A 108911-nucleotide genomic window follows, 5' to 3' on the forward strand; every position below is an offset into this window, starting at 1 on the left:
ATTCTATGTGGGGAGCGCAGCAGAGCAGTTGGGGGTTAGGTGCCTTGCTCAAGGGCACCTCAGCAGTGCTCGGGATGTGCCCTGGCTAACAGAAAAACTTCCGTAATTTCCGTAATGCATCGGGACTTGAGCTGGCGACCCTCCGGTTCCCAACCCAAGTTCCTACAGACTGAGCTACTGCTGCCCCCCCCCCTTTATAATTATATATTATAATTACCACTGGTTAAACAGTCCACACACAAATTAAAGATGAAATTCTTGACAAACCCTGTAAAAAAGTTTAAAATAAGATATATGACATATTAATATTATTTATATCTTCTAAACTTTACATAAACGTGATGTTAAGTATTTATTCATTCTTTAAATAAATGTATCTATGTTTAGAAATGTAAAATGCTGCCGGTTTAAGGTAAAGTTACGCTGCTTGTATTAGATAAGATAAATAAGATAGAGTTCCTTATTACGGTACACACAGAGTCAAATGATTTCATTCTCTTAATTAGAGATAAATCTGGAGTCAAAATCTGACTAATTCTATTTTTATTGTATACTTCATTTCAGACCCATTAGTCCATATCAGCATGAAAAGCACAAGACATAAAAATATCAATACAAAACAAGGACAACAACACAAGGATGAGAAATTACTGCAGTTCACTGGTTATTAAAAAGAAAGAAGGAATACCTTGTGTCACTTTGTGTTGGCAAGTAAGTGCCATCATGATTTCATTTTTTTTTTTTTTTAAATCAGTTCATCAACACATACATTTAGGTTTAAAGTAAAGTCTCTAAAACACAAAAAACAGATCATGTAGTTTGATATTCAGAGTAAGCATATATAAAATTCTACTAATTTGAGTTAAAGTAGGGATATTTCAAACACTGGATCTCTAATTCTTCAGTGAATGAAGCCGTTCAGGATTGAAGGTGCTCTCCTAAGCGGAGGCAGGTGTGTCAGCTGGGCCTCTGCTCCTAACAACATTTCTGTGCTCTCTTACATCATGTTCCCCTCTGGGATTAGTTCAGACTACAGAGCCGAGCATGTGTCGCTGATGACCCAACGCTGTCTGTTGTGACAAGGGCAGCACAATGACACAGCAGTGGGGGACCAGTTTGACAATACAAGCTTATTTTCATACTATAGCGCTGACCCACATATCCTTCAGGCACGCATCGCTGGAAACAATCCTTTCACCATCAACACAGCTGGAGCAGCCTGTAGGGGGCCAGCAAGTGGCTTTCTCACCCCAAATGACTGGGGAGGAAAATTAATCAAGGGTTGTATAATTCCTGAATCAAATTTGGTTATAATTCTTATTACTGCACCGTTATAATCCTAATATAAAGACGCTATGAGCAGCACCCAAAACTGCCTAAAAACATGTGTTATAACAGTTGAACAGTTGAATGAGTAAAAACTTTGTCTACCTGCAAAGATAATTATGATATTAGTTGAATGTCAGATGTTACTCTCAGTATTACAGGTCAGTGACAATACAGAGGCCTGCACATTCAACCATGTCTCAATCTTTATTTACCCCTCGTGTCACAGGAAGAAAAAAGCCAGGCCAAGAGGGCTATATAAATCTCAGTCAAGCACCATGACAACAACAACTCCGCCTCACAGCGGCCAGTTTGTTCAGCTCTCACCCAGAGGACAACCTCTGTGACAACAGAGCAGAAAGAGAGGAGCCTGTTTGTACACTGCTGATCCATGTTTCGAATAAGTTGAGTCTAATCATGCGTATCAACTGCACAAAACCTGCTCTCGTTTGAAGCAATGTTTTGCAGAAGAAAGTGAAATTCAGCGGGTCAAACAACAATCAAGAATTAGTGATTTGGCTGAGCAGAGAAACAGAAAATGTTGTATGATTTACTAACACAAGGACATAGAGAAAAAATATTTGAGCAAAGAGCAGCAGACTCTCTTATCCCTGAATGCAATGATAGTGTTCCAGCATGTATGGAAGCCTGTATCGGAAATAACAGACAAAAATCGATTAGAAGCAGTTTTATAAAATTAAAAAATTAGGATTAGTCAAAGTTTCGATGTCCACATATCTGACCAACCTCATGCATGGATTTCTTCCTTACCAGCAGGAGCATTTCCTGACAGAATCCCAAACTTAGGGCAGGAAAAATACCCTCATTCCTACTGCTTGAAATGCATTAACAAACATCAGCAAATGGTTACACATTGGCTACACAGTAGATGAGTACATACGTATTAACAACAATGGCCCTGATGCATGGCCCGATTCGAGGCCTGTCACAATATTATTTGTCCAAGTAATCCTCAAGCGTGTGGTGTCACATTATTTTTCTGCTCTAATGTCTGATATTTATGATTCCAGATCCGGCTTCCTTGTAAAGAAAACCAGCAGAGCCAATGAGAGCGAGCAAACAGGGAAGAATCCTCAAATGGATGTTGCATACTTTTACACTGTCGCGAGCAAAAAGCGCCTATACTGTCTTCTCATCCAGGATTACACACATATTCTTTTTCTTTTTCTTTGTTTCCGCAGTTGGATCACAAGAGGTTTTGTGAGTTACACACGGTAGGTGTGTGGTCTCATGCTCTGTCCGAAATTGCGTACATTGGATGGATTATAATGTTGGAAATTGCTTGAAACTGTTCTATTATCTGTGGTCTCCCACTTTTTTAGAATTCAAAAATTGTCTGGTGTGTCGCCAGCCTTACATGATCAGTCTCACTAAAGACATCAGGACACTTGTAGCTGTGGTGATGCTGTAAAGGCCACATCTGTTCTTACCCAGCTTACAAAAAGTAATCTGTATTTCATTTTGTCCTTCTGAGCGGCAGATGAGTAAAACAACAGCGACATTAAGGATTACATGTTATTTTGTCAGTGCTGTATTTTAGTGTGCAACATCCACCCTAAATATATCCATCCAGTCAGACTGAAAATATAAGAATAGCTACCCAGGAAAGCCTAAAAAATGTTTATATACATAGACAAAAAGGATTCACTGTCCCACTTTGTACAGAGCACCTTCTTTCAGTAGATAAGCACTTTCAGTTGAGTGTTTTTCATTTTAAATCTGGAACATGACGGAGCTTACTTTCATTACAGTAACACCCCCAACTGTGCCATTCCCCAAACACCTACCCCTTCATCCCTTGGTCATCCAACTGTCCGGCCAGTGGTCTATTTTTGAGGTCCACGTAACACCCTTCATGCAGTCACTGTCTGAGTGGTATCCTGGAGTTCATCCAAAGAATTCTGCCCTTCAGAGTTTTGGATACCTTTAGAGTGAATGGCAGACTGTGTGATAGGGTTTGTTTGCAAGCTGAGATGCATAAATAGGAAACGACTGAAGCCAAAGTCAATTAGACGGGGCATGTACGCAACATTCAGGGATGTGTTAAGAAACTATGAGGGGTGTTATGTTCTCGTTCTGGTTTGTTTTTGGCTCAGTGGCTCTCCGTCTGTTCCATGTAGGCCTGTCCAACAATCCATTCATGATTAATAAAAAATGAACCTTTGACCTTCAGACCGTGTCCACATCAGTCACGTGTCTCCTAAGTTGTGACTTAAAAAAGAATTCTTAAAAAGAAAAAACTAGCTGTCTCCTAATTCATGGGAAGCATCATCTGAAAGACCCTTCCTTCCTTAGCCTGCGTAGACCCATCATGCCAATCCGAAATGATGTCTGGTCATTGAAGGAATTCCTATTTGCGTACCCAGCTGTTCTCGCCCACCTTTTTTGTTGCTAAGCGTCCTTCCTGTTGCCAAGCAACCCAGTTTCAACTGCATCGAAACTGGCTAACGTAACTAACATCATATAACTTATTTCAAAGATAATAATAAGTTTCAAGGCATTTTCTGTTTGCTTTTGTTTAACATCAGCATTAATGCAAACTCATAAGATCAAGCTGAAACCAATTACTTACATTTAAAAGCATATGACTCTGATTCTTGAGAGTCCGCCATCTCGTTTGAATTGGCTAGTAATTCATCTCAGGATGAACATGTAAACATTATGAACATCTGTCATTAAACAAACAAACCAGATGTGTTTACTGCCCTTCACACATTGATATTCATTTTGTTGTCTATGATCGTTGCTGTTGTGTACCTGAGTTCTGCATTTTATAGCACTAGCTGCCTACATTCACATGAGGCCCGCTCTTATTGAAGTGTTCCCATGTCAAGCATTGGCTCTAAGCTGTACATAAGGGAATGCTGTTTTTGGGGAGTACACAACTTCCTGTTTTGTAAGTTGTTCAGGTTCAGGTTCAGGTTACTTTATTTAATTTGTTTTATTCTGCTTTGCATTGCAAATGGGAAATTGACTGCACTTATGTTGCACTTTTCTAGTCTTCCGATCCCTCAAAAGCACTTTTACACTGCAACCTTTCAAACACACAATCATACACTGACGGTATATGTTGCTATGCGAGACAAGGCTTCCTATCTAGGACTTTTAAGTGCCTTTTTACACTGGCATGCAAATGCCCAGTGTCTGTGAATAGCCACGTTATGGGCATTTTCTGGCTTTGCAATGGTTTACTATTAGATCTGAAATGGTGCTGAAATGCTTATCTGGATGGAGAACACTCTGGGGATAACATGCCCTTTCAACATGTAAACACATTAAAGTGCACATAGCCAATGAGTCAACCAGCCACCTTCTTAGTGGGTGTGTTGAATTCCTGGGGGACCCTTCCACCATTTGTTACCCTGCCAATAATAAGTTCAGTGTCCAATCTTAGTTTTACAGTTCAGGCTTGGTCTAGGAATCTTTCAGTGTATCGACTCTACACTTCAACAGAATTCATTCAATCATTTATTGACTGACCACACTAATGCAGGAGTTGCATTATGGCAGACTAGTTTATCGAACTCTAAAACAACTAAAGATCCTTCTTAAAAGATGTATGCCCAAACGATATTTGTTTTACCAAGATACCATTGCAAATGGGTGTGTCTACCAGAAATTGCAGCCATAAAGACTCTTCAGGCTGACCCACTGGCCTGTGATTTCCATGCTGCATGAACTATTTTGCTTTGGTATGTTCCAGTTGTTCAGTCAAACCACCTGTTACCTTTTACAAGGCTGCTGCTTATGTAATCTATGTAAACAGGGTATTTTTTTTTTATCTGTCAGAGTGACTTGTAAATGGATTCCCCTTGATACTGATGAAGAGGTCAACCTTTTCCAAAGGAACATTTAATTAGATTGAGAAGGTGATCTTGATCTAGGATATCCAGCAGCAGATGGCATTTTAACTGTATAAATGACAGAGAAAAACGCTATAAAAAGCAGATATTAGGGTAAAGACAAAGCTTGAAAACTATCAATAAGTGGGCATTGTTATTTTTGGCAGTTTATAGAGTGTGTTGAAGGAGTGCCCTGTGAGTCAAACTAAAAAAGCTTGAATTCTGAACTTTGGGCTGTTTTGACACCTGTCACTGTAGACTACGTACCTAAACTGCCCAGAAACATAAGCAGTCATCCTGCACCCATGTGGCGGTGAACCATTTATTCTAAGTTATAACATACCAGAGTTATTATGGCGGGGTGCTGGCAAATGACTAAAGCATCACTGCTTTTCAAAATAGAATTATTTATTGTGTTTGTGATGCAGGCTATTGATAGCAGAGGATGTAAAGAGTGAGTGTTAATTACCCCGCCATTTTAAGACCATAAAAGAAGCTTGTAATAAGTTTAGTGTGACATGCCAGTACATGTGCTCAATTGTGACAGCAGAGTTCACACATGCTCTCATGCACTATTTTAAGGAGTAGTCTGTTGAGCTGCCTGCAGTTGATCCACCTCAGTTTTAAAGGCACAGAGCAAAGCTTGGAAATCCTCAAATGTAATGATTAAAATACACCGTTAATTATATGTATTATATGATGTAGAGTTGAGATTGATCAAATGGGTTATTCATACATAGTTAATCACAGACTATTTGATAATATATTCATTTTTTTAAAAGCTTTTTCAACGCCTGTGTGTTAGCACCTTGTGACTGTCTCTCACAAAGAAGCAGTTTGAAGACAACACATTGTACTCTGGGATTTCATACAGGCTATTTCATTCCAATTTTCTGAGATTAAATGTAAAAATTAAAGATTTATTGATTCACCGTGAATAATCTACAGATTAATCAATAGCCTAATGTTAAAGGTTTGTTGCAGCCCTTGTGTGACATTTTAAGAGAGATGTGCAGAGATAATGTTTTTTTTCTTTTTCTTTTGAAACAAAATTGCATTTTAATTAGTCTCAGAGAGAATAAATGATCCATGACATTATCAAGATCACAATAATTTGCTCATTCCACAGTTCATAAAATCTCCCACCAATTCGATACACCGCTTGATGATGATTGACATCGCGCTTTGGTACTCTCAGCCAATGAGCGAAGGCCGGGGGCGGGTCCTTCTGTACTGTAATCAATTGTGTGATCAACCGGAGAGCGTGTGTTCTGTTGTCCGCTGTACTGCGTGTTCGCTCCCACCGAGCGTGGACCTGTTGAGGTGAGCCGGTCGGTGTGTTTATCTCCTCACTGGAAGTGCGAAAACTGAGGGGAAGAGGAAGCAAGAGACATGGGGGAGAGATTTGTGGTTGTCCCGGTTGACGCAGGAGTTGGGGTCGCCGTGGAAGGGGAGTACTCGGACGGGGTTGTCTCTGACCCGGCACCGGACCCCGGCGGCGGCGGCAGCAGAAGCAGCGGTGGCACGGTTGAGGGAAAGGAGGCGGGGGAGGACTCTGTGTTCGATCCTCAGGACCCTAACGCTGTGGTGCCGATCCTGGAGTACAACAGAGAGCCAAACAAATACGGTAAGGCAGCAGCCCGTTACAAACTCTACACATCTTATGTTGTGAATCTACTTGAGATTCACCGAACCTGTAACACAGACCTAGCGTTAGTGAGTTTAAAAACAAAAAGTTGTTTTTACGCCTGTAAATGTTTGTCATCAGCCACAGCCAACTAAAAACACACTGAAACTTTAATTAAGGATTCATAAAAACGATGCTCTCGAACCGTCTGCTAGCTTAAAGTGCGTCTTCTGATAAAACAGACAATTAGCATTGCATCATTTTTACATCACCTCCCAGAACAGTGTGGTTCCCAAAGTGAGACCCCAAGAGAGGGGTCAGCAGATGCCCTCCCCCCCCCTGAGAAATAATACAAATTTAAAATTGTATGTTTTACCCATTATTGTAAAAAGAAGATACAAATTAAGTTCAATTTCAAATTAAACCATATTAGGGGTTGTAAATCAAATGAATGTGTTAAATACTGAACACAAGTTTGCACTAGACAGCAGGCATTTAGGCGTCTGCTGCACCTGTGTGTCTGTTTATTTAGTATTGTAAGTCCACTCAGTGTTAAAGTCTAGACATGGAAACTACTTTTTATTCTGCTTTTAGCCTTATATTAAATTAGTATAACATATTTGTATTCAAGGCTATATTGTTTCTTTGGTGTTGTTCTTTTGTGTTACCAGGGTTTGGATAGGTTTGTGCTCTACATTATTTACCTTAACCACCTTCAGGGACATTGTCGCGATCGGAAAAGCTTGGAACCCCTGTCTGAGAATACTTGCGTCAATATGCAGTCCATATACCCTAACCAGAAATAACAACCATTTCTTTGAGTTTCTTTTTTAATATTAAGGGTGCAAGCAAAGTCAAGTGTTAGCTTTCTTTTCAACCACACAGGGTTGTGATGTCACTAAAGGTTTCTGACACTTCTTTTGAAATGATGGCGATAACTCAATTTGAAACAACAGAGTTCAAAGAGAAAGAGAAACTTACTTATTCCTTTTATTTTGAGTCTATTTAAGCTCACAAAGTTATACAGCAGCAAAGTCAGAGATGCCAGTTAGTGTGCTGAAATGCAAATATGACACCAAAAACATGGGTTTTCTTACATTTAAGGGAAAACATAAACAGCAGTGAGTTTTGTGCAGTGAAGTGCTGACATATGAAAGCATGAAGCCATCAAAACTGAATCAGCATTAAGAAACGAAAGACTCCACTTATAAAGACAAACCTGTTGACTACTTTCAAAGACAGTTGTTGTACTGGCATGGTTTGTGATGTTTTGTTACTTCTCTCCAAACTGCAAAATTGATGGTTGAATTGGATTTGTCATTTAGGAGGTGTTGGTGGATCCTTAGACTAGGTCAGTTGAGGACCACTGAGCTAAAGGATATTTCTGATTAGTTTAAGACATGATGTTTTTATGGTATTCTTACTGTTGCTTTGTTATCATATTGTTTATGTTGCTAACTCTGAGCCATCATGTGGCTGAAGTCTCTATTTTCAAGCATTGTTTCGACCAGATGCCCACAAACAAGGTGCTTCTATAGCAACAGGTTGAGGTGCAGAAAGTGCTGGAATAATTGCCTGCTGGCACACAGGCCAGGCCAGAAGGCAGTGTGCTGAATGTGTGTATTGATTGGTGATCGTCAGAGCGCAGACTATTTAGTCAAACTGTGCTGAGCTGCTGGTTGTCGTTTCCTTTGAATGTAATTTGTTTGAATGAACATGGGTTAATACTTTCGACTTTGGCCTCCAAAAAACGTATCTTTTGAATCACAGCGAATGTTTTTTAATATGTCTCAGGAAGTAGGGAAAATGAGAGACAGGTTTCGGCACTCGTCCAATCAGTTTTCATGCACAGATTAAGTTTCATTCTCAAACCGATTGAGTTACCATGAAGAAGAAGATGGGCGTGAGCATGCACTAATGCATTTGGAATAGCGCATGTGAAGTGGCTGGGCTTGTCAGGTAGACAATGATAGAGTATAATGTGCTCCAGCTCTTATCAGCAAACATTTGAATCTCCTCTGAGTGTTAATGACATGTTGCTATTGTAGAAAGATACTCAAATGTGTGGTAGTACAATAGGAAAAGTGGCTTTTTCTCATGATGAGAAATAAGGAGACTTTCCATTTGGGTTTGATAACAATTGAGATAGACAAATCAAGCTGCAACCTCCGGTCTTGAAAATTGAAGTCAATGCAGAAGTGAAAAATCCTGCAGTTCATTGAGTGTCCGCTTGAGGTTGGCTCCAAGAACACTGGAAGTCACAAACACACAACAGGCAAAAAAAAAGCCGTGTTTACAGCATAAATAAACATGTTTACAGCCTGGTACAAAAAACGAAATAGGTCTGATTAGTTATTGTCATCATGGGCACACACTGTACGGGGGGAGATTTTTTTAAACAGCTCTATTTTGATTTCGAAAACGATAGATGTTATCCATAGCTAGGCGCGTAGCTGACATGATTGACAGGTGGGCGCGATGTAACAGTTGTCAAGAGGCTTCAAACCCGCCTCAGCTCCAGCTCTAAGCCTGTCGTTAGGGTGAATGAAAGTTAGGCTGAGGCCGCATTCAGAGCATGACGGCTGCTGCCGATGACCCTCCGGAGCCCCCTGCCTTAACAGATGGGTGACATCACTCAGGCTAAAGGTGTCTGTTAAAATGTACAGTCATTGAGACAAGTACATTTTAGTCACTAAGCCCCATGGGGAAATCTTTCCCTTTTTTGGACGAAACCCTTGAACTATTTTAAGGAGCAGAAAAAAACTCGACTGTATGTCTTTCTCAAAGGATGAGACTCATTTGTCTGTATATTTTAACCTAAATTGAGTATCTTCAAAGCTTGGACTGTTCCTTGGACTCTGGGTAATTGTGATAAGAATTAATGTATGTGATTACGGTACATTTTACAGACTAACATAAATTGAAAAAGTAATAAATCCCCAAAAAACAAAAAACATCTTTATGCACAAGGAATGAAAGCTTACTTTAACAGCTTTAAGATTTTACTTCTATTTAGTTCTTGTTGTTTCAAGCATGCATTAGTCACACCAGTATTTAAAAAAACAGGAGCATATTATTGATGATAATGAAAACTGGACACAGTGAGTCATACATCACCTAAGTACCTTATTATGAAATATTGACCTTTAATTTTGTGATTTATTTGCTCTCCTTTTTCAATTTCCTCAGTTCCCCGTACGACTGCAGTCTTAGTAATTCAATCAATGCATGACTGCTAGAAGGGAACATCTCCTTGTGTTGTTGTAATTTATTTACTCTGCTAAATTTAATGAATGGATGTTGGTATTGATATCCAAACACATGAGTCTGGATGATGTTAAGATAATGGATGGCGAGGCTCTCTTTCCATTACAAAGGCACCACTTTTTAGTGTTTTAGTAACAGAGGTGGGAAAAAAATCAATATGTAAAAATCGAGATTCTTATCTTCTGAGATTTTAAATAGATTCATAACTTCCAAAAATAGTTTTTTTTTTTTTCGGGGCTAATATGTCACTCCCTGTTAAGTTATAAAGCTAGCTCTTTAACTCAGTCGAATGCCAGATTGAGCAGCAAGAAATTCAGCCAGTCTCACAGATGATTGGATAGATCCTGAAGTATTTACTAATTCAAAAATAGACTTTAAATCATGACGCCAGAATTGTTTTGAATTGAAAATAGATTCTCAATCGAATCGTGACCCCAAGAATCGTAACGGTAGGGCTGGGAAATTTATCAAATTGAAATTTTTCAATTTCAATTACAATTTTGGCTTACTTCTATCATGAAAACAAGATAACCGAGATTGATCACTGTGCCACATGCTTTGTTGCACTCATTTTGTCCATAGGTTTTGTCATGTGTGACAGTATTTTGTCCTCTTACTTACTTTCTAATCATGACAACTTTCAAAAAGTAAAAGACGACACAGCCATTTTTACCTGCTGTTAAATTAAATATGTTTCCAGATTTGTATAACAAACAGCCAGATCTTGCCTTCACCTTACACTTGTATTTTTAGTTTCTTATCGTCAATGATTCTTGCAGTCAAAGTTCAGGTCAGAGCAAAAAGAAGATGTGGGCACCGATACTGACACGTTTACGCCTTGTGATTATACCTACAAAAGATCTTAACACAATGCCAGCAAGACCAGCTGAGGATGTGTAGAGGCGAGTCAGGTCTAATTCAGATCATGACACATTTGCGCCTTGCATTAACATGTTTGTCAAGATAACATGTCCAGATAGAGACGGTTAAAATGGTGTCATCGTACAGCTTCTAGTTTTCTGAAACAAGCAGAAAAATAATTATAAGTTATTGTTAAACAGTTTGTTTTAAAGAAGCGCTTTAACCCCATGCTCATCACAAGACATTATGTGACTGACTCAATTGCTAGGGAGCGCTTTTATCGTGCCCTCCTTAGAAATATAATGTGACACCAATCAATTATTTTTATATTATAGCTGAACTGGGAAATAGAGATACCCTTGTCATTGAGGTTGCAAAACAAACTTGAGGGGGATTAAGAAACATATATTGAAAAGAGGAAGTGTTGGTCATAAACAGGCTGTCTGAAATATAACAGACATGCTCTTAAGTTAAGCTTTAAGTAGATACGGGTAATGTAAACAATGTATTGGGTATATTCTCAGTAAAAACTTTCCCACCAAAAGATGTAAGACTATTTTATTAGGATATGAAATATGGTTTCTGGATGCATCAGTGGGCAGAAGCTTGTCACGGATATGCAGCGTCTCAGGGATTATATTTGGATTTATGAGAGATTAACCAGACAGTGAGAGATGAGGTTCTTCAGGGAAATGACCGCCAAAAAGGTGTCTGATTTAAGCTCGATGCAACAGAATGCATAGAGTGGATCTTTCTTTCACAAACTGGTTGAGAAACACAGAGGCTGGTTTCTTCACAGCACAGCGGGCTCTGTACTCACACTACCTGTTGCAGCCAAGGCACTTTGGAAATGACTTGCGTCCTCAGTTAAGTACCGCTGCATCTGTGTTAAGCATAGATCATTTGAGATTTCCGTTGTGCTATGTGATGGTGAGATTATGCAGAGAATCTAATTTAGAATTGTGTTCATTGAATCATTGATAGTAGGGCTGCTGGATTATGGCAAAAATCATAATCATGATTATTTTGATAGATATTGACACTATCCTTGATTTTACAACATCTGCTCTGCATCACATGAATTTATCAAACATAAACACTCTTGTGATGAAAACAGCTTCTGGTCTTCATTCTGCACTCAGCAAGAGCCAGTTGTTTTATATGACAGTGCTGATGTATATTTTAGACCATCTGTGTGTGTGCGCCATAGAATGTCAAGGTCCCTTTCACTTGTAGACAACATGTTTGTGTATGTTTGGTTGTGTTGTTAAGTGACAGCATGTGGTTGTTGTTGTGTTTTTGCTTTGTTTGAACCTTAAGATTAAAAAAAAAAAAAAAAAAAAACTGAATGAAAGTTCAGAGAGTGAAGTTTCATGGTGGTACACAGTAAATGAACGAGTCTTCAGGATGTCCTCACCACACAGCATTACGTTGGCATGCATGTCTCGGTATTCATGTTTTAAAGGCATGCACCTTGGGCTATCATGTGCTGCCCTCTGCTTTATTTGGAGCCCAGCAGTCGGCACATGGACACCAACTGTGCCGTGGCGTTCGCTATATCTGCTGCTGCTGCTCCTGTGTGACCTCCCACCGCGCTGCCTTTCATGCCATTGCTGCGTGGGATGTTTGTCCCAGTTGCTCCTTATTTACACGCCACACTCAGGAGAAGGGGCGTGTCACTGCTTGGTCGGACACAAGGGTTTTCACAGACGTTTCCTCCTCTTTTGGTAAATTTACCAAAACATACACACAGCTTAGCTAAATCATTAAAAGAAGCCATTTTATTACCTCTTTAATTGGGAAATTCTTTTTGAAGGTCAACTGTGGTGTTGTGCCCTCCCTTCAAGGTCATGCAAGTTTTACCTTTCTGATTGGCACACCTGTTGATTCACTTTTTGGGGAAAAACATGAGAGTGAGTGTGTCCGATTCAACTGCAAAAACAAGAATGCTCTGAAAATCAGAATTAAGATTTTTTTTTTTCTTCAACATTTAAATCACAAATATTTAATGCCAGAGGGCCGTCATCTTTGTTAGTGGAGCAGGCAAATGCCACTGCCGTCTAAAGTAAATATATTTTTCCTTTGTTGACTCTGGTTGCCCTGGGGAACAGTTTTCCACCTGACAGTCCAAGTGGTTCTTGTCCTCCACCTGTTTCTTTCTGTTGCTTGTTGTTGTTTTGTTATTGAGTTTGGAATCAACTTTTATTTCAAACAATTTCTTTTTTTATTTGAGCAATAGCCTCTCTAAGGGATACACTCTTGATCACCTCAGTCATTGCAAGAACATGCATCACTTTATGAAACTATCATCAATCCCAAGGAACTATGTTTCAAAGTCTTCAGTCAAGTATTTCAGTCCTGAAATACTTGCGCTTCTTTTCTTAAGGGCCCATATTTTACCACAGAAGCTTCACTGCTCTCTCTAAGATACATCCTTTGACAAAAACATTTTCTAATAAAGAGTCATAGGGTTTTTGGCAACATGTCGATTAAAAAACAAATAATATGATGACTGATTGAGATGCGCTAACAGGAAAATGTTGGTAAGAAAAGTTGGCTGGTAGGCACATTTCATGCGCCAGACTTCATAAAAAAGGAGAACACATTGCTCTTATCTCTGTTTTACTCGATTCATAAAAGTAAAGGTAATACAGCCTGTATGCATGTGTTCACGATAACAGAAATAATTCCCTATCAGCTGAAAGCAACTGCTGATGAGTAGACATTGAACAGACACAGTGGGGGAAAAAACGGTGTTGTTTTTCCCCTGGAGGTTCTCTACATTTAGAGTTGCTTGTCATGGGTTTTCCAACTCTTGGTCAGCAGCACGCTTACGGCTTAGGAAGCAAATGTTGGGATTGTGACTCATGCCTTTATTAATAAAATAAAGACAAACGAGACCTGTGGAAAAAAACAGATGATATTTTGCCCACCAGTACATTAGCCTTGCAAAAAAAAAGCGTCCCTATAAAATAAAGTCATGTTAGTTTCTTTTGGCTGATGGTTGCAGTCATTTCAAATTTTGAAATAGTAAATGATGTTGAGGCATGTGAGTTGGACTTAATAACCATACGTTTCTATCGTGTTTAGGCAAAATCTTCCTTTTACTGTCAGAAAAACAAAGCAATTTGATATTTCATTTTTTCGTTGTATCATCAAGATATTCATCTTATTATACCAACCCCAGGTAACTGAATAGTGAGAGAAGATATAGGTACAGTAGGAGTTCCTTATTAGTGGTGTTGGTGGGTATCATATGTCAGAAATGTTTAGGGAGACGTGCGAGTATCATGTTCCGCCTGTTCTGTATGAGGAGCCTAAGGATAACCTCCTTAACCCCTCCCGTGTCACCAGCAGCCTAAATGACTGCAGTACTGTCAAAGGCCAGAGACGAAACTGATCCAGTCAAAGCGTCGATCAATGTCAGCATCTCTCATGACTTGACCTGAGCTGCCTGTCTTAAAAAGAACTACCTGAGTAAACACTGAAGTAAACTTCTGCTTTTTTTTTCTGATTATATCAACATCCAGCTACCTGGCATACCAAGAGAAAGAAAACAAAAAAAAACATCAATATACAAAAACTGAGAAAAGGTTCCATAATATCACTCTCATTAAAAAGCACGAGGTCCTGCAAATGTAACCACAAATATGTATGCTGCTTTCAGTTGTGGCCTTTCCAGGAAACAAAGATCGTGGATAGTTTATTTTTTTTGTTTGATTTAATTGATTCTTAACTTGTCCCCTTTGTGTCAAACTAAAAAGAGAATCCTAACAACATCTTCATAGTTTAAATGAAACAGCCTGGTTGAAAACCCCTGCATATGCCTCAATATTGCACACAAAAAAACTGTTATTTGAAGAGGAGGAGTAGTATGCTGTAAGGTTTCATACCTCACCTTTAAGTCACACCTGACCTCAATGGGTTTGTTGATACAGATGCAGGTGAAATGACAAGATCAAGATAAAATATAAGCTGATAGTAGTTATCTGTGGGTTTTCTTCATTGATTAAATTACTAAACTGCAGTCTAAAAAAACAGAATGAGAACCCCTGGCATGATGGTGCTGCACCTCTGCTGTATTATTATGTAAAACAGAGAAACTAAAGATCTTTTCCCCAAAATGTTGCTTTGGGAAATTAAAAAGTTTAAAAGTAATTCATGAAGTCACGATAAAGGTCATTGAAAAAAAAAACCCCATCAAGGCTACACACTTTGTTTAGGTTAATAAACTCATATGAAAGATTCTGTACACACATATTGACAATGAATCCATCAATCAATCTTTATTTGTAAAGTGCCAATTCATTACAAGTGTTATCTGTGTTACAAGAGTAGGTACAATACCTTACTTTTTATATTATCAACAAAGACCCAACATTAATCCATCATGAGCACAGCACTGTGCAGCATTTAGCAAAGTTACAGTGGCAAAAAACCTTCGTTTAAGAGGCAGAAATCTTGAGCAGATCCAGACTCCTGATGAACAGTCACCCACGTAACCGCGCTGGGCTTGAAAAATGGGATAGAAGAAGATGCAAGGGAGAGAACAAGAACAATATGCATGAATATGCATTTTCTTTCATTGGACACTCACATGTATGTGTTGGCATCCACTTGTTTCTCAAAATCTTATCATACATTTTGGATAAGAAGATATTTTTTTCTCATTAGTTTGTTGAATAGTTCGAGATTCTCTCAGAAAGGAAAAGATTGAGCATATAATCAGAATATTACAAAGTACATGTGATTATTTGTTTATTCATTTGTTTTTTTTCACCCCTATAGTACTTCTAAAGTGTAAACACTGTGGTAGTTTTACTGTAGCCATAACATTTACTGAAGTTAATTAGAATATAAGAGGGAAACGCCTTAACCTCCAAAGAAAAGAAAGTGTCACCTGAGCCTGTTGGATCAAACACAAGGTTAAATGGATGACCGGCAGGCAAGTGTGCTGTTACCCGAGAATGTTGAGGCCTGGCTCTCCATGTTTGCACTTATTTCATTACAGACTTTAAAACTACCTCAAACCAATCAGAGATGGCTCTTTAGTATTACTGTGAATGACAGATTGTGACTAGATGGATTTTGCTGTAGAAATGATGTACCGTTAAAGTCTAGGGTCTGCATGCTGCAGCTAAGTCTTGCTATGATTTCCTTTGCAGACTAATAAAAGTAAGTCATGGAAATGTTTCAGAGAGAAAACTCAAAGCTTCACACTCGGATATTAGGAAAGTCTGACTGAATGCATTTCCTGACACAGTTTTCCCTTTTTTTCATTCGAGTTAGTGCTTGTAAAAAATGACATTTCCATTTGCCAGGTAGCACCTGGTTACACAGGCTTCTTTAGATATTGCAGGACTTTATTGATTGGGGATACTTGGTTGATTTTGTTTAAGCCTGTTTAAAAGATTTTAAACTATTTATTAAAAAATGTTTACTTAAAAAATAACAATTTTTGTTCAGTAGCACAACAGGTTTAATATAAAACTTAAGACTTTGTGAAGTTGGATTATGGTATTATCTGTAAAGACCGTGGTTACTGAATGTCCTCTGTACATTTGACTAATACAACCATACTCTTGCTTTGTTTAGGACATCCTGTTTTGGTAATCAATCATAAAAACATTTTTTTAAATATAACTGTTCCTTTAATATTTTTCAGTGAAATTATATGACCAAGGTTGGTAACTGGTGTACTTCCTGATATGATCAAATGGGGGCATCAGAGTGTCATTAGAAGGCTTCGACCAGGAACTGCCTGTTTAGAGAAAAATTGTAAAAATGTAATGCCAGTAAACAAGTCAAAGAAAGACCTTTTATTTGTTCTTCTCAAGCTGTTAACAACAAGAGATATGATGTAAATAGACTCAGCCTGTTAATTTATTTTACTATTTGACAATTTTAGGTTATGAACAATCCTATAATCTAATTTACTCCAACTGTGGGTACAATTCCGGAGACAAGTGTAAGCTGAATATTTGACACAATACCATCCAGCCTATGCTTTTCCAAATGACACAGAGCTGAAATAAATGTTGTATTTTTGTTAGAACATGTACTGTATGTCTGCATGACCTTGGGAATTTGAAATCCCCATAAAAATGATTTAACATGGAAGAAATGATCTTGAAGTTTCTGCCATTTTCCAACTCATTTTTGACAGTAAATAAATAGTTTCCTTTTTCCCATCCCCCATGACCTCTTTCAGAAGTCATTCAATGCAGTTTTCAGTACAAGAGGAAGTAATACAAGGAAAAATGCCATGTGACAAAAACCATGACACAAACTCACATGGCTTCTACAATTCATTGTGTTCTGCTTTGTTGGCTAACACTGGGAATTATGCTGTTTTTATTGTTTTAAAGTTATACACGGTGTCATTCATTAGATACTCCAAAAGGCAGTACTTCATACATACACCACCAGATGGCACTATTAGTTATTGCTGATGATTCTGTGCATTGCTTACAGCCTTTGAGCTGAACAGATGTTATGTCAGAGACCTTCAGATTTACGTGCTTTGCTTCCCTTGCTGCTGTCAGAGTGTATTGACGGTTTGCTTCACCCTAGACCTGCAGAACAAAAAGACAAGTATCTATTTCCTAAAAAAGTAAAGATTAACAATTTGCAAAAAAAACATCTTAAAATGATTCTTCTTTTAGACATGTCAATAAATTGGGAGATACAGTTTGATCATGGATTATCCTTTCAGATAATCGGCATATTAATTGACTCCTAATCTCCTCTCCACGCCCTGATTTGTGTCCTTGAGCTCTACTTGGTGTATCTGTTGCAAAGCCAATCTCCTCCGATCTTACCCTGCAGAATCAATCAATACTTCTACTTTTGGAATAGAAATCTGAGCCTGTTACAAAGTTCAGCTCACTAGAACCCTGTGGTTGAAATTCATCGCTCTTTTTGGAGCAGACAAGCAGGACTGTGTATACATAATTTACTCGTCCTGTACAAAATTAGATTGAACCAATGTCCTTTGTGAAGTACGGTAATACACAGCTGTTTATGTTGGTTTAGTACAATAGGAGCGATGACTTAACAGTAAGTCCCTCTTCATTTGAACATACATGTTGGCCTGCAGGGCTTTTCTCAAGATTGTGCTCAGTCATGGTACTGTTTTGTGTTTCTATGATTATCATGAAGCCAGCAGTTGAGACACTTATACTGATCAGTCACAGTCACAACATGCTCAGATAGATTTGACAGATAATGATGCTATTGCTATTGTTTCTCATCTTTTGTTAGGAATGTATTGACTCTCTGTAAAGGAAAACACAAAACCTGGCATTTGGCTTTTAGAGACAAACTATTATCAATCGAGTAATGGACCCTTAGTCTTTTTTATATTTTGGACCGATTTCTGAAATCTTAGGTTTAACCATAACCAAGTGGCATCCTCCGGTGTTGAACAATAAAGCCAATGCGGAACGTTATTCTGGTTGAATAGTTCCTTGGAAATATGTCTTCAGTCATTAACAGCAATCTGGACGTGTAGTTTTTTCTGATTTGACATGTTAGAGCTTTTAAAAGAAGTGTACCTGGACATAGACGTTTACCCTTAAACCTAACTGATGTTGTGATTTTTTTTTCAACAGTTCCCATGAAAGTTTTGCTTCAGTTGAGGCACACTCCTGTCAGTCTGATAATTTTGTTCAAGTTCGTAAAGCTCAGCCTGATTGGTCTTAAAGAGCCCATATTATGCCCTTTTTGGGGTTTGCATATTTAATCTATGTACCTACTTTTGTATGTTCACAATAGCTAAACTTCAAAAAAAGTGTCTGTTTTCATGTACTGCCGCTCCGTGCACCTGCTCGCTTCTGACTCTCTCTCTAAGGCTCTGAAGTGCCCATATTCAGAGTCCCCACGTGTGCCAAGTCTGATCTGATTGGTCGGCCTGTCGGCTCTGCCGTAATTGGTCAGTCGCTCAGCACGGTTCTCGGAAATGTCCCGCCTCTTTTACCATGTTGGGAATGCAGCCACTGGCTCTGTCCGAGGGGAGCATAAACATTAGCACTTTAGCACTACTGTGCTACCGCAGGCTACGGCATATCGTGGGCGTGCTACAGAAGTTAATGGGCGTGCAACATGAGCAGCAGGGCTTGCCACAACGAGCCAATGGGCTTAGATCAGTGATCTCACACTGACAATGACGTTGGACTGGCAAATTTTTATCGAGGGGGGCTAGAACCGAGCGTTACATGCAGCTAATGCTACAGCTAACAGGATGACGTAGGAGAAGCCGCGTTTCCGTGGAGTGAAATGAAAGTATATAAACATTGTCAACAACCAATTAGTGCCTTCTCTTCAGAACCCAACAGCAAGCAGAAAAGCCAGACAGCAAACATGAAGGGAACTCTGTGGAGATACAAGCCACTGCACAGACACAAGGGCTGCTTTCACTGTGTTCAGACTAAATGTGACACAATAGATGGATGCTCACTTGCTGTAAGAACAGTTTTTGAGAGCCTGTGGTTAGCTCTGGTGACCCATGGAAAGTTTGAAGTAGGGGACAGGGAAATGCCTCGTTATCAGCTTGCTAGCTCCATTGTTGATTTTCTCTTTAGAAAACTTCCTCTATAGCAGGACCGGACACATTCTAAAAAGCAATCAGAGGTAATAGTGACCCTGCAAGCTATCCTGTCTTTGCAAGTTCTAATAGTGTGTTTCTAAAACACATTTAGATCAGGGCACCAGACTCGCTCTTTTGCCATCCTCCCTGAACCATCCTGAAGTGAATCTATCCCCCATAAAAGTTGCATCTTCACTTAGTGCCACTTTTAGGTTCACCTAAGTGATGCCTTTGCGTCATAGTGCAGCACTAATCTCAACTGTTATTTTCATCAATTCCTTTTCTTTAATTTAGCTAGTACATTTAAGCTATTTGTGCATGCATTTAACTGGTGAGCTTGACATGACAATCAGAGTCCATAACAACATTGTGTCAGAAGATTGGCCGCTGTAATGAGTGCTGGGTTCCCTATTAAATGTTTAAAGCAATAATTTTTACATGTACCGATAAACACACAGCTTATATATTCATCAATAAAACCCTTTCATTTCTTTGTCGTCCAACAAAAGACTCCTGTTAGTCTAAAGCACATTTTGTCCCCAGGCAACAAGACATCCTTAGTCTGGAGCCCTTCTTAAGACATAAGAGGGTATCAGACTTTGGTTCTTTTTTGCAAGGTTAGGATTTATTGTACCCCTTGTCTTCCAGTGTTTTTATATTATGCTTTGGGTTTTAGATATTGCATCAGGCATGACGAGGTGAACATCTTTGATAGAAAGTCTTTGTTATGACATGCCAGTCAGATTTCCAGTGTGCAATGATTTGAAAGCTCTCATGAAAGGGACATTGTCCTGCTGGCCTGGATGCACTGACTGTCCCTGAGAAGCAGTCTGACTGTCTGGTCTCTTAATTAGCAGATACCAGTTAAATCACTACTCATCCACCAAGCAGGGAGTAGATAAGTGCCCTCTCTGTTACCTAAGCAGCATCATAACATTCTGTGAGCACTGACTTGATGTTTCAGACAGAATATACGTCACTTGGGTAATTCACTGATTATTTGATTTGGATGTACTTGGTGCCAGTGCCATGTTTGCTACCGAAGCCACTTACTGGAATTATGATGTTTGATTGAAACCTGGCCCACCGGCTCAGTAGAACGAGGATAGGACAAAGTGATTCTAAAATATTTGATTCGATGGCAAACACACTTTACTAATGGAATTCTGAAAATCTACACAGACATTTTACTAATGGGATTTTTACAGTATTCTTTTGCATTGACGCTCCAGCAAAACACTTTTAGAATAAAATAGAATTCCTTTATTGTCTAGACCACTTACCCTTGTTGTGTATTGAAAAAAATGTAATTGATTTGCCTGGACAATATTTGAGTAGATATCTTAATGTTCTTCATAAAGTAAAAAGATAAAAAAATGTTATGCACATATTTGATACAACAGATAAAGCCCCCTAAAATACCCCTGAAATGGCCCCTCTTGGTCTTAATATTTTGTTAGACACTGTCAACCAAACAGCAGCCTTGGTGAAATACTTCCATTTTATATGTTTGAATCTTCTGTAAGATGTGTCTGAAATCGAACACTAAATACATTTGAACTGCAAAGTCTCATATGTACATGGAGTTTTGTTTCTGTGGCCCAGTTATCAGGAATGAACTGAGCATTGTGTAAGTGCAGTGCTAGAAAAAAACAAAAGGCAATGTTTTCCTGTAAGCTGGTCACTCTGCCTGCCCATCTGTGTCTCTTTGAGTCTCTCGCCTTCTGCTCCACCTCCTATCCTTCACATTTCCTGCAGGCCCCACCCTTTTGTTGACTGTGTTACTCCTCATGATGGGAAATGAAAGGAAGGAAGAGGAGACTTGTTCTGGAAGGGTCTCCAGATGTTAAGCAGCCGAATGAGTCTCCAGAGCTGCAGTCTAATGAAAGACCAGGTCATCTGCATTCACTGCTGTGGCTTTTTTCAAGTGCTACTTCTCATTTCCTATCACACAGGGGTGTTTGGGCAGGACGGGAAATGCTTCCTATCACTTTCAATGCGATCTTATCCTGAGGAAATGAATCATTGTTTTTGGATCAGCCGTTACGTCTGCTGATGGTTTCGACTATGAGCACTGTTCTAGTTAAATGATAGTGACGCACAGAATACATAGCATTGATATAAAATGTATTACAGTAAAAATGTAATGAACATGCACCATGATGATGGACTAGAGCCTGACTGAATTTTTGAGAGTGCAATTTTATATATTTAACCAGGCACAAAATGTGCTGACATGGTAACTGATATATTTACTTTTTGAAATGAGAATAAACATAAAAACCTTTCTTAATTTCCCACCAATGTTGTACTGATATGACTAGGAAAAGGAACTCACAATTACTAATCACTAAATATTACTTTAGTGCTGCAGTGTGAATTTGGAGCGTTCTAGTGACTAACCATGCGATGACGCCATTTCAAAATCCACCATTGCATTGTTTTGTGCGGTTTTGGTTTGGGGAGAAAAAAGGTCTTAATGTGTGCACATATGGAAAAATATGTACATCAATTCTAAATAGCTCATATCAGACACTTAAATATTGGTGAACAGATTTGATAGTAGTCAGTAGTTACTCTGAAACTTTTTTCTCTCATACTTCTCTGTCAAGTATTTGTCGCTGTTTTCAACACCTCTTGTTTCCAGTCTTGCTCTTCAGAGATAAGAGCATGAAGTTGACACTTGTATTGAATCTCCCTCCTTCCCATGCTGTACCTCCTTTGGTCCCCCATCCCCCTCTTTACGCCTGTAACATACAAAGATAACCAGATGTACATGTAACGCAGAACTTGAATGTGTTTGTAAGCGTCTGTATTTGCCTGTTCTAACCCTCTAGGGTTGTGTGTTGAGACTGCGAGTATACGTCTTTAAATCTTCTCTGCCTCTTCTGACCAAGCACATAGGATCAAATGGCACTGCATAGGAAGTGAGGAAACCTATATCTGTGTGTGTGTGTGTGTGTGTGTGTGTGTGTGTGTGTGTGTGTGTGTGTGTGTGTGTGTGTGTGTGTGTGTGTGTGTGTGTGTGTGTGTGTGTGTGTGTGTGTGTGTGTGTGTGTGTGTGTGTGTGTGTGTGTGTGTGTGTGTGTGTGTGTGTGTGTGTGTGTGTGTGTGTGTGTGTGTGTGTGTGTGTGCAAACTTTCCTCAGTGGAGCAGCTCTGGATTTCCTCCTCCCGAGAACAAAGGCGGGCATTGCCGGCTTTTGTTGCAAGTGAGAGAGAGCAACATTCCTGGTCAGAAGATCTGCCCTGCGGGCACAAAAACAGCCTCATGTATGCCGTCACACACTCATGAGCAGAAACGCATGTCATGTTTTCTGAAAGTGTGTGTTTGAGTGCTCTGCCCCCACTGGGCGGGGCAGTCCTACTGTTCCTTATTTGGATATGGGGGTTGGGGTCACATGGGTGTACAGCTGAATCTTTGCGATAGGAACAAAAAAATCTGAAGTCAGACTCAACTTCTGCCCTGGAGAGTAAACTGCACGAGGGCAGAAAGTCTGGAGAGAGAAAAAAACAACAACTGAGCAGGAGAGCAAGAAAGACGAGAGTAGTGACAGCTGTTGGACGGAGACAGAAAGCGAGAGAGAAGCAGCAGACCAGAGAGGCAGGGAGTGGGAGGAGAAGCGAGGAAGAGATAAGAGTGGGACAAACAGAGAGACACTGAGGGGAAGCACATGGTGTAAATATGCCCACCAACTTCACCGTGGTCCCAGTAAAGGACAACGGAAAAAAGGCAAAACAGGGGGCTGAGGAAGATGATGTGGATGACAATAATGTTCTGAAAGAGGAAGAGGAGGATGCCACAGGTAAGATCAGATGTTTGGTAAGATCAGATTTTTGTTTTTTTTTGTTATTTTGCAGCTCTGTTTTGTGGTTGAGAAACGGTAAAGAAATGTGTAATTATTATGTAACTTGTAGAGTACATGTCTTTTAAAGACTCGACAGAAACTCATCTTTGCTGTTGAGACAGAGGAGATGGAAAAGTTGTCCTGGAAAGCTCAAGACTTGGCTTTAAGTGTGCAGTTTAAGTTGATAATATGGCTTCATTTCATGGGTTACTGTTGCCTGTATTTTTCCAAAAACCTGTTTATGGGTTGGGTTTGTGGGTGGGTAATGTGTAGGTAGCACAGGGAATTTTAGGCAAGGTCCGTTTCTTTTCCAGTAACTGTGCGAGATGACAGATTTCCTCACATGCCATCCACTTACCAGAGTTTGACGTGAGATATGTTCCATGACAGCATTTCTTTGCTCGATGAATCATTATTCCCATTTCCCTTTAACGTCAAGTCTTTTTTTAGTTCTTGAATATTCTCCAGTGTGTACCGTCTCACAACTTTAATTTGTTCTTTTTATACTCTGGTATACTTTTGGTCTTATTCATTACACTGCCAGGTTTCCAAGCATTGATGCAACAAACACAAGACAACACACACGCTCTAATTAGGACAGCCTTGCATTTACATCTCCTAACATCTCTCAGTGTTGATTACCTTTGACATGCAACCTCCGACATGACTCACTCTCTGAAGACCTTGCAGTGAACTTCGGTGTGGAATGAACAACAGGAAAACTAAATGTTTACACACTGCCTTGTCGGCCTATGTATTGGCAAAAATGTGGTGAAAGTCAGTGTACTGCAGTTTTTGCTGCAAAATAAAAGCAAAACTCTCATTATTATGAAAAAAACAATACCATATGTAGTGACTCTTAGGAGGGGACTTTTATTATGCAATCAAAACAGCTTTATATGCATTTGTGTTTGTAACATCCAACATCATAACACTATTTGTTTCTTGAAGTCTGATCAAGGAATCAAGACCTGTTGAAAAAACAATCCTTGCATGTGATGCATTATTTTAATTGCTAAATACATTGCAGTGTTTTTGAAGGTGGATTCAAATTACATAATGATAAACAGCACTTGTATTTAAGGTTCAGTAACTGTCTCTTTGTGGTGAATATAAAAGCAGCACTGTACTTTGTGAAGATTCAAGATTCAAGATTTTTATTTGTCACATGCTCATACAGATGTGCAGTGAAATGTAAGCATGTCGTAAGCTGGTATCTATGGAGCTAACAGTTGGTAAGGGGTCAGCTTTGTGGTCCTGATCACAGTTAGCTAAACTTTGCCCCTTAAATCTGAATTAATTTGACCTGACATCCAGAATTCATCTTGCAGCGGTCAGTCTGTCTGAATTTGTTCATCAATTTAAGGTATGAGATTTGGAAACAGAACAAAATGTTCTCAAATCCTTATGTCAACTTGTCAGCAAACTTAAATAAGGGCAGCATTTTAAAGCTCCTTATTCTTTTTAGAAAATTTGTCAAGGTGAAGTCAAGGAGTTCATATTTAACAAACTCCTGTCTGCCACTTAATATTGTGCCAGAGTGTTGTTAGTGAAGGCGCTGCTTTTACAGCACTTCACATGGCTGTAAATTCCTGCTTTTGGAGCTGCACTTAGGCTTCATGCTGGGTCTGATTTTTTTTTTTTTACTGACTCTGGGAGAGAGAGAGAGAGAGAGAGAGAATGGAATATTGTCATGATGCAGGATATCATACTACAGGGTGCTTTGGTTTCACAGTGTGGATGTTTTTGCACATGCAACCATTTGTCTCTGGCAATGGCTGTCTCAAAAACAATAGTGGGAAAACACAGGATGACACGTTGCATAGGGCCTGCACTGGAGCTTTGTCCACAAAATGATGTGCCTGAAGAAGCATCAGGACCACACACTTTATTTGTCTTTGTACTGAAACTGCTTTAAGGAGGACATTCACTTGTACCATCTGTATCTACAATGAATACAAAAACAGAAAGAAGAGAGGTTACTGTGTACAGTACTTGACTTGTACACATTCTAGTGAGAACACAATGGCTACCATGTGTGCAAATTAAAGCCAAAGGCTGGGCTGGACTGGGATGGGAGAATGGTCCAGGGATTATAGGGAGGATCCTTGATAGCATAAGTGCTTTTGGCTCATAAGCATGTTAGAAGGAAGGACCGAGTCATATAGCAGTCACTGTTATTGATTATCCTGCTGGCTCGCTTCCCGTTGGCTGAGTGGGGGGTGGTAGGACCCCACCCCCATGCTCTAATGTAATGTTCTCCAGTTATCTCACTCACTCTGGACTCCCTTTGTCCCAAACAACCTTTCTGGTTGTATGCACTTTCTCCCTTTTCTTAATTCCACTTAAAAAGGACTATTCTCTTCAAAAATGTTAAAGGTGTTCTGTCTTTTGACATATTTTGTCACAAGCAGATAATGTCAAACCTCTTTCCTTCTTCCATTTCGCACAGTTTGCGATTTTCTACCAGGAAATAGGTTCAAACTTCCTGGGTAGGCTGCACAAAATGCCTGAACTGTGGCTGTTTTTCTATGACACACTTCCCTTTTCTTACAGAATGTCCGCTAGATTTTGAGAAAACAGTCAGTTGGTTTGGTGTTGAAGTGTAGAAAAAGTTTGTTGCGAGCCTATTTCATTGTGTCATCGTCATGTAGCGTTATTATGGATGGAAGAAAACAGGTGTTCAAACAACTAAGCAAGGCTGTGCATGCCAACATAATACCTCTGGTAATTTAGGGCTATTTGTTTCACTCTAAATGAAAGCAGAAAGAGCTTGACTCAGCTTTTGACAACAGCTTTTTTTTACCCTCAGAACTGCAGGAGCTGTGAATGAACCGCCAAACCTACCGATTGAATGTCGACCAACTATATCACTAAGACACATGAAACTTTTATTGTTTTTTTAAATATTAAGGCTTGTTTTCTGTTCATGTCACCTACTGCTGACATATTTATGTGTGGTTATTATTCTCTGCTCCTTAGGGTAGACATATCTCCCACAGAAAATGTGCTACACAGGGAGATGATGCGTTTCTCTCCTTGGGAGTGGAGGGAGTAGTAAGGTGTGATAGCAGGAGCCTTCATAATGCTCAAAAATTCTGTGGGAGGTAACGGTTACAGGAATGAAAACACTGTTTTGTTGCAACCTTATTGTATGTGTGTCTTGCTCCATTTTTATTTTGCTACACATACAGTACATGCCTTTGTAAAAGACAGAGACCTAGTACATGGCATTTGTAGTGTAATTGTTAGTGTGTTTTTTTTTTTGACCCACTTAAATATCTACATTTTTTTCCAAGCTTAATGCAAAAGTAAAAAATGGCTTTATTTCAGTGTTGTTTGCACAGAAAAAAAGCAGGTTATTGAACCAAATGTGCATCTGCCCTAGGAATGTGTTTCCTGTTTATTACCCTGGCAGGTCTGGTTTTGGTTAAAGCCGACTTCTCTTTTCTCTCTCCTTTCTCTTACTATAGTTAACTCTCCACCTGCTCTACTTTTGCACACTCTCCGTAAATTAAGGGTCAGAAAACAGCATGATAGCAGTCTAAGCAGTCTTGAATGTAGACTGACCATAGACTGTCCATAAGAAGAAGGAGAAACCATTTCTCCCTTAGAAACTTCCAATTCAAGGTGGGATATTAACATCCCTTTTCTGACTCATCTACGATGTGTAACAGAGAAATCGTGATGAGAAGAAGTCATTCACACCTGACCCGCACCTAAGTTAGTCACAAAGGTGTACCATGGAGACGGCAGGGTGAAACAGAAATCTGGCTGTAGATATTAGGAGTCACCTGGCTGTACATTTGTGTGGCCCCTGATGTAAGAGCTGCCTGATTGGCTGATTCACTGTCTTACTTGTATCAAAACTGGCAGGTTTATTTTTTTCTTTACGCCTGATAGTGTCTTCGACTTAATCCATCTTTGAATGTTGGTTTTAGAAGACGGTTCTTGTCATATTCCTGTAAACCTCGCACTGAATCCTTGTGCATATACTTTTTCTTAGGTTGCATAAGCCTGCCCTGGTTAAGATAAAGCAACATTGTTCCACAGGGGAGCTTTTCAAAAGCTCCAATGATTCAGGGAGGGCTCTTTGAATGTGGGAACATAATGACCTGTGATCATGTCTCTAAGTAATTCTGTTTTGGGTAGTTCCATATGATCATTTAGATTTTAATGTGTCCAAATTGAGCACACACATTATTTTCCTCTTTGAAGGACTTCTTACTGTAAGTGAAACGCTGCTCTTAGGCAGATCATTTCTCAGAATTCAGTGGTATGATAGCTCTTAAAAACACTGGTACAGACCTTGTTTGGCTCTTAGTTTCTTCCCATCAGGACCTCTTGAGGTAGTTGTGTACCTCTGTTTTAGGTCATGTGTCCTTAGCGCACAGTGTTGCTCAATTCTCAGTGTGTGTTTGTGTTGGCCTTGTTACTTAGTTCTGCTTGTTCCATCTGCAGCACAGCAATCCCATCACATGCTTATTCAGCATCAATATTTGCAACATAATGTATTTGGGTCATGAACACATTGATAAAATAAAACTCCTAAATAACCCTTTTTGCAATTGTTGCACATATATTTTGCGTGCATTCAAAAACAAACAGCTCTCTGAGTCTGAATATATGCATTCAGTTTAAACAATGAACTATATTTCCAGTGTTTAGATGAATAAATTAAAGAGGACTGTGAATGTGTTTTTAGAAAGGAAAGACCAGATGCAGGGGAGGGGAAAGCGAGAGAAGATCTAGTTTCTTCAGGAATGTAGGGAGTCAGTGATGCACTGAGGTGTGTCATAACATCACTACATCTGCATGAGAACAGTTTTTTTTATGAAGACTAGGACTGAGAAAAGCCATGTCTGTACCTGATACTCTTGGTTATACTTAAAAGACAAACCATAGAGAAGTACACAAAATGGGCCACATTTGGCACTTTACTAGTTGAGAGACATGCTACTCGCACACATGGGCCCAAAATACACACATGCACAAACAGGACCTGTGGGCATGCATTAGTGGAGATTTTCCAAGAAAATTGGAAATCTAGAAAAAGTAATTAAGAAAAGTCATGTAAGTTTCTAAAGAAGGCAGTGTGTATTCTGGTCTGTATTTCTATGCTATTCAGAAGATTCGCAGCCCTTATAGCAAAATGATAGCTGCACATTGACTAGCAGTCTAACTGGATCAGCTTCCATAAGAAATGAGTTTCAAGGGTAGAACTGCCTATGAAATAAAGAACATTTTTTAAAGTAATGAATAATGCGCCTTTTCTACTTTTATATAAATATCTCCCTCTATATAACATTGTAACTCAGTCCAGGAACCAGATGTTGGTAATACCGTGAACATCTGGAAAAGCATCCAACATCTGGTTTATAAAGCCCATCATATCCCTCTAAATTGCCTTTTTAGACCCTATGAATATTTATTAAGGGAATAAAGAGGGGTCTGGATTTATTGAGGATAAACTATTTGATTTTACCATGAGAATTACAACCACACATTGTTTTCTATTGTGATGGAGGGTTGTTTACCTGTGTATCAAACTGTGAGATAGTGACACCACCTGGACAAGAGTGGACCTACTTTCCTGTGTGTATGTCCGTGTGTGTTTGTCCTGTTTTTCCTCAGACGAAAACCATTGAAGGACTCTATGAAATGTGTTTTGGATAGGTAAAACAAACATGGCACTTTTCCTTCAGGGGAATGGGATTTGATTTCCTGCGTGAAGCCATAAGGCAACATTGATGTCTTTTGAAAAGTTTACTTTTTTTAAATGAACAGATTTTAAATGAGTGGGGTGTGACAGTTCAAAGCCAGTATAGGAGATTGTTCTTTATAATAAGACTTGAGTATGTATAAGAGAGGATAGAGAAGAGATATGAGGTACCACTTTATCTACACGGGCCAACAAAATCATCTAAAAAAGTTAATTTATTTTCTTTATTCTGGATTAATTGAAAAATATACTTTTTAGAAAATGATTCCTGAAAATTGCTTTGTCAACAAGGCTCATATTTTCCTCTTCCTTCATGCACAATTTAATTTGTTTTTGACAAACAGTTATTTAAGTTGTCTCTGTCAAATAAACAATGGATGATATTCTTTATCATAGTTTGGATATTTTACACTTCCCAATAAACCCTCAACCCTTTATGGACACTACAACACCATCAGTAACCCCCCTTTCTCTGTCCTCTGCCTCTCCCGCCTAGGCTGAGTGTTGCATAACCAACAGTGTTGTTTACCTGAAGGGTTTAAAGGCTTAGAACATAATAAAGTCTAACACACAGACACTTGGGCACACACAAACACACACACAGACACACACACAAGATAACTCTTAACAGCAGCCATCTGACATCAAACCAAGTGGGGCTTGATACTACTAAATCCTTCTTACTCTGTGATTTGATAGCCCCTCTTTAAGCTTTGCCTTGACACATCTGTCAATTTAATGATGCTGCCAGCGGATGTTCAGTTGTGTCTTAATATGGCAGCTGAGCACGGTGGACATTTTCTAATTCAAGTAGTCATCTTTTTTCCCCAGTAAATATTGAGTCATAGAATTAGTAATTGTAGATTGCAATCAGTATTCTCCCAAAATGCCCATGCCCTTGTTGAGTAAGTAATTACAAGGAATTTAGTGATAGGAGTCTCCACATATAGGCTGCTCCAGAGTAACACTTTGCTCACCTCTTTTGAATGCATGCCAGTATTCGGCTTTCGAAGGACACTCACCTGCCTGAAAAGCAACCAGTGGACGAACAGAGGACTGCAGCAGAGAGCGAGCTCCTGGGTTTTATAAAAAGTTCAGGATTAGCCTGATCTGGTTAAGTGATTAGTGCCCACTTCACATGCTTGTAGACGGCCAGATTATCGAGAAGCCATGACAAAGGTAGACAGCAGAGTTTCAAGCTATGGGGTAACGGCTGGGGCCTTTTTGATGCCTTTCTGTGAGCCTTTGACAAAGCCAGTGTATCACACTGGTACATGAATCTGTTTTTTTCTGACAATATTTGAAATAAAAAAAATCTTCAAATTATGGAAATTGATTATGTATATTGAGTTTATCTGATTGCTAACATACTTTTATTAAGGAACAAATCAGAAATGGATATTCAACTCCTATTAAAATTGAATTATTTAAAAGAAGTTCATGAAAAAAGTTTGACTAAAGTTTAATTTAAACATTTAATATATTCATTCATTAAATGTTTTATTCCAATAAACTGTGTTTTTTTAGTTTGAGACAGCATTGTGGTGCCCACGATTGTTTGGCTTTAGAAGTTCACTACGGAAACCAAAATTTGACGTCTCTGAGACTACATCCATGTAAGTCAGTGGTTGTTACTCACTTTTGTTACTTTCAGGATCTTGCAGTTTGGGTACTGGGGATAAATGTTGCCTCTATGTTCAAAAGAACAATTACAAATCTCTGATTTTTTTATTTGTAATCAATTTATCATAAAAGCATTTATCCTTGATTCCAAATATTTAGCTGACAATAAGATTGTGGATTATCAGTCAAGCATACTCTGTGATTTAAATCACAGCCTTTTGTTTCAAAGTCATACAAGGACTTTTACAGGTGCCCAATAACCCACAGAGTTCTCCTTTTACTTCTCAAAAAGTGACAATAAATATACGCCTCAAAGTTTAACTTTAAAGATGTGATTTTGGTCTTAAGAAAAATTTACTGACATTTATTGGAAATTGTGATATTTTATAGACAACTATCAATTGAATTACAACATAAATATTCCTGATTACTGACAAAAAAATCAGTTTCAGCTTTATCCACAGGTTTTATGGGGGTTACCCAGTCTTATTATAATGATGTTGTTCCTGCCTTTTTACATTTAATTATTGTACCATATCTGTGATTGCATTGCTCCATTGCAGTGTCCAGTAAAATACATTATGCTGACCTATGGGTACTTGCTCCCTGTGCTCTGCTGATCGATTGACCATCTCCACCTATGACACCCTGGAGGTCAGTCAGGAGGTCGGATTGGAAATGGAACTGCTCACTCAGGCAGCACCTGCAGTTTAAAATAGTACATTTATTGATTCAAAATGATGTACTGCACAGTTTTTAGTAGGGATGGCAAATGTTTTATCTGCTCGCTCAGCGCCTAAAGCTAACAAATGTGGTCTAGATGACAAACAGGTCAATATTTTTATTGACGTTACTGATTTTTTTTCAGTCCTCGATCTGAATCATCTCTCCAGTTTGTCATACATTTCTGTGAACATCCCTCCATCCATTCTTCTTCACTCCAATGCTAAAGCTGACTGCCTGTCTACTACTGTTTTCTGCTTTCTTTGCTCCTCCCCCTTTGTGCGTGTGTTTTCAAACATGCACACGCATGTGTGTTTGTGCGCCCAGCAGGGATCAGAAGATCAGGGAGGCTGAGGAAAGGGAGATTTGTGTGTGTGTGTGTGTGTGTGTGTGTGTGTGTGTGTGTGTGTGTGTGTGTGTGTGTGTGTGTGTGTGTGTGTGTGTGTGTGTGTGTGTGTGTGTGTGTGTGTGTGTGTGTGTGTGTGTGTGTGTGTGTGTGTGTGTGTGTGTGTGTGTGTGTGTGTGTGTGTGTGTGTGTGTGTGTGTGTGTGTGTGTGTGTGTGTGTGTGTGTGTGTGTGTGTGTGTGTGTGTGTGTGTGTGTGTGCGCACACGCAGGTTTGACAGTGGGAGGGTGGGTGTGCTTTGTGATGCATGGCTGATGTCGCTGACATCGTCGTCACAGGCCACTTTTTTTTTTACAGACACACACCCACCCACACACACGCTGTCACAGAAATAGCTGATCCTCACATTATCCAGGCAGCACAGGCAGCATTCCTGACGTCTGCACCTCACTAGCTGTGTCTCTGTTCTTTGGAACCCCATTACTGGAGCTCCCCAGGGACCACTACTAGGACCCCCTCCCTTCCACCCCCTTTTTTTAGCCCCGCTCCTCATAATGGAGCAGAGGGGAGGCTCTCGACGGAAGGGTAAGTTTTTGTCAATTAAGTTTTTACTTGCATCCTCTTTTTTTCAAGGTTATTAACTGTAATGTTGTTGAGAATATTTCGTTACATGCTTTAGGTTTTTGTCTTTTAAAGGTTCTTTTTAAAGATGCTTGTATCATTGAAGAGTTTTCTGCAGCACACCTGAAGTCAATTTGTCTTGTGTGATGATTCTCCGCAAGATTAGTTGTTCCACTAAAGACAAATGGGTTAGGAGGAATTTGTTGGTTGTGTCGCTTATTCACATTTATTGTCAAAAAGTGATGACATAGTATTGAAAGCAAACATATTTGTGGTGATATGTTGTCAGTGATTCATAGAGTAAAAGTCATGATACCCTTTTCTCTAATGATCACTGGGCAAGCATGAGAAATCGGACAATTTAAGTTTAGAAAATTACCCTAAAAGTATATGTATGGTTTGTGCTTTTCTGTTACTAGAGAGATACAAGTACAGGCAAGTCAGTTTGTTTTTTTGTTCACCGCTACTCCTGATCTTAAAGCTGATAATGTTTCTTTTTAAGCTAACCTTGAGCTAAAGTAACTGATTTTTGGCTTGCACTTTCTGTCCCACTCCCTCCCTCTTTTTTTCTTGGTACAATGAGCCATGGGCTAACTCCGGTAGTGCTAGGCAGCTTACAGCGTCGTCACAGAGTGCAGCTTAGTGGTTATAAATAGGATGCATGGTCATTTATTACCACAGTGACCAGAGAAGCTGAGCCGAACCATTAGCGCATCCCCATGTACCTGTACCTGCTTGTGACACCAATCAGTGGGTAGAGTGCTGATGAGGTCTGACTTCAGCCCGAGCTTCTAGGAAAATCTGTCGGCTGAGATATGCTCGCAAACACCCAATATTTAGGGAAAAAAAGGGGGAAGGAAATTGTTTGAATATGTGAAGTCCAGTATTTTACCGCAGCAAATGACAGACTGACATCTGTCCTTGATGAATGATCTTGTATTTTGCAGAGTGCTGAGGCGGGGTCAGGGAATCCCACTCCCTTATGTAACAGCGCTGACTGTGATGTAAAAGACTGCTCTTAAACTATCAGATGATGGGTCAGTTAAACATGTGTCAGCAGCAGTGAAGGTTTTCACAACCATCTGCACTTGTAACTGCTTTGTCCTGCAGTCACATCATGACTTTGACCAAAAGTTGCACATTGGGAAATCTGGTACTGCATACTATGCTTAAATCTTTAAAGTTAAATTATTTGTTTGCCATGGACATACAGTAAGATTAGTGCTGTAATATTTAATCATGCACAAGTCCCAGATGCACTGCTTATTTGTAACACCTGTCCAAGGGAGGCTTTTAGGAATGACAGAAATAAAGACATAATAAAACGGAGAAGAAAATGAAAACAGTTCAGTTATCTATACAGTGCAGTTATGAATGCTACAGGGATAAAATACAATTACAAAGAGAAGGCAGCAAAAATAAACAACACACATTTGTGATCTCATGTATGTTTACGTGTGGGAACAATTTTGTTTCTCCTTCAGCCATAATTTAATACCTTTTTGTTAAAAACTTTAAAACTGTGTTGCATTTCCAGTTCAGTGGGTAGACCATTCCAGAGATCAGCTACTACAACAGAGAAGGCTGATTGAAGTAGAGGCATGTTTCTTTTTGTTTCCTGGCTATGTTCAAAGCAAAACCTGAATAAATCAGAAAGGTATTTATCATTCCTTTTAGTCAGTATGTTTCAGTCCATTTATTATCTTAAGTTATTATTTGGATTTTGTCTCTTTATTAGATAGGACATCTGAAGAGAGACAGGAAATGTTTGGAACAAAGAGTTGGGGATAAAATACAACACAGGGCCGAGCTTGGGTTGAAATCGACTGTTGCTACGACGAGCACTATAGCCTCTGTACATGGGCGAGCGACATAACCACTAGACGTCCCTTTTGGTCCATTTCTATGTCAGTCTCACTCTCATGTTTGTTGGACAAAATTAAGTGATTTGATGGCTCCTCTCACCAACTCTCCCATCTACACTTGTCATGCACCATACATAAGGAGGCAGTGCAGGTTCATGTGTTTGGGGATTGTTGCTTTGACATTTTGCTCGGTGCTTTTGCTAATCAAGTCTAACCTAGTCTTGTTAGTTTAGCGATGCTGCCTATCCTAGTTTTAAGAGTTCAAGAAGTCAGATGCAGAGAGCTCAAATACATTAACAAATAATAAATCATAAATGAGCTAAATTATGTCTTTATTCTGGTAAAACTCCTACATAGTTGTCAGGCATGCTGATATACTGTATTTGCTTCTGATTTGGTGTGCGCGCTGTTCTTGAAACATTCCACCTATATGGTGGACACTCTTTAATTGAATTGTTTAATTGCCTTGGACTTTCTTCCTAAATTTGGTCAAACTTATATCATATAAAAAACTTAAAAGAAGAAATAAAACTGTGTCATCTACAACAGTATGACTGAATTGTCTCCGAGATAACTGAATTTAGTTTTGCTTGGCAGTTTGCATAGCTGTTGTAATTTTGCTTTTAGCAAAATGTGGTTTTTTTTGGGGGACCTTGATAATACCCAAAGATTGCACAGACTCAGTCCAATAAGAAGTGCAGGCATTAGCTTTTTTTACAAATGAAAAACCTCAGATCAAAACTTCTATTCGAAACGGTCAGGACTTTTACATTTTGAAAATAATAAAGTCCTCTGTGGATAGTCACAAAGTGCCCGCTGGGTAAAATTAGAGGCTGAGTAACAAAAACATATCCAACTTCATAATACATCCATGGTATTATCCACACTTAAGTTTGGAATTATTGGAGAAGAGGATGTTTGTGTTTTTATCAGAGAGATTGATTCAATCTGTTTCATGTGGTCACTTTTATACTGTACACCCTCTGGCAATGTCATGTTTTTAGGGGTCACCTAATGCGCTATAGCACAGGGAGACTCTGCTCACCACCTGCACAACTAGAACATGTACACACACACACACACACACACACACAGTTCACACATTAAAAATACATCTGCAATCATTCATCACCAGTTACACTAGAGATTTCACCCTTCTCCCTTGCTCCACTTTTATTTTATACAGATAAGTGGTTTAACTGCATTCAGTATTCAGTCAGACTAAAATAATACTTTTTTAAAAATGCAAAAAAATAATGGACGAGTTGCATAAATTATGAGATCTTTTTCCAGAAAACTGATTGAAAAGGTGTACAAGCTACAGATTTAAAGTTATATGTTGCTCTGTTCACAGCCTCTTAACCCCACTGTAGAGCATCAGGAGTGACCGATATTTAACATGAAAATGCAACATTAAGTTATCGTTTTTAGAACTGGATCCTTTTCTTTTTTTTTAATGAGGAGGATACAACTGCGGATAATTATTTTGCAGTAACAACCATGTGAATTAAAGTTGCGGAAGGAATCATAACCTAAAACATGTTGAGCAGCTTATACTGTAAATACAGTATCAGGTAATTGTCATGCGACTGACATCCTTTGTCCACCAATCATTTGGCTCCAAGTAGAAACCTCAAATAGAGTAAGAAGGGTCACTATAACACCGTTTATGAAGCCTACTGCACCAATTATCTTGTGTTGCAGTTGCACTGTTTACAATGATGAAGCGAAAGGTGGAAAAAAGCAGATCTGTAATCAAGAAAAAATGAGAGTTGACTCAGGTTCTTTTCCAGTGATGATTAAATTATTGACTCTTAATAAAAAGGTAATTCTTTGCACGACAAACTTTCACGATTGCCTGACGTAAATTTAGGACTGTGTGACTTAAAAACCGGCGCTCCTCAACTGAAACAGAACTCTGGTAGTTGGTTTGCCTTTGGTATGGTTTTGGTCTGGCACCATTTACATAGAGATTTAGTACCTTTTAGTTTTTCATGATCCAGTTTCACTCGAACTCACACTCTGCCCAGCTCCCATCTTGACTGAAACGCTCGTGTCTCCAGGTGCATATTTGCGCACATTTCCAAGTTTTTACAAGTTTGTAAATGTTTGTGTACTCTGCAGTTTCCTCATTCTTGAACTGAAATGAGAAAACGCTGTTGTTGGGAGTTTGTGCACTGCAGTATGGATAATGATGTCAAAGAGCTGCTTCTCATCTCTGCAGTATGGGGGCAGTCATCATAATTCAGCTGTTTTTTTCTCAGGGGTCGGGGGGGGATGCAGAGCTGAACAGGGTTGTAGAAATTATTTTTGCTTGGCATGATATTAACCTTCACTCCCTACATCAAAACACATGAGTTATAGTTTTCAGCTTTTAAGCTCACAACAAACTCCAACCAGTATTATTATTATTATTATTATTATTTTTTTTTTTTTTTACTGTTTAGCAATATCCAAGAAAGCTAATCGAGGTTTCAGTTGAAGGTCACTCCTCCTGCGCCTTTGTGTTGACCCAGGATATTAATAACTCCCATTTCATGTGAGGATGAATGTGAATTTCCAGGAAAAGAGTGAATTAGTCCAATAAGCCAACGTGTGTACTGTGCACAGAGGCTAACATCTGCTAACTGGGCCACAGTCTTGTCACTGTTACTGTACATGAATCTGGACCATGTCCCACAGGACCATTCACTACAGCACACACTCACATTTATACACACACGTATTGACATTTACTCACCATTGTCAGAATGATTTGTGCACCGTAAACATGTGCACACATGGGTCATCTTCATCTGCAACCCCCAATGTTCTCTGTCTTTATGTTTTTCTTAAGTACACAATCTTCCGAAATGACTGCGGTCATTTCAGTTTTTATGGCTCCCAAGTATGAGGATTCATGGCATCTGGCACCTTTGCCTACTTTGGGATGTTGATGTGTGAGTGCAACTTGAGGTCAGCGGAGGATTTGATGACATGGAAGGTGGGACAAAATTTGTTGCCACACATCTGCCATTTTTGGAATTAATAGCTTAAAGAGGGATGATGAGGTTGTAGATTTCATTGACTGTCAGAAAGCTACCGTGCAGTGATGTCTATTTTTTCCACATTGGGCAAAAAGATCAACTATAATTCAACAAAAATGTTCAGGCTCATGACCGGTGTAAGGATTTTCACATTTCATTAGTTTGCTGCTGTATTTGCTACTGGTTGTTTTTTTGCTTTGTAGAAAGATCTGTGTTCCTTCAGTCCAATCGGCCTGAGCTTTGCTTCAGTAAAGCAACTACAAACATATCTTAATTTACTTAAGGTTGCCATAAATTATTCGTTCCCCTTTAGAAACAAAAAGGATTGTGATGACTTTTTTTTTTTCTATACCATACTCTAACCAACAGTTTTTTATCTGTTTTTTTTTTTTTTTAACTAAATCAGATAGCCAACTATAGTTTTGATCACTCTATTCATCATTAAGCCCATGAAATACCAGAAATGTTTGCCAAATAAAGATTCGGCACAAGTTAAAGTAGTTCAGAGTAACAACTTTTAAATTGCTTTGTTCATTCGAAAAGATAAAGTTTTCCATGACATAAAACATAAAAGAGAGGTGCAACTTCTCAAATGTTCCTCGCTGGAATCAACAGATATTTGAATAGTTCAGAATGACTGTTGAATTCTACATACTTTTTAATTTTGTTAACACTAAAACCAGCTTTAGTTTTTATCATTGTGTTAACAACATGTTCTATTACGGCAGGTGTAACAAATCCACCCTGAGTGTTTTCATTGATTCTGTTCACTTACTGATTGACGTGGGCACTTTCTAAAAGCTCAAACCACACCTAATTTGGAAACAGTCCTGCCAGTTTTAGCCTGCCCCCGGGTCTCAAAGAGGATTTAGCCGGTGTCATTTAAGACAATGATTACCTGTGGTGTGTAATGTAGCATCCTAGCTAAGCAGTGACTGACAGGTTATATTCACACTTAGCTGTATTCCCCCAGTGTGGACATTATATTAAAATGAATTCCTTGTGATCCCAGCTTATTGAAACACTCTGCCCTCTTATAAAACGCTCTGCTATCCCACTCAAACTGTGTTTTAAAGAGCTACACAGCACAAGGACATAGTGACTTTCCCTGTGATTACCACCCGGCTAAGCCACGCTGCAAGCCTCTTATTCCCTCTGCAGCTGGATCAGGCAGTAAAAGTTACCCATGAAATCCTCACAGTGGCCAGAGTTCACAGCAGGCAATTCCACTAGGGCTGGTAATTGTCATGAACCTCTCAATTCAATTAGATTTTTGTATGTAATCTTATAGTTACTTTCTCAGTTTAATTTAGTTAAATAATTTAACAAAGTTATTGTTTTTTTATTGTAAGATCTACTTGAGGCACCGCTGTGTTTATAACAGGGACAGACTGCTTCAAACCAAAAGACTAAACTCACTCCTTACATCCGATTACTTTCTAAAAATGGTTGCTCTAGATTTCTGATAAAAGTTTTTTTTTTTTTAAAGGATCCAAACCATTCTTTATATTTGAACAGAAATGAGATAAAAACCTTAGCATGAATGTTGAATCAAATAAGCCCTAATCTGAAGTGCAGGTGAGGTGTTGTCTATTGAATGGTTTGCATTAGTTAATGCAGGGCATGGAAGTACAGCCCAGCTGTAATCAGCTGACAGCGAGCTGATTGAATCATTGCTTGTAATCACTCTCACACACCTATCACAGCTTCATTCTCACATCAAGGCAATCCATTTAAACACAACCAATTCTGCACAGCAAATGCTTTGCCTCCACCAGTTCAGCCGTCTCCTTTCCGCCTCAGGCCTTTCAAGCCTTTGGTTCACCCTTGTGGGGGGTGGGGGTTTAGCACTGCGCTCCCTGGAAAATTGTGGCATGCTGCTAAACTAACCCATTGAGCGTCCTTCAGAGCCTTCATCGCCAAGCAAAACTGAATTTCAACAGTAATATACAAAAAGACACACCTTACTTAGTTTCCCTTTCTGAAAAACAAGTTGTTTTCTTGAATTTTTTTTACACATCTTTTTATTGTTTTTATTGATGTTTATTTCAAATGTTTCTGTTTTTTTGCCTTTACTGGTGTAAAAATGCAAATTCTCCTGTTGTGGAACGTATACAGGATTATCTCATATTGTCTTATTACTAGGCCAAAAAATATCATTGAAGTTCATTACAGCGGCTAATGGAAATTATTCACTATGTTGATCTTACTCACTGCAGTTAAATTTAAATCGCACGAGCAGTGAACACATTTTACTTCAACAAAACAAAGAGATTTTTCCTGTTAATTTTTGTTAATATTTACATTTGATATTTCTTTAACAAGGGTATATAAATGATGAGGCCTTTTTTCTGTTTGGTCAAAATCTTCATGCCACCCCTGCATAAGCCAGAGCCCCTGGGACTGGGCCGCCCAGGTCTAAAAGGTCTGGACTCAGCCCTGCTTGTTAAACCAACGTGCTTCCAAGCATGTCATGTTACTTTGTCCAGAAGCAGGAGGACAGAGTGCTCGGTTTATGGGACAGAGGGGACAATACTAATCAATCAGAATGATCAGAAAGAGGGGACTTTCTTAAACAGAATAATGATCTATGTCGTGAAAAATGAATGTATTGGTCATCACGAGTGCTTTATGCGCATTTGTCTGTTATGATATTTAAAGTCATCGGGGGAATAAAAGCTGTATCGATATTGTAAGCGTTTAAAGAAATACCTTTAATAGAATCCAATAGAATATTGCATGAGAAAAGGAAAGAGTTGTAACTGCTCCAGGCTCAGCAAAGATCGATACCCTGGCGCTGCGTCTGAGATGAACCATAAAGGTCTGTGTGTGTCAGTCAGTGTGAGTGTGTCCGAGAAGGAAACTCACTCTCGATAGTAACACGAGAGCCGAGCACAGACGTTGTACAGGACAGTGAAAGATGATCACGCTCTGCAGAAATAAACGAATATGGTGACTTTCGACTGAACACTGTATAGTAGTCTGGATCTTAACAAAGCCTAGAGGCCATTTTAGAAATGAAGGTGCTCGATTGATTCGAGGAATTCAGCCCTTCTTTCTTCTGTAACCCTCTGGACCTTCTTACCTCAAAATCCTGAAGTATTAGCAAGTTATAGGAGATAAACGTGTAAATGATTACATAATATTATATATTTAATGCTAACAACTGGATCTAGGAATCACAGCTTTTAATTCTGAATACTGATGAACGCTTGTTGACTTTTAACATCCTCGTGTTAGTTCTTTGCGGCTTCTCTCCCGGTGATTTTTTTCTAGTCACCTATAGTCAGCCTTCCTTTTGATTTCCATCTTTATTTGTTTCATGTTTGTTTAACAGTCTTTGATTTAAAGTGTTTTATTGTCTTCATATTACATATGTTGTGTTTATTTTGCAAAGGTTTACGGCAGCACAGCTGTTTTTCTTTCCTCAGAATCCTAGCTTCGAGAAGGTTTTATTACGTTGATATATTTTAAACCATTAGGGGGAATGGGGGAAGTCCTACAAATCTGATTATATTATATAAATGAATTGATCTTCCTCTTGCTTGGTTCTGGTATTTTTTCCTTTCCCTAAAACAAATCAAATAGATGTTTTTGTGTCCTCTCAGTCTATGCAGTATGACATTATATCATGAGGATTTAACCAGTAGATGTTTTTTTAAATCATTGACATAATGGAGAAAAGGGGAGCCTCATTGTTTGTCCACACATTAAACTGTCTCAGTGCAAACATTTGCTCGGTGCATTTTTGTGCATGTTTGCCGCCTCAGCAGCAAAAACACAACGCGGTTCACAGTTTGGTGACAGAATGCTGTCTCTGAAGACGGCTCGGTTTCTGAATGGGATGTAGAATAACGCTGCGACCTCGGCTGTGGTTGGAAAAGTGGACACTCTGTCCTCTGTACTGTGTGTGAGTGTGAAGTTCAGCTGACAGTTTATGTTTATAAGTCACTGTCAGATCTGACTGGAACTGTGTTAGCATAAAGGGCAACCCAAACTTACATATTCAAAGCACAAAACAAAAAAACCTTTATCATGTCTCATCAAGGTTTCTGCACATTCACATTAAAAGATGGAAGATTTGGCAGCCAAGCACGGGAGCTATGGTTTGCTAATCAAAGTGTTCTTTTATTTTTAGAAGATTGTGCGGCTCTATTTCTCTTACTTACTGAAAGATAAAAAATCTTGATCTTATCCTTTATCATTCAACCCAGTTTGTAGATGCTAAAGTTTACATTTGAATCATTGATGCATGTTATCAGAGGTCCCAGTCGTGTTTTAATAATTAATCATGTGTCAATCTGAAACCAATGGTGCCCTTGGTTGTGGGCACAGTCTCCAAAGTGGCTTTGGGACCGGGCTGTGTCCTTCGACGCCATCAAAACTCTACTGTTAACTCTCACACTGTGATAATGGCTTGTCAACTACTCTCAAAGGAATTCATTATAATGAATGTTTTTGATGTTTTACAGTCAAAATTTCAATGCATATTTTTTTGTGCCAAAATATGTTGGTAACAAACAAAGAGGAGATGTTGTACATCTATCGTGTAAATCTGTACAACTCACAATACAGAAATGAATACAGATCATATTTTCTTATGGCTTAATAAAGCCTAATCCATTTGTTAACATTTCTTTTTGAGTGTTTTTATTGATGCTTGATTTGACCAGGGATTGGAAAAATATTGTCCCAACCTTTTTGTCCACACTGTCAGGCTAAATAGCACAATAGGAATTTGAATTTAGTCGTCAAAGAAACATGGTTCATGATTGTAAGGCTAAACGTGACGCTCTGCAGCTACAATGTTGAAATACAAATCTGATGCAAAAAAACGTTTTGATATTAAACAATAGAGCTGTAGAGAGAAAAGGTAAAAGGTTTTTGAACATATGGCTGATATTGAAACAGTGGTAGGTGTTTCCTAACCAGCCCCCACAGATATTTTGCTGTTTTAAACCTACAGTGCGTCTGTTGTAAAGACTAACACTGTGCTGTGTTTCTGCAGGTGATGGCGTCCCAAAGGAGAACAGTCCCTTTATCAACAACACAGACAATGACAAAGGCAACAGCTACGATGGCACCAACATGGCCCTTTTTGAGGTAACCAACCAGTTCTTTTATAATCTTGACATAGCTCTTATAGACAGGAAGCGGGGCAGCTGTGATTTAATCTGGCAAATTCTTTCAGTAAAATGAGGGGTAGCTACTAGAGAAATATGACTACACTCTTTATGTAAACATAACTGTTCCTCTTATTTTGAAATACACTCAGCCGATAGAGCTCAAGCCTTTCATTAATGCATAGTGAGCTTTATTTTCAGGGTTAACTGTGGCAGAAATGAAATAGATAGGAACTAAATGAATACTTGTCTGAGCTCAACAATGTGTCAATCAAAGAGTTTTATTTGCCATTAAAGCTGCCTCATTCCTAGAAGTCCATTCTGCTGAACCTCTGCCAGGCGCTTTGCTCTTTCAATTGGCAGACCTTGTGGCTCTGTGGTCTCTGGTCGTTCTTCAGGATCAATTAGACTCTGTGACTTCAGTTTTACTGACTCTATGTGAAGCCGACCCAGCCAGGCAATTCTGAGAGGCTTTGAACAGTTACATATTGCACTGTTCATTTTTAAACTAACTGGGAGACTTTGTTTTTTTTTTATGAATATAAAAACAGAAAAATACTTTGACAAACTTCATCTGATCTTTTAATAGTCTAACAAATGAGCTGTAAAGATTTTCAAAAGACACATTATAATACTATGAAGTATTTTTAGCTTCTGATCAACAGCCGTGATCAGTAGCCATTTAGTTTTCAGAAGTAAAAAATATATATATATATATATATATACATATATATGTGTGTATATGTGTGTGTGTGTGTATATGGCCATTTTCTACTGAATAAGATTGGACGAAGAGAGAGGGGGATGATGTGAAGCAAAGGGCTGAGGTTGGATTTGAACCAATGGCCACTGCAGGAGGCAATAGCCCCTGTACATGGGGTGGGCAGCATAACCGCTAGGCTATCCTGTGCCCCCTAAAAAAGACATTATGATCCAAATTATTATATTACAAATATTTTTCAGATTTTTTAGAAGTCAAAACTGGTTCACATATATCTTTAATGTTACTACAAATCAAGTTTTTTTTCTTCTCTCTTTATCAGTAGAAATTACTATAACTTAGGAATATTATATATTTACAGATATCAAATATCTACAATTAAATATGTTAAAATGTGTTAAGAGTAGTGGAAATATAATTTCAGATTGGAGGTTAAGTCAAATCAAAGTAATCAATCTTTAACTTTGACAGAGTTTAGTCATTTGAAAGTGTAAACTTAAGAGAGCTATTCAAACTTTTATTGGGTTGTTTTTGAATTGTGACTCATCACAGTTTAATGTTTATTTTGAATAGAAGTCAAAGGCAAGAGTCTGCTGTAATTTGGGGACATATCTAAAATAATTAAGAATCTAATGGTTTATATTGAGAATCACCATCTTACCCAATGTGTTTACAGTGTATTGTATTACAGATACTAGTGATCGTTGTTAAATTGTTATGGAGATTTGGGTTTTGAATTTAACTGGAACCATAACTGGAGTAAATCCTTTCTCTATAATAGCTGTTGCTGCTATGGCTGCAGCTTTTTATTATTATGCAGTTATTGCTAAATCAAAAAACATGGAGTTCAAACCAACCGAACAGTTTAACATAATACTCTTTTTTGATCCTGTTCTTTGTCACCATGTTGAAATAAAATCATTTTCAATCGCAGGAGGAGATGGACAGCAACCCAATGGTGTCATCTCTCCTCAACAAACTGGCCAACTACACCAACCTCACCCAGGGGGCCCAGGAGCACGAAGAGGCTGATGATGATGAAGGGCCCAAGAAGAAAGCTGTTAAGGTACAGCAGAGAGCCTGCTCTAAAACTGTGTGATTAAGGTGGAGTTGTGTCATTGCAGTACAGTTTGGTACACTACAGTTGAACAGTTGTTGTTTTAAACCCTTTGACCTTTGGCTACATAACAGGTCTCTGACCGATGAAGCTCTGCTCTTCTGTGTTTCACTGAAATCTTTTAGGGAAGTATGCTAAAGTTTAGCTGGCTTTACTTTAATGTTTACCTTTTGAAGGTATTTCAGGACTAGTAAGATTCAAATTTTACGTTTCATTTTTAACTCGTTGGTTATATTTTTCTTCACATCTTTCCCTGAACTGTACTGTGCCTTCTGTAGTGAATCTGTTTCTTTGGGAACATAATGAGTTTTAGTTTGTTTAGTTTTTGTTCTTGTAAGTAATAGGACCATTCAAAGTCCATTTTTAAGTAGAAATTATGCTTTTAAAAAATCATCTGTGGACAAGGTCAAAAACTATTTTTTAAGTCAATATTTCATATAGAGAACAGGTTTTTTTTTTAATTTATTGATTATTTATTTCACTTTCTTTTATCAGTTTTGAAAGGCTTGGTTCATGGCCTCTTTATTCAACATTTCTGATGTATGTTATTAGGCTTGTTATTGTCATTGGACAATAACAAAATGGACAGAATAAATCCTAAGTAAAAAACATGTCACAGAACATGTCATACATATATCATTTAGTTCACTAACATCCCTTTGTCCCAGAGGAGACAGATATTTATTAAGAAGTATTATCCATTTGAATGGGTTTTTACTTGATTTCAGATTCCTCTACTAAGCATACATGCATTAGGATGCTGTTTCCGTGTTGGCCTTGGTGACCTTTTGAACCCATGGGTTAAACCAGAGAGCAGTGGTTAAAGTCCATTATATAAATGTATTAAGGCCAGCAACCCTGACAATCCATCAGCTACTGTCTCCTTCTTATAAATCAGCTCATGCCTGAGTGTTGCTCTTTTTCTCCTCTTCATTATCTCTTTTTCCTCATTTGGTTCTTTAGAAAATAAGATATAAAAGTTGCACTCGTGCTGTCATGCAACAGATAGATACTTCTGTAACCTCTGTAAGGATGTAAAGATGACATCAATGCTGCCCCTTTCTGTCTGAATCAGTGAGAGTGGTGCTGTACGTCTGGGATAGGTGTGGACAAAGGTAGCTTGTTTATCAGAGGTGATATACTCAGTAGTTTGTGCGTTTTGTCAAAATATTGCCTCTGCCTTCTGAAGTGCTGTTAATGATACTGCATTTTTCTGCAAGGATTGCAATCTTTTGGATGGAAGCAATAAATGCTTTTCTTTGTTCATGGATAGATTAGAGGTGTATATGCTGTTTTTGTTCCTTACAGTAAATGGATTATGTTTTAATCGCAGACAAAGTCAGCGAAATTTACAAGAACAAAACATGGAGCACAAACTGCAAACATGTCGCAGATTTGTTTTCCAATTACAGTGTGGGATTAGTTTATACGTTTTAAGGTGAATTCATTTGTATACACTCCTCTCTCTTTTCCTGTCAATGCCTCTTATTCCAACTCTATTTCCTTTTTTATACACTTCTGTCTTGTTTGCTCTGGGCTTTGTTTTGTTGCTAATACTGCATTATTTCCTATCTGATAAGCCTCTCCCATCTCACTTCCTCTCTGCAGAGCCCTCAGATGGGAACCTTCATGGGTGTTTACCTCCCCTGCCTCCAGAATATTTTGGGGGTCATCCTGTTCCTGCGTCTTACCTGGATAGTTGGCACTGCCGGCATCCTGGAGTCTCTGGCTATTGTCTGCCTGTGCTGCTCTTGTGTGAGTACTGGAACCTCATTTTTAACATGTTGCTTCTTTTTAGTTGTCGTGCCTCATTCATCTTAGCATTTACAATGGAAGTGAAGGGATCGTCATATAAAATGAACTCATGACGGAATACGTTTTGTTTGAATCAAAATAGCTGGGATCTTTGTTCTTTTTGCAGCAGAGACTAAAACCTGTATGGCATCATATCGTCTTTGGTGTCATTTCAAATGGGCTGTGCTACTGGGTAGGGGATTCTTTGCTCCATAAACAACATCAATGAAGGCAAAGTTTTTTTTTTTTCGTGGCATTTACAACTATAAGATTCCTTTGCACTCTGCTCATTAATAAAGGCACATCTCCAAAACAGGATATAAGGAGCAGACTTTCAAGAAGTCATGACGTGTTTATAAATATTGTATCATGCTGCTGCATTCAGAATTGTTTCTGCTTTTGTTTTTTCTATTTATTACACAATTTAAATCCTTCAATCAATTGCTATGTGTTCTTTGCTTACATAACCATGTAGCCGAGGTTGTGTTGATTCTAGAGATGAGAGGCATGCAAAAATACTCCCAAGAGATTACATCACAGGAAGCATCAATACTTGTGTAGGCACTGGAGGACCGTTTCAACGGTTAAGTTGTACAGCTGTAACATCTCTCCACTTCATTGTTCAGTGTTGAAACGTAGATTAATGAAAGATGAGTGAAAACTAAAAGGAGACGCTCTCACTATTGACATATCTTTCCTTTTAATGACTTTCAGAGTTAAGCCATCAAAGCATTTACGTCGTGCAAATGATGTAAGAGTGACTAAATGTACACATCCAGCCTCTTAATGCATCATGAAAACATAATCACATGAGAGAGTAGATGTTTCCATGTGCTGGAGTGTTATATTGACTTCTGCGGCAGACGCTGCCTCAACTTTTAAAAGCAGACTTGAGAATGTTTGATTGACAGCAGTAATGACTAGCAGGTTCATTAAGTGACCACTGATCCCACCTATATTTAGCCGATGTGGCTCTCCATTTCGCATACACTCCTAGCTTCTAATAGTACCAAGCAGCTTGATGTCTAATCCCCTTCCATCTGCAAAGTGTCAGAAACGTCGCGACCTACACACCCACACAACGGCTATATTTAACTATCCCACCACAGACAATGGATTAATCCAGTTCAATCAGGGAAAGTACCAAAAAAAACCTTGAGTACCGACTCATAATGAAATGTGCTAATGTTTTAATATGGTCAACGTGTTCACTACCATGTTACATTAACAGTATGGCGAGGATTGACAACTCCACACTCTTCAAAGTCAACACTCCTCCTTGTTATTCCCATTCTCTTGTAACTATGAGAATATTTAGATCTCAGAATTGTATTTATATTTTTATTAATTGCAACATGTTGTATTTTAAATCAAAATGAATAAAAACCTGTACATTCTGTCTGACGTTCTTATTATAGGTTATAAGATTATAGATGACATGACGGCGTGCCCACAAAAATGGGGACTCCATTTCATATATTACAATCTAGTTTAAGTGCATCTTGCTGCGTTAACCGTCCACTGCGTCATCGCTGTTACATAATAAGAGAGCCAAGCTTAGCCAAACAGATTAATGTTCATTTTTCACTGCTTAGACCAGATCTGACTTTGCACTGCAGGTTCCACATCAGCCAACAGTTTATAGGTCATGTTTAGTTTGCTCCAGAGATGACACCAGAAAAGTCTAAAAATAACCTCAAAATAATGTGTTGGATGTACATTTGGAACAGTTTTGATTCACTCCTGTTGTACTTATTCTCATATTTCCATGCTTCTTTCCTGCTGTCATGCTTTAAAGAAGAAAACAGACATTTGATGCTATATACAGCGTGTACCAGTACAGACTTGCTATTCCAAACATATTCATTTTGAACCAGGCTGTACACTTATTGATTGGAGAGGGGAGGAGGGAGAGACACCAACAAACACTTAATGTGTTCTGTATGGTTTGCCATATTGTCATTAAAGTAAATAATTACTTTTTACTGGTGTAAGCTTTCATCCTTCAATAGAGACTGAAAAGGCACCAGAGCCTTTTAGTTGTGTTTTTTCTTTAGATGTCAAATTATGAATAGCCTACTTATAACTTTGAATTACATTTTCATATTAATATCTAGGAGCTCCATGCCGCTCTGTTTGCAGCTGAAATATAACTTCAAAAACTGTTACACACGCCACAGGAATGAATCAGAGCAACAAATTCAGTTAACTTTGAGGAAGTAGGTTTCTACAGGGAGTTCTTGCCGCCTGTTGTGTTCATCTGTGGTCAAGACATGCAAGTTCACAGCTATTTAGGGTTTCAGTGGAAGCTGAAGGAAAACTGTCAGCTAATTGGCTTTACTCCAGCTCGTCTGCCACTTTAAACCGGACACCCAGCAAAGAGCATGAGGTTTATCTTAGTCGTGTCCTTGTACCTAGCCCCTGCCCCCCCCCCCTCCCTGCTCATCCTCTTATCCTGGTCCTGTTTTCTCCCACCTTCACACTTCCTTTCTTCATTCCCTTTGTCTCTAAATTTTAACTTTCCCTCTTTTCTCCGATGTTCTTTGTTCCTCTTATCTTGTCCCTCTGCCCTTCTCTCTGCTGTGTCCTCTCCCTCATCCGGAGGCACTATTAGGTAACAGCTGATGTAAATATCCTCCGCCACAATGACTGATTTCACAGAAAAGCTCGTATCCATTACCAATCCACAAGATTCAGAGCATTAGCTGTTAAGAAGCGATTTAACAGGCTACATGCTGGATTAAGTGCTTTAAGTTCTATTATTTAGAAAATCTTGAAATTTCCTAGAGACTAATAATGTTAGGTTGCATAAAAGGTCAAGGAGATGTATATATAACTGATTGGATATTAACTGTGTCAGGTTCTGAAATGTGAGTTTTATTCTGATGTTGTTGTTCCTCATGTCTTTTCTCTATAGACCATGCTGACAGCTATATCCATGAGTGCGATTGCTACTAATGGTGTCGTGCCAGGTAAGTCATTTTTGTACTGAGACATATACACACTTTAATTAGGGATGTATTGTTATTAAAAGACTCCAGCTCTGTCCTAGCATCTTTTTGTTTTGTTATGGGGATGAAATAATTAAAGCCTGGCGATTAATCGGTCGGCCGATAATATCGACTATTGGTGTCGGCTAATTTTATATAAATAGATTTATTCAATTTAAGTTTATCATTTATTTATATTTATATTCATAATTCAGTGTGCTGTTGTTATTCTGGCCAATAAAGGCTTTTGTTCAACAGTAAAATAATTTTGTCTTCATTATATATCTTTTTCATAAGTTTATTATAGCGCCGTTTGAAGGATCAATGCAATAAATGTTTGTGTTATATCTGTCTGTAAAGATTTCAGATCAAGGAGAAGATATCAGCCGATATATCAGTATTGGATTTTTTTCTCTCCCTAATATCGCTATCTGCCCCAAAAATCCCATATCAGTCGGGCCCTAAAAATAATGTTATGGGAAATCATAGGCTCATGGGTACGTGCTGCAACTGGTGTGAAATGCTATTTGATTAATCTTGAAAGTAGATATCTGAATTTGAATGCACAACCTTAAGGTGAGGGACACAATAGATGGTGTTAGAGTTGTCCTAGTTTCTGTTGACAGTGAAGTTTTGTGTTTCACCGATATCTGAATAAGCGTTCATAAAATAATCTGGTCTTAGATGTTGTCTCTCCATTTCAACTTTACTCTCAAAGCTCAAGTTGTCTGTTGTTGGGAGACCTGATATTAGTTATTCTGGCATCTCCTCGGTAAACCAGAGGCACAAACGTACTGGCCCCGTACTGTCTAAATTGTCATTAGTCAACAGATAATTGATTCCAAGATTGAAATTGGATAACTTTCTGAGTAAAATTCGATTTTTGTATCGAAATATAATCTTGCTTTTCTCCCCTTGTTTGTTGATTTTATGGTAATTTATGGCGGACTAACTGAGAATTTCAGGCATATATTTCAGACAAAAACCTTGGCAACCATATTTTGTTTGTTCAACGCTGCAATTAGAAAATCTGCAAGCTCAACTTTTATATTCGTATTAAAAAATAAAGCTGACTTAAGAGGAGATAGTTTTCCTTTACCTTGTTAAACTCGTTCCCTCTCTGCCTCCCTTTTCTCCCAGCTGGAGGCTCCTATTATATGATTTCAAGATCTCTGGGCCCTGAGTTTGGTGGAGCTGTAGGCCTTTGCTTTTACCTTGGAACAACCTTTGCTGGCTCCATGTACATCCTGGGTACGATAGAGATTCTGCTGGTGAGTGAACACTATGTGCCCACCACATATATAACATGGCTTTATTCAGATATTATCCATCCCCTACCTTGTGTCATATTTCAAGGAGCATGGATATAACTTGAAATATAACAAGTGAATAATAAACCCTGATATTCTGTGTTTCTGTATTTTCCTTCTGACCCTTCTCCCCCCGTGCAGACATACATTGTGCCTAAAGCAGCCATCTTTGTGGCTGAGAAAAAGGAGGATGAGGTGGAGGCACTGCTTAATAACATGCGTGTTTATGGCACATGCTGCCTAGCACTGATGTCCATAGTCGTCTTTGTAGGAGTGAAATATGTCAACAAGCTGGCTCTAGTCTTCCTGGCCTGTGTCATTCTCTCCATCCTCTCCATCTACGCTGGTGTCATCAAAACCATCTTTGAGCCGCCAGACTTTCCGTGAGTCTCCTACACAAAAGCCTCCCATGATTAATTGATTCATATGATGATACGTACTGTTGCCATTTCTATATGCATAAGTTTTCTTCTTTTTATATAGTAAAGCATGTCTTTTAAAAGGACTCATTCTCATCCTCTCTTCCTGCACACAGTGTTTGCATGTTGGGGAATCGCACTCTGCAGAATCACAACTTTGACAGTTGTCTGAAGACAGAAGTCATAGACAATTTGACTGTCACTACTAAGCTGTGGCAGCTGTTCTGTAAAGGACCTGAGCTCAACGCCACCTGCAACGACTACTTTGACAACAACAACTTGACCTTGATGCAGGGCATCCCTGGACTGAAGAGCAGAGTCATCTCAGGTTGGAGCAGTCTGCAACTCTTTAAGCAGCAGTCTGCAAATGTACTTCAATATAAACAAGCTCCCTGGTATATTTTCTTAATAATACTTTGAACTTTTTCAATTAAAACCCTTTTAGTCTCTGGCTCACTCACTAATACCCACTTAACCATCATTCTTCATAATTCATCATTCAAGTGCAATACAAGGAATAATTATAAACGATTTCATTTAAAGGCAGGGTTGGTAATTTTTCAAAACTAGTATGATTTTAAAAGTAGAATTCCCTCAGTGCCCCGTCTGCACCCACCCCCTCCCATCTATGCTCCCTCAAAAGCCACGCCCCTCACTTACATGCACAAGCGCCATTGGTCTAGAAGCGGACCTCAGCTCATGTTTTGAGTGTGGGCTCGTGCATGACTCGACCTGTGGCTCCTTTCCCCGCATATCATTCCCTAAAAAAATCTTTAAAAAATAAATGTAGATATTTTTCCACCCTTTCAGATTCAAATTGGTTCTGCCTTGTTTCTATTCAGGGTTCCATCTGACTGCTCTTACTGGTGGAAACTGTGCTGTGATCTGTCTTGAACTACCCATGCTTTTTCAGTACAAACCATTCATTCTTCTTCCACCCCCCACTTCCACTGCAAACCAGTATATCACTGTTTTCTTTGTATGGGTGTTTGACTAAATGAGGGAGAAAAGTACGGCACAAGGCAGTACAAATGTTTTAAATAAAAGCCTAACAAGTTTTACCCTTTAAATGCAAAATAATGGAATTTCAATAATATCCAGTGACTGCCGCACGGTGCATAAAGTGTCTGCACGCGATCACTACGATCTCCATACCTCTGTTTTCTGTTCTTCAGTTTGTTGTTCTCCGCTCTTTTGTGGATGTTGTCATTCCATTGGACTACACATAGCATTGATGGAAAGTAAAATATTGTCATTATAATGTCGTGTTGCTACGGCTGCTACGTCCACGTTTTTTTTTACGTCACGTGTTACCTCAGGCTTCTGTAAAACTAGTCCCATTTGTTTTCTGTTTGATAATTACTGTACATAAAGCTCTTCAAATTGTTTTTTTTTATTTGGTGCATGGCCTTTGTTGTTTGTAGCCTAATTTCTCTTTTTCTGCGTCTCTGTCTTGTAGACAATATGTGGTCAGAGTATGGCCCAATAGGTATGAAGGTGGAATCTAATAAGCTGGACTCTGATCCAGTAGGTGACACTTCCCAGGACATCTACATGCCCTATGTAGTCAATGACATCGCCACCTTCTTCACACTGCTGGTCGGCATCTACTTCCCATCAGTCACTGGTGAGATAATCAGAAAAAGGCAACGCACACAGTCATGAAGAATGTATTTGTTTTATAACTTTCATTGTTTTTGATTCTTTCCACTCAGGTATTATGGCTGGTTCAAACCGCTCAGGGGACTTGCGGGATGCCCAGAAGTCCATCCCCATCGGAACCATTCTGGCTATTGCTACGACCTCCTTCATCTGTATCCTTTCACTTTTTGGGACACTGATATCAGATCTTCTTAGTAACAGGAGTTGACGCTTTCAAAAAGTTTGATTGTTGGTGCAGTTGGAACAAGAACTAAATCCTGCTAAAGAGCCCAACACAACAAAGCTGCTCCCTACAAGTAGTTTGTTGTTATTGTGCGCAGTTTACAAAAGGTTTTCTGCAACATGAAAAGGAAGAGATTTTACTTTTGTATCAATTCCCTTTACTTTCCTTAACAGTGCTTTGCAGACGTCACCTGTGTGGTGCTTTTTGGTGCTTGCATTGAGGGAGTTCTTCTTCGAGACAAGTAAGAGTTTAGCACAGAGCACATGTTGTTTTACATTTGCTAAATGGACTAATGGACTTGCTTTTAAAGGAGTCTCTATAAAAGACATTGCGATGAATATACAGTAGTTAGGTCACATTCCCTCTCCTATCTGTTGAATTCTCATCTCTTAAGGGCAGATGAATCTAATCACTATGTGCCCTCATAACTGTGACCCAAATGTCTTGCAATCATGTGATGTGAATGGACCACTGTGCCCTCTCAGACACCTTTTTATCTATCTTTATGAGTCATGGGAAGTACTGTCTAATCCTATGAGAATTTATGTGATTGTTTTTGTGTTGCAGATTTGGTGACTCTGTGAAAGGGAACCTTGTTATAGGCACTCTGTCATGGCCCTCACCATGGGTTATTGTAATTGGCTCGTTCTTCTCCTGCTGCGGGGCTGGGCTGCAGAGTTTGACTGGCGCCCCTCGACTGCTGCAGGCCATTGCACGAGATGGCATTGTCCCTTTCTTACAGGTTTGACATCTATAGTCTAAAACACAGTCAAAGCTGTCCTCTCAATCATTTGCTGGCCTTCTATCTTCACGTGTTACTATGTTTGCTAGGTGTTTGGTCATGGGAAAGCTAACGGAGAACCCACCTGGGCTCTGCTGCTCACTGCTGGGATCTGCGAGATCGGCATCCTCATCGCCTCCCTGGACGCTGTGGCGCCTATTCTCTCCATGTCAGTATCTGTTTTCATAGCATTGTTGCAAGCTGTCTTTCCATGAAATCAGATCAACAGATGAAGTCTTTAATCCCTCAAGTATTTCCCTTCTTAAAGCTGCTTACAGTGCTTCATAAAGTGGAGATTTAGATGATCTGAAAGCTGTATTTCTTTCCTCATTTTTTGCTTGTTGTCTTGCCTGCACAGGTTTTTCCTCATGTGCTACTTGTTTGTCAACCTGGCCTGTGCTCTTCAGACCCTGCTGCGGACGCCTAACTGGAGACCACGCTTTAAATACTATCACTGGTTGGTTACAAATTATTCAAGCTTGTTACTTTATTGTCTATCTGTAGCACAACCACTTTACTTACCTCCCAAAGAAGCAGATTTGGAATGTCTCAGAGGTCCGACTGAGGGCTTTAAACTTTGCAGTTCAACAAACAGTCTGGCTTGTTTTAACTTTCAAAGACCCCACCGATTAGATGATGGCGGCCTCCCTTGTTAATAATGCAAAGAATCACAAGAACAAAAGCTCTCAACAACCCCACACACACCTGCTCAGTTTGTTTGGTGTGATGATGACCTTTACTGAGATTACTACCATGACAAAAGCCGAGGACAAAAGAGGACGGACCTATTGTTAGCAGTGGATTTCATGATTTTATTTGACTTCTAAGCCTCTCAGCTGTTCTCTTTGACCAGGTTTCCAGTTAGACTGTTTGTATGAATTTGCAGAAAAACCTTAAACTGTTGCTCTGTACTGTAAATAGAGAGGTATGCATTATGTGGTAAATTCTATTTTTTCTCCCACAGGGCTCTCTCCTTTCTGGGAATGAGTTTATGTCTTTCTCTCATGTTCATTTGCTCCTGGTATTATGCGATTGTGGCCATGGTCATTGCAAGCTGCATCTACAAGTACATTGAATACAGAGGGTAAGAAAATCTTTGAATGCTGTCCTTCTGTTCCTTGGGCTGGAAAACAGTGACGGGGCGGAAACTGAAACAAAAATACTTGTTTATGATACATTGTGTTACCAAATGTAAAAGCTTTAAATGCAAACTGCATAGGAATGTCATATCAGAGCTGCTGTTTAGAAACAATAAAAAATCAAACTTTAATTAAGGATTAAGGAAACCCCATTAATGTTTAGGATTACCAAGTATGCATTTTAGGTTTATCCACTTCATTGTTAAAGTAACACATTATGCATAGCCAGTAAGGAGTGAGAGGCTCTCAGATTATAATGCTGGCATGCACTGAAAAAGGGTTCTTGTACTTAAATATTGTTTTCTCTTTATATTCTTAAATTGCAAATGTTCCAACAGACCCAAAGTTATTAGACTGAATCAGCATAATGGCCAAAAAGTCCTTTGAAAAAACACACACCACGTTAGCGTGTAAACTAAAACAGTAAGTTACCCATGCACTAGCAGTGGGTTTGCTTTGTGTTAAAAATTTCAATGTCACTCACTTGTTGATTTCAGGGCAGAGAAGGAGTGGGGAGATGGCATCCGTGGCCTGTCCCTCAATGCAGCACGCTTTGCCCTTATACGTCTCGAGGAGGCTCCACCGCACACAAAGAACTGGAGGTACAGCACAGAATATAGTTAGAGTTAAATGTTTGTGTGTGTGTGTGTGTGTGTGTGTGAGAGAGAGAGAGAGAGAGAGAGAGAGAGAGTGCTTCATACAGATGTGGTTACAGTTGGCATGCAGCACCTGTCACTGTTTTGAGTGGACGAAAGACAGATAAGAATAGACCTTTGATTAATCTCTTGGTCCTCTAACTAATCTGACAGAAAAGGTCGATTCTGTTCAGAGGCATGCTCTGGTTGACCTTGCAAAACTGCCTTTCCGAAATCTAAACAAGTTTCAACATAACATAACTGCTAGGCTATCAGTGCTCCCAGGTTTTTCATTTTGGGGCTTTTACTGTTACTGTTACTTTGATCAGTCACGTTTGCCCTGAATGATTATGTTGAATGCGCTTCTGTCTTCTGTCTTTTAACATTTTTTTTTAAAACCAAAATATCTGTTGCTGTTCTTCATCTTGAAAGATGAATCAACCTCTTGTATCCCTCACAGCGTTGCAAAGAAGTTCAGTCTGACATTGTCCCTAATATGTTTTTTTTCTCATGATGTACCCAGGCCTCAGGTGTTGGTGCTCCTGAACGTGGACTCGGATCAGGGAGTCAAACACCCTCGTCTGCTGTCGTTGACCACTCAGCTGAAGGCAGGGAAAGGCCTGACAATCGTGGGAAATGTTTTAGAAGGAACTTACCTCACCAAAGATGCCGAGGCCAAGAAAGCTGAGCAGGTAAAGTAAAAATACGTACATTCACCTTCAAGGACAGGCCAAAAAAAAAAAAACTAGAAATGCAAGTCTTACTATTTTGTCATATCTGTTGCTGTATTAGAAAACTCAGCACTTTTCAAACAGCTTATGTCCATAAAAAGCTGGATTTTATTGTCACAGTTACTGTATAAAGTATCATTGGTCTATACTATCTTATGTATTGTAATTTAAATACATTTTTAAAGCACAATAGCAAGTGTTAACTGAGTGATTTGACTTGTCTCTTCATGCCAACAATTACAGGCATGCTATGCATTAAGGAGAACTCTGCCATCTAGTGGTGAAATTAAGCAAGACATTGTTCTTCCAACCTGATTTGACTCTGTCCTCAAAAGCTTTTCAATCATAGGATTACTTTTTCTGCTAAATCAATCATGTGCAGAAAATAAATTCCAGATTACACAGACTGAGGTATTCATGGGCACTGTTTAGAGCCACCATAAGGACTTGTCCTGAGTGGATACTAATGAGAGTGCTGAATGTGATTTTGAGGGAGGGGTTAGGATCAGTATTATAGGAACTAAGAAGGGAGTCCTTGCTCTTTAGTAAAAATATATTTTTCTCTAAATAAACACTGCTTTATCATTTATATATCTTCCATTCCTTTTCTTTTATTTCTCCATCCAGAACATCAAGTCTGCTATGTCAGCAGAGAGAACAAAAGGTTTCTGCCATGTTGTGGTATCTTCAAACCTCCGAGACGGCTTCTCACACCTCATCCAGTCTGCAGGGCTGGGAGGCATGAAACACAACACAGTCCTCATGGCCTGGCCCGGGACCTGGAGGCAGTCCAATGACCCGCAGTCATGGAAGAACTTTATAGGTACAGAGTGAGGGATGTATGAAATAAACATGAGTGTATAAACATTTATTAAATGTATAAGAATGAATGAATATTAGCACAACTGTTGTCCATCTTTTCTATGACATGGCAACAACTTGTTTGTACAATACAATACAATATACAATATTTTCTGATTAGTCGGCCCATTAGTCGTCTCAAACAATCGGTTTCCTTTGTCCCTTCAGAGACGGTGCGGGAGACCACAGCTGCCCATCATGCCTTGCTCGTGGCGAAGAATGTGGACAGTTTCCCCACCAACCAGGACCGCTTGGGCGAGGGCACCATCGACGTGTGGTGGGTGGTTCACGATGGAGGCATGTTGATGCTGCTGCCCTTCTTGCTGCGACAGCACAAGGTTAGTGTTATCTATCCTCTCTGGAAATTTCCCTCTATGTGATGATGTTACCGTATCCTTGTCCTGCTTTCAATCATTAATCCAGCCTTCTTTTAACCCTTACAGATGGACTTACATGTGTTTCCATAAACTGTATCTCCTTCAATAATAACTTTGCTCTCACCTTCTCCAGGTGTGGAGGAAGTGTAAGATGCGTATCTTCACTGTGGCTCAGATGGATGACAACAGCATCCAGATGAAGAAAGATCTCCAGATGTTCCTTTACCACCTGCGACTGGATGCAGAAGTGGAAGTAGTGGAGATGGTAAGGCTTTCTTTGATGCATTACATCCTGTAATGGTAGAAAAGCAACACTCTTTTGAAGTTGGGCTGATAATATAGCTAATGTTTACCAAGTTAAAAACAACAACAAGCAGTGAAGATAGCAGCTCAGCAAATTGGAGAGCTTAGGGATTGGCTGCGGTTTTTAATAAGTAAGTACCCTGTTGTCGTAAACTGTACCAATGCTCTGTCTTCCTTTGTGCAGCATGATAATGACATCTCAGCCTTCACCTATGAGAAGACGCTGGTAATGGAGCAGAGGTCTCAGATGCTAAAACAGATGCAACTTTCCAGAACTGAAAGAGAGAGAGAGGTAATGTGCATGACGTCTGTGTGAACACAACACTGCTCCAACAGTCATTCTGTCTCTGTAGATGCATTCTTAATCAATCAAAGAGAATGCAGTATTCTTATACTATGTCTTAGATATGATACTAATGCGATTAGCATGATATCACCCTCAAAAAGAAAGCTTTTATGTTTCTGAAAAGTCTTTACATTTTGCATCCTGTAACTGTACATCAACGTATTTTTAAAAACACACAAGTCCATCTATACAGAATTTAAAACGAGTTTTTTAGCTTGTTTCCAAAATAAATAAAAATTGAAATTTAGTCAAACTTGGCCTAACGCTAAGGTAAATGACGATTGGCCCCTTTCCTTGTTCATCTGCCACCGCTTCTCTTCGCCATCAACACCGCTCAGATTCAGAGTATCACTGACGAATCACGTAGCTCGATCCGGAGGAAGAACCAGGACGCTACCCAGAGCACCGACCTCAGCCGGCAGTCCTCACAGATGGAGGACACTCAGGAGGACGAGGTAGCCAAATGTGTCAAACCACTTTCCCTTAATGTTAGACTCACGGGCCCGTCTTCACAAAGCTGGATCTTTGGCTGCAGTTTTAGTGACTTTTAATATCATTGTGGTTAAAAAATCTGGACTCAGAAAATGTGACTTAACTGCAGATTTACCAGATGTTTGCAGTAAGAGGTGATTTTATTCCCTGCGAGTAGGAGAGGCGATCAAGAATATTTGAGTTTAAGATCGTTTAGGAAAAGATCAAGTTGTTTCCTATTCGTTTAAAAGAAATAAATACAGATGATCTTATCTGTTTATCTCACAAGGTTCTTAAAGGAAACCGTTACAATGTAGAAAATGGTGTGATTTGCTGTAATGATTTACTCTTGTGCATATCGGCACTGGTTTGATGTTACAAATATTCTCTGCAAAGAGATGAATTTAATGAAACAACCCTTTTAAGATGCTTTAGTAAAGCTAATATCCCAAACAATGTGACATGAAGACCTTGGACAACAGTCAGTGTGGTATAGTAGACGAGATCTTGAATTCTAGATAAATCATTCTGGTTTTTTAAATGTATATCAGACGGCTTGACCATACCCTCAGATCATGGCTTATTTACCATGTTCATGTAGTGTTGTTTTAAAGCTCAGTGCTGTGCATGTTACATCTGAACCAGAGCTGCTCTAGAAAATCCCCAGCAAGCCAAAACAAATTGATCTCCATAGACTGCAGCAGTGTGAAATCACAATCACCACTGGAGGACAAGACAGTTATTGTAGCTTTGTGAGGAAAGAGAGGAGTCATTCGACATTCTAGGAAATATTTCATGCTAATAACTTCCCCAGAGAGAGAAGCTTATTCATTGTCTCTAATAGCATCCATCTCCTGCATCTGAAAAGTTAACCACAAATCCAGACCAGCCTTACAATAGCGCTACTAACAGTCTTAAAGAGCTGCTTTGTGAATACCAGCCAGATGCTCCCTGGAACTGCTGCCCGACTTCCCATTACTTCCATGATCCCGCCTCCACCCCAACCTCCCCCGAAATAATGTAAAGAGCAAACGGTATTGTCTCAGAAACTTGAAAATAGTGTCTGTTTGTTAGCATCCTCAGAATTAACAACTTTAAAGGCTTTTAACAATTTTTTCAGCTTTGCCTGCGCTGCAGGATACAAGTCACTAAGCTTTGTTTTTTGAGCTGAATGCTAATGCTAGCATGCTAACATTGGGTTTTCCCCTTAATACACTGTCAATGGTTATTCCACATGGAACATCGAGACTGTATAAACTCCAGCCACTGTACAGAGGTTGAACTCATTTGATTGATATAGCCACAAAGTCTTGACATGTGCCATTCATTTACTGCTTTACCGGGCTGCTATAAGAGTATTCACATGTTTCTATTCAACATTCAGACTTGACAGTACTGTACTCTCTACATTTGTTTTAGCCGGACCAAAATCATTTTCATGTTGACCTTTCCGACCCTCCTGCCATTCCTACCTGTAGTCCGTGTTCATTCATTGAAAACAACATGCCTCCCGGGTCGAAATGGATATTCAGAATTAAAAGAAGCCCTCAATAAATGAAATAGTCAGCATGTTGTTTTATGAAGGTGCATTATCTCTTTATCATGTATGAGCATGAGCTAATAAATCCAGAGGCCACAATCCTTGTCTTCATCATGAGACAGTAATAAACTCATAATGCATTGTTATCCTTTTGTTATTCTCTCTTGTTATATGGCTATTGACATTGTTCTCTGTAGTGAAGACACAGGAACAGAAGTGAACATATGTGCTGTCAAATGTTATCAAATCAGATTATATGTATATAACAATGCTTTATTTTGATTTTGCTCTGATGTGCTTTATAGTCCCTGCACTACTTGCATCATAGGCATACAGTCGGGCTTATAAGTAACATATTTCAAGCATGTTTAATAATCTTTGGAAAGCATCTTTTCATATTCAGTGTATATGTAACATTCCTGTCTTCACACCAAATCTTCCCAGTCTGGTTTGTTTTCATTTTTACTGCACTGTACTCTTTAGTCATCGATAAATGTTGTATTTCAACCATTGCTGGGATCTTTAGTATTTTCGACATTTATATTGTTACCCATGTGTGATGTCGATATAGTTTAAAGGTCACATATTATTCTCCTTTTCAACCAGTCTAAATAAGTCTCAGAGCTCCCCAAAACATGTCTGTGAAGTTTCTTGATAAAAATCCTCTCTGATCCTCTTTTTGATCATGCCTATAAACCCCTCTATTTTCTGCTCAGAACAGGCTGTTTCTGTGTCTGTAGCTTTAAATGCAAATGAGCTGTGTCTGACCAGGCCCCCTCTGCAGATCTGGCTCGGGCTTTCTTGCACCATGCCCTATTGTTTACAGTGAGAAGGCAGACTCAATGGGCAGAACAAACACCTAGATGTGGGAGTGTCGCCCACCTGGGGGAGGGGTTACTGCCCTTTGTGATGTCATAAAGGGGAGATCTCAGAATCAGCTTTATTGGCCTGGTATGCTTGCACACAGGGAAATTGGCTTTGGTGAACTGTGCTCTCTATGTACAAACATTTAACATTAAATAACAACAATAGATACAAAATAAGCAAAGACTAAATTAGACAATAGTGCAAACAAATAAACAGCCTGTTTGAGCAAACATTTTCTGAAAGTCTAAAGTCTATTTAGCATAATATGTGACCTTTAAAGGTATATTATCCCTCTTACTCTCTAGCTTTGTTTGTACAACTTCTATCAACTAGTAAAAGAAAAGTTGTCAATGCTCCTTGTTTGTTTGTACATCATGATTTTCTCAGTGGAGAAGCACCATTTATTTTCCTCTTTATCACTCCTTACTTTATCATTCCCTTCCTCTCTCCAGACTCTTATTTTTTTCTTTTACCATTTTGGACTCCACCAACATGGTTTCTGTTTTTTACACCAGCCTTTCCTATTTAAAGTCGATAATTGAATTCAGTTTTTTTGTGTTTCATCTTTCTTTTTTGTTTCTATTCTTTACAGGCTCAGCTCATCCATGACAGAAACACTGCATCTCACGCTGCCATAAACGACAAGGCCGACACTGGGCCTGAGCGGGTTCACATGACCTGGACCAAGGACAAGCTCTTCACAGAGCGTAACCGTAACCGTGAGATGAACGCCAATGTGGCTGTGCGCGACCTGTTTAACATGAAGCCGTAAGTACCGGTACACATTCATCTAAATACTACCCTAAAAGCAGACCGCACACCCAATTCTGATTATAAAAAAACCTTATTGGTGCTCTTTCTATATCTTGAAATATCACATTATACAGTATGTTAGTGTCCAAGTGTGTAATGTGTACAAACAACTTAGTGATTGCTCCAGTAGATTGCTTCAGCCTGCAGCCTTGAGACAGCCTGTAATGGCAGCTGTGTAATCTGTAAGACACATGCACCAGATACAAGTGTGGCTCCTATACGTGCTAGATTTTGCCTGTGGAAGGCTCGTATTGCTATTCTGAGTGTCCGTCAAAGTTACAGATAGAATTGCTACAGAAATAGATTATTTCTTAATGTCTTAATTCATCAGCTGCAAGCAACACAGCTCTCTTAAAAGCCACCAGCCTAGGTTGCAAAATCAGTCATTTTTCCTCACAGAACACAGGGTCTGCTGGTCTTCACCTGACTTGTTTTGTTTGTGTTATTGTGTTGTGTTGGATCATAGTTAACCATCTAACACACCAAAATCACACAAGAAAACAAAATTACTGACTGGAAGAGGCAGGAGTAGACCAACAACTTCCATGTTTTGTGAAATGAAAGTATTTTTATTTGTCAGTGGAGTCTGGACGCTTCAAAATGAGCTTGTTTCTTGTTTTGTTTTAAAGCTTGTTTTAAACTTCCCTTATCCAAATGTTCTCTAACTGTAATGATTCTTTCTGTCAAACGTTTGACTCCACAAGTAACAAACTTTAAGCAGTCAGTGGCAAAAAAAACAAGCACTTTGGGGTGCATTTGCCATCAAAAGCTAATGTTACTGATGTTTCCCTGTGTTTTTATCTGCCGACAGAAGCAATCTAAATATTTCATTCCAAATTCTTTTGTACTTAATAGTCCTTTAGGCCCCAAACTATGTACAAGAAAAATAGGGCTCAGGTTAAAAATACAGGAATCCCATTTCAAAATCTATTCCTGAATTAAAGAAAAATACTGTTATGGTGGTTGTACAAAACGTGATGTTGTTTGCATGCACTTAGTGAGAGACGTTTGCACCATTTTGAATAGCTTTTCACACGTTTTCAAGATAGTCTACACAAAGGATATTAAGAGTCAACAACAGCACATACAGTACTGATAAATACTTCAGGATGGTGCCAGAGCCTCAGTGCAGGAGGACAGCATGTTTAGATGAAGTAGAAGTAGCTGTATTGAGGTTGACAGGGTGAAATGGGACAACTATCTGCATGGTGTGTGCATTCAGGCTGCATTTGGTGTGTGCGCGCATGTGTGTACACTTCCAGGCCTTTCGGTCTTAGTGCATGGCCAGACCACGCAGACCACACGCACACCATTTTGCTGTTAAGACTAACTCTTCATCATCCAATACTGTCCATACTATTAGTCTGTAAGGTGTTCCAGTCCTAATGAATTGGCTCATAAAGATTGTCATTGAAGTCACTCTCACAGGACAAGAAGAAATGGAGGCTTCTTTTCTGACAAACGCCTCTCACATCAAACGGCTCCTTTTTTTCTCTCCTGGGTTTTGTGTTGCGCACCTTTGGGTGTCAGGACGAGCCGTTTGGGACAGTTTGAAGCATGCAGTGTGGTGGATTGGGCTGGCGAGCTGATGTAGAAAGCATCTAAGCTTGTTTCTGTTGTTCTGTCCCATTTTCCTCCTTCTAGAGAGTGGGAGAGTCTGTAAGTTGCATTCACTTTGCTCTTGGCTGTATTTGTGTTCTGCTGCTGTGTTGTCTGTAGCGCTTTGTTCAGTGTCCTCCAGCTCGTGTGTGTGTGCGTGTGTGTGTGTGTGTGTATGTGCGTTTGCATGATTTTGTGTGTGTGCCCTAATGTGCATGGATTTCCTTTGTCAGCATCAAAGAGCATGTTGGTCTCTGTCGGTTAAAAGCGGATGAAAATGTATGACAATGTTTAGTGCATGCAAAAAATGTGCTTTCCATTCCCCGTATGAGTGATTATCAACAGAAAATACTTATTTGGATTTGATATGAAACATAACTGATTTTCTTATCGAGTAGAATGGAAAGCAACATTTTGTTTCACCGTCATGTCATTTGGCTTTTGGCAGTGGATGTCTTGCTTTACTGTTTTTGTGTCTATCTAACATTATGAAGAGGCAACATTTAAAGACGAGGCTACGTTTGACATTTGTTATAAATCACAGTAATGTTAATTAGAGTCCTAGAATTAGTTTGTTCAGTCGACTATGATACACTACCCGATAATAAGTGACATATTGTTGAATCTCACGCTGTTATAATGCTCGTCTCGTCTCTTCTTAAAATGCTGCCTCTTCATTGTGAATTCAGCTTCTAAACCGTGCCTTGCTTGTTTCATGTGTGTGTTTTTGAGCTTGACCTTGTGGTTTGTTATGTGTAATACTGGTTAAGGAGTTTTCTCTGGAAATGTTATAATTATGCTTTAATTTATAAGCAGCTTACAATGTAGCTTTCCCCTTCTATAAGCGAGTTAACAACAGATCTAAGTGGCTTTACAGTTAATAGAAGCTTTATTCATTTAAAGAAGAGGAAAACGTCATGTATTTTCTATGACTACTGTTTGTAAAAGGCCCTCTGTATTCTTGGAGATTCTTGGTCTATCTATTTTAAAATCTCTTGATATTCATGGAGAAATGGTTTAATTGAAAAATGAGTATAATATTAGAATTCTTCTCTTCTTGTTATAGCATCACTGCTCTTAGTTTGATTACTAATAACATTTAGGCTTAGGTTTGGTGAAGTCTGGTTAGTGATGATTACTTCAGTGCTGTACCTTCTCCCTGTGACCTTCTTGTCAAACTAGGAACCAGTCAAATGTCCGTCGGATGCACACAGCCGTCAAGATGAACGAGATGGTGGTGAACAAGTCGCAGGGCGCTCACCTGGTTCTGCTCAACATGCCGGGACCGCCCAAGAACAGAGGAGGAGACGAGAACTGTATCCTTTAGGGAGCTTAAAACAATATTTTAGAACATGTATCTCACAGAACTGAGAGAACAAGCTGGAATATGAAAGGTGTAGTGGTGCTGGTAGGGATAAACCTGCAGAGTTACACTTCAAACGCGTGGTTAAGAGGTTGTTAGACGAGATTTAATATTCCATTTATTGCCCTGTTTCACAGAGTCCTTTTTGGCACAGATTTTGCATATTGCCTTGCTTAACATGGCTCACTCGCTCATTTAATTCAGTGAAAGTTTCCAATCTTACATTTGGTTCTTTGACAAGAGCAGCCAAATTAAAAAGCCTGAAACGCTCCAGCAATGGAAATAAACACCTAAAGGGGAAATGACAGCCTAACATTTAAAATGCTGAAGTGTAAAGAAGGCGTTGCAAAACAATGCCAAATAATAATTCATTAGAAAATATCTTTGCTTACAAGTTTGTTCCATCTCCTTCATTAAATAGATGACTGCAGATTTGACTTCCTCTGTTACAAACAATGAATAGGGTAAAGTGGGGAAGTAATCTCTGTTCTGCTCCGTGTTTGTGTCTCTCTGTGTTTTCTTCCCTGACTGCTGATTCTCAGACATGGAGTTCCTTGAGGTTCTCCTCGAGGGTCTGAACCGGGTCCTTCTGGTGCGAGGCGGCGGACGGGAAGTCATCACCATCTACTCTTAAACATAAAATACTCTCGTGCCCAACCCTGCACTCATTGGCTGTTGCCATGGATACTGGTCACCGGGCATTTTTTTTCTGGAAAGAAGCCTGATTTTAGGTTTTTTTTTAATGAAGAGCAGAGATTGTTGGAAGGCGGGACCACTTGTGACTGACAGATGGTTTGAAGGACCTCAGGATGAAGGAAACAGTTAGCTTTAAATGAGTTGACTGGCTGAGAGTACGAGTGCAGTGTGTGTCCACGATGGGCCACCCTTACCCTGCACATGGAAGATAGAGCATAGAGACACTTTATATTGTTCAAATGTTCCGTTCTGTTACATTTCATTTTCTTTCCCTCTTGTGTCGATGTTGTCAAGTTACTGACGCTCACTGTGTAATGATAAGAAAAGCGTGCTGTTGATTTGAACCTCGTAGTCATTTCATGTTATCTGATGATGTACTCGACTCTGGACCTGGAAAAAAAAAAAACAAGCACAGGGAGGACAAGTTACTCTGACAGCACATGCAGAAGTTTTACATGTAGTTTGGGGATCTCTGTTGTCTGGATCACCATTTGTACTTAATGCTTTAAACATAACTTTTAAGATACTGGTTTCTGTTTGAACTCCAGGTCAGGTGACACGTGTGATCAGGCGCGACTGAAACATCCTGGTGAGGCTGTAAAGTTAGTGTTAGATGAACGGTCCTCACATAGCAGCATTTTTGTAGTTTTAACATTCTGTGGTCGTTCGCCTTGTCAATCATTTAGTGAAGGACGAAGGTAAAGATGCGCCTGTTATTGGATAACCTTCCTGTGTGTTGGTGGGAACATTTCATTTATCGGGTACTGAAACTTTTACCGTTGGTCTACATTTCCCATGTCAGAGAACTCTCATGTTTTCATAGGAAAAATAGCCATAGTTAATATTCAAGAACTCTTCATAAGCTTTACGGAAAAACACATGAAATGCACATGTATACATATTTAAGGTGTGAAAAGTAGTGCTCGGTTGGGAATAGATTTTTTTATCCATGCACTGTTTGACAGCACGAGGTAGATTCATGAAGTAGTACATTGGATAATTGGCACATTAAATCTCGGCCTACAGAATTGTTGGCATCTAACAAAGAAGACTTTGTAAAGAACAAATGGACTCATGTTAGTGTAACTCTTCCCATATGGACGTAGCTCCAGCACTGTTGACTTTGCACTACCCATCTCTCAGCACTTAAGTCATTGTATACTGGTTTACAGTGACACTTTGTACTGGTCAATCCACCACTACATTCTACTGTACTAATGGAGTGACATTCTGATAAACCAGCTCGTGATAAAGGGTGCAGACAGCAAGTACATTCACACTATTCAATACTCATGTTTCAGTGTTTCTTTTATCATGTTTTAGCAGACAGTCTCTTTAGGCTTTGAGTCCCAGACTGAGTCATCGTAACGAGCTTGTGTAGGAGAAGAAAAAGTGCCAAAATTTAAAGAAACTGTGGAAGTACTGTTAATGCATCTTAAAGCGGGGGTCACACAGTCGCTTCTGCTTTTTACGATGGCAATCTTCAGTCTTTTTAAATTCTAAAAAAAAAAAAAAAAAAAAAAAAGAAGGAGTGCAATAAATTGTTTGAAATGACGGAGCTCCTCGGCCTGGTCAGAATCAATCTCAAAGCTAGATTTGATAAATAAATAAAAACATTGCAATTTCTAGGGCATTTCAATCCACCTAACTCGGCTAAATTCGGCAAACAAACAAAAATGTTTTCATGTGTACCTCCACAGTTTCTTTTCACATTAGCTGAGCAGTATTTTGTAAAGCAGTAAAGTCCTACTTTCTTGCACTTCTTTGCAGAGGAATGAGACATTTCACATTGTCAGTTATGCAACACCTGTGTTTTATTGTGTTGTGTTTGGTTCAGTTGTTAATGTATGCCTATGTTACTACCTAGTTCTGGTCCGTGTAGTGTTTGTTACATTATAATTGATCTTCTTTTACTTTAAGTGTTCATTTGTAAGTGTGATTTGTATGGACCGAGGCAGAGAGAGGCGGTATGTGAGAAGCGGCAGCATCTATCAAGTAGTTGTGTTTTTGTTCCAACTCATCAGAAACACATCATATGCAACACACAGGACTGAAAAAAAACCCTCAGGAGACTGTGTCACCCTGGACTGAGAGTATGAAGACCTGAATGATGCAACCAGGGGACAAAAAAAAAAATGTTTCAATGATTCTGTGGATTTATGAAGTTCAAACTATTTCAGTTGTTCAGTTTTATATTTTAGCCACCAAAGAAAAGACATAATTCGGTATGAATAAATAATAAATTGCTTAGTTTTACAAAGTTTGAAACATTTATCATTGTAAAGATAAAATATTAAATACTTTTTTTGACGCTTTTAATTTGGTCACTGAGCTAAATAGAAGTAAAGCAAACATTGCATACTCAAACGCTATACTCATACATGAAAATGTTTCTAGAGGTAAAGTTGGACCGTCAGCAGTGTGTGTTTAACATCTCTAATGTTTGAGTGACTGGAGAAAGTTATCTACCTCAAGGAGTCACTGAGGCTCGGCTGAAGAAATAAAAGCTCGTTCAATCACATTTCTCATTATTAAACTGATATTCAATGTGGAGTCATGGGAGAGAGAGGACCAGCAGAACTGTGTGCATGTGTGTGTGTCTTTGTGCATACTGTTTCGAGGCTGAAGCTTTGTTGTGTGAAGTGTTTCTGCTGCTGTCTGGCTCAGCTGGCGGGCCTCACGGGCTGGAAACAGGAAGTCACTTGCGGGCGTACATGTAGAGGACGGTAGCCCTGTAAATTGTATTTGTGCCTCTCTGAGTAATTACGGTATTAAAATTGCTGAAATAAACTGAATCGCGTTCGGTCCTGATTCTCCTTTCAGTCACACTGATTGACTGACAGGTGTCCTTTGCTCTTCTCAAAAAGAACAGACACACACAGACATCACCTGTGAGCCTGTTTATTAAATCTGCTTCTAACATTTATTACAATAAATTACTAAAATACACTTCTTTTTTTTACAAGCTGTTGTGTTCTTATGTGTTGTTAATGCCAGTGGTTGAATAATCCTATAAGTGCCTGTCCCCAAAAATGTATACTTCAACCACCTACAGGGACAGTGGGGGTCCCCACTCTCTAGCACCATTACGTTTGGGAACCCCTGACCCTGAAGACAGGCTTTAAACACTCTTTAAACTCAAACCTGACCAAAATGACTCTTCAGTTTAAACACTACCACAGAACAACCAGATACAGTTTTTCTTGCACTCTGAAGTGGAGTAGTGCTCAAATGTATCCACCAGAGGGCAGCATTGTCTTCCCTTCAATTTTACTTTCTGCTGCAGCTTGATGGCAGCCTTCCTTTAATAATAGAATTATCTGTAATCCAAATCAAGTATGGCTTAATTTTATATATCATATGATTTCCAGAGATAGATTTCCGACTGTCTTCACACATTACTGATCAGTACTCGTCTTCCCAGCAGCATGTCAGGTTAACATTCAGCCTCTCTGGTGTGGGAGGTGTCGGCCTCCTCCTGCCCCATCTGCAACTCCCCTCCTATCTTACTGGACAATCGGCTATCCAGCTCTGACAGGCCTGACCCTCTGACTGGTCACATGCTCTGTCTCACACAAACAAACAAAGTGTACCAACATCTGATCCAATTAGAGCGTGACCCTGACGGAGAGAAAGGGATCCTGTGTCAGAACATGATGCTTGTCATGTCTACTGAAATTATAGTTTAGCTCTGCTGCCCTGCACCGATTACAGAAGCATTAAGTACAGTGCAGTCTGAAGTATTGACTTCTTTTGAAAGCTAATGGTATCTGTTGGTAAGTTGTGATGATGTAACTTTAGGAGGAAGTTAACCAGGCTGAACCTGAACCATGCTACCAAATATTCAAAAGGCTTCAGCTGCCCTTTTTTTCTTTTGATTGAAGGGAATCAACTGCACAGCCACACAGTCTGACAGTTATTCCCTGACATGCACACCCCTGACCTTTGACTTCACGCGGCCTGTGGTTGCCTTGCACCACTTTCTCTGCGCTATCTGTCAGTCCAAAGTGCTGTCTCATTCGTGTTTGCCCTGTGCATTTGTTGACCCAATCGATGAGGCAGTATGTTGACAGCAGGAGCTGACGTGTGTCGAAAGTGTACAAACGTGTGTGAGACAAAGATAGAAAAACCACAAAGAAACCTTCTCACTGATGCTCTGCAGCAGAAGCACCGCCACTATGAGCAAACAGTTAAGAGATGTGAGCATGTCAGTGTAATACTGAGTGCTCGCGCCTGTATTGATTTCAGCTATGACGCTCAGCTTTTCCATCTACCGAAATGATTGATCCAGTCAGCTGCAGGTCAGCAGAGAGGGATGTTTTGTGTTGGTGAGCAGCAAAATGACTGAAAGAATGGTGGATTTTATTCCCCTAAAAAACAAAAACACAAGGCAAAATTGAGTATTGATTAAGTGTTACCTTAACAGAGATCAGCAATACAGAAACACAAATTACAGTAAAAGTGATGTTTTGGCCCTCTGGCCGGTTTGGTTGTGCCCTCTTTTGTGCTTGTGTTGCAGGTGCATGTAATTGGTTTGGTTGTCCAGCCTTGACTGAGAGCACCTGTATGACAGTAAGTGGTTTATCAGAAGTCAAGTGAAAAGGAAATGTAGAAAATTCAAACAAAGTTACAGGAATGCTTTAATACGTTTCAGAATATGGTTGCTTTTTCTTTAATCACACATAAAATTCATGACGAACCCCAGAGGAAACGAGAGATGTGAGAGGGCGAGGAGGAGAGCAGCACACTGTTGAATCAACCGTGGTAATATTTAAATCCTCTCTCTACTTCAAAGGTTTCTGATCCTTTCTGCAGACTGCGAAGAAGCTCAGCTCCATCATGGCTTCATTGTTGTTTGCAGCCACAGTTTCTGTCTTGTTGCTTCCTGATACAGAGCTTTCTGTTGGTAGTATGAACTGCATCCATTTAGCTTGGCCAACGAGGAAAACAGAAAACACTCAAAATCAAGGAAGAAACAAGGACAACACAGTGTGTACCAATATGATGACTGATACCTGATGCAAAATACAAAGTACTACATAACCTTTTCCTAATTCGATAAGATGTCAGTTTTGGACTTCTGGAACCAAAATCTGAACAGGCACCTTAAGAAATAATGACTCTAGTAACTTTACATTAAAGATTTGTAGAAGAATACAAATAGGATACAAACAAATAGGCTTTATTGCTATGATTGTTAACATTACAGCAAAAAAAAAGAGAAAAAAAGTCAGTCACGTCACCTTCATTGTCACGACTCTTTTAATATTGTTAATTCGTTTCTTGTTGAATAAAGACTCCAGGATAGCGAACAGTCCCCTCAGATCAGCCGGCCACACTTCCTCATTCTGTCCAGGAGCTGAAGGGTTAAACAGGAACGAGAGGCTTAAAGAGACTCGTTAAGTTACATGAGGACAGACAGGATCAGACCGGAACTTGTACCAGATTGTATTATAAAAATAAACGTATAATAATCGTACTCCTACGTGGCTGCCACTACTTCTACTACTGCTTCTTATACTGATAGATTGAATAATGACACAACATCATTAAATGGAGCTCCCTGAGAGAGTTCAGGGCTCTGATTTAAAAACTGTTTTTGAACAGGAAACGCGCTTTTTCATAAACTGGACTTGGTTTTGTTTGCTTGTTGTTTTTTTTAATGTTTTGTTGATGTTTTTTTTCCTGCATGTTGGGCGTTTTAGAGTCACTCATATATAATTGAGTAAATCTCTAATGATGCTCTGGCCAGCTCTGTTTTGAATGGTATTTCATCTTAAGGGACTTCCTGGTTAATTGGATATAATGGTTTTAAAATACATCTAGTTCTTCTAAAAACAGGAAGATGAAAGTCAAAATTAAGACTTAGGCCTGTAATTGTCACCATTTGTTTAAAGGTGACTATTTTATGTTTTCAGTATTGTGTGTGAACTGTTTTTTTTTTATTATGAGAAATATAGCACCAAACTATTGCAAAAAAAGACTAATTATAGCCTATTATAAAGGCAAAGACCTGCATACACATGTAGGTTACGGTGTAATTTTATTCATTCTTCTTTTTTATACTTAATATCAATGTGTGTCAGTTCTATAGGGGGTGCTTATGGTAGCAATTCTCGTCAATTAAGCTTTTATTTAGAAAATCCTCCGTCTAAAAGCGCTTCCTGTCGCTGTCTCTGACTTGACTGCGCATGTCTGTTTCGCCTCAAGCATAATAACGCTGCTGCTGCTGCTGCGGATCCTCCGGGGAGCACACGGAGGGAGACGGCGGTGTTTGTGAGAGCATGCCGGCAGACACATCTCCTGTCCGGCTCTGTGTGACTGTTTTCAAGTGAGTGGAGGCTCCTGCTGGAGGAGGAACATTAAACCTGAAGAAGAGGAGGAGGAGGAGGAGGAGGAGGTGACATGCCCTTCACTGCCTGGCGCAGTCTGTGCGCTGCTCGCTGTCAGACGAGGACGAGGTAAAGACCGGAATGGTGCATTTGAATTACCCGTATTCACGCTGAGGAGGGCTGGCTCGCTTTTCCAGCAGGTTTTGGATTTCTTTTTTTTCAAGCGGAGAAAAACGACATTTAATGCCCGATCGCAGAGCCGGAGCGACGGGGAAATGCAGCACAGGCGGTGTTTGGCTGCAGGTGGATGGCCAACCTGACGGTGCCAGCCGCCGCTTCCCTCCCATTCAGCCGCTGCCGCTGCAGCTGCAGCGGGTCTGGCTTCATCCGGAGCTTTAAGAACAAACACTCAGAACACGATCGGACTTATTGACCCCGAGCCATGCTTCCTGGGGTCGGCGTGTTCGGCACCAGCCTGACCGCCCGGGTGATCATCCCGCTGCTGAAGAATGAGGGCTTCGCCGTCAAAGCGCTGTGGGGCCGGACGCAGGAGGAGGCGGAGGAGCTGGCCAAGGAGATGAATGTGCCGTTTTACACCAACCGGATCGACGACGTGCTGCTGCATCAGGATGTGGATCTCGTCTGCATCAACCTTCCGCCGCCTCTGACTCGCCAGATCGCAGTCAAAACACTGGGTGAGTCCTTTACTGCTGCTGCTGCTGCTGCTGCTGCGGAGCCGGGAGGAGGGGAAGGGATGCTGCGGCCCTGCAGGGTGGGGGATGATTGTGGGTGGCGAGCTGAAAAGACAGGTTACTATCCACGCACTGATGCCTTCACGTGCCCATTGCATTGGTTGGTTGTGCTGGCTTTTAAATCCAGTGAGGTTGTAGTGTAGTTTATGTTGCTGTGGATGAGGGCAGCATCACGTTGTATTTCTTTTTCTTTCAGCAGCCCTCCTTTATTGATGAAGCTTCTATCTGAGTTGATTCATGTTCGGCTGCTGCTTAACTAAAAGTGGAGTCAATTCAGCAGAGTTCCTTGAGAAGGTCCCAGGACTGACACCACTCCAAATACCCTCTTGCATTAACATGACTATCAGTGCATGAATCCACTATATCTGGCTGTGATGTACTGTGCTGTAAGAAGCTCGCTGTCTGTGGGAACAAAACCAACAGCTCTGACATGTGCTTTAAATCATAGTAAACAGGGACTTCCCCTTAAACAAAGTCCCGGGGTCAAACTCTGAACTGAACCTGGGTTAGTGAGACTGTCGGGCCCAGGGGAAGAGGCCCGATAGAAGAGCCACAAAAAGAGGTTGTTCTACTTCAGATCTGGAGCAGTGCAGCTTATTTTGGAGATCTCGGTGAAAGAATGGTGGCAGGCACTACTGAGCTGTTACTCTCCACACACAGGCTTTATTTACCCCGCAGTTTGGCAGCAGAGCTCAGCTGGCAGGGAGCTCTAATAGGTCAGGTTTGTGACTGGGAAACAAACGGACCAAAGATGCCTAACACCGTTGACGGAACTGGCTAATATCCTGATTTTGTTTTGTGTCCAAATAATTGACCAATTATAAGTTTATAAATTGCTTGTTTTAAGAAACCTATGAGGAGGACCAGTGACTTCTTGATATTTGTCTCTAATTGTATTTTTTTATCTTATTGGTTTCCAATGCACTTTCTGTCATTCAAGAATAGCTGGAAACAGAACAAATAGTCTTTGTTTTGAGAGCAAGACTACAGACTTCCGTTCAGGTGCAGCACTGCTTGCATCTGGAAAGTACAGGCCACAGCTATCATCCATTCCCCAGGATTTTAATCGAGCGATCAACCTTCATTTATACCTGACAATAATGACAACCAACAAATCATACAATAACCAGAAAACAGACAGTTACCTCTAAGAACACATTTTGAATCTATGTATTAGATTGACATTACAGCCGTAACATCTGCAATGCAATACCTCGGATTAATCGCCAAATGGCATAAACCTGAAATGACAGAAAATAAAGACAGTGCTGAGAGTAGCTCTTACTAGTTGACTTCAATCTGCTGATATGAATTTTGTAGGTGTTATTATATAACAGCTGGATGTCATGATGTGTCTGCAGACTCTTAATCAGCAGGGTTAAGCTTGAATGTAAAGGGCCCCAAACTGTGACTTTATTGATGTGGGCATGTCTTTAACGCCGTCCACATATTTTGGTTGTAGAAAAGTGTCCATAAAGCAGCCCATGACTTCCATTGTAAAGCTGTAACCTCTGTGCTGGCATCCCGCATGAAGATAAGGCCTCTGTGGCTCCATTCATTCTCACTCTGACACCTTGTTTGCTCAGCGGCTTCTCTGTGGAGCGGCAGCGAGAGCCAACAAGGGGGACATGCTTGAACTACAGTAGACAGTGTTTGTCTTAACAGTGTTAAAATCAATGTCAACATATATACTCTGTACATTCGTGCTTGTTAAACTTAAAAAAAAAAAAAGCAGCCTTGTGTAACAGTTGCACAAGCCAAGCTGATCCAGAGCCAGACTCACTCATCATGTTCCAGTGAACTTGACTCAACCTGCACACCAGCCACTGTGTACTCGTCTGCGGTCATTCTTTCTCCCTCTTTTCCTCCCAGCTCGTTTCCTCACAGCCTCATTGTGTGAGCGCAGCCTGTTCCTTCCCTCCCAGCTCTCTTCCTCAGCCGCCCTCACACAGCCAATCTCTGCTTTCTGTTGGACAAACATTAAACAATGTTTGAAAATTCTTGTGATCGGGGTCCGATGATTAGGACAAAAGGGTAACAGATTGGTGTGTACCAAAAAGATCTTAGCTTTGACTGCACACACTGCTTCTCAGGCCATTCCTAATTTACTGAGTCTGTCCTGAATCTTATAGCTAATACAGTTTTTTTCTTCTTAATTCAGCTTTGGCTTCAAGGATAATGCGACAAACCTCTGTTTGATATAGGCATGCTGTATATGTATTTTAAGTATACAATGACTAATGCTTTTTGACTTACAGGTACAACCTTCAAGGTTTTCGCAAATTTGAAACAACATATTCCTTACATTAGTAAGTTTAATGAAACTTGTTTTACTTCAATGTGCGTCCTTAAAGGGCCCTTCTTCTGAAACTAATTAAAACAGTCTAATTAGAACAATGCAGTGTCAGAAAACAGGGCGGTATTTCTCAGCATCTCAATAAGAGCCCGACTGCTTAATCGGCCAGCAGATAATATCGGCCGATATTAGGGTATCAAGTGACTATCGCTATCGGCTAATTTGATCGCAGATATGCACTGATATTACTAGATTTATTTACCTGTCAAACAGCATTTCATTTGAGTATCGTTGGTTTACACAAGCAGGTCTCTTTTGTGTCTGTCACCGTCAGAGTGTGATTTATGGATTACAACAAGTGTTATTATCACTCTTCAGAGTGTCAGGCTGTGATACATGCATGTTACTTCAACGCAATCAATGTGTTTATCTAAATCGATCTGTCTCTACTGATAGAACAAAGCTCGAAGAAAGATATCGGCCAATATATCTGTATCCCATTATTTTTTCTCCCCAATATTGATTTCGGTATCGGCCCCAAAAATCCCACATCAGTCGGGTCTGAGTTGGTATTTGGGGATATTGTTGTCGCAGGACAGCCACAATGCATCCACATTTAATAGTAGTAGTTACATAGAGTCTCCTTTACATCTGTACATGTTTCTGAAACCTTTCAGTGGAAGTTTGATAAAGGTTAACTGTCTGAGAGTGGACACTTGGGCGTATTGTTTTTATAAATTGAATGAATCAGCATCAGCTGAAATGACCACTGGGATTATCCCTTGTTTGACGTCAGCCTATGTTTCAGCATGTTGCATCACTATAATGTATGACATCTTGACGAAGTCTTATGCAACCAGGGACTGACTGGTCACTGAGCGGCCGGCTGTGTGAGAATGCAGAGCTGACTTCCTCTTCTGTTGTCGGCTGTGTGGGCTGATTGTAATCTTCCCCGCTGACTGTTGACCTCATGAGCTGTAAGATGATAAGTGTGATCGACTTCTACAACAGAGGAATGTGAAACACATTCAGCAGCAGTTTGCATTGTGTTATTTATTGTTCTGTCTCAATTTGAGTTAAACTGAGTACATCATCTGCCTTGAAGTCAGTGCTATTTATAATGTGCAGGAGAAATGTAGCTGTCTCAGGTAACTTTGAAGGTTCTTACATCTCACCTGTGAGGTAGCCAAAAACGAATGTACTGCATAAACATGTACATATTTCAAAATGAACCACGAAGAGACAAAGAACTACTAAATAAAAAGCATGATTTAAAAAACTGAATTTTAATGACTCTAAAGATCTGTAACACAAACATAAAGAAATGTCAAACGGCTTAAAAGAGATGACAAAAAGGAGACTTCAAAGGACTTTAGGATGTCAAATAAATGAAAAGACATCAAATTAGAGACATGGGGGACTCAAGGGAAAATAAAGATAACCAAAAATAGAAGTCAATTCACATAAAACTGTTGGCATATGACTTAAAGAGATGTTAAACGACTGTGTAGAGAAGTCAGAAGACCAAAAAAAAAAAGATGTACAATGCCAGTAAAAGGGGTTTGGAAAAAAAGAAGGATTCATTAAAAATAACCTGAAACATTCATCCAAAAATAAAGAAGGAGGTGTAAGTAAGCTTCAAAGATGTACAGTATAAAGTGATTAAAATAGACCAGAAAGCTAGAAAAAGAGATTTTCAATGACTTCAAAGAAGTCCAACTAGGGGAGCTGGTAGCCTAGTGGTTAGTGTGCGCTCCCCATGTACGGAGGCCATAGTCCTCCATGAGGGCAGGTTTGAATCCAACCTGTGGCTCCATTCCCGCATGTTATTGACCACTGTCCCACTCCCCAGATTTCTGACTATATCCACTATCCTGTCTCTAAAATAAAGGCACCAAAACACGACCTCTAAAAAAACAAACTACCTTTTTAAAAGTAGTCAAATTACTTAGGAGATGTCAGTGGACTTAAAGGGCATTTACAACGACCAAGATATGTTAATAAACTAAATTGAGGTATAATATATTGAAAGAGGCTATAAAGGTCTGATGGGAGTCTAACTAAAAGCTTTAGTGAACGACAGGGATTCAGGAGAAAGAGAAAGTGGAAAATCACTGGTAGAGGTCAACAAGATGCTCAGTGTGTTGTTCAGGTTTAACCCGAGCGGGCTCGTCTCCTCCATCCAGGATGTTCTCATTACACATAAAAACCAGTCCGTCCCGTTCTGCCACATCCCTCCTTCTTTTCTTACTGAGTCTCTCTCTCTCTCTCTCTCCTTCTGCTTTCTCTTTCTTATTACGGTGGCATTCCTCAGGCATCTGATGTCACTCAGGCTTTCTCTGCAGAGGGAAACTCACACTGTCTGCTGCTAAACACACACACACACACACACACACACACACACACACACACACACACACACACACACACACACACACACACACACACACACACACACACACACACACACACACACACACACACACACATGAACACACAAACACCCTTTGCTTTAAAAGACAGACTCGTGTGAGCAGCCTGAAGCTTTCTTGGCCTTCAGCTTGAGACAGTTTTTTTTATTATTTTGTTTTAACCAAAAGAGATTCAACCTCCCTTGTTGTGTTTTTTTTTTGGTTGTATCCATTTCAATCAGCTTTTCTGAAATACTGCAGCCTGAGGAATTCAGACACACTGATGACTTAATCAGAGCTAAAAATAGTTTGTGTTTTAACAGAGCAGATTCTACTTTGCCAAATTATAGTGTGTTTTGAATATTTATTCATCTTTATTTTTTGTTTCTTAAATGTGTTGCTTTCAAATTGTATCCAAACTGTAGTTTCTGGCTTGTAAAATAACACCACATTCATGTGAGAAAAGTGGACAACATGAAAAACAAGAAGGTCAGTGCCCTGGTTTACAAACATATTGGATGACTGTATTGTTTTTATGTTTTTGGGCTATACTCGAGTGGGAGTGAAAAGGCTCTCAGGTATCAACATATAAACACAAGTCCATCTTTAATGCTAAAGCAAGTGAACATGTCTCCTTATACAGAAATATAATGGAGAATTACATAAGTGTCATAAAGGGGACTTCTGGAGTTGTGAGATATGTATATATCTCTTCTGGAGTTGTGAGATATGTATATATCTCACAACTCCAGAAGTCCCCTTTATGACACTTCTACTTCCTGTGATATTTGGCTTTTTTTTTGGATCATTCTTGGTATAGCTTAGTTAGATGAGACATCAACTTGGAAAAAAAGACTCAGTTTAGAATCACATATGAGAAGAAAGCTAATAGGAAAGCTAATTATTGGTTAAAACAAATCCATCCATCAACCTGTTAACCAATTTAACGCTTTATTTTGTATGGCATCATTCTGTGTGTTTTCATCGTGTTGTCTTTTTCTCTGCATTGCTGGGAGGGCAGCAGGTTATGTGTGTTTGTGCCAGATGCCGGGAGGGAAACTGAGAGCTGAACTGAAACGTAACACGCTGAAGAGTTTCAGGTGCACTCTGAGTCCCTGTGCGGGGGGGGGGGGGGGGGGGGGGGGGGGGGGGGGGGTTGTTTTGACGGTGGGAGGAGGAAGTGGTGAGAGGAGGAGGCCTTCAGCGCGGCTCTGTGCGAGCTGCACGGTGATGAGCAACAGGCATGGAAGGGAATCTTTTTATAGTAGTTAGTGACAGCTCATGACGTTTGTGTAAAAGTCCCCTTCAACACTCTGTTCAATGATGTATGAGATTGGGAAATTAGATAAATTCCCGTCTTACATAGAGTAGAAATGTATCATAAACCACAAAGGGCAAGAGGTGAAAGGTGAAACATCACTACAGTAACGACTCATCCCACATGATGTTTGACTGCATTCCACTCCGCTTTAGTGTATCTTTTCTATGTAAGAGTAATGTTAATGAGCAGACATTTTGGGGGAATATTGAAGGGTAAATAGTTTTAGACCGAATACAAAGTGATACCAAGAGAGACATCTGAAGGCTTTCCCAAACCCTGAGAGTTTATCAGAGGTAGCACTCACTCTAGGCAACCTGTACAGTGCCCAAGCATGTTTGAACCCCAAACTCCACTTTGTTTGACTTGTGTGAGTGCTCTGAACCATGCTCATGCAACACGGACGTGATGGCGCCTTTCACTCTCGAGAAATCCAGAGGCGTTAGAGAACTGTATCTGACCAAAACATCGAAAGAGAAAAGGCCACAATGTCTGTGAAGTCGCAGTCATGTTCTCTCTCTCGCTCTCTCGTTCTCCACTGCGCTGAGTCTGAGACCGCCCAACTTGTAAACTTAAGGACCGCTTCACGATGACGTAAAGCCATTAGGGTGTCGCATCACGACGTGATGTTTGCACAAGAGGTGACCTTGCTCATGCCTGGAGCAATGTGAGTGTACAGGCCGGCATGGGACTGGTGAGGGGCGGGGGGGGGGGGGGGGGGGGATCATATGGTAGGGGGCAACCGGGCCCAGCGTGAGTGCGCCCTAAAATGAATCAGCTCAGATATCATAGCATTTACTGAGCCGCACGACCAAACACCCGCTCATCCCTGCAGAGTGAAAACACACCGTGCGGTCTAAAAATAGCATCTTACGCATCACAGTCCAATGATATTTTGGAGCCAAGTAGATGAACAGATCGGGGAATTACACCCCCTGGATTGCTTCACAAGTTGTCACACGTGCTCCTTAATTTGCCAAGAAGAATGTCAAAACCTTATACCGTTTTTTTTTTTTTTTTTTTGTTCTATCCTGCAGCAGCACTTCCTCAATTGGCGCTCCACCCTGTATGAACATTATCTTGCAGATTTTTTTTCTCACTGTCTCACCCGCATGGGTTTTCAAATGCATCAGGAAGCTGTTTTTGATAAGACATCTGTTTACTATTTGCCCCAAAAACAAAAAAAAAACAGACAGAACTGGCAACAAGCTAGGCAAATAGTTAATCTTTTAGTTAAGCACAATTTATATGGGAAATGGACGTGACACATGCAGAGCCAATATAAGACTGAAAATGTGACTTTTTCACTCAGTACGTAGCCTTGTATAATTGATGCTTTCTCTCTATAACAGCATTGTGAAATGTTATATGTCATATGTTGTGTTTTATCATCTCAGAAGAAGAACCTTTTCAGCCCGTCCATGGCAAAAAAACAAGCACCTTTGGAGGACCGCACTTTCATTAGCTACGTTAGCATCAAGGATAACTTATGATCTAAATATTTAAGCACCAGCATTTCTCTTTACCTTGATAATGTTGGATATAGCTGTCACACAATCAGGTGACAGGTCATTAAGTTGTCTTACGGCTGGCTGTGGATTAATTGTGTATTACCCAGCGTACTTGGTTCCTCGCTAAGTTGTGGAACATGAAAGATAATATCAAAGAATGTCATTAAACTGGTGCCAGTATTAAATGGATGGAGCAGATAAAATAGGTTGAGATGTCAAGAGGCTGATTGATGGCAGGGCTTTCTCAGTATGAGTTCATTATCTTGACTGCTGGAGCATCATGGAAACTTTAAATGAGGTTATGACACCCAGCACTTAATCTTACACCATAATTAAACCTCCTGTGATGAACGGCCACATCGATACAAGGTGAACTGTGTCTGGCTCAACAGCTTCAGAACCTTTTGAAAGAAGTTTTTATAGAAGTCTAAGAAACTGAGAAAAACTTAGTCCAAAGGGGGGAAAAAAAACACAATTTAGATTCTTTTTTTTAAATGTCTTGTAAGTCCAAAGATATATTCACAAGAAGTTGTTATGGGAAAATACATTTCAGAATCCCCCAGATAAGCTAACTGGTCTTGATATACAGCATTACTTCTGCAGGCTTTATGTACGGTGGTGGCGATGGTTCATCTTCACTCTGATGAGCTTTCAGACACCTGCTCTGAACGGCCACCCTAAAGGCGCAGAGCTAATTATAACCTGCCTTGCAAAGGGCAAGCGGACGTCATCATAAATACATGTCCCCACCACTGATGCTCTTATGCAACTCAGTGATGAGCTCTCTGGCTGCCCACTCAACTTTCTTTTAAAGGGACAGTACACCAGCAGGTAGAAGTAGTAATTGTAACAAATCATTTTACAATCACCATTAAAACATGTTTAAATACTGGCCATATGGGTATCATATTTGCTTCTTTATTTGCCTCTGTATGCGGCTCATTCAGGGCAAAACATTTAAAGAAAACTTTTTTCTTTTTTTGTAAGCAGAAGTTTTATATCATGTCTTAAATAAGACATATAAACAATTACCAGCTTGTAATAAGATGTTCTTAGAGTATGCATTAATAGGCAAACCACTGCAAAGCAAAGGCACCTTTTTGCTTAAAGGAGTAATATCATTAGATTTTTTTTCGGTGACACAACTGTAAAGCACGGTACTGTTTCTAAAGTGAAGAGTGCTCAGCCAACTTTTGCCCAATACATTCACTTAACGCCTGAAAAGTAGCTACAATTAAACTCCAATTTACCCAACTCCATGTAACCAGACTTTTCAGAGCTGAACAGAAAGCTGCATTTGGCTTCGCTTGTGTACATCAGTCTGACAGATTGGTGCCGTCAGGTCGAGCTGTGTTTCCGAGCAGGTTTGTTTCAGACAAACTGACAAGAGCTTCAGACAGACAGTCAGCCAGAAAAGAGTCTTACAGACAGAGAGGTACACTTCCATTCCCAGGACTTCCCCTCTCAGTGTCTGCACATTCATGTTCTCCTGGATGTCCATTAGTATGCTAATGACAGCCTGGGAGCGTGTGAGTGAATAAGTGAGTGAGACTGAGAGGAAGGGATGGAGAGAAGACAAGGAGCGGGGAGGAAGAATAGTAGAGAGAAAGCTTGTCTTCCTGTGAAATTGCCTTTGTGCGTCACATGAATGGATGGACGGTGGACGGTGGGGGCTCTTTCAGCATGCCGCCATGCTGCGCTGACAAGTGAGCATTCCTGGAGAGGACAGGGAAAAGTAGAAGACCTCCCCCTCCACGCCCCTTCAAAGTGATGCTTTTCATTCACATGGACCCATAAGGGAGTGTTGTGCGACTGTGAACTTGGGGTGCAGGCTTTGGATGAGGGATCACATTGTGGTAGTAAATCCAGGGGCAAGAGAGAGGGCAAGCCTTTCATATGGAGTTCTTCCCAATAAATCTAAAGGGTGGGATTGTCACAACTTTAAATAAAGAATACTTCTGCATTGTTTAATTGGAGTCTTTATGAGGGTTTTTTATTTTTCTTATTAAATTTGAGCAGAGGAATGTCGACATTGTTGTTCCTCTGATTAATCTGTAAAATGTGCAGGAGTTTTTTTCCCTGCATTTTCTGCATGGTACCTCTGAAGTGTACATGAGAGAGGTGAAAGTAGAGTAGAGGAAAGAAAGAGAGGATGACATGCATGGACGGTTCCTTAGCCTGACCTTAACTGGGGAGGTTAGGATTAAACAGTCAGCCACATAGAAGCTCGGAGGTATGGAGGCAACTGGTGATCAGGATTCAAATGAAAAAGCACATTTTGAAAATTAAACTTCAAACGTGTTCGTAAACGAGCACCTTACAAAACACAACGCATTAACAGAATTGCTTTTTCATTTTCAAAATAAGGGCGCTTTATTTGACTCATAAATATAATTAATATTAGATCATCTAACTTGCATTTTAGTTTTCATCTGCACAAATGAACATATTATGACGTAATTAAAACAAAACAAGATGATGGCATTTTCTTTTAAATTTGGAAAATAGAACATCTAAATTGTCATCATAATTCAAATGAAGAAACATTTGAAAAGCAAATACATTTTCAGAATAAGGGCGCATTAATAGACTCAAAAATGAAACTAAAATTCAATCATCCAACATGTATTTTGACTTTTAACTCCAAGTATCCACATTGTATAACATAGTTTAAATAGAAAACAAAGGACATTATTTTTTTTATTTTTTTATTTTTTATTTTTTCAGAAAATGCTCTACTAAAGAGTTCTCGTAACTTAAAATGCATTACATTTGTAAGCCCGGCACGGTTGTGGTAGATGGCTGTTTCATCATGAGCCTGGATTGGCCCAAGATTTTTGCCTGTTGAAAGGACGTTTTTTCTTGCCACTGTAACTTTTGCTTTAAATGCTATATAAGCTCATGATGGATTAAGCTGGGTCTCATGAGTAAGGTCTTCTACCTGCTTTTTGAAAAGTGTCTCGAGATAACACTTGTTATGAATTGGCGCTGCACAAATAAAGATTGATTGATTAACAGAAATGCTTTTTGTTTTTCAGAATAAATGTATCATCCAGTTATTTACAAAAGCTTTTAACCTAAACCAGCATCAATATCAAAATGACGGCTGAATTCATCGTATCATGATATTAACGTGGATGCTTTCACATTAATTGAAAAGGGTTGAAAAGGTAAAATGAAAAAAAACAACAACATGGAGTTTGAATAACTGTTTGAGGTGTTGGTTCACCACAGGCCTCCACACCAGCGTCAGTGCACGTCTGCATGGATGAACACTAATCTGTTAAATATACATGACCTCATTTTGTGTTGTGCAATGCTGAAATCAATCTTTGAGACTCTTATTTGTTGGTACATCTTGCCATTTTGACCAAGAACCAACACAGCAGCTAATAAACCTCCGAACGTCCACTAAAAGAAAACAATGTGGTTCCACAATGTCCACCATGTTTTCAGCCATTTCATCAGTAGAAGCAATATACAGACTTTCTTGCCTATCTGTAAACTAGCAGATTTATTTTTTATCAGTAAACCTGTACCAGTGACTAACTCCTTAATGTTAGGAGCCCGATAGCAAGAGTTACACCTGCTCAGCCTTTGTGTGGCCACTGGGAAGTGGAAAGAAAGCTAACCTTTGCTTTTGAGTGACAATGAAATGTTTGAGCTTCACTCCTGTTTGAGAAATGACAATAACGTAGGCATAAGAAGCATGAGCATCAGTTGTTGGTGCTGTATTTCCGATGGTCCCTGCACCCTCCCTTTGAAGAATATAAGCTATGAATAATTTGGGTTTAATATAAAGATGAGCTCATCTCTCAGCCAAGTCACATCAAGTATTTATGACCCTATGATATCACTCTCTGAAACAGTAACTATCTCAAAAGGTAGTTTGTAGTCTGATCCAGCTCTGACTTATTCCAAAGAGTCCTACTTCAATGAAGTTGAGATTTGGTAGGAGTGTGTATTATAAAAAACATTCATTGCAGATACTTTTTAAGCCTATCAGATCCAAATCTTTGAAGCATCCACGTCTGTATTTCGAGATATTACATCTCTTATCTGCCTGTAAGTCCATGTATTGTGAAAATCTGGGCCGTTACTGATCCAATGTTTCTTTCATTACTCCTTAATTCTATGTGTCTGCACTCTGACCATTCACTGTTCCCAGTCTACAACGGCCAATGAGAGCCTGAGGTGAAAGAAGGTGTCTGCCCCTATGCTGATGTATCTAAACCTGATCTCAACTATTTGCCGATGACTGTCATTTCTAGTAGCCAATTAAATTCTGAACACTTGGATATGCTTCTTCAATCAGAAACTGAGAGCGTTTCTAAGGCCAAACAGACTGTGGTCTGTGACGAATGCCTGCCTTATTCAACAGTAGTACGCACACTTTAATGAATTTACAAAGAGTTGGCTTTCAAAAGATACCTGAGCGCTTAGTCAAAACGGTCCAAAAATAGCACTCAGTTTCATCAGGATTAGCCTGGATAGGCAAATCTTACAGGGTCCATGAATGGCAGGGCAAGTATTGGCAGATACTGATGTTCAAAAGAGACAGTGCATCCTTGTACAAAATCACATGTTCCTATTCGTACTAAAATAGTCCGCTGTTAAGCAGTGCATAAGACAGTGATAGTCTAAACAGTGACCCAGTGTGAACTTATATCATCATGATCCCAGCCATCACACTCATGTGGGGCCCACATGGTTAGCATCTGGACTCATAAAGGGGCCTCAGCTGGGACACCAAGCTGACAATTTAGTTCTCAGTTTCCATGGATGCCCCACATGGTCAAAGATGGGTTGATGGGCCCCATGCTGGGTTTATAATGTATGAATGTAATCCATATGAGACCCAGGCAGTACCTATATTTTCTGTGTCTGTCGTTTTATTATCCTCTGGGTTGCCCGTGAAAGCCCAAACACTGAATCTCCTTTTCAGCCTTTTACTTTAAAGTATTGTAGTAGATGTTCCTATGTTGGCCAGCTTTGTTGCCTCTTTTCATAATCAGTTTTTTTTTTTTTAATCGTGTTTTTACTTGCAGCTGAGGTAACTTAAATCCTTAATGTGTTCAAGCAAGATGAAAATATTTCTCAAGTGATTTCCCAACGCCACAGCTGATTACGCAGGTACTTGTGTTTTGGCATGCCGCAGTGAGCTCACCAGAACAGACACACAGACAATGATTGGGTGTGTTTCAACAGTCTCATCAGTCAAGTATTTTCAGGTGCAAAAAGCATTACGCTGTGTGTTTCCTGTGTTTTCGATGCAGCCACACACTTCATCATCATTTTCTCTAACGTGTTACTGCCTCTGGTGCACTGTGTCCTGAACTTTATCTCACTCTTTATTGTCTGTCCTCAGTTTTTCCTGTGTATTCCCCAGGTGAGGCAGTTCCATTATAGGCTCGCTCAGATGTCCTTTATGTGCACTGTTCGGGAATAGGCTTGTCTGTGCTCCGTAATTGGCCATCAGGGACCGAGGACAAGAGGCAGCTGCTGGTCTGAGAGCGGGGGGGGGGGGGGGGTCTGTCAGGGCCTCTGAGGGCATCGACACTGTTACAGTAGTACAGTGTGATTTGGACTTATTGTCTAAGGTTTTAGCCTTTTTATCAAAGTTTAAGACAGAAAGTGTTGCCGTTATACAGATCTGCAGCCACGCAGCTTCAAAAGGAAGTGATATATTTCAGTGCACCGCAGTGAAGTGTGTCTTGCTTCCTGTTATGCATGTCAAAGGTAGAAAACTGTGTTTCTGTGACACTGAGGATTCTACTCAATCACTTCCTGTTAACGACGGCAGCAGAAAAGTCCTGTTTCACCTTTATCTTTCTCTCAGAGCTCAGCGGTGGAATTTAATCTGCCATCTGAGTGAAAGATGGAGCAATGGAAAGAAGGAAAACACAAACACACCGTTCTCTCTACCTCTCTAAAATATCATCTTGGTTTCATGTCCCGGTCACAAACTCTCTCAGATCCTTCCTCTTTTTTTGCCACACAGAGTGCCCAGCTTGTTTTCATTACATGACTCAGTTATTGTGTATCATAGCGCTAAGTATATTCCTGCAGTTTTCCACTGACTCAACTCCCGTCATTGAACCACAAACAGGGGTATGATGAAGAACGCAAACAGCAGGAAAGCAATCGCGTTTCCCAGCTGAAATGAATAATATTGTGTTTTTAATATAACTTATCTCCCACGGAAGGTGCAAAAGAACCAATTTGAACATATCTGATATTTGTGATCACATCAGGACACATGAATATTAGCTTCCTTTTTTTTAATGCAATAAGAGGGTCAATATTTATCTCATTATGACTTCAAGATATTAAATAGAACAGCACCTTTAGGAAAAGCTGCATCTTTCGAGATCAAGATTCAACACATATTTTGCATTTGGTGGCTCACTCCTAAGAGGAAGTTCTCTCTCTTTAGCTGCTAAATACTACAGTATGTTCACCAGCGAGCCACCCACTTTGCACAAGTCATTTGGACACACTCCTCCATAAGTGGGTCAAAAATGACCCAAATTAGAATCATTGGTCAATATGCATTTTGGTTGACAATGTGAATTGAATTGTATTCACTATTATATTTTTTCCACACCAGAAGATTTAATGTGTGAATTATTTTAATTTTTCACTTCTTAACATTGGAAAGTAACTGACATTTTACAAATATTGCAAAAATAAACATCCTCACAGGGTCATTTTTGGCTCTTTTATGCTTTCAATCTAAGGGTTAAATATCAGTACACTGCAATGACTGTGCACTACTTCCTGATGTCTCCACAGTTATTTTGCAAGGTGTAGCGCAACCTTTACTTCACAGACAGGGGATCAAAATCTGTGATCTGCCGCTGTCAACACAAGCCATCACAGAAAATGAAAAGATACCAGCATGAAATGGAATTTAAAACAGCTTCTTTCTTTATCTCTGCTGGAGTACAGATTAGACACAAGGGGGTACAACATAGCAAGTGAGGTGTTAGTACTTCTTTTTAAAAACAGTTTCCCTCTGCTTCCAGCCTTAATGCTTAATCTCAGATTATCCACGTCCTTACTCCAGCTCTTTATTGAACACATACATATCCATAAATATACATTTTTCACAGTTCTCAATGAGAGGATTTCAGCAGGCCTGCATCGGCTATTTCTTTACAACACTGCAGGAACCAGGAACTTGCATTTTATTGGCAAAAATGTTGCTCAAAAACGACTTCTCATAATTAAATAGTTCACTATGAAAAGAAGCCTCGAAATGAAGCTGAGTTCATGTTGCCTCTGTCACAGAATGATAATGAGGAGTAAGGTTATGTCATCATGGAGAGATGCAAATGGAAGACTTTGCATACAGTTGAAGTCCCTGTTTCATATCAGTTATTATAATCCACCCAGGGAAAATCCATTAAACTTCGAAGAATAACACAAAATAGACTATCAGGGTTTGAGTCCTGCAGAGAAGTCCCTCTCATTGACTTTTCATGTCATGTGGATTCTTGGTTTTTGGATTCCTGCCTTCATTGCTCGTGTATTGCATTTTCCACCTTGTTTATCTCACACGCCAGAAGAGCTGCACTTAATGCACCGTTGTATCTGTTCCCTGTCTGCTGTCAGTGAGCCAAAGCAGCCAGGAGACAGCCTCCAGAATCCAATTGTAGAGGAAACAAACAGCCAAAAAAAGCAACAAAAGGCAGGGTATCAACTGGTCATGCTGTCTCAAAGGACAGGACGTTGTCAGTGGTTCTTTGAGGTCATCTCAGTTGACTTATTCGACAGCTCTGTTGCTCTGAGCCTCACGTTGGTGATTCAGAGCCTCAGACTGTTGTGTGTCACATTGTAAATAAGCAGAGTTTCCAGCAGCGGCATGCGGACAGGAAACTCTGTTTTCCCTCAGCTATGATATCAGTGACTGACAAGAATACATTTGACATTTTTATGAGATATTCTTGTTGGGAGAAAGTGTGTGGATTGTGATGTCTGCAGCACGATCTTTCATCAACACATTTTATCCATAGTAGTGTGTACCCAGCTTAACAGGTCAGCATATCTGACCTGGATGCATTCAGCTAAAGTGAAATACTTTTTCCTAACTGCATGCAAACTGAGGATGGGCATTTCCAGCAGAAACACTATTTGATAATCACTAGGGACTGTTTGACCCCAACCCACGCAAACACATTAAGACGTAAGGAGAGAGAGAATGCAATAGTCTCTGCATCTTTCTCTGCTTCTGAATCACGCTGAGGCGGTATCACAGTATTTACCATACCAGGGTATTTATAAATCCCGATGGTATGACTTTTAATGTCGAAAATAGAAACGCTACTTTTTCTGTTAAACTGACTCAAATATAATGTATTGAGGTGAGGGGTTAGTGCACAGCAGCTGTTTTACCAACATCAAGTGTTTTTTGTTGTTTTTAATGAAATGTCTGTAAACAGAAAGCCTCCAGATACACTACAGCCACCACCAGGTGTTAGTACCTCATTACATCCAAAAAATCAATTATAAACATATATTTTTAAAATATGATATTATAGTTGCATGAAGTTCTTAATTTTTAATATGAATTGATGACTATTCAAATTGTCAAAAATCATGACCCATCCCTAATAGATATACAACCAACTCAAATTCTTCATATTTCTAAATGTATGACCGTTTTATACCCACATTTAAAAATGTTTAAAATAAAGTTACACTCGTGATTTATGTTTGTGGTTGATTTCTTGTGCTAGCATTCTTTGCTCAAAACAGATCCATGCAAACTTTTTCTCGCCGAGAGAAGTTTTAAGTTCTAGCAGAGCAACCTGATTTTATAAATCACTAGTTTGAAAGAAATACTAATGGCTGAAAACAGTTTTTAAACACAAACACTTTAAGTTTAGAAATATCTGCGACTGCCAAATCCTCAAGTCTTTAGTCATTTGGCTTCCTGCTCTGTCACCAAATTCAGTCGGTCATCCGTTTCCCTCCATGAACTTCTTGAACTCTGCAACCTTAAATAAAAAGGGTTTTCAGGGAGTTTCATCAACAGTCTATAACCAACCATCAGTGCGTTTTTTTTTTCTTCCCTCTTCCTCCCTTTTTATCTAATATAAAGGGATGCTCATCCATCTCCTCTCTGTCCCTGACAGTGAGTAGGAAAATCATGGAGCCTCACTGGCTCACAGCTGTTCAGAGGGGACCCCCCCCCCCTTTAATTTACTGAAGATGTCTCTGTACATGTAGTTTGTGCCTGCCTCATTAATTGTTATTAATGAACACTTGCTGTCTGTTAGCACAGCTCCTGTTCATGTCTGTGTTAGTTCTTCATGATCGTCTCATCCTTTTGAATCTCCTAGCCGCCTTCAGTGTCTCTTTGCTCTTGTAAAACTGAACTTGCCTGAACCTCTCTGTTAGCTCATTGTGACGAGGTAATAAGCTTAGGAGTCAACTGAATAATGATCACGTGCAGGGAGTCACGAGAGCAGTGTGTGTAGATGTGCATTAGTGCTCACAGCTGTGTGTGCGGAAATAGTCCGTTACTCTCAAGAGGTCAGTAACTATTAGCTCTGTGCTGCTCATTAGCTTGCAGAGCTTCATCCCATCATCTCCTTCTTTCACTCCTCTGCGGCCTTGGCGACACAAAGGTGCCCTTCACCGCCCCAAACAGAAGAAGTTACAAATGGAGGGTCAGGATGCAGACTTTTCACATGTCTCTTTAGATGTGTCAAAATAGCTGTTAAACATACAGGGTTCATATCATAATGTGAATAATGAACATAGCCAGTGTGCAATCAACCACTGATTTGTAGACTACTCGAGTTAAAAATCCTGCAGTCCCCATTTCTTTAAAGCCAGAAGTGACCTTACTAATGCTTGCATCGGGGTTCACAGTCACAGTGGTGGCAACCTTAGAACCACAGTTGGTAGCCACCCCCTGCATGCTCGACTTTCACATCCATCCTACTCTTAATTTGATCAGGGTTTGCTAAATGAACATCGTGTTGTATTAAAGGTATACATACAGGACATTTTTTTTAAATCCATTTCGCAAAACTCAGGTAAACCATATGGAAATGTTTCATGAAGTAATGACGTTCTAAGTAGAGCGTGAAGTCAAACTCCCTCTTGGTTTGTTGTTCTCAGCACTGTGTTTACAGCCCTCTGACAGAAGACTAGTTCCTTGCAGCTTGGGAATGTGTCACCCAGAGGCTCGAACATGTTTTTTTTTTTTGGGGGGGGACGTGAACCTCTTCCTCTCTGACCGTTATCACCACCATGTGGGCTGAAGAGAGGTGATCTTCAGATTGCATTATGCAACAAGTGGAGTCGCCCTCTATTGGCCATTCAGAGAATTACAGGCTTAAGCACTTTCGTATTGCCTTGAATTTTAACTCAGTCTCAATGGATTTTCCATTTAAAAGAATGGACACTTTTTACGAATACCTTTTGAAAGTGTATTCAATTAAAAGACCTGGAATTCTAACATTCTTATATATGATTTAATTTCTGTGTACCGTTAAGAATCACATGTAAGCCAGGTCACTTGTAGAGATTCAAACATGCAGTAGGAGCAGCTATACATCTTTCTTAATTGATTAAATGAAAGTGCTGTCTCCCCTCGCTGCTGCTAAAAATACAGCTTACTGTGGCCAAACTCTGTCCCCCGATCATTAGGAGCAGTCACAGCTCTGTTACTATGGAGCAAAGAATCACTTACCCATACATTATTGATGACTGCTGGCAGTCTCAGTAGGTGTCATTCACTGCAGCTCTCTCAGGCATGTAAGCAGTCTTGTGGTCAGTTGCTCACACAAAGCGGGCTCTGTTAATTTTGGACAATTCAAAACAGCTTGTAATGCTCTGAAATGTATTCTGCAGCGCTGATGAAATAATTGTGACTCAGGAGGAAGCATTGGCTGCTGTTTGCACAGCCATAAGAACAAACACCAACAAATTGTTCAAATGTGAACAAGCTGAGCTGCCCTTTAAATCACCTCCATTTGGTAATTAGAGGAACGAAAACATGAAGTGTGTCTGGACAGCCTTCTTTTTTTTTTTTTTGGTTTGAACTTTTACATGACTGGGACAGATTTGGACTCTTCAGAGATTAAATTGCAAATGTCACAAGAAATGTCTTTCGGTTTAGTCTCAGTTGTGTGAGCGTTTTGCATAAGTGTGCTGATCAGGGTGCTTTGTGTGTCAGTGTGATCAGAAAGAAAGGAGGGTAGCAGTTCAGCTCTGCAGTTAATTAGATCCTGGAGGATCCTGGTGTCGGCAGGTGGAGGTCTGATCACACACTTCTCGTTTGCATGAGGTTTGTAGAAAAGAGCTGCAGGCTCCATTTTGAAAATGTAAAGTTATGGTGTTTTTCTTGTCTTCTGACAACCCAAAGCGCCTCTAATAAGAAATATGACACAATCACAATCTGGTTGGACTTCTACTTTGAGTATGAGGACATTTTATGGAGGAAACTCTGCTATACAAATAAACCCAAATCGTCTTTATTTCTTTGTAACACTCTAAGTGAGGGAGATTTATATGTAGTTTGGTCGTTTTGACCAATAAGCTGTGTTTTCAATATAACCCTGTTTACTTATTTATCATTACAGGCAGAATCTGTGTGCTATATTAAACATAACCGTGACATTTGATACATTTCACCAGGGTTGGCTTAAAGCTAATTTACATCTTCACTCCAGGGCAGGTCCCCGTTAAAAGTTGTAAAAACAGTGCTGTTTAATTTAGACTACAACTACAACACAACACAAACACACAGACACACACTCAAACACATGCATACTCACACCAGTTGTTGACCCTCATGTCTGTGTTATTTTGTGACGCACATTTGCAGGCGATAAGATAGGTCTGTGTTTTACTCAAATATACTGATGTTGTTTTCAGGACTTGATGTCAGAGCTCTGCATTCTCTTTCTTTTTTACAATGAAAATAGGCTACCACATTACAACTGTAGACCTTAGAGATAGAGAAGGAAATGTTCCTTAAAGCCCTGACATGTTGTGATTTTGTCTCCATAATACCCTGACAGGTAAAAGAGGCAGAAAGAACAAAATCATGACATTTTTCCATTACACATGACAGAAATGGCAGATTTGCAAAAGATTAACATCATCTTCAAATATTACATATTACCAGGGGTCCCCACTCAATACAAGTCTCTTGTGATTGGGGCTTAAGTAAACATGATGTCATGATAAAAACCGCCTGTAGCTTGTCCCCTAAAGCCCTGTCACTAATATAGGAAGACTCATTTAATAGATTCAAGTTTTTACTGACCTTTTCGTAACACAATTGTTAACTAAAATCAAACATTTTGTGTTAAAAGTAAATCCTGTTAAAGTGATTTTTAACCCGATTCTGTATTATTGTTCCTCACAGTGTGTCTCGCTGACGTAGCAGCTCCCAGGTGCATGCACATCATCATCATCATGTGCTCTTAGTGCACGCATTAGGAACCTCATGGTCAAAAGATACTCCTCTGGTTACGATCCATCTCCATGGTGGCCAATGAGCCTCTCTGGTGCAGGGGTTAATGGTAGCACTTTAACACATTTAAGAATGCTAAACTCCACACAACTCAAGGGCATTAGCAGAAGGGGAAAGCCCGGCGCTGAGTGAGAGTAATGCTCGACATCATTCTTAGTTATGATGTGCACTAATGGACCTGAATCTGCTCCAGAAAATACTAACCCTAAATGCAACCTTGGAAGACTGTGTACTGCAATATTAGAGCTAGGAAACACATTACCACGACCTCATCCGTTTGAGAGCTCTCAAAATGGGCTATACCAAATAATGTAGCCATTACAACAAAGGCCATTTGTGTATTTCCTTCCTGATTTTTTACACTATTCCTGTTTGGAGTGCATCATCCTGATCTGACATGACCAGCTGGTTTACACTGACTGTGTGTTCCTGCTTCACAGCAGAGCCCCTGCGTTTGCTTCAGTTACAGGAGAAAGGCAAACATGTCTGTGCTCATCAATCACTGCGATCAAGGTTTCTATTTACATGCTAATTCCAGACTGGAAATGCATGCAAGGCACACAATAAGCGTAAATTAGTCAGCAGGCAGCTTGTTTTCACAGATTGACATCCAGTGTAAGAGGTATATATGCTGATGTGAACGTATAGCTCTACATGTCTGTCTCCTTGTTTTACCCCCTTCTCTCTTTGTAATTGCTTTAAGCTGAATTTAATTTGGGATAATCATCAGAAACATGAGCCTGGCCTGTCTCTCCAAGTGTCTGCTCCTGCTGCTGTAAGGCTTTTTTTTACATCATACGTTATAGCCAATGTTTGTATTTTAATACCAAAAACCCTTCATTGAAGAGTATATCAAAACCAATATTTGACATTCAAATACCAAACACTGTGATTTTTTTATTTTGGGATATTCTGTTTTTCAATGTTAGAATGTTTCAGCCTCATTTCTAGTTTTTGTGTGAATGTCTTTCTTGCACCTTTACTGCACTCTTTTGCGTGTGATTCTCTTCCACAGGCCTAATAGACCAGATCTAATTTTCTTTTTTCACTTCTCCAGTGATGATGGATGCTTTGTGATCTTTCAGGCCAACTTGCCTCACTTTTTGTCCGGTCACAGCCCTGCCACACGCCGGATTATTACTAGTGTGACAAAATCACGCACACGTCCAAGCATACACAAACAAGAACACAGACATACAGGGAGACACAGCAAGTGTTTTCTACTTTAGAACGAACAGCTGATTGACTTGACGCCTGTTTTGCTCCTTCTTGTATGTCCTGGAAATGGATGGACAGATTTGTTGCACATTTGTCTCCAGCCACTGCAAGGCGGGAGTGGAAAGTATTATATTCAATTATTCATAGAGAAACAGTCAGAGAGAGAGAGAGAGCGAGAGAGCTATTTCAATGATTTCATTCATTTACAACTGCAGGAAAACATGACATGAAATACATGAAGGTGCATTCTGTACTACTGTATGTGTCTACACTCAAAAAACGTCAGCATTGCCTTTTTCAAATATGGCACTGTGAAAGGGAATTATAAAGGTTGTATGCAATGAAAACATATTGGCTGTAAGGTTTTTGACAAGCTTGTAATATTTTAGTCTCGACCGACTCCTGAGAAAAAAATATCAGTCTCTTTAGGTGCTGAATGTTCCCCTGTGTTCATCAGCTGATGTCTGCCTCCTGTTTGAGTCTTGGCAGGTTTGGGAGCAGAGAGCTGGAAACATCCGCTTAATGCTGCTGAGAAGAGGATTAATGAAACAGTTAGGCTGAACCTAAACATTAAAGATGCAGCCTGTTGAACCAAAACAATTAGCTTAAAGATGCTAAATGCTGCAGAGGGTCGATGGGAACAATGCACAGAGAGAAGTCTTTGTGTCTGTAGCAGTGTAGGCTGGCTACACAAGACGATGTTAGGCCTAATTTTGGGCCCAATTTCCCCAAAAATCGGGGGGGGGGTGGTGGATTGCGCAACCAAGAATTTGCCTTAAGTGTGCAGTGTCAAAAAGATTATTTTACTGCTACTTCCCCAAGCAGGACTCCAGATCGGGATACCTCTGATGGAATACCTGCAATAGCCTCACCAATCGCCTGTACAAATGGCAGGTGTGTGGTCTCGAGGTCCGCTGTCCTTGTGTGCGTGTCCTCCCACGCTCATCGTTGATGTAAAGGTTGGATTCAGTCCAGCTTTAAACTAAATCTTTCAAAATGACTTCACCCCCTGACCCCATTAATCACTCAGAATCTACCAACCATATCAAGGCAAAACGTATTAAATCAGCTTAACATGTACATATATATCCATAGTTGTGGATGTATTTAAAAGGCTTGAATATGAATATATTAAACCCCGACACAGGAGCTTAATCCAGCTTTGGTTTCAGGTTTTTGTTGCTTTCTCACAAGATGTCACAATGTACTTTGAAACAGCATGATGCCATTCAATGATTGCAGGCGAATCATGAGCGATGTTTTTACAGTCTCTCTCAGATCGTTGTCATCAGTATGAAGGAATGTGTAAAAAAAAAAAAAAAAACTCCTCCCTGACTTGACTCTTCCTCCTCCTGACCCTCGCCCTGCAGGAGCATGTGCACGGCACAGCGTGGCAGATGGTTATCTCTCCCGACTGGTTCCTCTGGCTTTTCTATTTCTGCCGTCTTTAAGCATAGGTCCTATTGTGTTGGCTGTCATGATAACGCATTCAGCATCCTCCGTAATCCACCTGTTTTTTCACTCTGCTGATTTCCAGCTGTTGTGCCACATTAAAATATTATGGATTTCCCTCAACTGTAGCATGGAAAAGCGTGGCGCTGTTTGCTGATGTGGAAATTCATGATTTAGTTTCAAAATCTGTCCAACAATAAACAATTAGTAATTACACTTCAAATCTGTCAGCCCTCCGATCTCTTACACCTAACTTGACCTTCCTGCACAGCTGCCTCTTCCCTCTTTATCCTTCCTCTGAGTTTTACTGCTCCTGTGCTCCGTCTGGAGAAATAAACACACAAAATCTCCTGCAGTGATTTCATTCCCTCTGCCCCCCCCCCCCCCCCCCCCACACACACACACACACACACACACACACACACACACACACACACACACACACACACACACACACACACACACACACACACATTTGAAGCCTTATCTCGCTCCTTTAACGCAGGGCCTCCTGTGTTTGTGTTGCAGTGAATATTGGTTTTCAGTAGAGTACACAGGAGCCATGCAGCGAGGCACAGATGATGTGTGTGGCAGCGAGCCGAGGAGTGCAGGACTGGGGAGAGGTGGCCTTGTTCGCTCGTAAAGATGCAGCTGCTCTTTCATTCTGCCTTTCTTTGCCTCCGCATATTTCTCGCCCTCTTTCCCTTTGTTCCTTTCTCTGAGTTATTTCAGAAGAAGTGTTACCTGTTCTTCAGGAAATAATGAAAATGTCTAAAATAGAAACACGTGTTTCCTTCAGTCCCTGGAGGCGACTGCTAACTCAGAGCACCTTGTGTTCACCTCCCTTCAGGTCACAGACTGTCATTATTTATATGTTTTATTTAAAGTTGCACAATGTTGGTTACAAACCATTCCTCACTGGAATCTAAACTTATAAGGAGGACATACTGGCTGCTGCGTTGTCGTCAGAGTAGCCAGCACTTCAACATAGCATGTTTCCTTAATGTCTGATCATATATAGGGTCATTTTATGATTCAACTCAGTAGATATCTTTGACTTAGACAAATTTGACTTTTTATGTAGCTTTTTTCCATTTCTAAACCTGATTTCCTCTGAAGAACAGCGCCCCCTGCATGTTTTGTACTATCATCATTCAGCAGATTTTCTGATAAATCTGACCTTGCTGCAGAAATAAATACACACTTCAGTTGCTATTACTTAATGCTGTGGATGAAGTCACAATGCTATGCATACACATTAAATGAAGATTCAGTGAATCATCGGTTCCATCCAATTACTTATATTGCCTCTCGTTGTCGCCTCATTCTCCGGTCTCTTTAATGAGATAAAGGAATTTTCCTTTCAGCAGGTGATCATGAGCTGAATATGTATAAGTGAGGGATGAGATGTTGATGTTGCCCCGCTGCTGTTTAGTGTTTTTGCTTCTAAGAAACGATGCCTCGTGTTAGTGATGGTCCACAGCCGTGTCTACCCCTCTCAGTGGGGTTTGTTTGAGAGAGTTTTGGGCGGTATGTCTGTGAGACGACAAGATGTGATTTCAGTCTGTGAGATGAGCTGATTGTCTCCGACAGGATGTCAGTATTCTGCACATCAAAGACACCTGGAGGCACCTGAGGAGGAGCAGGCTGCTGCCATCACTGCTGCTGAGGGAAGCGCTTCTTCTAATCTTCTTGAAAAGCAGAGCACAGAGTGTGTGTGAGCCGTTTTGCTTCTGCCGCACTTAATTTTCTGGATTAAAATTGTCATTTGCTGTCCCCATCATGGGCTCAAAAGTGACCTTTCTAACTCGTGTACCAAAACTGTGCCAAGTTTTTAAACTGAGCAGTTTTACCTCCATATCTGTGTAAAATCTTGCATTATAGATAAAGGATTGATTTCACTTCTTCCACAGGATCTTTCTCTCACTTCGTCTTTAACGTCTCCTGGTTAGATATCTTCTGTACATGAATAATTGATGTTTAGAGGACTGAGCTGCTTTGCTGGAGGTTTATTCTGCTCCATTAATGTTCTCCCACTGGAGCAGAGAACATGACCTTTGAGTTGATTCAGCTTTGCCCCAACTTTCACAGATATCATAGAACCAACATTCTCACTGTGAGGCTTCAACTGTAAAGTGTTCACACCTCATTAAACCTCACCAGTCTTAATGTTGGTGTGATCATTTATCCTCAGTATGATGTTTTTTTGTCATTTAAGGTTTTATATTGCTAGACAAAGAGAAATGGTAAATTGTCTTCTTCAAACTGCAGTTCCTCGAGTGTCCACTTGAAACTGGCTACACACGTATCGATTCGAATATGCTCGTTTCTGGGGCGCCGGTGGCCTAGTGGTTAGTTTGCGCGCCACATGTACAGAGGGTTCCGTCCCTAAGTGGGCAGCCTAGATTCGAATCCGACCTGTGGCTTCGTTGCTGCATGTCATTTCCCAATCTCTTCCTGCTTGATCTCAGTCTCTATCAACTGTCCTGTCTTTTCTGATAAAGGCATAAATAGCCCCCCGCCCTAAAAAGAACACATTTTAAAAGCAGGAATAAACACGTCAACAGCCTGATACAAAAAACTGTTTTGGTCTGACTAGCTGACTTGTGCTGTCTTTATAGGCAGACATTGTATGGAAGGTACATTATCTTTTTATAACTCGTTCATTAGGTGCCTTAGTGAGGCGGCTTAAAGCCAGACTTAGCTCCCCCTGTGAGCATTTCCAATGTAGCTTCAACCATCGATGGGCATCAAACCTCCCCTTCAGTGACCAATGGGTGATGTCACTGATACTACGTCCACGTTGTATAGATTCCAAGGCTCGCTTCAGCAGCTGTTGTGTTTTTAAGTCCTGCTCAGGTGCATCCATAATCTTTTGGAAACACGGCAACACAATCCAACCTCTCGCCGTCTAAGAGAGGCGGAGTCTGTGAGCTGTGCTGAGTCAACAGGCTTTGTGGCGACCTTCACAGCATTGAATGCGAGGAGCTAAAGGTCATTGTTGATCTTAAGAGGTCCTGCTTTTCTGTCTTTGAAGGTCACTCTCAGATCCTGAGGTGACATGTCAGTACTGTCAGGAGTTGGATAGACAGCAAAAGAAACTTCAAGTTCAGTTATATCTGGCTTAAATGTTGTATAAGTGTTGAATTTTGATGTTGGACCCTGCTGAGGAGTCTTTTATGTATTTTGGCCAAATCATAAAGAAAAATTGTGTGGGAAAGTGAAATCTGCCTTTAGCCATTCTAGCTAGCCAAGCTGTTGTTCTATAAAGAGACTGAGAACAATGTTAGTGCCAAAAAATAATTCAAGAGAATTTAGCATTTACCCAGAGGGGCTTCACCCAAGACAATTCACATTTCCATTATCTGTTTGTAAATGTCTCTGCCAGAAAGACGGGGACGGGGGCAAAATGGCTTTGTATCTGCAGGGGTCGGGTTGGTTGGGTGGTGGGTGGGGGCTCCCATGGCGCTCCTCAGAACTGGGTCAGAGGGATTAATTTCCTGGCCTTGGTCGATTGAAGCTAATGGCAGATTAGCATGGGAAGTTTAACTTCCAAAACAGCCCCTCCACCCACCACAACCCTGAGTCTGGGCTGCAAGTGTAGCAGCATGCTGCTTCTCACACTCCAGGGGCTCAAGGAATGTGTGTGTGTGCAGTGATGCCCCTACTCTGTGCGCAGATTTACTTTTTGTTGCCATGTGTGACCATAAAAGGGATTAGTGGACATTGTGAGCTAACAGTGGAGGAAGTGGCCACAAGAATACTTACATGTATCAGTGGTGAGAATAAGTGCTTGGTTACTTCCTTACATGGAGGAGAGGTGTGGTCACATCAATTCTCTGTAGTCTGCTTTTTGTGATTTCGATATGTAATATTTTTAATAAATAACTTCACACGCTTCACTTCAAAATTGGCATTTTAATTGGGAAATTGGGATTCTTTGGCTATTACAGCCAGCCTCAAGTGCACACTTTAATGAACAGCAGTTTTTTTGCGCTTCCACATTCACTTCGTTTCCAACATTGGAGGTTGCCACTTGATGGAGATGCCCCCGTTTTAAGACCGTTACTGATTCAGCTACCTACACCATAACTTTTTCTGATTGGATTGGGCTTTTCCACAATCTACTGCTCTAATGAAAAATCTATCCATTACCTTCACCACTCATTCTTTTGGGGTCATGGGTGGCTGGAGCCGATCCCAGCTGGCACACTCACACCAACCGGCAATTTTAGACTCTCCAATTAAGCTAACGAGCATGCACTTAGACTGTGGGAGGAAGCCATAATACCAGGAGGAAACCCAGTGCGAGAAACTGCACACAGAAAGGAGGTGTCCTGATTTGGGATTTGAACCAGAGACCTTCTTGCTGTGAGGTGACAGCACTAACCATTGCACATCCACGCAGCCTGAATAATCATTTAACTAAAATGATAAGCAGCAGATAAATCAGTAATAAGATCAATGTTACGCCAAGGAGTACATAATTACTGCAACATAAGACGATATGATGATTCTAATCGATTAAACAATAATTTGCATGACATTCACTTATCCCTGTTGGACTCTTTCCATTCAACTGTCCAGTGAAGAGAAAATGCTATAAAGAAAGAAACAGTTCCTGTTCTTCTCTCTTCACATCACTGTCCAGGCTCTAATCACTGTTGTGTTTGGGTGTTTCTGGCACCAGTGGAGCTTTTGTTGCGCTGGAAGTGATTTTAATTAGGTTTCACACTGTGTCTGATGGTTCTGTCTCCGCTCTGCCTTCTGTGTTCCTCTTTTATCTACTCGCCATCAGGCCTCTTTTAGTAGCAGTAAAGCTTGTCTAAAGCTCAGTCTTACTGGACATCACATATGTCTTACTGCAACTTATTGTTTGCCTGCCAACATTCTGGTCCTTCCAAATTTCAATGAGGGATTCAAATTTTGTGCCTGAGTGTTTGCATGTACATGTCTCCCTAATAGTTTCATATTTGTGCATGTTCCCTGATAGCTTAAGTCTATGCACATTGCTGTCTGTAGTACATTTATGTTGTTGCATCTTTTTTAAAGAACCCTTAAGCTTCGGAGAAAAGGCCTTCTTGAGTCAGCTTCTGTGGGGAGTTGCCACATTTTGCATTGTTTCTTCAGGGGATGTTTTCATGCTCAAGAGGATATTATGTCTGCAAGTGTTGCTTAGGCGGACCACATTACTTCTCTTTCTCGAATCTTTTCTTCCCTACCACCTCTTTTTATCTTAAACAAACGGAAACAGTGCAGCTCATTTGGCTAACTCTCATCCATCTCTTCTCTTTTTTTTACAAGGCATTGGAAAGAACGTCATCTGTGATCGGACAGCGACGCCTCTGGATGCCTTCAGAATGATGTCAGCGGCCCAGTATTACCCAAAGCTGCTGAGCATTATGGGAAATGTACTGCGTTTCTTGCCCGCCTTTGTTAGAATGAAGGAGTTGTTGGAGGAAGGGTACGTCGGGGAGCTTCTGGTCTGTGAGGCCCAGGTATGAGAAACACTATGAATGATTGTCAAGTTTTAATGGAGATGTCGGCTGCTTTTTAGCTGTGTTGACTCAAAACAATATTGAGGTGTTTTTATTTTAAATAAAGCAACATCTACAGAGCAAGCTGGAATCAGGGACTTGATCGGTCAAGGAAAAGACACATTCAATACCAAACTTGTTGAACCTGTCTCTGTCCCACAGGTCCATAGTGGAAGTCTCCTGGGGAAGAAGTACAACTGGAGCTGTGATGACTTAATGGGAGGCGGTGGTCTGCATTCAGTTGGCAGCTACATCATCGACCTGCTTACGTTCCTGACCGGTCAGCGAGCGGAAAAAGTCCACGGCTTCCTCAAAACATTTGTCAAACAAACTGATCACATCCGAGGCATCCGGCAGATCACCAGTGACGACTTCTGCACCTTCCAGATGGTCTTGGAAGGAGGCGCCTGCTGCACTGTCACACTCAACTTCAACGTGCCCGGGGAGTTTCGGCAGGAGGTAATCGTTGTGGGGACGGTGGGGAGGTTAACGGTCATTGGGACGGACCTTTACGGACAGAAGAACAGCGGGGGCGGAGGAAGCGGTGGAGGTCCTGAGCTCCTGCTCAAGGACACCACACCTCTGGAAAAGGCTTCCCTACCGGAGAAGGCCTTCAGTGACATTCCCTCTCCTTATCTAACGGGAACCATCCGCATGATCCAGGCTGTGCGTCAGGCCTTCGAGGACCAGGACGACAGGCGGACCTGGGACGGGAGGCCTCTGACGATGGCGGCTACCTTTGAGGATTGTCTTTACGCTCTCTGCGTGGTGGATACCATCAAGAAATCCAACCATTGTGGAGAGTGGCAGAACATTGTGGTGATGACAGAGGAACCGGAGATCAGCCCGGCTTATTTAATCAGCGAGGCCATGAGGCGGAGTCGGATGTCGCTATACTGTTAGCATCTAGCTGATATGATGACCTCATTGATGGCCTGTGTTACCTTTAAAACTAGAGGTTTGCATTGGAAAGGCCATAGTATTGTTGGATATTTATTCATGCAGCTACAAGTTCTAGCTCTTCAATTCATCACTGTTTCCATTTAGTACTATTAAATATTTAATGTTGCTGTTACAGGCTGAGAGGTTACTCCACTAACTTCTTGATACCCTGCTTTCAGTTTCTAACAAAAAGCAAAGTGATGAATAATGAAACCTTAATTTATAAGGAAGCTTTTCTTGAAGACGTACATCCTTTCATGTAGATGCACTGGTAAATCAAACTGATTCATACTAAACAAAGACATTAGTCATGCAGTTGAAGCAGATCGGTGAGTTAAACAATTGCTCCTGTGTTCTGCTTGATCTAAACGGTATTGCACCTCTCCTATCTGCGTCTCTCTCGTGTAACTTGGTCTGGAAGGCAACACCCCACACTGTGGGTCCAAACGAGGACAGCCGAGGAAGAGCGCCAGTCCTCACAGCTAAAACTGTGCCGCTGTATTGTTGCTATAATCTGAAATCCTTGTTACTTTTATCAAGTGAATGTTTAAAGAATTAAGTGTGCTTGATAGCTCCAGTATTGTCTGGTCAATAGGCTTTTTTTTCTGTGTGTGTGAATCCAGAGAGAGAAAAAAAATCAATAGTTTGGCTTCTGTTTGGGTTTTCTGGAGGGTTTAACCTTCTGGTTTATGTATGCAATAATCCAGGCTGCAGTACGTCTCTCTTCCAGCTTGGAGTAAAAGGTTGAAAGAGAATAAGGTATGCCTTCATGCAGTAACAGTCGCCTGTGCAACAACTTCCAAGTCCAGTATCAGCTGCACTAAATACTTGATTGTTCCTTATTTATTTGATGCATTTAAGTCTGGATATTTATACAGTCGTGCAATAATTTGCAAAGAAATGCTGAGCAGTGTGGAGGTTTTATCTGCATGTTGCAATTCATAGAGTCACATCTTTTGATTTAACAGCACCATAATGCAGGCTTATCAGTACACGTCACAGTTCACACACACACACACACACACACACACACACACACACACACACACACACACACACACCGTAAGACTATGAAACTTTAATAAATTCATTGCGCAGTGTGGTACATGATGGAATAAACTAGCACACCTTTCCGTTTCTGTAAGCGATATTAAGACTAGTGTTTTTCTATGTTTTTCTTACTGTGACCAAAACCCATTTACCCACCTGAAGACCAAAGCTAACACAGCAATCCATCTCTCAATACTGACTGACCCCATGGTGCTGGTGGCGCACTGGTTAGTGCGCGCGCCCCATGTATGGAGGCTATGGTCCTCCAAGCGGGCAACCCAGGTTCAAATCCAGCCTGTGGCTTCTTTCCCGCATGTCATTCCCCATTCTCTCTCTCTCTCTCTCTCTCCCTGATTTCTGATTCTATCCACTGTCCTATCTCTCCCTTAAAGGCACAAAAAGCCCAAAAAAGAAAAAAATTCTGATTGACCCCAAGCCAAGCCACTTTTTAAAGGTTTTTAATGACAAGGGATCTAAAAGGTTGAAATTTGCAGAGAGTTCTCAACGATAAGTACATGTAGAATTTTAACACATTTCAGCAGATTGTTTTGGTTTAATGGCCTGCAGGTTTGTGTATGTTGCTTCACTCAGACCAATGTTGTTTACTTTGTTTCAAACTAAGGTAGGCTGCTCCTTTGAGGATAAAATATGTGATACGTCCACAGAATGCTTCTTCACAGTTACAAAGACAAACAGACAATCCTATCGAGTCAGTAGACGTTCAGTACAGAGTTCAAAGAGCAAAATCATTGGATGTCTATTCATCAACAAAAACACAAATATATCGATTCTAAAAACACACCAATGCTCTGTCACTAGTATCTTTTGCTACTTAGACAGAAAAGTTCATCTCTAAACCGTGGACTGGTTCACATTTTAAGCCGAAGTAAGAAAACCATAGAAAATCACCACCTTTATCTTTTAAGGGCCTAACTCACACGCAACAGGATTTTAAATAGGATAAAATATTATTTAAGAAAGTCAGTGCAGAACAACAGGAGCAAAACTGAGAACAAAAGAGGGGATTTTCAAAAGCATCACAGTTTAAAATGTTGATAGCTTCATCGTGATACACTGCAAAAACTCAAATCTTAGCACATGTATTTATCTCATATTTACTCAAAAATATTCTATCAGCTTTTTATAATCAATACTTCCCTGACAAGTCCTGATAAACACCTTATCTATTTGATACTACTTTAGTTTCTTCAAATAAGTAACATAAATGACATATTTCTCAGTTGACTCAGATGTCGATATGCAGGAGTCATTCACTTCCTAAGCATTGATAAAGAGTGGTGCGTGGTTGGTTTCTTTCTCTTTTCAATGACAAGCAGTCAGGACTGTTTCCTGTAAGTGGAAACACTCATACTTACATGCTAGCAAACCTAATTTTGATCAGTACCAGTTTAAAACACAGATGCACTATCTGTGACATCACTCTGAAAGCATTTTGAAGCTGTTTTGAAGACATCTTGAAGCCCATCCCACCCAGTAAACATGTTTATTTCTGCTGTAAATATCCACATTTGAATATAGGACCTAATGGTGATACTTTGGCTTTTGCAGTAAATTACACAACATCTAATTTTAAGAAACTTAACAAGTCGAATTGGCCTTCTCCATTGGGCAGATGTCTTTTATTCATGAATAGCAAATCCTGACCATGTTTGTTGATTTGATTTGTTTGTGGTTATTTCTTGAAGTAAGGTGTTTAAGAGGACTCGTCAGGTATATGTGACCTGTATAAGTGTATGTATAAGTTTTTGACTAGAAATGAGACACATACACTGGCTTAGATTTGAGGGTTTTTTTTTTTTACAGTGTATTTAGAGATAATTGATGATGTGTAATGCAGAGTGTTAAGATTATTTTACATCTAAAGTCAACAGATGCAGAAAGTCCAACTCAGCATTGTATTTTATTACCTGTTGTTCACAATGCAAAGCTCCAACAATCGTCAGAAAGTATTTGCAAATAAAGCTCGACGTGAACTTCACTATCACTGAACACAGGTGAAAGAACAGCGCTGACCTACAAGCCAAAAAATTGATTTTTTTTTAATTTTTTTTTTAAATGCATCTCTGTTCCCCTGTGTGGTTCCAAGTTCTTAAACTGTGCTGAAATACTATCTATGTAACGACTACTGAAAATGTACATATGGAAATATTATAAAACAACAACATGCGTTTGTCTCAAGAAATAAACCAGTGCTGTATGCTTTTTATTTGTACAAACCAAGGGAGTGTTTTTATGTATTTATTATTCTATGTGTTTGCTTGTTGAGGTTTTGTGGACTGAGCTGCTGTGTGTTTGAGAGATTAAGCAGGAGACTGTAGCTGCGTCTGGTTCCCTGATTCTGAATGACTGACCAAAAACGGTCTTGTTGTATCACTGTTATGAAAAGCTTTCTGTTTGCTTTTGAGATGCATCATAAATCATCAATCCAAGATAACAGTGTCATCTTGTGCAAACTCTGGTTATGAAAGTCAACAGTTCACAGTCCATAAAAAGTAATGTCGGAAAACCTTTTTTAAATTGTTCATTTTGTTTGAATCTGTCACAGCATGGTTTAGAAATCAGACATTTTCAAAACAATCTAAACTCCAACTTGTGTTGCCTTAATAAGCTGCAGTAAGCATAGATAAGCTATGACTCTTAAGATAACTCCAGTTATATGATGGCCTCTTGTTTACAAAGCGCCTTATCAAATCTGCACATAGACTTTCCCCCCTCTGTATCTAAATGTCTCCACAATTTAATTTCCTCATTTCCACCTAGAAGACACGCTTCCTAGTATCCCATTATTCTTATTTACTTCATATTTGTTTTTTTCTGTAATTATTTTCACACGCTTCAGATAAAGTTTCTTAGTTGGGTCCTAAATAATTGTCAAGATTCAAATTTGCAGGCACCTCTAAGACACCTCGGTCACAGGACACAGAGAAGATGCTGGATGTAGGCAGACAATGCAGAACAGATGGAGAAGAAAATAATCATCATCTTAAATAGTTTTTTTTCTTCCTCCATCAGGCCTGTAAAAGTTGTATTATCACTGTCTGATTTATGGCTCTGTGCAGGACTAGCCTTCGCTGTTAAATCTCACTTAGCAGTCTAAATGTCACCCCGCTGGTTAACTTATTGTCACATCAAGGGAATCTATGATAAGGCAGGGTTTATATCATAAAGAGTGAGTGTGTTACCTCATGTTCAATAGATACCAGTGATAATAGCATGCAAAGCTGAGTGCTAAAGCTTGTCAGGAATAATCCCCCTTTAAACTCTTAGATTGGTTCAGTCCACTGGCATAATCCCATGTGGTTAACAGAGAACAGGTCATACCATCTTAAATGTACATGTGAAGCTACAAGCTAACTAAAGAGCACTACCGTTAGCCTGCTAACACAACATTGCAGCTCGAGACAAGGACGATTCTGTCCGCTGCTTGCACTTAGTGTTTAATTATGATGCACTTGGTTTTAATTCTAGTGCTCAAGGGGGCGACATCTACTGGATCAAAAAGTCGCACATTCCTTTAAAGAGCTTATTTACCTTTGTAATAAATTACTTGGAAGTTCAAATGACTGCTACCTTTAATTGTAACATTAATTATGATTTAACTTTGAAATGTTTTCTTTCTCTGTGTTCTATGATATGTTTGCTGCAGAGAAACTTCACACCCTTTGGATACTTTGTCCCTACACCGGGTTAACAACACATTTCTTAATATGTCATTAGTGTCAAATTGTGTCAAGGTTGTTTTGGGGAAACAACTCACAAAAGTTGGAAATGGTTACACATTTTTGAAATAAATAAAAAAATGTCACTCTGTGCTTTACATTTTTAAAGAGAAGTCGAGATGCAGCAGTGGCTGAAGTCCCTGTCATGCATAGTTGTTGCATCATTTCTGCTCTTGTGCTTCATAAGGAATGATTGGATGAGTTCTGCAGGGTGTTTAGACGGTATGAGTTGTTTTTCCCCGTCATAAGGAAGTGAGTCAATGCAGCCCAAAGAAAGACATCAGCAACACCTTAAAAGTAAAGTGTATATGGAAACAACTCACCTTTAATGACATCATATTTGAATGGTATTCCCTGCACTCTTCTTCTCTTTTTGTTTCATAATCTTGAATATGTTTTTGGCTGGAACACTGCACTTGTTTTATTTCACAGAGCTGCACTGCACAGGTTTTTGGCCCTTGTGTGTGAGGATCCTCACTACAGAGCCACTGTGTTTTTAAATAAGCCCTGGGTCTCATGCTGAGATTAAATAAACTATATTTAGTGTCGCAGGGGAGGCAAGATGCTTAAGAACCAACAGTGACTCATAACAGAAGCTTAAGCAGCCTCTTTCTGAGACGTGGATTTACTCTCAGTTTGTGCAGCTATGCTAACTGGAGGTTTGTCTAACTCCTCCCCTCCTCCATGGAGATACAATTAAGCAGCTCGGCAGACACATCCTCAGCCAGCTGACCGTGCTCGGGGCTAACTGTGTCATTAGCATCTGATTCCAATTAAGCAACATCACAAGGCCACAAGACTTTCATTCCATACGGCGTCGATAATTGGAATGACTTTGCAGCTGCAGGAATTCAGCTATAGGCTGAGATGGCAGGCTGCTTAAGATTCTTTAGTGTTTATAAGGAAAGCAATTTTTTCTGCATGGAGTTGCAGAAGGGAGCAGCCTGAACCACATGAGAAAATATCTGAAGCACTCAATATTTAATGAGATGAATGAAGACATCATGAATTTTGAAAAAATAGTCCAGAACAAATTATTGTTCTTCAGGCTGATTTTCTGTTATTTTTTTGAATATTTTCTATTTATTTAAAATGTATTCAGGTGATATTAGTGGCCTCTGAACGATGAAGCTGCTCGTGGACTGTAAAGGAAAAAGAAGCTCACTGCATTAAAAATAACACAGGAGGTAGTCCAGCTCTGCACTCTGACTTTGTTGTTTGCTGACAGAAGGGACTATGAATTGCTTGTTCTCACTTTGGCAGCATTAACAAACTGCTCAGGAAAGGATGAGAGAGACTAGGGTGGAGGTCGAGGTGGAGGAGGAGGAAGAGGAGGTGGGCTGAAAATTGCTCATTTTGGAGCCCTCAGAGAGGCGCTTCTTCTGCCCCCGGAGACCGTTACTTAGAAACAGGAAGCCACGCTGCCAAAACTAGGTCTTGTCTTTTTCTTTTTTTTTTGATTCTCACTCACACAGTAACACACTAACCTCACTGCTCTACAACGTCTGTTTTTTCACACATTTTTTCCTTCATGTCCCCGCCTCTCTCTTACTGACTGACTGGCCAAATCGTCAACTCTTAACTGGGAGGTTTTACTCACAGTGTTGAGAAAGGTAGTTTTTCTGCTGTTCACACTTTTATTGGTGTTATTCTCCAGATGAGTTTCTCATTATGTTATCTCTCCTCTCCTCTCCTCTCCTCTTATCTTCTTTTCTCTTCTCTTCTCCTCTTCTCCTCTCCTCTCCACTCTTCTCTCCTCTTATCTTCTTTTCTCTTCTCTTCTCCTCTTCTCCTCTCCTCTCCACTCTTCTCTTCTCTTCTCTTCTCTCCTCTCCTCTCCTCTCCTCTCCTCTCCTCTCCTCTTCTCTTCTCTTCTCTTCTCTTCTCTTCTCTTCTCTTCTCTTCTCTTCTCTTCTCTTCTCTTCTCTTCTCTTCTCTTCTCTTCTCTTCTCTTCTCCTCTCCTCTCCTCTCCTCTTCTTTTCTCTCCTCTCCTCTCCTCTCTCCTCTTCTCTTCTCTTCTCTGCTCTTCTCTTCTCTTCTCTTCTCCTCTCTTCTCTTCTCCTCTCCTCTCTTCTCTTCTCTCCTGTCCTCTCCTCTTCTCCCCTCTTCTCTTCTCTTCTCTTCTCTTCTCATGGGCCTCTGTACATACTGTAACTTGATTTCTCAGATGCGAGAAATCACAGAAACTGTGCCCGCTGTAGGAATAACTAACATATTCTCTGCCTGATGAGGACAACATGCAGAAATAAAAGCCAAGCCCCTCTGAGTTCTCTTAATGCTGGAAAGTGTGATGGTGTGCCTCAGTTGAACACCCCCTCCATTTTTGTTTCTTTGATTGACTGTTTCTCCTGCCTCAGCTGTTTCGCTGCCGATGCAGAGCTCAGCATTGATTGGATGTGTGTGGATGACGGTGTACGTGTGCGTGTGCGTGTGTGTGTGTCTACGACATGGATTACAGCTTCTGCATGTGTCAGAATAAAAAATATGTTCATCCATAAGGACTCTTCTCATGTGAAGTTGATTAAATGCCTTTTGCTGAAATTTTACAGAATTATAATAACAATTTTGGCATCCCAATTTCTGGTATATCTCTCTGCATTAATTTATTTAAAAAGCACGTCATGAAAGACATCTAAATACTATTGTACAGATATTTTTTTGCTTCATG

The 108911-nt window shown here is 40.0% G+C and overlaps 2 protein-coding genes across 8 annotated transcripts; both read left to right on the forward strand.

Moving 5' to 3' along the window:
* Positions 1 to 6467: 6467 nt before the first annotated feature.
* On the forward strand, positions 6468 to 67979 carry slc12a7b (solute carrier family 12 member 7b). 7 transcript variants are annotated; one of them, XM_020638568.3, is made up of 26 exons: positions 6469 to 6816; positions 42312 to 42406; positions 44082 to 44213; positions 45873 to 46019; positions 48976 to 49030; positions 50189 to 50319; positions 50500 to 50741; positions 50894 to 51105; positions 52237 to 52404; positions 52493 to 52591; positions 52846 to 52903; positions 53230 to 53404; positions 53494 to 53612; positions 53802 to 53900; positions 54408 to 54527; positions 55080 to 55184; positions 55741 to 55909; positions 56576 to 56771; positions 56978 to 57147; positions 57320 to 57451; positions 57674 to 57781; positions 58174 to 58290; positions 61306 to 61481; positions 63171 to 63185; positions 64308 to 64441; positions 65031 to 67979. In XM_020638568.3, exons 1-26 carry the CDS (start codon positions 6582 to 6584, stop codon positions 65120 to 65122), a joined length of 3501 nt encoding a protein of 1166 aa, XP_020494224.2. In that variant the 5' UTR covers positions 6469 to 6581; the 3' UTR covers positions 65123 to 67979. The 7 variants fall into 7 exon arrangements, with proteins under 7 accessions (XP_065804815.1, XP_020494224.2, XP_065804818.1 ...); XM_065948744.1 differs by lacking the exon at positions 6469 to 6816 and adding an exon at positions 22648 to 23336; XM_065948747.1 differs by lacking the exon at positions 6469 to 6816 and adding an exon at positions 31997 to 32376.
* Positions 67980 to 71409: 3430 nt separating this feature from the next.
* On the forward strand, positions 71410 to 104743 carry gfod1 (glucose-fructose oxidoreductase domain containing 1). Its single transcript, XM_020638585.3, has 3 exons — positions 71410 to 72211; positions 100278 to 100471; positions 100673 to 104743. The coding sequence occupies exons 1-3, from the start codon at positions 71959 to 71961 to the stop codon at positions 101411 to 101413; spliced, it is 1188 nt and encodes a 395-aa protein (XP_020494241.1). The 5' UTR covers positions 71410 to 71958; the 3' UTR covers positions 101414 to 104743.
* Positions 104744 to 108911: the final 4168 nt, after the last annotated feature.

This window comes from Labrus bergylta, chromosome 20 (assembly GCF_963930695.1).
Source record: "Labrus bergylta chromosome 20, fLabBer1.1, whole genome shotgun sequence".
Lineage (NCBI taxonomy): Eukaryota > Metazoa > Chordata > Actinopteri > Labriformes > Labridae > Labrus > Labrus bergylta.

Coding starts and splice junctions, on each gene's coding strand:
- slc12a7b (XM_020638568.3), top strand. CDS start 6,582: ATGGGGGAGAGATTTGTGGTTGTCCCGGTTGACGCAGGAGTTGGGGTC. Junction 54,528..55,079: donor AAGTACATTGAATACAGAGG/GTAAGAAAATCT, acceptor TGTTGATTTCAG/GGCAGAGAAGGAGTGGGGAG. Junction 57,782..58,173: donor GAACTGAAAGAGAGAGAGAG/GTAATGTGCATG, acceptor AACACCGCTCAG/ATTCAGAGTATCACTGACGA.
- gfod1 (XM_020638585.3), top strand. CDS start 71,959: ATGCTTCCTGGGGTCGGCGTGTTCGGCACCAGCCTGACCGCCCGGGTG. Junction 72,212..100,277: donor GATCGCAGTCAAAACACTGG/GTGAGTCCTTTA, acceptor TTTTTTTACAAG/GCATTGGAAAGAACGTCATC. Junction 100,472..100,672: donor TTCTGGTCTGTGAGGCCCAG/GTATGAGAAACA, acceptor TCTGTCCCACAG/GTCCATAGTGGAAGTCTCCT.